The sequence below is a fragment of the Lithobates pipiens genome, unplaced genomic scaffold (genome assembly GCF_037356315.1).
Source record: "Lithobates pipiens isolate NorthernLeopardFrog02 unplaced genomic scaffold, aLitPip1_a1.2 Scaffold_8, whole genome shotgun sequence".
NCBI lineage: Eukaryota > Metazoa > Chordata > Amphibia > Anura > Ranidae > Lithobates > Lithobates pipiens.
In genome coordinates this window covers 573827834-573972012 of record NW_027507903.1, presented here as the reverse complement: position 1 = coordinate 573972012, position 144179 = coordinate 573827834, and the positions used below count along the sequence as shown (strand labels likewise).

Here is a 144179-nt window from a genome sequence, read left to right as displayed (position 1 = left end):
TTACCACGTCACCAGCCACATCACCTGCCACAAGTTGTGGATTGTCCACTTGCCACACCACTTTCCACGTCACCTGCCACAAGATGTGGATTGTCCACTTGCCACGTCACCAGCCACATCACCTGCCACAAGTTGTGGATTGTCCACTTGCCACGTCCCTTGCCACGTCCCCTGCCACGTCACCTGCCACAAGTGGATTGTCCACTTGCCACATCACTTGCCACATCACCTGCCACAAGTTGTGGATTGTCCACTTGCCACGTCACCTGACACAAGTTGTGGATTGTCCACTCGCCACGTCACTTGCCACATCCCCTGCCACAAGTGGATTGTCCACTTGCCACGTCACTTGCCACGTCCCCTGCCACAAGTGGATTGTCCACTTGCCACGTCACTTGCCACGTCACCTGCCACAAGTTATGGATTGTCCACTTGCCACGTCACATGCCAGTCACCTGCCACAAGTTGTTGATTTTCCACTTGCCACGTCACCTGCCAAGTCACTTGCCGCGTCACCTGCCAGGTCACTTGCCAGGTCACCTGCCACAAGTTGTCTATTGTCCACTTGCCACGTCACATGCCAGTCACCTGCCACAAGTTGTTGATTTTCCACTTGCCACGTCACCTGCCAAGTCACTTGCCGCGTCACCTGCCAGGTCACTTGCCACGTCACCTGCCACAAGTTGTCTATTGTCCACTTTCCACGTCACTTGCCACTTCACCTGCCACGTCACTTGCCACAAGTTGTGGATTGTCCACTTGCCACATCACTTGCCACCTGCCATGTCACTTGCCACAAGTTGTGGATTGTCCACTTGCCACGTCACTTGCCACAAGTTGTGGATTGTCCACTTGCAATTGCAATTGTTTAAAATATTTTTCTAATGGTTTTTCATCATTTGCAATCATTTTTGAGATTTTTAATGTAAAAAAAAAGGTCACCTTTAAAAACGCATATAAACGCAAACGCGGCTAAACGCGGTAGCGGCGTTTTGCCGCGTTTTACCGCGTTTTGCCGCGTTTTGCGTCTGAAACGCAGAAATTTTTGTTTCTGAACGCATTTTTTTGCTTCTGGAAAAACGAGATTAAACGCAACTGCATATAAACGGAAAAAAACGAGACTGTGTGCATGGACACATAGGATAACATTGAATGAGTTCAGGTGCAGTTGAAAAAACTGTCCAACTGCATCTGAACGCGCGTTTAACTGCGTCTCGTGTGCATGAGGCCTTAGACTTGTGTTGATGGTGACTGTGGTGTGAATGTGATGTGTGCAGCCGCGGCCTCGTTTGTTTTTAATATTGTTTTAACAACGTTGTCATACTTTTAATAAGTCTGTGTTCTTTACACATATGTAAACCCCCTTTCCCCGGTGTCTCATTAATTAAAGTAGTTGGTAATTTTTGTAATTAATAAAATTATTTTTTTGCATTTACTATAGTGTTCTTTGGTGACCTTCTTTGGAGATCTTTAGTTTCCTGTTTTTTCTTTATGCCCATAGAGTCACCTGAACTACATCCTACTTTATGGTGTGGTGTATGATGGAAGTACTTGCACTACTCTTAAATTTAAATATTTATTAATTAATTGTCAGGTTGATCCAGGCAATCCTTGTTATTTTGTCGTTTGACAATACAAGTCTGTTTGACTCATGGAACGTATGTTCTCTTGAGTTCAAGCCATCCGGTAAGCCTTCATTTTTCATCGGTGGCGCTTTGCCGGACTATTAATATCAGTTTAAGTTCACTATTTGAATATCAGCATGACATTTTGAAGTTCCTCAACGGTTCTCACAACTCCTTTTTGTGTTGACACACAGTAGACTTTATTATTATTTTTTGCATGGATTTCTTAAATATATTTATAAGTCCTGTTTTGCACTTGTACATTTATGGATTTTTTTTTTGATACATATTCACATGTCCTGTTTTGCATTCACACATGACATTATTGTCACATTTATACTGGATATCACTTTTTAGGGATCTACATCCCATTATTCCTTTATGCAGTCTGGTTGTTATTGTTATAATTTTGATTTAGACATTCATCGCTACACTATATATATTTCTTTCCTCTTAATGTTATTTAATATTAAAATCTATGGTAGTGGCATAAAGAGGGTGATAGTAAATTACCACTTTCCAATAGCTTACTCTGCCTCGTTTCCATTATTTTATTTAGCCCATTTAATAACTGCTGCTAGTAAAATCACAGACATGTAGCATGCATTATTTTCAGTTAGGCTAGGGTCACATCTATGCATGTGCAGTTGAATGCATTTTTGCAGCACGTTTTCTGGCACATTTTGCATTTTTTAATTAACATTTCTAATGCGTTTTGCGTTTTAGGGAAATGTTGATGTTGCTAGGGGGAATTGTCTGTTAGAATTTAGGAAAATGCACCTAAAACGCACGTTCAATTCCATTAACCATCTCGCCTCCGAAAGGTTTTCCCCATTCATGACCAGGCCGTTGTTTGCTTTTTATCACTGGTAATTGCACAGTCATGAAGCACTGTACCCAAATAAAATTGATATAATTTTTTCTTTTTTTTTTAAGAATAATATGGCGATTAGGAATTTACAAAATGTGGTTTGATTTCACTAAAACACAATCAAGCATAAAAAATATATATAATTTTCTAATTTAGGTAAACCAAGGAGACATTCTGATATGATCACATTCAGAGGTAATTTATTGATGTTGTTCATTGACTGGAATTGTTCTTGAAGTTGCATGCTAAAGATGAAATTAGATTTCACATAAACAAAAAGTAACAAGTGCTTCCCTTTCCTAGAAATCCAATAGGCGTCATTGTGGGAACTGGGGCATTGTCAGGACATGTTACTTCCGCATGATGAGCCCTGACCAGAGTGGAAAGGAAAGGGGGTGGAAGGATCCTGCAAGATGGAGGTAAATGACTGGCTTACATTACCGCTAATCTCTTAAATGCTGCACTTACCATATGTCAAGCGTCGGGGCTGAAAAAGAAAACAACTAAATAAAATCTCTTCTTCCTAAAGTAAATCCTAAATGATTGGCATTTAGTTTGTTAAAGCATTGCGTATCATAAACAATTGCTATGCTTTTGTGTGTTGTTGTTTTTTTTTTTTTTTTTATTAAAATGTTTGTTTTAAGTTTTTTTAACCTTTTTTTGCATTTCGGTGCTTCTGTACCTACTTTGCATACTATTTCTCGGGGCAGGTTTTCTGATGACAACATGGACCATGTCTGCATAATGTGTGTTATAAAGAATCACTTTTTGCCTCTATCAGAAGCCTGTATGACAGGGTAATAATACAGGAACACAATTGGGAGACAGGGACAAAGCATTGTCACCCTAAAACAGTTAGTGCCTGAACAAGGACCTCCCCCTCTATTTTTAGTTATTCCATGATAGTCACTAATACCGTATTGATTACATGTAACTGATATGACATCAGTTGAACTCTGGCCACTCTTCCCACCTCAGCATTGCAGCTGGCAGAGGATACAATTCCTGTGTTGCATGGAACTGGTATCTGAGAAATTGTAGGCAGCAGGGTTGCTGTGCAGAGTGAAATTCTGCTTCTTTTGGAGAAGCTGTCAGGATGTTCTGCAAGACCAAGGCTCTGCTGACATTCGAGAAGCTGTGGTGGTGTTATGCTGGACCAAGGCTCTACTAGTGTTGAACAAGCTGTGGGGGTGTTATGCTGGACCAAGGCCCTGCTGGTGTTGAACAAGCTGCCTGGGGTGTTGTGCTGGACTAAGGCTCTGCTGGTGTTGAAGAAGCTGTGGAGGTGTTATGCTGGACCAAGGCCCTGCTGGTGTTGGAGAAGCTATGGGGTTGTTATGCTGGACCAAGGCTCTGCTGGTGTTGGAGAAGCTGTGGGTGTGTTGTGCTGGACAGAGGCTCTGCTCGTGTTGGAAAAGCTATGGGATAAGAAGAAACGGGGTTCTAGATCAAGGCCCTGCTGGTGTTAGAGAAGCTGTGGGTGTGTTGTGCTGGACCAAGGCCTTGCTGGTGTTGAAGAAGCTGTGGGGGTGTTGTTCTGGACCGAGGCTCTGCTGGTGTTGAAGAAGCTGTGGGGGTGTTGTGCTGGACAGAGGCTCTGCTGGTCTGTGAGAATCTTTGGAGTAGGGATGAGCTTCGAGTTCGAGTCGAACTCATGTTCTACTCGAACATTGCCTGTTCGCCTGTTCAGCGAACAGTGAACAATTTGGGCTGTTCGCAGCAAATTCGAAAAGCCGGAACACCCTATACAAGTCTATGGGAGAAATCTAAAGTGCTCATTTTAAAGGGTAATATGCAGGTTACTGTCCTAAAAAGTGTTTGGGGACCCGGGTCCTGCCCCAGGGGACATGGATCAATGCAAAAAAAAGTTTTAAAAACGGCCGTTTTTTCAGGAGCAGTGATTTTAATAATGATTAAAGTGAAACAATAAAAGTGTAATATTCCTTTAAATTTCGTAGCTGGGGGGTATCTATAGTATGCCTGTGAAGGGGCGCATGTTTCTGGTGCTTAGAACTGTCGCTGCACAAAGTGTCATTTGTGCAGGAAAAAAAGTCTTTTAAAATCACTTGCGGCTAAATTGTCGGGTCTCCGTAATACAGAGAACACTCAATGAGTGTTCTCTGTATTAGCCGACAATTCATTCATTCATTGATTAAAAAAAAAAAAAAAAAAAAAAAAAAAAGCGTGGGGGTTCCCCTAAATTCAATCAAAAGGCCCTTCAGGTCTGACATGGATATTAAGGGGAACCCCGTGTCAAATTAAAAAAAAAAATTGACGTGGGGGTCCCCCCAAATATCCATACCAGACCCTTCAGGTCTGATATGGATATTAAGGGGAACCCCGCATCAAATTAAAAAAAAAAATTGACGTGGGGGTCCCCCTAAATATCCATACCAGACCCTTTATCCGAGCACGCAACCTGGCAGGCCGCAGGAAAAGAGGGGGGGACGAGAGAGCGGCCCCCCCTCCCTCCTGAACCGTACCAGGCCACATACCCTCAACATTGGGAGGATGCTTTGGGGGTCTGTGACCCCTCAAAGCACCTTGTCCCCATGTTGATAAGGACAAGGGCCTCATCCTCACAACCCTGGCCGTTGGTTGTGAGGGTCTGCGGGCGGGGGGCTTATCAGAATCTGGAAGCCCCCTTTAACAAGGGGACCCCCAGATCCCGGCCCCCCCCCTGTTTGAAATGGTAAGGGGGTACAAAAGTACCCCTACCATTTCACAAAGAAAGTGTCAAAATGGTTAAATAAGACAAACACACTTTTGAAAAATTCCTTTATTAAAAATAAAAAAAATAAAAAAAAAATTCCAGCGGTGCTAATCCACTCTTGCTATCCAGCGACGGGTCTCCGGGGTCCAGCGATGGATGATCATATCCAGCGACGGGGGATCTCTCAGTCCAGCGCTGTCCATACATCCTTCTTCTGTCTCCACTGCGGAGACACTGCAGAGAGCCGAGCGCTGACATTTCTTATATTGGGAGGGCGGGGCCACCCGTCACCTGACCCCGCCCCTCTGACGCAGGAGAGGGAAGCCAGGGGTTCCCCAGTGACGTGTGGGTGACCCCGCCCCCTCTGATGTAACAGAAACCTGCGTTACATCAGAGGGGGCGGGGTCACCCACACGTCACTGGGGAACCCCTGGCTTCCCTCTCCTGCGTCAGAGGGGCGGGGTCAGGTGACGGGTGGCCCCGCCCTCCCAATATAAGAAATGTCAGCGCTCGGCTCTCTGCAGTGTCTCCACAGTGGAGACAGAAGAAGGAGGTATGGACAGCGCTGGACTGAGAGATCCCCCGTCGCTGGATATGATCATCCATCGCTGGACCCCGGAGACCCGTCGCTGGATAGCAAGAGTGGATTAGCACCGCTGGAATTTTTTTTTTATTTTTAATAAAGGAATTTTTCAAAAGTGTGTTTGTCTTATTTAACCATTTTGACACTTTCTTTGTGAAATGGTAGGGGTACTTTTGTACCCCCTTACCATTTCAAACAGGGGGGGGCCGGGATCTGGGGGTCCCCTTGTTAAAGGGGGCTTCCAGATTCTGATAAGCCCCCCGCCCGCAGACCCTCACAACCAACGGCCAGGGTTGTGAGGATGAGGCCCTTGTCCTTATCAACATGGGGACAAGGTGCTTTGAGGGGTCACAGACCCCCAAAGCATCCTCCCAATGTTGAGGGTATGTGGCCTGGTATGGTTCAGGAGGGAGGGGGGGCCGCTCTCTCGTCCCCCCCTCTTTTCCTGCGGCCTGCCAGGTTGCGTGCTCGGATAAAGGGTCTGGTATGGATATTTAGGGGGACCCCCACGTCAATTTTTTTTTTTAATTTGATGCGGGGTTCCCCTTAATATCCATATCAGACCTGAAGGGTCTGGTATGGATATTTGGGGGGACCCCCACGTCAATTTTTTTTTTTAATTTGACACGGGGTTCCCCTTAATATCCATGTCAGACCTGAAGGGCCTTTTGATTGAATTTAGGGGAACCCCCACGCTTTTTTTTTTTTTTTTAATCAATGAATGAATGAATTGTCGGCTAATACAGAGAACACTCATTGAGTGTTCTCTGTATTACGGAGACCCGACAATTTAGCCGCAAGTGATTTTAAAAGACTTTTTTTCCTGCACAAATGACACTTTGTGCAGCGACAGTTCTAAGCACCAGAAACATGCGCCCCTTCACAGGCAGACTATAGATACCCCCCAGCTACGAAATTTAAAGGAATATTACACTTTTATTGTTTCACTTTAATCATTATTAAAATCACTGCTCCTGAAAAAACGGCCGTTTTTAAAACTTTTTTTTGCATTGATCCATGTCTCCTGGGGCAGGACCCAGGTCCCCAAACACTTTTTAGGACAGTAACTTTCATATTACCCTTTAAAATGAGCACTTTAGATTGTGAACGTTCGAGTCCCATAGACTTTAATAGGGTTCTAAAGTTCACACGAAGTTTAGGTCTGTTCGCAGGTTCTGGTGCGAACCGAACAGGGGGGTGTTCGGCTCATCCCTACTTTGGAGGTGTTATGTTGAACCAAGGCCCTGCTGGTGTTGCAGAAGCTGTGGGGTTGTTATGCTGGACCAAGGCCCTGCTGGTGTTGGAGAAGCTGTGGGGTTGTTATGCTGGACCAAGGCCCTGCTGGTGTTGGAGAAGCTGTGGGTGTGTTGTGCTGGACACAGGCCTTGCTGGCATGTGAAAAGCTATGGGGGTGTTGTGCTGGACTAAGGCTCTGCTGGTGTTCAAGAAGCTGTGGGGGTGTTATGCTGGACTAAGCTCTGTTGGTGTTGAAGAAGCTGTGGGGGTGTTATGCTGAACTAAGGCCCTGCTGGTGTTGGTGAAGCTGTGGGGTAATTGTGCTGGACCAAGGCTCTACTGGTTTTGGAGAAGCTGTGGGTGCGTTGTGCTGGACCAAGGCTATGATGGCGTGTGAGAATCTTTGGAGGTGTTATGCTGGACCAAGGCCCTGCTGGTGTTGGAGAAGCTGTGGGGGTGTTGTGCTGGACCAAGGCTCTGCTGCAGCACTGCCACTCATCCCAATCTCCCCACCAAGGAGTAAGGGAAGGAATATAAATAGAGAATACATGGAAGGGAGAGGAAAAGGGGGAGGAGCAAAGAAAAGGGGAGAGAAAAAATAAGAGTCAGTGTCCAGCAGTGCCGTCTATCAGTGCCACCCATAAGTACCCATCAGTGCAGCCTTTCAGCACTCATCAGTGTCGCCTATCAGTGCTCGTCAGTGCCCACCAGTGGCACCTATGAGTGCCCATCAGTGCCGCCTATCAATGCCCATCAGTGCTGCATATTAGTGTCACCCACCAGTGCCGCCTATCAGTGCCCATCGTCAGTGCCCATCAGTGCCATCTCACTTGCGCCACCTCATTGGCGCCGCCTTATTAATGCCCATCAGTGAAGGAGGAAACTTACTTATTTACAACATTTTATAACAGAAACAAAGAAAAACGCATTTTTTTTTCAAAATTTTTGGTGTTTTTTTATTCATTTAGCAAAAAAGAAAAAACACAGAGGTGATGAAATACCACCAAAAGAAAGTTCTATTTGTGGGAACAAAATGATAAAAATTTAGTTTGGGTACAGTTTAGCATGACCGCGCAATTGTCATTTAAAAAGTGACAGCACTGAAAGTTGAAAATTGGCTTGGGCAGGAAGGGGGTTTAAGTGCCTGGTATTGAAGTGGTTAACTAATGCTTTGATGTATTTATAAGGAAGGGAGGAAATAGAGCCATAGGATGTGTACTATTTAGGAGATAAATGATCACACCCATGTAAAATTTAGGTAAGTGAGCTGAACGCTCTGATTAGAAATCTGCCTTTAAATAAATGAAAAAGCACTATAGTCACAACTAAGCTGAAGACAGAGCAGCTTGAGGGTTAAACTCATATTGCGCTATTCTCAAGGCCAGAAAGCGGAAAGAACAAAGGCCAGCAAAATGTTATCAGTTTCTCTTTTTTTTTTTTTTTTTTAGTATCTGTTAAATATTAATCTCCAGTGTGATATACATTTAAGTCAGTAAGTTCCGGAACCAACGGACATGCCAATGCAATGCTTGTGTACTTTGCTTACTATCTATAGAAATGGCTCGAGTCCCTTTGAAATTAAAAGCTGAACCTTCAATTTCGAAAAAAAAATCTACTTTTACTTTTTGCTATAATAAATATCCCCAAAAAATATATAAAAAACAAATTTCATCCTCAGTTTAGGCCGATATGTATTCTTCTACATATTTTTGGTAATAAAAAAATAACAAGAAGTGCATATTGATTGTTTTGCGCAAAAGTTGCAGCATCTACAAAATAGGAGATAGATTTATGGCATTTTTATGATTATTATTATTTTTTTATTAGTAATGGTGGCGATCTGCGATTTTTTTATCAGGACTGCAACATTGCGGCGGACAGATCAGACAATTTTCACACTATTTTGGGACCATTTTGGGACCATTGACATTTATACAGCGATTAGAACTAAAAATAGCCACTGATTACTGTATACTGTAAATGTCACTGGCAGGGAAGAGGTTAAACACTAGGGGGTGATAAAGAGGTTAAGTGTGTTTCCCTCAGTGTGTTCTAACTGTAGGGGGGAAGGGCTACCAGTGATCACTGCTCCCGATAACAGGAAAACAGTAGATCCCTGTCATGTCAATAGGCAGAACAGGGAAATGCCTTGTTTCCCAGTTCTGCCTCTCCTCGCTGCCATTTCGGGCCCCCGGCGGACATCGAGTCTGCAGGACCCGCGAGCACGTTCCTGTGGAGCGTGGCAAGGGCGCACGTGCTATCCTGCTTTTGCGGACTGACGTACAGGTATATCAGTTTGCCATTCTGCTGACGTATATCGGCATGAGCCGGTCGGCAAGTTGTTAACCACTTGCCGCCCGCCAATTGTCAAATGACGGCGGCAAAGTGGTTTCAAAATCCTGACTGGACGTCATAGACCGTCCTCAGGATTTTGAGCCGCTGTGTGCCCCCAGGGGCGCACATCATGGCGATCGTTGTTGCGGGGTGACTCTTTACCATGTGATCAGCCGTGTCCAATCATGGATGATCACAGTGTAAATAGGAAGAGCCGGTGATCGGCTTTTACTCACTCGCGTCTGTCAGATGCGAGTAGAGAAGAGCCGATCGGCTGCTCCTCTCATGGGGGGGTCTGTGCTGATCGATTATCAGCACAGCCCCCCCCGCCCCCGAGGATGCCCACACTGGACCACCAGGGACGCCACCAGACCACCAGCGATGCCCAGCACCAGGTATGCCACCCTAGACCACCAGGGATGCCAGTCAGTGCCACAATGGATGCCAATCAGTGCACACAATGGGCATCACTGCATTATTTTTTGGCACTGATTAGCATCCATCGACACAAAACCATACAATACAATGTCGCCTATCAGTGCCCATCTATGCCAACTATCAGTGCCCATCCATGTCAGCTATCAGTGCCCATCGATGCCCATCTGTGCCACCTATCCATGCCCATCTGTGCCGCCTATCCATGCCCATTTATGCCGCCTATCCATGCCAATCCGTGCCACCTATCAGTGTCCATCAGTGCCGCCTATCAGTGCCACATATCAGTGCCCATCAATGCCACCTCATCAGTGCCACTTCATTGGTGCCAGCTCATCAGTGCCCATCAGTGAAGGAGAAAACGTACTTATTTATAACGTTTTGAAACTGAAACAAAAAAAAACATTTTTTTTCCAAATTTTTGGTCTTTTTTTATTTATTTAGCAAAAAATAAAAACTGTAGAGGTGATCAAATACCACCAAAAGAAAGCTCTATTTGTGGGAATAAAATGATAAAAATGTCATTTGGGTACAGTGTAGCATGACCGTGCAATTGTCATTCAAAGTGCAACAGCGCTGAAAGCTCAAAATTAGTCTGGGCAGGAAGGTGTTTAAGTGCCTGGTATTGAAGTGGTTAAAGTCACAGCGACTTTGAAAAGGTTCCTGCACTACTTTAATGCGACTTTCTTGTGACTTGGGTGCCAGAGAGTGTAAAGTTGCATCAAAGTCGCACTAGAAACCGCACTAGTAGGAATGGAGCCTTAAGCCTCGTACACACGTAGCCGTCTGTCCGACGTACTTAGTCTGGCGGACGTCCGCCAAACTGCCCGTCGGAATTTTCGAACGGGCTACTTGCCCACACACAGCACTTTTTCAGCGGACTAATACAGCGTACTAAGACCGCCGTACTAAGTCCGCCGTACTTTTGAAATGAACGGACTCGCCCACACACGCGGAGGAAAGTCTGCTCATTTCGAGCGTCTCCAGGTAGGCGGGGCCCGCGAAGGAGACGTCGCTGGCCCCGCCGCCTGGTATGGATTTAAAGGGGAACCCCCAACGCCGAAAAAAATAGGCGTGGGGGTCCCCCCCAAGTCCACAACAGACCCTTGTCCGAGCACGCTACCCGGCCGGCCAGGAAAGGGGGGCGAGCGAGCGCCCCCCCCCTCCTTAGCCGTACCAGGCCGCGTGCCCTCAACATGGGGGGTGCCTTGGGGAAGGGGGGGCTGCGCGGCCCCCCCACCCCAAAGCACCTTGTCCCCATGTTGATGAGGACAAGGGCCTCTTCCCGACAACCCTGGCCGTTGGTTGTCGGGGTCTGCGGGCGTGGGGCTTACTGGAATCCGGGAGCCCCCTTTAATAAGGGGGCCCCCGGATACCCGCCCCCCACCCTATGTGAATGAGTATGGGGTACAATGTACCCCTACCCATTCACCTGTAAAATAAAAGTACAAAAAAAAACACAACACACGAGATAAAATACTTTATTGCACAGCTCCGGGGGTCTTCCGTCTTCGGGGGTCTTCTCGCCAGACTCCTCCGCTATCTTCTTGTAGCTCTTTTGCTAGCGGAGGAGTCCGGCTTTCTTCCTCGCCGCCGGCCTCTTCTCCCGACTTCGGGGGTCTTGTCCCCCTCTTCGGTTCTTCTGCCGGGCCACCGCGCCTTCTTATAGCTCTTTTACAGGCGGTGGCCCGGTCTTCTGTCGCCGCTGACGCCTTCCGTTCTTCTTCTTCTCCTTCTTCTCCTGGAGATGTTGACTCGACGCTCTCTCCGGCCACAATGCCAGGGACGCGCTGCGCGGCCACTTATATAGGGACAAGGGGCGGTGTCACATGGCTTTATGTCACATGGGTTGGTCACATGGGTTGATGTCACATGGGGACTGTGACATCGTAAGGGGCGGGGTCACCATGTGACACCAACCCATGTGACATAAAGCCATGTGACACCGCCCCTTGTCCCTATATAAGTGGCCGCGCAGCGCGTCCCTGGCATTGTGGCCGGAGAGAGCGTTGAGTCAACATCTCCAGGAGAAGAAGGAGAAGAAGAAGAAGAAAAAGAACGGAAGGCGGCAGCGGCGACAGAAGACCGGGCCACCGCCTGTAAAAGAGCTATAAGAAGGCGCGGTGGCCCGGCAGAAGAACCGAAGAGGGGGAAAAGAACCCCGAAGTCAGGAGAAGAGGCCGGCGGCGAGGAAGAAAGCCGGACTCCTCCGCTAGCAAAAGAGCTACAAGAAGATAGCGGAGGAGTCCGGCGAGAAGACCCCCGAAGACGGAAGACCCCCGGAGCAGTGCAATAAAGTATTTTATCTCGTGTGTTGTGTTTTTTTTTTTGTACTTTTATTTTACAGGTGAATGGGTAGGGGTACATTGTACCCCATACTCATTCACATAGGGTGGGGGGCCGGTATCCGGGGGCCCCCTTATTAAAGGGGGCTCCCGGATTCCGATAAGCCCCCCGCCCGCAGACCCCGACAACCAACGGCCAGGGTTGTCGGGAAGAGGCCCTTGTCCTCATCAACATGGGGACAAGGTGCTTTGGGGCGCGGCCCCCCCTTCCCCAAGGCACCCCCCATGTTGAGGGCACGTGGCCTGGTACGGCTAAGGAGGGGGGGCACTCGCTCGACCCCCTTTCCTGGCCGGCCGGGTAGCGTGCTCGGACAAGGGTCTGTTGTGGACTTGGGGGGGACCCCCACGCCGATTTTTTTTCGGCGTTGGGGTTCCCCTTTAAGTCCATACCAGGCGGCGGGGCCAGTGACGTCTCCTTCGCGAGCCCCGCCTACCTGGAGACCCGCTCGAAATGAGCGGACTTTTCTCCGGGCGGGAAAAGTCCGCTCATTTCAAAAGTACGGCTGACTGGCTTACACACGGCCGGATTGTCCGCCAAAATGCGAGTACGGCGGGCAGATTGTTGTGCAAACCGAAATTCTAAGTTCGCCGTACTGTCGGGTCAAAAAAGTATGCCGGAGGCTACACACGGGGGGATTGTTTGGCGGAATTGAGTTTGCCGGACTTTTCCACCGGATTGTTTGATCGTGTGTACGCGGCATTACTGTCAAAATGATGTGGACACCCCTCAAATTGACTGAGTTCAAGTGTTTCCAGTGAAGAATAATGTTAATGCTAAGTATTCCTGCCCCTCCTTTTTCTCCTCAGACACACAGGGCTACTCGCTCTGCATCCTCCCCTGTATCCCTATTGGTCAGAGGAGGATAGTCAATGACAGGAACAATTACAGGAGCAAATCAGAAGGACTTTACCAAGCAGCTGCTAAAATGGCCTCATAGCTTTCTGTGGGCAAAGAAATACAAGGGCCATCCTGCTCCAGGAAGAAGGAAACAAAAGACTCATCTTGCTGATCTGAGGGGATTCACAAGGCAGAGGAAGAGATCAGACCTAAGTGAGAGATACCTGCCTCCTAGGTGAGTTCACCGCACGATTTAGGCCTCCGCCGTCAATCAGGACATCAAGCCTGAGAGGGGGGGGGGGGGTCCCAGGTGCATGTACAGGCGCAGCAGCACCGACGGTGAAGCATTCCAGTGTGAGGTGATCAGTCAGACCGTTCATTTTGCCCTTGACCACGGAATTGGTTGAGGAGGCAATTAGTTTGCCCATTTGCAAGAAACCAGGACACTGCACCACAGAAGAAGTTAAATGGACACTGTATACAGACATCATCACTGTTAGTCATCTTGCTTACACTTGTAGTGCCACAGGGCTACAGGATAAGGCCATTCACTCACAGAGACACTGTATACAGACACCATTGTCCTTTCACCTTGCTGAGGAAGATCCTGGATTCTTTACTTGATAATCCGGGCCAGTTGTGTTGTTTGGCCCTGATATTCGGGAGTTTAAGTGTACCAAAGAAAGTGGCTAGCTGAAGACACAAAGTGTTATCTTTTCTTCAAAAGGACTGAAGCTACTAGTTCCATACGGATCTGCACACACATATTCAGTTCTCTGTATATGCAGCGTGTGTGTGGGACAGTTTATCTAGGAAGTTAAGTCATTACCAGGGGCGGAATGACCATTTGGCCACTCTGGCACTGCCCGAGGGCCTCGGGCCAATTGGCGGGCCCCATCAGAGTTGCCAGCCTCAGTAAAACCAGGGACAGTATGTAAAAATCTGTGTTTTTTTTTTTACATCTGTCTCTGAAATGTCCTTTACCGACATCCTTTTGGTCTAAAAATCCAGAGATTATAGCTGCCCCACCTCTCCAGTACCTTCTCAGCCAATAGAAACATGTCTGTGTATACTGTGTGATTGCATACTATGTGATTGTATACTATGTGGCCCCATAATCTCTGATTGCCCGGGGGCCCCATGAGTTGTCAGTCCGCCCCTGGCCATTACATGTTGATTTGAATAAAGTGTTTGAAGTTGGGCCTGTGGTGTCAGGGGACAGAAGAGAGAGGCCTGACATAGAGGGTCATTCCTCTGCTCTCCTCATGCCTGGACTCATAGTGCCGACCTGAGTAAAGGTAACCAATCTGGTACAGATTACCATATTGTGATTTATTGTTATTGAAGTGTTTGCCTCTGCTCTTGAGGTTTTCTCAGGTTTGGAATCCCCTAAAAGCAGGCTGAATATGGTATTGAGCTATATTGCTTTTAATCTCAGTTATTGCTCTCCAATTGCATTACTTAAATATATATACTGTTACTGTTTGTTACACTTTTCCACAACAATATTGCAGTAAACACAATTTTTGTGTTTTTTCATAATGTGGTTGTGTCATTGCAGTTACACTATTGGCAAACATACTTAAGCGGCTCCTCTGGGTGGTAGCGCTACACACATATGCGCAATGGCATTTCCGAGTAGGGGGTGCATGCAGTGCCCCCATCTCCGATGTGACTCAGTAAAGCACAAGTCGGTCAACAGGTCCCTGCTAATGATCTATGGCGGGACTTGCTGATCGGCTTAGTGAATCACAGTAAAGAGCCCTGTGTTTACTAACAACACAGGGCTCTGCACACAGAGCAGCGATGCCGCTGTTTTTTCCTCCCTGCAAATCGTTGTTTAGTAAAAGCAGCACATATTTCACAGATTGCACATAGTTAGGCACACGTTTAAAGCGGAGGTCCGCCAAAATTTTTTTTTTTAAAGTCAGCAGCTACAAATACTGCTGCAGCTGCTGACTTTTAAAAGATGGACACTTACCTGCCCAGGGCACCCACGATGTCGGCACCCGAAGCCGATCTGTCGCTCAGCTCTCAGGTGCTGCCCCTGCCATCTTCGGTAAGGGGATCAGGAACTGAAGCCTCACGGCTTCATGGTCCCTGCTGTCTCTGTTTTTTCCAACAGACAGCGGGGGCCTATGCCCGAAAGTGGGTGCAAATACCTGTATTATACAGGTCTCTGACCCCCCCCCCTCCCCCCGAAAAGTGCCAAAGGTGACATCAGTGGAGGGGAGGCTCCCAAAAAGCGAAGGTTCCATTTTTGTGTGAACCTCCACTTTAGCCCCTTGATTGGCCCTAGAAGTTAACCCGTTCCCAGCCAGTGTCATTAGTACAGTGACAGTGCATAGTATTAACAATGATCACTGTATTATTGTCACTGATGATGTCAGTGTCAGTTAGTCAATTCCCACCCAGTGTCGGATTGGCCACCACACTATCACAGTCCCCTTATAAGTCACTGATCGCTGCCATTACTAGTATAAAAAATAATAATAAAAAAAAATTCCAGTTTATATACCATAGTTTGTTTATATTACAACTTCCAGCCCTTGTACACACGGTCGGACATTCCGACGGAAAATGTCCGATCGGACCATGTTCTCGGATAATCCGACCGTGTGTGGGCCTCATCTGACTTTTTCCGTTAGAATGTCCGACCAACAAAGTTTGAGAGCTGGATGTAAAAATTTTCCGACAACATGATCCGATCGGACTTTGTCTGATCGTTTGTAGAGAATTATGATCGGACAAAGTGCCACGCATGCTCAGATCAAATTCCTAGACCAAAGCTATTCGCTACTAGCCTGAACGTAGTCCCGTCGTAACCAAATTACGTAATCACAAAAGCCGTCTGTCCTGAGGTGTTTGTACCAGGCCAGACGGCTGATAGCAATAAATTGGCAAGCCAAAAATCCCCCGGTATTCGGACAATGGGTTAACGCAATCAACTCTACAGTATGGTGCGAGAGAGCAATGTTTATAAAACTAAACAACTTAAGAAAATTTGGGATATTATGGAACCCCTGGCTGATCAGCATGGGTTACCCCCCTGAGTGAGTCTACCGAGAGGGCGGACTAGCACCCGCTTGGTGGGCGGGAGGCGAGGGGTTTCTTTCCCCCTCCCCCCAGGTGGACTTTCTTACGGGGAGTCCGCGGGGGGGGGGGGGGTGGGGGGCCTCTTTGCCCGTTTCTCGTCCTTACTTTTCTCCCCCTCCATATTGAGTGGTGCCCATTGCTATCCAGCTATGATCGGCGTGACCGGCGCCAGCGGTGTGTGCTCGAAGTGGGGAGGGGGGGGCGGGTAGGAGGGATGGGAGGGGAGGGGGGGTGGAAAAGGCGCATGGCGTGCTTGCGGCAACGTGTGTGTTGGGCGCAGCTTCACCATTGTATTACCTTGTATGAAATGAAGCTCTTTTTGTATTGCGTATAACATTGTTATTTTATATTTGAAAAAGCTTTAATAAAAAAGTATTAAGTTAAAAATTACGTAATCACGTTACGAACGATCGTATTTTCCGACAACTTTGTCCGACCGTGTGTATGCAACACCAGTTTCGGACAAAATCTGTCGGACAAAATCCAACTGATTTTGTTGTCTGAATATCTGACCGTGTAAACAAGGGCTTAGACAAACTAATCAATATACACTTATTGGGATTTTTTTTACCAAAGACATGTAGCAGAATACATTTGGCCTAAATTTGTGCAGACGCTTTATTTTTATATTTTTTTATTGGATATGTTTTATAGCAGAAAGTAGAAAATATTTTTTTGCTACATTTTCGATGATTTTTCGTTAATGTCCACAAATGATCAGCCTTTACTAAATAAAATGTAAAAAAAAAAAAAAAAATATATATATATATATATATATATATATATATATATATATATATATATATTGTAAGGGATCTTCCCGGGGTAGGGTGTGTTTGGACACAGTTCACAGCAGACTTGGAATTTGATAAAGCAGATCTTGGCGTTTATTCGTGGTACAAACAGTCCAGCAAACAAAATATACAGCAACACCGTGCTTTCTAAGTACAACAAAAATAAAAGTCCTAGCCCGGCTGGGCGCTTACTAACAGGTTCTGCTCACCTATCTGACACTTACAAACACAGCGTCTTTCGCCTGGACATCGCAGGGTGAGTTTTAGCTCCAGCAGTGGCTGTGCTTGCAGCTTCCTTCAACACACAGATTGTTCATTCCCTGGCTGAGAAGCAATCACCTGCAGACCCTACAGAGCCTTTAGCTTCTCAGGCTAATTAGGATCCAAGCTCACCTGATCCCAAACCCAGAACTGGATCGGGGGATGTGGAATGACAGGTCCCTCTACCAAACCTACCTGCCATTCCATATAAACCCAGGCCCGGCAAAATTAAATAACAACTCAGCAGCATATCGCTGCTGAGAAACTGATCCATCCTGGATTTACCATCTCACACTGTGTAGCAACCTAGGTGAGATGTACACCCCCTCGATCACTTCTCCAGTGACATGTCTACATATCCCCCCCCTCTTTTTCAGACCGGAGGGCTGAGCCTTTTGTCCCCACAGACAACTTACCCTTGACAATGCGTCAGCATTTGCCTGTAATTTCCCTGGCCTGTGTTCCACAGTGAAATTAAAGTTTTGTAGGGAGAGAAACCATCTAGTCACTCTTGCATTTCTCTCCTTGTTTAACTTCATCCATGTTAGGGGGGCATGGTCTGTCACCAACTTGAATTTCCTGCCTAGCAAGTAATACTTTAAAGATTCTAGGGCCCACTTCACTGCCAAACATTCTCGCTCCACAATGGCATAATTTTTCTCGGCCGGGGTTAGTTTTCTACTCAAGTACGTCACCGGATGCTCCTCACCATTCACTACTTGTGAGAGTACTGCACCTAAGCCTGTGCTAGAGGCATCTGTCTGGACCAGAAATTCTCGCCTGAAATCGGGGGTGACTAACACAGGTGGTTGGCACAAGGCAGACTTAAGGCTTTGGAAAGCCTCCTCGGCCTCTGGGGTCCACGTGACCATTGCTGTCTTTCCGCCCTTTGTCAAGTCAGTTAGCGGAGCAGCAACTGAGGCAAAGTTCGGCACAAATCTACGGTAATAACCCGTAATACCCAGGAAAGCTCTAACCTGTTTCCTTGTCAGGGGTCTAGGCCAATTCTGTATTGCCTCAATTTTATTTAGCTGTGGCCTAACCAATCCTCTTCCAACAATGTAGCCCAGATATTTGGCCTCTTCTAGGGCTAGAGCACACTTCTCGGCATTTATGGTCAACCCTGCATCACTTATGGCATCCAACACGGCCTGTACCTTACAGAGGTGACTTTCCCAATCAGGGCTAAAAATGACCACATCATCGAGGTAGGCGGCTGAGTAATCACGATGTGGTCGCAGAATCAAGTCCATCAACCTCTGGAAAGTTGCAGGCGCTCCATGTAACCCGAACGGCATCACTACATACTGGAATAGCCCATCAGGGGTGGAGAAAGCAGTTTTCTCTTTAGCCTCGTCAGAAAGTGGAATCTGCCAATAGCCCTTTGTGAGATCGAGGGTGGTTATGTACCTGGCGTTACCCAACTTCTCAATCAACTCATCTACCCTGGGCATAGGATACGCATCGAACTTGGAGATCTCATTCAACTTTCTGAAATCGTTACAGAACCTCCAAGTTCCATTGGGCTTTGGGATTAGCACAATTGGGCTGGACCATTCACTCTGTGACACCTCAATTACCCCCAGAGCAAGCATACGTTTTACCTCGGCAGATACGGCTTCCCTACGTGCCTCGGGTATCCTATAGGGCTTAAGGTTTACTCTGCTTCTAGGCTCAGTTTCAATGTGATGATGGATGAGGTGTGTACGCCCTGGGAGGTCAGAGAACTTGTTTTTGTTTTTCTGTAAAAATTCCTGAGCCTCCTGTTTCTGTGACACTGATAGAGTATCACCTACCTTGACTGGAGGGATTGGTTGTGACAAATTATTAACAGTATTTGTCGCCCCCAAGGATTCCCTGTCTTTCCAGGGCTTGATCAAGTTTATGTGATAAACTTGGAAAGGCTTCCTTCTACCTGGTTGGTGCACCTTGTAGTTCACCTCACTGATCTTTTCAACAATTTCATAAGGACCTTGCCACTTCGCCAAGAATTTACTCTCAACAGTGGGGACTAGTATAAGGACCCTATCGCCTGGGTTGAATGTCCTGATTCTTGCGGACCGGTTGTAAATTCTACTTTGGGCCTCTTGAGCTCTCTGGAGGTGTTCCCTTACCAGGGGCATTACAGTGGCTATACGGTCCTGCATTTGTGCTACATGCTCAATAACACTCTTGTATGGGGTGGACTCATTCTCCCATGTCTCTTTTGCAATGTCTAGTAGACCCCTAGGGTGATGACCATAGACCAACTCGAATGGTGAGAACCCTGTGGACGCTTGGGGCACCTCCCTAATAGCAAACATGAGGTAGGGTAATAAATTATCCCAGTCACGACCATCTTTTGCCACCACTTTCTTCAACATATGTTTCAAAGTTTTATTAAATCTCTCCACCAATCCGTCCGTCTGGGGGTGGTACACAGAGGTACGGATGTGTGAGATTTTAAATAGTCTGCATAATTCCTTCATTACTTTCGACATAAATGGCGTACCTTGGTCAGTTAGGATTTCTTTGGGGATCCCAGTCCTAGAGAACATATAAAACAACTCACGTGCAATTGTTTTAGATGCAGTGTTTCTTAAGGGTACAGCCTCAGGATAGCGGGTCGCATAATCCAGGACTACCAAAATATACTGGTGTCCTCTAGCTGACTTTACAATGGGACCCACTAAATCCATGGCAATACGCTCAAAAGGCACCTCTATAATAGGGAGCGAAACCAAAGGACTGCGAAAATGTGACACTGGGGCACTAACCTGACATGTGGGGCACGACTCACAGTATTTTTTTAATGTCATCATATATGGCCGGCCAAAAAAACCTCTGGAGAACCCTCTCTCGCGTTTTGTCAGTCCCCAAGTGTCCCCCAAGAACATGGTTATGTGCCATGTCAAGCACCTGACGCCGGTACGGCTTAGGTACCAGAAGCTGTTCCACAATCTCATCTTTAACCTTATTGACTCTATAGAAAAGATCATTAGTCAACGAAAAATGTGGAAATCTTTTTTCAGCATCTGGTTCCTGAGGTACCCCGTTCATAACAGCAACCTGCTCTCTCGCATTTTTGAGAGTGGGGTCCTGTAATTGTGCAGTCCCAAAATTATCGCTAGACACCTCTAAGTCTAGTATATTTTGCTCAGTGGGAGGAGCCTCCTCCTCCCCAGCCAGGACCTGCAAAGGAAAACAATCATTTTCATCCTGCACATTTTTATCATTCACAGTGGACAAGGCAACCCCCTTAGAGGTATCCTCACTCCTTTTGGGGATTTTTCTTTTTTCCCAAAGAGCCCAGAATAATGGAAAATCGCGCCCCAATATTACATTATGCATGAGGTTTTTAACCACACCCACTTCATATTGTACGGTGCCTTGTTCAGTCCCGACTTTAGCCAGCACTATAGGGTACACTTTTGTATCACCATGTATGCACACAACACTCATATGCTTTTTAGACTCTAAGTCCCCAGTCACCAGGCTAGCATGCACCAAGGTTACAAGGCTTCCTGAGTCCATTAACGCTTTAACAGGAAAGTCATTGATTGTGATGTTGCAGATTTGCGGTTCAGTCTCTAGTCCAGGAACTGCAGCACAAGATGGTTCCGCAAATAGCGACTGACGCCTGCTAGCGTCACATTCCATGGGTTCAGAGGTAAGAGGGCAATGGGCCGACACGTGTCCCGCCTCATGGCATCTCCAACACTGGATAGGGCCTGGTCTCTTTGGCAAGGAGTCCTTTTCAGAGCCCCTTAGCCACCCGGGACCATCACCAGTCTTTTGTCCCTGAGACACCACTTGAGCCCTTTTCCCCCCATCAGCACCCCTCCACACTCCCCCAATAGATGGAAGTCTCTTACCAGCTGACGGCACAGATCTGGCGCTCCGGGGAGGTGAAGATGCTGCAGGAACATCACGGAGGTAGTCCTCAGTCGCCTGGAACCTCTCCACAAGGTTGACAAGTTCGTTTGCATTCTTAGGATCACCTTGTCCCACCCAGCGTTGCAAGTCAGTAGGAAGGGCTCGGAGGTAGCGATCCATCACGACCTTCTCTAGGATTTGTGCAGGAGTAGAAGTGTCTGGCTCCAACCACTTTCTTGCCAAATGGATTAGGTCATACATCTGGGACCTCGCTGATTTGTCCAGACTGTAGCTCCAGTTGCGTACCCTCCGGGCACGGACTGCAGTAGTAACTCCTAGTCGGGCAAGCATCTCCTCTTTTAGCCGAGTATAGTCCTTAACCTCTTGCTCACTGAGGTCATAGTAGGCCTTTTGAGGTTCACCTGTTAAATAGGGCGCAATTACCTCTGCCCACTCAGCGGCTGGTAACTTCTCTCGCTCAGCCACGCGCTCAAATACTGTTAGATAGGCCTCAACATCGTCCTCAGCAGTCATCTTTTGCAGCGCTTTCTGCACAGTCCTTCTCCCAGAAAAAATCTCTGGAGCGGCTCCCTCCATTGAGGGTGGATTAGCAACCACAGGCGCCTCTCGATTTACTATCAGGTGCTCGATAAGTTGTTGTTGGCTTTGGCGCAAAGCTTGCAACTCTTCCTTATGCATCCGCTGTTGTGCAGCCATCATCTGCTGTTGTGCAGCCATGGACTGTTCATGTCGTCTATTGGCCTCTGTCTGCGCCTGCTGTTGTGCAGCCATCATCTGCTGTTGTTCAGCCATGGACTGTTCATGTCGTCTATTGGCCTCTGTCTGAGCCTGCTGTTGTTGCAAACTCACTTGCATAAACTGCTTCAGCATCTCCTCCATGTTGCTGGACTGTTTTTGGAGTGTAGTTGCAGCTTTCACCCAGGACATCAGCAGCTGTAGCCAAGTCTGTCTACACCGTTGCCCCTAGCAACCGCGTTGCCCGCATTCTCCACCAATTGTAAGGGATCTTCCCGGGGTAGGGTGTGTTTGGACACAGTTCACAGCAGACTTGGAATTTGATAAAGCAGATCTTGGCGTTTATTCGTGGTACAAACAGTCCAGCAAACAAAATATACAGCAACACCGTGCTTTCTAAGTACAACAAAAATAAAAGTCCTAGCCCGGCTGGGCGCTTACTAACAGGTTCTGCTCACCTATCTGACACTTACAAACACAGCGTCTTTCGCCTGGACATCGCAGGGTGAGTTTTAGCTCCAGCAGTGGCTGTGCTTGCAGCTTCCTTCAACACACAGATTGTTCATTCCCTGGCTGAGAAGCAATCACCTGCAGACCCTACAGAGCCTTTAGCTTCTCAGGCTAATTAGGATCCAAGCTCACCTGATCCCAAACCCAGAACTGGATCGGGGGATGTGGAATGACAGGTCCCTCTACCAAACCTACCTGCCATTCCATATAAACCCAGGCCCGGCAAAATTAAATAACAACTCAGCAGCATATCGCTGCTGAGAAACTGATCCATCCTGGATTTACCATCTCACACTGTGTAGCAACCTAGGTGAGATGTACACCCCCTCGATCACTTCTCCAGTGACATGTCTACAATATATATATATATATATATATATATATATATATATATATATATATAATATATATATATAATGCTATGCCTAGGCAAGGATGTTGTCATGATACTTCCAGCAAAATCTTAAGAAATTATGAGAATCCCAAATCTTCCAAGAAAACACTTCTGGGGCTTTTTTCAGGAATTTTGGGATACTCAGTATTCCCCAAGATCTCCCCAGAAGGATAAGAACATCACATACTACAGTAGAGAAGCCAAGGGGTACTAATTATTTTTCTCTGCATTTTTTTATACCTTTCATGCAGTGATTTCTATAGGGGAGAGGGCCCTTATTCATTAGGCACTCCTATCTTGTAAGTGACGTATCATTTTAGAATAGACGGACCATTTAGCAAACAAAAGAAAAACAGAAAGTAAATAAAATCTTTGGAATGCTCATCTGTTTACTGTGTTCCAGTTTACTTTCAAATTATCGTCTACTATTTGATATAAAAAGTCCCAAAACTTTCCAAAACAGTCACCCTTTGCCAATGCCAATAATGTGTAATGGCAGGTGTTTTCTATTACACCCACTAATCTCAATACATATGTTTTCTATTTTATTGCGTTATTTTGTTCTGGTAAACGCACATTTTAAATTTACTGTAATTTCTTGTACAGTTTGAACCTATCAAAATAATTATAAACAGCCTGTTTGTGAGTCATTGGGAACACTTACTTAAACTTAAATCACAGTTTATAGAAAAGATTGTACAGTTACCAGTGGATTTACAAACATCTACCACGCAGCACAGCCAGGCAGGTTATGCGCATACACTCTATTACCAAAAGTATTGGGACATCTGCCTTTACACGTACATGAACTTTAATGGCATCTCAGTCTCAGTCCGTAGGGTTCAATATTGAGTTGGCCCACCTATTACCCATAACCGCTTCAAGTCATCTGGGAAGGCTGTCCACAAGGTTTAGGAGTGTGTTTACGGGAATGTTTGACCATTCTTCCAGAAGCGCATTTGTGAGGTCAGGCAATGATGGGGACGAGAAGTCCTGGCTCACAGTCTCTGCTCTAATTAATCCCAAAGGTGTTCTATCAAATTGAGGTCAGGATCTGGGCAGGCCAGTCAAGTTTCTCCACCCCAAACTTGCGCATCCATATCGTTATGGACCTTGCTTTGTGCACTGGTCCAATTATTTTTGGTGGAGGGGGGATTATGGTGTGGGATTGTTTTTCAAGGGTTGGGCTTGACCCCTTAGTTCCAGTGAAAAGAACCCTTAAGGCATCAGCATACCAAGACATTTTGAACATTTTTTGGGGATGTCCCCTTCTTGGTCAAACATGACTGCGCAAGAGTGCACAAAGCAAGGTCCATAAAGACATGGGTGATTGAGTTTGGGGTGGAGTGCCTGACCTCAGAAATGCACTTCTGGAAGAATAGTCAAACATTCCCATAGACAACTTCCCAAACCTTGTGGACAGCCTTCCCAGAAGAATTGAAGCTGTTATAGCTGCAAAGGGTGGGCCAACTCAATATTGAACCCTACGGACTAAGACTGTAAAGCCATTAAAGTTAATGTGCGTGTAAAGGCAGGCATCCCAATACTTTTGGTAATATACTGGTTCAGCCTCCAGTGTCAGTTCTCCACCTGCACCAAATGCTCATTTTGGGCTATGAGCTCAGTGACGGGAACGTTCTCACTCATTCTATTAGCACTTTGCGAGAGACAGCTACTTTTGTCTACCCACAATCATTCTTTTACAGAAGGGAGGAGGGGACTTGGTGATAAATGTATGTTCTGAAACAAAGAGTGGAGCATAAATTGTCCATGCAATTGCCTCAATCAAAGTCCAGACTGTTTTACAAGTCCATCTTAATCATTTTAGACATCTTCCATGTTTTTTATTGCCAATCGAACCTAAGTGCTCGCCTTCTTTTGTGGACCTCAAAATTAATCAAGGTTAATAACGCATGTGTGTTATTTATCCAACGTGATATTCGGCACTTATCCCTCTTTCTTCTCCTCCACCACTCTCATAAGATGTAGTTATGTGTAAGAGAAATTAGGGAAATATAGTGCTCTCTGTACATGTTTGAGAATATTTATATGATCTAGTGGTAAGCACTATTGGCATAGCAGCAAATTGTTTGTTATTTCATTTTATTTTTTTATTACAATTTATCATTTACACCACTCTGACTGTTTACACATATATAAATGTATGGTTAGAAAGCATTTGAAGTTCAGGGACCCTGCCCTAAACATTAGTATACCTATTCTAAATTTAGTGCTGCTAGGCTGTAGTCAGCTTGAGTATGAATTGATAGTTCTGCTTTCCTCAGGTCTTCCCTAAGCTCATTGACATTATTAGCTTCTGCTTGCTGTTGGGGATTGTCCCTAGCAATAGTGTAAGTGGATCCAGTAGCTGGAATTATGAATACTTATGTTTCCCAGCAGGGCCGGGACAAGGGGTGGGCAGGAAGGACAGCTGCCCCTGGTGCAATGGTTTATTGCAGGGGTAGGGGGCACCCTGACCCTAACCCTAAAGGAAAGGGGGTTGCAATTTGGTATCTTTGCCCTGGGCACTGGATGACCTTCTCCCAGCACTGTCTCCCAGGTCAACCAATAGACGGTTTATTGCTAGTGGTGCATGTTTAAAGGCAACCCAAGCTGGCCAGGGGCACCTCTCTTCCTCTCTAAATACAGAACTTGGGCAGGGTACGCACACACCTGAATTGGGAAGCCATTCCACCATCTTAGCTGTCTTACACACCATATTCTTGAAGATCGTGTGCACTAAATGATTACCACACTGTTCTTTTTTAAGATACTTTACATGAACCATGATGATCCAGTACAACACAGCACATTATCCGGGCCTTTTATTTATTCTCTAATACTTTACCGAAACTTTACAAGAACTTGGGAGGGGGGTTCCACACAGTCTTTCCATATACCCAATTTCTCAAGTAGCATTTCTCAATTTACGTCCCTTCTAATAGGAGTGCCCAGTGGTTTACCCCAGGGCTTGTTCCTGGATTCCCTACATTATGACTGGAGCCTCTCTGGTGCCTCTCTGGGGCTCTGTCCGGAAGAGAGTTTTTTTTATAGGACCAGTAAACTCAAGGAGTGAGGAATTAGAGTAACAGAAAAATGACGGTCAGACTGGCACTCTGTACTATTTGGGCTGTAGAGCAACATAAATGCAACATACATACTCCTTGAATGAGCCACTATAGCTTCTTGCTATGTCCACAACTGCTACCCAACTCTTCCAGGCGGGGGCGCACTGACCATTGGGCCACTCGGGCACTGCCCGAGGGCCCCATGTCACTAGGGGGCCCCATCAGGGTTGCCAGCCTCAGTAAAACCAGGGACAGTATGTAAAATTTTTTTTTTTTTTACATCTGTCTCTGAAATGTCACTTACCGACACCCTTTTGGTCTAAAAATCCAGAGATTATAGCTGCTCCACCTCTCCAGTACCTTCTCAGCCAATAGAAACATGTCTGTGTATACTGTGTGATTGTATACTGTGTGTGTGTTTGTGTCTACTGTGTGGCCCCATAATCTCTGATTGCCTGGGGGTCCCATAATCTCCTATTGCCCGGGGGCCCCATGAGTTGTCAGTCCGCCCCTGCTTCCAGACACTCTTTAGCAGATCAAATTTACCACCTCCGTTGTTCCGATCAAGGTAATCACATTCCTGCACTTCCTTCCCTGGATATATCCTCCAGCAGGTCAGCAAGAAGCTTCAGGTCCCAGGCTAGGGTCTCTATAGCACAGTACACCTGTGCTGGGCAGCAGGGTAAAGGAACAAGAACCAGATCAGTACATACCTCCCCTTCCAGGCAAAGCCCCGGAGAGACTCCATGTTCACTCCTTTATATACTGTAAACGATGACAGCTTGGGGAGCTGTCATTTGGCTAGTGCTACGGTTGGGATCAATTGCAGTCAGGTTGTCTGTTTTTTTTCCCGGATCCATGATTGACAATGGATTTACAAGGAGGAACATTTTTCGGGGATTTTTATTTTTTAAATAAAGTACTTGTCAAAAGTTTGGGTACCTTTTTTGCTAGATGATGTCTTTTTTTTTTTTTTCGTGAATGAGTAGGGGTACTATGTATCCCTTACTCATTCATTTGGGGAGGCGGTATATGGGGCCCCCATATTATTAAAAGTGGCTTCCAGGTTCCAATAAGCTTTAGACCCCTACAACCACAAGGGCAAAGGTTGTGAGGATAAGGTGCTTTTTTTATGCAACATGGGGCAAGGTGCTTTGCCAGGGGGCACACCCCCATGTTGAAGGTATGTGGCCTTGTATGGTTTAATGGGGAGTGAAAACTCATAACCCCCTTTTCTGGCCAGCCAGGCTGCATGTTTGGATAAAGAGTTTGGTATAGATTTATAACGGGACCTCAAGCTTTTTTTTTTTTTTTTACATGACATGACTCAAAGGGTCTGATATGTTTTTTGTTTTTTTTGGGGGGGGTTCTACGCAATTTTTAAAAACATTTTCCTGCAGGATGTATTACAGCAAAAATGGCATTTATGAACAAATACAGCAAATAAAACTTCTTTAAAAAAAATAAAATAAACATCACACAGATCCGTCCAAAGTTCCCATACAATACGTAATAGACCCTTAGGGGTCTGCTATGTATTTTAGGGGACCTTTGTGGTCTGTGTACCATTTGTTCTTTTAAAACTTTTTTTCAGCAATTTGAAACTTCCCACCCTTGCTTATTAGCCCAAAAATAGGCACTTTTAACCACTTCAGCCCCAGAAGATTTTACCCCTTCCTGACCAGAGCACTTTTTGCGATACGGCACTGCGCCTTTTTAGCTGACAATTGCGTGGCCGTGCGATGTTGTACCCAAACAAAATTGACATCCCTTTTTTCCCCACAAATAGAGCTTTCTTTTCATGGTATTTGATCACCTCTGCATTTTTTATTTTTTGTGCTATAAACAAAAAAATACGGACAATTTTGAAAAAAAAGCAATATTTTTTACTTTTTGCTATAATAAATATCCCTCCAAAAAATCTAAAACTAATTTCTTTCTCAGTTTGGGCCGATATGTATTCTTCTATAGATTTTTGGTAAAAATAAAAAATAAAATTGCAATAAGCGTATATTGATTGGCTTGCGCAAAAGTTATAGCGTCTACAATATAGGGGATACATTTAAGGCATTTTTATTATTCTTTTTTTAATGTATTTATTAGTAATGGCAGTGATCTGCGATTTTTATCGTGACTATGACATTATGGCGGACACATCGGACACTTTTGACACTATTTTGGGACCATTGTCATTTATACAGCAATCAGTGCTATAAAAATGCACTGATTAGTGTGTAAATGACACTGGCAGGGAAGGGGTTACACACTAGGTGGCGATCAAGGGGTTAAGTGTGTCCCGGGGAGGCGTTCTTACTGTGGGGGAGATGGGCTTCCACTGACAGGACAGCGATCACTGCTCCCGATGACAGGGAGCAGTAGATCTCTGTAATGTCACTAGGTAGAATGGGGGAAATGCCTTGTTTACATAGACATCTCCCTGTTCTACCTCTCCACAACGCAATTGTGGGCAGCCGGCAAACATCGAGTTCCCGGGACCAGCAGCTAATTTAAAGGGCCGTAAAGGTATGCCCAATTGCCTGCCTGTGCCATTATGCCGACGTACATCTGTGCGCGGCGGTCAGCAAGCGCTAATTTGATCAATTCGGCACCCATTTATTTTAGTGGGGTTCGAGTTCGACATCTGAACCTCTTTGAAGTTCACCAAACTCAGGGCAGTTCGGCTCATCACTACTCAGAAAATATTAAAGAGGAAGTAAACCCTGATGAGTTTACTTCCTCTTTCATTCCCTGCAAAGGTAAAGCATAATGGACTACTATGCATCGCATAGTAGTCCATTATGTGTCACTTACCTGACACAGGAGCCAGCGATGTCATCGCTGTCCCATGTAGTCCGGCGCATCCATCTTCTCGGTGGGTCTCGCTACTCCGCCGCTGTCATTCGGCGAAGCCGCAATTACGTCACTCCCGCGCATGCGCACGGGAGCCGCCACGCGTGGCATATCGCCGTTAACGGGTTTCGCGCTCAGTGCGCCTGCACACAGCTGTCTACGACGCATGCGCCGTAGACAGCAGGGCCTGTCTTTCGGATAATATCTCCTAAACCATGTAGGTTTAGGAGATATTTCTTGGACCTACAGGAAAGCCTTAATCTAGGCTTACCTGTAGGTCAAAGTGTGTTGTAAGGGTTTACAACCACTTTAAAGCCAGTAGGTCAGCATAGCAGCCAAGCACCTACAGTTATCAGAAGCAGGTCAGCGATGGCAGCCTCTGTTAACAGGTGCTTAAAGTGCATAACACCTTTAATGGATTCCAATTTTGCTAACCATTACCAAACCACTTGAGAATAAGATAAGCCAGGAAAAGCCAATACGTAAATAATGACCTCATGTAATTACTTTTCTCCTCCAGGAATGTAGCTGGACGCTGACCGAGGGAGGTCAACAGTCCATCATATGACTGTCCAGTGTACCCCGAGGCTGCCTGAGATGTCAGCGACACTTCCTGTGCTGAGGATTCGCAGGCGCTCTGGCAGGCTAGCAGCAAAGACATCCGCCTGAACTGAAATCAACTTCAGTGTTTATATCATCATCATCCTTCGTTTATAAACTGACAACGTGTCTTTTCGCACTGTCTATAGACCAATAAATTGGATTAAAATTATTAATACAAAACACAAACGCCGAAACAAAAGATACCGAGTGAGCTTTCCCCCGGTGTCTTTTGTTTGCAGTTTATATGGATTTTTCCAACTTGTACAAACAGCAGTTAAAGTAGATCTAAACCCAATCACTCATGTAGGCTTTAACTTCTTCATTTGCTTTTTAAAGCCGAGTTCCACCCAGTTCTGTGTTTATTAAAAGTCAGCAGCTAAAAAAAGTGTAGTTTAATAAACCCACACTCACGTGTCCCATGGTCTACCTATGCGGCCACACTGAAGCCTCGCTCCTCTCCGTGGTGCCGGCATTGCAAGTGTGGGCACCCGGCTGTGACAGCTTGCGGCGAGTCACGCCAAATTGCTCTTGCTTACATCATTCATATCTAGCACCCCCTCCCCCTTAAAATGTAAAAACACCCCAATGTGCCCCCTGCATACCTCTGCTTCCTTCAATATCTCTTTGTCACTACTGTGTACATTATACAGCACCACACCTCTGGACCCCTTTACATTACACAGCACCTTGCACCTAAGGACCTCTTTACATTACACAGACCTTGTACCTCTGGACCCCCTTACATTACAGTGCACCCTGCACCTCTGGATCCCTTTATAGTACACTGCACCCCGCACCTCTGGACCCCTTTACATTACACAGCACCCTGCACCTCTGGACCCCTTTACATTACACAGTACCCTGCACCTCTGAACCCCTTTACATTACACAGCACCCTACACCTCTGGACCCCTTTACTTTACACTGCACCCTGCACTTCTGGACCCCTTCACATTACACAGCACCCTGCACCTCTGGACCACTTTACATTACACTGCACTCTGCACCTCTCTACCCCTTTACATTACACAGCATCCTGCACCTCTGGACCCCTTTACATTACACTGCACCCTGCACCTCTGGACCCCTTTACATTACACTTCACCCTGCACCTCTGGACCCCTTTACATTACAGTGCACACTGCACCTCTGTACCCCTTTACATTACACAGCACACTGCACCTCATGACTCCTTTACATTACACTGCACCCTGCACCTCTGAACCCCTTTACATTACACAGCACCCTACAACCTCTGGACCCATTTATATTACACAGCACCCGGCACCTCTGGATATTGTATATCCCTGTATGCTGCGGTCATTCAGGTGCTTATCTAATAGTTTCTTGAAACTATAAATGCCCCCCGCTGAGATCACCACCTGTGGAAGTGAATTCCACATCCATGCCGCTCTTACAGTAAAGAACCCTCTACGTAGTTTAAGGTTAAACCTTTTTTCTTCTAATTTCAATGAGTGGCCATGAATCTCATTAAACTCCCTTTTGCGAAAAAGTTTTATCCCTATTGTGGGGTCAACAGTATGGTATTTGTATATTAAAATCATATCCCCTCTCAAGCGTCTCTTCTCCAGAGAGAATAAGTTCAGTGCTCGCAATCTTTTCTCATAACTAATGTCCTCCAGACCCTTTATCAGCTTTGTTGCCCTTCTTTGTACTCGCTCCATTTCCAGTACATCCTCCCTGAGGACTAGTGCCCAGTACTGGACCAGGTGCGGCCAGACCAGAGTCTTGTAGAGCGGGAGAATTATCGTTTTAACTCTGGAGTTGATCCCCTTTTTAATGCATGCCAGTATTCTGTTTGCTTTGTTAGCAGCAGCTTGGCATTGCATGCCATTGCTGAGCCTATCATCTCCTAGGGCCCCCCCAGGTCCTTTTCCATCCTAGATTCCCCCAGAGGTTCTCCCTCCAGTGTATAGATTGCATTCCTATTTTGCCACCCAAATGCATTATTTTACATTTTTCTACATTGAATCTGATTTTCCATGTAGTTGGCCATCCCATTAATTTGTTCAAATCTTTTTGCAAGGTTTCCACATCCTGCGGAGAAGTTATTGCCCTTGCTTAGTTTAGTATCGTTCACAAATACAGAGATTGGCCGCCGGTAGTCCGCCGGATAGTTTGATCGTGTGTACGCAGCATTACCCTCAACTCCCCTGTAACACTAATGCCGCATACACACGATCAAACTATCCGGTGGACAATCCGCCCGTGTGTGGGCTCCCGCTGACTTTTTTTCCCCAAAAGTCCGGCGGACTTAGAAAGTATTTTTGACTCAGAAATTGTCCGCCGGACTCCACCAGACTTTTGAAATGACTGGACTTTCCAGCACACGGAGGAAATTCCGTTCATTTTGAACGCGGCTCCAGGTAGCCAGGACTAGCGAAGGAAGTCAATGTCGCAGCCAACATCTTAAGGAAGAAGAAGAAGAACAAGAAGAAGAGAAGGCGGCGGCGGCTGTGGCGATAGAAGACCGGGCCACGATTGTAAAAGAGCTGTAAGAAGGCGTAGAGGCCCGGCAAAATGAACCGAAGAGGGGGATAAGACCCCCAAAGTCAGAAGAAGTCCCCCGGGCGGCGACGAAGAAGAAAGCCAGGCTCCTCCGCTAGTAAAAGAGCTAGCAGAAGATAGCGGAGGAGTCCAGCGAGTAGACCCCCCAAGACAGAAGAAGACCCCCAGGGCTGTGCAATAAATTATTTTAAACCCTTGTGTTTTGTGTTTTATTTACTTTTTTTTCACAGGTGAATGGGTAGGGGTACATTGAACCCCATACTCACATAGGGTGGGGGGCCGGTATCAGAGGGCCCCTTATTAAAGGGGGCTCCCGGATTCCAATAAGCCCCCCGCCCGCAGACCCCAACAACCAACGCCCAGGGTTGTCGGGAAGAGGCCCTTGTCCTCATCAACTTGGGGACAAGGTGCTTTGGGGTGGGGGGGCCATGCGGCCCCCCTTCCCCAAAGCACACCCCCATGTTGAGGGCACGCGGCCTGGTACGGCTCAGAAGGGGGGGCGCTCACTCGTCCCCAACCCCTTTCCTGACCGGCAGGGTAGCGTGCTCGGATAAGGGTCTAATATGGACCTAGGGGGGACCCCACGGCGTTTTTTCGGCGTAGGGCTTCCCCTTTAAGTCCATACCATGTGACGGGACCAGCGACGTGTCAATACTAACACTAGCCCTCAACCTTCCTGTAACACTAACCCTCAACCTCCCTGTAACACTAACACTAACCCTCAACCTCCCTGTAACACTAACACTAACCCTCAACCTCCCTGTAACACTAACCCTCAGCTTCCCTGTAACACTAACACTAGCCCTAAAAAATCAGACGAACCTAGAAATAGAACTTTTCAAATCTTTCCGACAGACTCAATTCCTATCGTGGAAAACCGTTCGTCTGTATGCTGGTCAGACGGACCAAATACGACACAAGGAAAGCTATTGGCTACTGGCTACTGAACGTCCTTTTTTAGTCCCGTCTTACATCATCACGTTCAAAACTAACAGACTTTCAAATGGACTTAGTCCGTTTGTGTGTGGCCAAGTCCGTTCGTTCGGAAAGTCAGTCGGAACTCTGGCAAAAGTCAGTCGGGAAGACCGTCGGACCTAGTCTGCCGGAAATTCCGGTCATGTGTACGCGGCATAAGATTAATCCTCAATCGCCCTAAAACCCAAAGCTCCCAGGAGCCCTAAACACTAACACTCAAGCTCCCTGTAACACAAATCCTCAAACTCTCTGGAACCCTAACACTAACCCTCAATCTCCCTGTAACACTAACCCTCAGCCTCCCTGTAACACTAACACTAGCCCTCAACCTCCCTGTAACATTAACACTAACCCTCAATCTCCCTGTAACACTAACCCTCAGCCTCCCTGTAACACTAACACTAGCCCTCAACCTCCCTGTAACACTAACCCTCAACCTCCCTGTAACACTAACCCTCAACCTCCCTGTAACACTAACACTAACCCTCAACCTCCCTGTAACACTAACACTAGCCCTCAACCTCCCTGTAACACTAACCCTCAACCTCCCTGTAACACTAACCCTCAACCTCCCTGTAACACTAACCCTCAATCTCCCTGTAACACTAACACTAACCCTCAACCTCCCTGTAACACTAACCCTCAACCTCCCTGTAACACTAACCCTCAACTTCCCTGTAACACTAACACTAACCCTCAACCTCCCTGTAACACTAACCCTCAACTTCCCTGTAACACTAACACTAACCCTCAACCTCCCTGTAACACTAACCCTCAACCTCCCTGTAACACTAACACTAACCCTCAACCTCCCTGTAACACTAACCCTCAACTTCCCTGTAACACTAACCCTCAACCTCCCTGTAACACTAACCCTCAATCTCCCTGTAACACTAACACTAACCCTCAACCTCCCTGTAACACTAACCCTCAACCTCCCTGTAACACTAACCCTCAACTTCCCTGTAACACTAACCCTCAACCTCCCTGTAACACTAACCCTCAACTTCCCTGTAACACTAACACTAACCCTCAACCTCCCTGTAACACTAACACTAACCCTCAACCTCCCTGTAACACTAACCCTCAACTTCCCTGTAACACTAACCCTCAACCTCCCTGTAACATTAACACTAACCCTCAATCTCCCTGTAACACTAACCCTCAGCCTCCCTGTAACACTAACACTAGCCCTCAACCTCCCTGTAACACTAACCCTCAACCTCCCTGTAACACTAACCCTCAACCTCCCTGTAACACTAACACTAACCCTCAACCTCCCTGTAACACTAACACTAGCCCTCAACCTCCCTGTAACACTAACCCTCAACCTCCCTGTAACACTAACCCTCAACCTCCCTGTAACACTAACCCTCAATCTCCCTGTAACACTAACACTAACCCTCAACCTCCCTGTAACACTAACCCTCAACCTCCCTGTAACACTAACCCTCAACTTCCCTGTAACACTAACACTAACCCTCAACCTCCCTGTAACACTAACCCTCAACTTCCCTGTAACACTAACACTAACCCTCAACCTCCCTGTAACACTAACCCTCAACCTCCCTGTAACACTAACACTAACCCTCAACCTCCCTGTAACACTAACCCTCAACTTCCCTGTAACACTAACCCTCAACCTCCCTGTAACACTAACCCTCAATCTCCCTGTAACACTAACACTAACCCTCAACCTCCCTGTAACACTAACCCTCAACCTCCCTGTAACACTAACCCTCAACTTCCCTGTAACACTAACCCTCAACCTCCCTGTAACACTAACCCTCAACTTCCCTGTAACACTAACACTAACCCTCAACCTCCCTGTAACACTAACACTAACCCTCAACCTCCCTATAACACTAACCCTCAACTTCCCTGTAACACTAACCCTCAACCTCCCTGTAACACTAACCCTCAATCTCCCTGTAACACTAGCCCTCAACCTCCCTGTAACACTAGCCCTCAACCTCCCTGTAACACTAGCCCTCAACCTCCCTGTAACACTAGCCCTCAACCTCCCTGTAACACTAGCCCTCAACCTCCCTGTAACACTAACCCTCAACCTTCCTGTAACACTAAACCTCAACTTCCCTGTAACACTAACACTAACCCTCAACCTCCCTGTAACAATAACCCTCAACTTCCCTGTAACACTAACACTAACCCTCAACTTCCCTGTAACACTAACACTAACCCTCAACCTCCCTGTAACACTAACACTAGCCCTCAACCTCCCTGTAACACTAACCCTCAACCTCCCTGTAACACTAACACTAACCCTCAACCTCCCTGTAACACTAACCCTCAACCTCCCTGTAACACTAACCCTCAATCTCCCTGTAACACTAACCCTCAACTTCCCTGTAACACTAACCCTCAGCCTCCCTGGAACCCTAACACTAGCCCTCAACCTCCCTGTAACACTAACCCTCAACCTCCCTGTAACACTAACCCTCAACCTCCCTGTAACACTAATACTAGCCCTCAACATTCCTGTAACACTAACCCTAAACCTCCCTGTAACACTAACACTAACCCTCAACCTCCCTGTAACACTAACCCTCAACTTCCCTGTAACACTAACACTAACCCTCAACCTCCCTGTAACACGAACCCTCAACCTCCCTGTAACACTAACCCTCAACTTCCCTGTAACACTAACACTAGCCCTCAACATTCCTGTAACAATAACCCTCAACCTCCCTGTAACACTAACACTAACCCTCAACCTCCCTGTAACACTAACCCTCAACTTCCCTGTAACACTAACACTAACCCTCAACCTCCCTGTAACACTAACCCTCAACTTCCCTGTAACACTAACCCTCAAGATCCCTGTAACACTGACCCTCAAACTCTCTCTCTCTGCAACCCTAACTCTAACCCTCAACCTCCCTGTAACACTAACCCTCAAACGCTCTGTAACCCTAACACTAACCCTCAACTTCCCTGTAACACTAAGGCCGCGTACACACGCGGGGACTGTTCGCCCAACTTTGTCCGCTGAACAGTGTTTCGGCGGACAGTCCGCTCGTGTGTGGGCTTTCAGCGGACAGTTTCAGCGAACAGTCTGCTGAACAAGGTTTTTCGGAAATTCCGAAAAACTGTCCGCTGAAACTTTGTTTCAGCGAACAGTCCCCTCGTGTGTAGGCTTGTTCGTCAAACTAAGTTCCGCGCATGCTCAGAAAGGATTTACACGCCGAAAGTTATAATGCAGTGTATAGGACGTCGCATTTTTCGTCCCGTCGTACGTGCCGTTCACGTCATCGCGCACGGTTTCAGCAAACTGTTCGTTCGTCGTGTGTGGCCATGTCCGTCCATGCTAATTTTGAGCGGACTGTTTGCTGAAACTGTTTGACGGACAAAGTTGGGCGAACAGTCCCCGCGTGTGTACGCGGCCTAACACTAACCCTCAACCTCCCCGTAACATTAACGCTCAAACTCTCTGCAACCCTAACACTAACCCTCAACCTCTCTGTAACACTAACCCTCAAAAGCTCTGTAACCCTAACACTAACCCTCAACCTCCCTGTAACATTAACACTAACCCTCAACCTCCCCGTAACATTAACCCTCAAACTCTCTGCAACCCTAACACTAACCCTCAACCTCCCTGTAACACTAACTCTCAAACGCTCTGTAACCCTAACACTAACCCTCAACCTCCATGTAACACTAACCCTCAACTTCCCTATAATGCCCCGTACACACGAGAGGACTTATGTCCGACAGACTTCCAAAGGAGTTCCGCCGGAGTTCCGACGGAGTTCTGACAGACTTTTCGGCCGAACGGACTTGGCCACACACGATCACACTAAACTCCGACGGATTCGAACGTGATGACGTACGACTGGACTCGAATAAGGAAGTTCATAGCCAGTAGCCAATAGCTGCCCTAGCGTCGGTTTTAGTCCGTCGGAGTAGCATACACACGAGCGGAGTTTTCGAAGGGGACCGGGTCCGGCGGAGTTCCGTCGGGAAAATTTGAAGCATGCTTCATTTCTAAAGTCCGTCAGACTTTGGCGAATCAAAAGTCCGTTGCAGCCCACACACTATCGGATAGTCTGACGGACTCGGTCCTTCGGACTTTGGATGTTGAAAAGTCCGCTCGTGTGTACGGGGCATAACACTAACCCTCAAACTCTCTGTAACCCTAACACTAACCCTCAACCTCCCTGTAACACTAACCCTCAACCTCCCTGTAACACTAACCCTCAACCTCCCTGTAACACTAACCCTCAATCTCCCTGTAACACTAACACTAGCCCTCAACATTCCAGTAACACTAACCCTAAACCTCCCTGTAACACTAACACTAACCCTCAACCTCCCTGTAACACTAACCCTCAACTTCCCTGTAACACTAACACTAACCCTCAACCTCCCTGTAACACTAACCCTCAACTTCCATGTAACACTAACCCTCAACTTCCCTGTAACACTAACACTAACCCTCAACCTCCCTGTAACACTAACCCTCAACTTCCCTGTAACACTAACCCTCAACTTCCCTGTAACACGAACCCTCAATATCCCTGTAACACTGACCCTCAACTTCCCTGTAACACTAACACTAGCCCTCAACATTCCTGTAACACTAACCCTCAACCTCCCTGTAACACTAACACTAACCCTCAACATCCCTGTAACACTAACCCTCAACTTCCCTGTAACACTAACACTAACCCTCAACTTCCCTGTAACACTAACCCTCAACATCCCTGTAACACTGACCCTCAACTTCCCTGTAACACTAACCCTCAACATGCCTGTAACACTGACCCTCAAACTCTCTCTCTGCAACCCTAACTCTAACCCTCAACCTCCCTGTAACACTAACCCTCAAACGCTCTGTAACCCTAACACTAACCCTCAACTTCCCTGTAACACTAACACTAACCCTCAACCTCCCCGTAACATTAACCCTCAAACTCTCTGCAACCCTAACACTAACCCTCAACCTCTCTGTAACACTAACCCTCAAAAGCTCTGTAACCCTAACACTAACCCTCAACCTCCCTGTAACACTAACACTAACCCTCAACCTCCCTGTAACACTAACCCTCAACCTCCCTGTAACACTAACTCTCAAACGCTCTGTAACCCTAACACTAACCCTCAACCTCCATGTAACACTAACCCTCAACTTCCCTATAACACTAACCCTCAACCTCCCTGTAACACTAACCCTCAATCTCCCTGTAACACTAACCCTCAATCTCCCTGTAACACTAACCCTCAATCTCCCTGTAACACTAACCCTCAACCTCCCTGAAACCCTAACACTAGCCCTCAACCTCCCTGTAACACTAACCCTCAACCTCCCTGTAACACTAACCCTCAACCTCCCTGAAACCCTAACACTAGCCCTCAACCTCCCTGTAACACTAACCCTCAACCTCCCTGTAACACTAACCCTCAATCTCCCTGTAACACTAACCCTCAACCTCCCTGTAACACTAACCCTCAGCCTCCCTGGAACCCTAACACTAGCCCTCAACCTCCCTGTAACACTAACACTAACCCTCAACCTCCCTGTAACACTAACCCTCAACCTCCCTGTAACACTAACCCTCAACTTCCCTGTAACACTAAGGCCGCGTACACACGCGCGGACTGTTGGCCCAACTTTGTCCGTCCAACAGTTTGAGCGAACAGTCCGCTCAAACTTAGCATGGACGGACATGGCCACACACGACGAACGAACAGTTTGCTGAAACCGTGCGCGATGACGTGAACGGCACGTACGACGGGACGCAAAATACGACGTCCTATACACTGCATTATAACTTTCGGCTTGAAAATCCTTTCTGAGCATGCGCGGAACTTAGTTTGACGAACAAGCCTACACACGGGCGGACTGTTCGTTGAAACAAGGTTTCAGCGGACAGTTTTTCTGAATTTCCGTAAAACCTTGTCCGTCCAACTGTCCGCTGAAACTGTCCGCTGAAAGCCCACACACGAGCGGACTGTCCGCCCAAACACTGTTCAGCGGACAAGGTTGGGCCAACAGTCCGCGCGTGTGTACGCGGCCTTACACTAACCCTCAACCTCCCTGTAACACTAACCCTCAACCTCCCTGTAACACTAACTCTCAACCTCCCTGTAACACTAACACTAACCCTCAACCTCCCTGTAACACTAACACTAACCCTCAACCTCCCTGTAACACTAACCCTCAACTTCCCTGTAACACTAACCCTCAACTTCCCTGTAACACTAACCCTCAAACTCTCTCTCTGCAACCGTAACACTAACCCTCAACCTCCCTGTAACACTAACCCTCAAACGCTCTGTAACCCTAACACTAACCCTCAACCTCCCTGTAACACTAACCCTCAACTTCCCTGTAACACTAACACTAACCCTCAACCTCCCCGTAACATTAACCATCAAACTCTCTGCAACCCTAACACTAACCCTCAACCTCCCTGTAACACTAACCCTCAACCTCCCTGTAACACTAACTCTCAAATGCTCTGTAACCATAACACTAACCCTCAACCTCCCTGTAACACTAACTCTCAACTTCCCTATAACACTAACCCTCAAACTCTCTGTAACCCTAACACTAACCCTCAACATCCCTGTAACACTAACCCTCAAACTCTCTGTAACCCTAACACTAACCCTCAATCTCTCTGTAACCTTCGCACTAACCCTCAACCTCCCTGTAACACTAACTCTCAACTTCCCTATAACACTAACCCTCAAACTCTCTGTAACCCTAACACTAACCCTCAACATCCCTGTAACACTAACCCTCAAACTCTCTATAACCCTAACACTAACCCTCAACCTCCCTGTAACACTAACTCTCAACCTCCCTGTAACACTAACACTGGCCCTCAACCTCCCTGTAACACTAACCCTCAACCTCCCTGTAACACTAAAACTAACCCTCAACCTCCATGTAACACTAACCCTCAACTTCCCTGTAACACTAACACTAACCCTCAACCTCCCTGTAACACTAACCCTCAACTTCCCTGTAACACTAACCCTCAACTTCCCTGTAACACTAACCCTCAACATGCCTGTAACACTAACCCTCAAACTCTCTCTCTGCAACCCTAACACTAACCCTCAACCTCCCTGTAACACTAACCCTCAAACGCTCTGTAACTCTAACACTAACCCTCAACCTCCCTGTAACACTAACCCTCAACTTCCCTGTAACACTAACACTAACCCTCAACCTCCCCGTAACATTAACCCTCAAACTCTCTGCAACCCTAACACTAACCCTCAACCTCCCCGTAACATTAACCCTCAAACTCTCTGCAACCCTAACACTAACCCTCAACCTCCCTGTAACACTAACCCTCAACCTCCCTGTAACACTAACCCTCAACTTCCCTGTAACACTAACACTAACCCTCAACCTCCCTGTAACATTAACCATCAAACTCTCTGCAACCCTAACACTAACCCTCAACCTCCCTGTAACACTAACCCTCAACCTCCCTGTAACACTAACCCTCAACTTCCCTGTAACACTAACACTAACCCTCAACCTCCCTGTAACATTAACCATCAAACTCTCTGCAACCCTAACACTAACCCTCAACCTCCCTGTAACACTAACACTAACCCTCAACCTCCCTGTAACACTAACTCTCAAACGCTCTGTAACCCTAACACTAACCCTCAACCTCCATGTAACACTAACCCTCAACTTCCCTGTAACACTAACACTAACCCTCAACCTCCCTGTAACACTAACCCTCAACTTCCCTGTAACACTAACCCTCAACTTCCCTGTAACACTAACCCTCAACATGCCTGTAACACTAACCCTCAAACTCTCTCTCTGCAACCCTAACACTAACCCTCAACCTCCCTGTAACACTAACCCTCAAACGCTCTGTAACTCTAACACTAACCCTCAACCTCCCTGTAACACTAACCCTCAACTTCCCTGTAACACTAACACTAACCCTCAACCTCCCCGTAACATTAACCCTCAAACTCTCTGCAACCCTAACACTAACCCTCAACCTCCCCGTAACATTAACCCTCAAACTCTCTGCAACCCTAACACTAACCCTCAACCTCCCTGTAACACTAACCCTCAACCTCCCTGTAACACTAACCCTCAACTTCCCTGTAACACTAACACTAACCCTCAACCTCCCTGTAACATTAACCATCAAACTCTCTGCAACCCTAACACTAACCCTCAACCTCCCTGTAACACTAACACTAACCCTCAACCTCCCTGTAACACTAACTCTCAAACGCTCTGTAACCCTAACACTAACCCTCAACCTCCCTGTAACACTAACCCTCAACTTCCCTATAACACTAACCCTCAAACTCTCTGTAACCCTAACACTAACCCTCAACCTCCCTGTAACACTAACCCTCAAACTCTCTGTAACCCTAACACTAACCCTCAACCTCCCTGTAACACTAACCCTCAAACTCTCTGTAACCCTAACACTAACCCTCAATCTCTCTGTAACCTTCGCACTAACCCTCAACCTCCCTGTAACACTAACCCTCAATCTCTCTGTAACCCTAACACTAACCCTCAATCTCTCTGTAACCTTCGCACTAACCCTCAACCTCCCTGTAACACTAACCCTCAATCTCTCTGTAACCTTAACACTAACCCTCAACTTCTCTGATTAGCTAACACTAACTCGCCGTTCCTGAAACTCAACAATAACCCTCGCCTCCCAGGAACCCTCAATGTCTACACTCATCATTCTATTGTATCTATGGAAGCAGCCATGGTTGTCACAGGGGCTTTAAACATATCTCTGCCTTTGATTATCTTCATTACATGGTGGATTGATCGGAATAGTAGCTAACATAATAAAGATAGGGATTTTTGTGCTTTCTTTTCAGCTTTTCTGGCATGGTCAACCAAGATCCTCTGGGCAGACTTTCTACCCTTCCTACCAGCGCTAAAGTCCCAGCACCTGAATCCACAGAGTCCGTCTCGATGAACTACATTAAGGTAAAACCTGCTTGGGAGTTTTGGCAGTCCAGCTGTATGGGTTGACATTCTAGTTCCACTACATCTGTAACTAATATTTGCCTTTTAGGTAAAATAAAGTTCTCTGCCTGTACTGGCACCAAAGCTCTCAGTGTTTACTATTAAAATGTAGCGGATAATTCTGGGACTTGTAGTTCCCCTCCAACTGGGTCTTGTAGATGGACAGCCTTTGGCACCCTAAGTACCATCCCCCTGCTGTGCTGACCTCAGAACTTGTCTAGCTGGTCCAACCATGACTTCGAATTTACTGTTTTACATCCTGCAAAATAAACGTACACAGATGGTCCTTTCAATGTGAACTCCGAGATAAAAAATATAGGAGCTAAAAACATTCTTCATGTGTCTTCTTACTTAAATCTCGGTGTGTTTTGTGTATTTCTTCCAGATCTGTGCAGTAATCCAATGTGACACTTTCCCTCTGTGTAGGAGCTTCCTGTAAAAAAGACCAGTCACTGCTGCTCTCTCCCCTTGTGCAAGGTGACTGGTCTTGTCTCCGCCCCTTCCTATAGTTTTCTACTGGCAGCTTGTAGTGGGTGGGGGATGTTGAGTCACTCCCACATTTCTGCACAATGCACACGCAATGTACAAAGCAGTGATGATGTCACTGCTACCTTTACAAGGTAATATCTGGGTTTGCAAATGAATTTGGTGCAAACAATGTAGAGTGTGGCTATTGAGGAATATATTTAAATAATTTTTTTTGTGTACGTTTGAGTTCAGCTTTAAAAATGTATTTTCCATAGGCAACAGAAATAAAATAGTACCATAGCTGTGCAAGGAGAAGGTGCTTGTTTGTATTAAATCCTATGTAATATTAGGTGAAGAACACTCCTTGTAGCAGCATCTGGCATCTCAGGAATCCAGTTATTTTCTTAGCACAGTTTCAGATTTTTGAAGATCTGTCACCGGTGTCCTGAAGATTTACTCAAAGATGTTTTCAAAATAGATAAAAAATATCATTTAGTGGAGGGGGGGGGGGAGTATGGTGTGGGGTTGTTTTTCAGGGGTAGGGCTCGGCCCCTTAGTTCCAGTGAAGGGACAATTTCATGCTCCCAACTTTGTGGGAACAGTTTGGGGATGGCCCCTTCCTGTTCCAACATGACTGCTCATCAGTGCACAAAGCAAGGTCCATAAAGACACGGATGAGCGCGTTTTGGGTGGAGGAACTTGACTGGCCTGCACAGAGTCCTGACCTCAACCCGATAGAACACTTTGAGATGAATTAGAGCGGAGATTGCGAGCCAGGCCTTCTCGTTCAACATCAGTGCCTGACCTCACAAATGCACTTCTGGAAGAATGGTCAAACTTTCCCACAGACACACTCATAAACCTTGTCGACAGCCTTCTCAGAAGAGTTGAAGCTGTTATAGCTACTTAGGGTGGGCCAACTCAATATTGAACCCTATGGACTAAAACTGGGATGCCATTAAAGTGGTTGTAAAGGCAGAAGTTTTTTTTTCATGCATTCCATGCATTAAGATAAAAAGCCTTCTGTGTGCAGCAGACCCCCTGATACCTCCCTGAGCCCCATCTCGATCCAGCGATGTTGCACGAAAGACTTGGCAGGATGAGACCCTCCCTCCTGATTTGCTGAGGAAGCAGCAGGGAGCCATTGGCTCCTGCTGCTGTCAATCAAAATAAGTGAGCCAATAAAGAGAAAAAGGGGATGGGGCCGGGCTGCGGCTCCATGTCTGAATGGACACAGGGAGCAGTGGCTCAGCTCAGGTGCCCCCTTAGCAAGCTGCTTGCCATGGGGCACTCAGCAGGAGGGAGGGACCAGGAGTGGCGAAGAGGGACCCGGGAAGAGGAGGATCTGGGCTGCTTAGTGCACAACCACTACACAGAGGAGGTAACTATAACGTGTTTGTTATTTTAAAAAAAGATTAAAAAACTAGACTTTAGAATCACTTTAAAGTTCATGTGCGTGTAAAGGCAGGCGTCCCAATGTATTTGATAATATAGAGTTTCAGGAATATGAAATGTTGGGTTGACATTAGACATGTGCGGTTTGTTTCGTACGAATCAAAAATTCGTACATTTGGAAGCATCCGAAATATACATTTCTATGTTTTCGAATTCTATACGAAATACGAAATTTTGTTGACGAATTTCGGATCCAAATTCCGTTACAATGGAAACGTGATTGGTGTTTTGTTAACCAATCAGAGGTTTTCTTCTGCTGCTGAGTGAAGGTTGGCAAAATGACTTTTTTTAATATGGGAGTGGGAGACTGGTACTGGTAGCCGATGGGAGATTCAGAATCGGACAAAATAAGAATGTTCATTATTATTGTTTTATTATTGTCATAATAATTACGATTATTCATTATGATGAAGTTAAAAACCCAGGAAGTCAGCACAGCACAAGGATGGTGGGAGCCCCTCGTAATGAGCACAGCACAGGGATAGTGGGAGCCCCTCGTAATGAGCACAGCACAGGGATAGTGGGAGCCCCCCATAATGAGCACATCACAGGGAAGGTGGGAGCCCCTCATAATGAGCACAGTAGGGGTACAAACCCAGGAAGTCATCACAGCACAGGGATGGTGGGAGCCCCTCATAATGAGCACAGCACAGGGAAGGTGGGAGCCCCTCATAATGAGAACAGCAGGGGTACAGCCCCAGGAAGTCATCACAGCACAGGGATGGTGGGAGCCCCTCATAATGAGCACAGCACAGGGATGGTGGGAGCCCCTCATAATGAGCACAGAACAGGGATGGTGGGAGCCCCTCATAATGAGCACAGCACAGGCAAGGTGGGAGCCCCTCATAATGAGCACAGAACAGGGATGGTGGGAGCCCCTCATAATGAGCACAGCACAGGGAAGGTGGGAGCCCCTCATAATGAGCACAGCACAGGGATGGTGGGAGCCCCTCATAATGAGCACAGAACAGGGATGGTGGGAGCCCCTCATAATGAGCACAGCACAGGGAAGGTGGGAGCCCCTCATAATGAGCACAGCAGGGGTACAGCCCCTGAAGGAAATCAGCACAGCACAGGGATGGTGGAGCCCCTCATAATGAGCACAGCACAAGGATGGTGGGAGCCCCTCATAATGAGCACAGCACAGGGATGGTGGGAGCCACTCATAATTAGCACAGCATAGGGATGGTGGGAGCCACTCATAATGAGCACAGCACAGGGATGGTGGGAGCCCCTCATAATGAGCTCAGCACGGGGATGGTGGGAGCCCCTCATAATGAGCACAGCTCAGGGATGGTGGGAGCCCCTCATAATGAGCTCAGCACGGGGATGGTGGGAGCCCCTCATAATGAGCACAGCACCGGGATGGTGGGAGCCCCTCATAATAAGCACAGCACAGGGATGGTGGGAGCCCCTCATAATAAGCACAGCACAGGGATGGTCGGAGCCCCTCATAATAAGCACAGCACAGGAATGGTGGGAGCCACTCATAATGAGCATAATGAGTTGACCACTGAAATATTGAGAAAGGTATTTTTTGTTCTTCAAATTCATCATAACGAACGTTCGTAATTGAAAAGTTAAGGAACTTCATATTTCGTACGAATCCAAATTTAATTTCGGACATGAATTCCGAAATAAGAATTAACGGCTAATTTGAAACGTAACAAAACAGATTTATTGACGGCGCACATGTCTAGATGACATATTCTTGAACAATGGTTGGGAGTATTTCTGCACCTTGTATTGATTGTTTATTACCTTTTTATATGCGTGTTCCTGCAAAAAAAAAAAAAAGCAAACAAACAAACAAACAAAAAAAGTTTGCAGTTTATTGTAATCAAAGTTATTTTCTTGCATTGGCGTTATTAGAGAAAATGGTGCAGTTTTGTGTTACCATGGGATATTTTAGCGCAGTTTGCTTGTACATTTTCTTTTTTTTTTTAGAGGATAAACATTTCTTTTCTAAGTGTTTTACTGTTGCAGATTTGCATAGACCAGGTGCTTTGCTGTCACGCGATATGATGTCTGCAGAAGTCGGGGGGGTCCCCACATGCTGGGACTTGTAGTTCCCCTTCGGTTGACAAGCCACAGACCGCCGCCTGCTCTGGGAGAATGGCTTTCAGCACAATTTTTCTGTTCAGACCTTGTCCTGCCCCTATGCCTCCTAACCCTGTCCCTGTCACCTTGTGGTTGGGTTCAGCCTTTGCCTGATTCAAGATCTAAACACTCTGCAAGTTTTTGTTCCCTTAAAGCAAAACCTCGTGAAAACCACAGAAGCGCAGATCCCAGCAAAGAACAAGGAGGTCCAGGACCATCCCCCCATCATAGCAGCTGCCTTGAAATTGTAGTTTCCATAATTAGTTAGATAGCAAAGAATAGTGACTGTGTGCCTACAAAGTGGGGGAGGCAGAGACTGAAAGGAGGAGGGGACAGACAGGGAGAGACTCACAAGGGGGAGTGAGTAGTGAATTCTCTTCTGTCCTCTTGTCTAAGTCAAAGCTGTTGACCAAAAAAGACACTTTGCCTTATTCTACTGCTTCTTGCATTTTTTTTTTCTTTCTACGTTTTTTTTCCCACTCCTTATTTTAATAAGCGCAGCCTCTCAACCCCCTCCTTCCCTTCTTCTCTCCCAAAAGAGTCCCAGAGCCAAAGAGGAAAACATCTGGATTTTGTTTTTCAAGAAAGAGAGGGGGAAGGAGTGAGAGAGAGAGAGAAGGAGAGAGCAGGAATAATGGGTGTAGTGAGCACACCCCAAAAACCCCCTACTTTGGCAGTGGTGGAGTGGGAGAGGAAAGTTTGATGGTTCTAAGATGCTGGCTTGGAAAAGATCAGGGGACAGAATACAGAAGAAGAGGACCTGCCTAGATACAGTGCAGGCTACAGGTCTCTTCTCCAACTGGATCATGTGCTCGGTGTAAAGAAAACGAAATTTGCAGGTTTATCTGCTGTGGAATTTACAAGCGTGGACTTTCCTCGTGTGCTGTGGATATCACGTTGTCCTCTCAAGCTGAACAAAGTCTGAAGAACATTTAACAAGGTAAAGAGACTGTAGTACTCAGATGTTTATTATTATTATTATTATTATACAGGATTTATATAGTGCCAACAGTTTGCTCATGACTTCCGTGTGTGTCCGATATGTCCTACCAGTGGTTCCGATAGGAAGTCCACCATAGAAGACCGGTGGTTCCAAATCTACTTTTAGCTGTCTCTAGATTTGCAACACCGGAAGCCATAAAGTTTGGGATCCAGGAACGATGTCAAAACTGACCACGGCAATGACAAATACAGAACAACAGGCGCGGAGGCGTCCCCCAATCCTTGAAGTTGTGTGTTCTCTTCCTAAATCTTGCCGATTTTGCGATTTTGATCGGTGTTAGTTGCACATGGATAGTGAAATTTGTGTTTATTTTACCTCACTGAAAATATGTTGGAAAATCTTTTTTAATATATCGCCTTTGCTGATCGTAGTACATATTAGGATGGCACAGGTTGTGCCCAAGACAATCATGGCCTTGACTTTTATCAAGCTCCGTATGGCCACCTAAACAATTGGGTCTCCAACTAGCCTGTAGGTCCTTCTAGTAGTTGAATGGGGTACTTCTACTTAAAGAAGCTAAAAAACGATAATAGGTAGATGACTTCTGTGTATGTCCCTTATGTCCTACCGGTGGTTCCAAATTCACTTTTAGGTGTCTCTAGATAAAGACTGGAGACCATAAAGTTTGGGATCCAAGAACAATGCCAAAACTGGCCAGAGCAATGACAAATATAGGCTGACCATGAATGTGCATCTAGATGCCTAACCGAGAGCAACAGGCGCAGAGGCGTCCCCCAATCCTTGAAGTTGTGTGTTCTCTGCCCAAATCTTACCGATTTTGCGATTTTGATCGGTGTTAGTTGCAAATGGATAGTGAAATTTGTGTTTCTTTTACCTCACCGAAAATATGTTGGAAAATCTTTTTTAATATATTGCCTTTGCTGATCGTACTACATATTAGTATGGCACAGGTTGTGCCCAAGACAATCACGGCCTTGACTTTTATCAAGCTCTGTATGGCCACCCAAACAATTGGGTCTCCAACTAGCCTGTAGGTCCTTCTAGTAGTTGAATGGGGTACTTCTACTTAAAGAAGCTAAAAAACGATAGCAGGTAGATGACTTCTGTGTATGTCCCTTATGTCCTACCGGTGGTTCCAAATTCACTTTTAGGTGTCTCTAGATATAGACTGGAGATCATAAAGTTTGGGATCCAAGAACAATGCCAAAACTGGCCAGGGCAATGACAAATATAAGCTGACCATGAATGTGCAGATACCTGACCGAGAGCAACAGGCGCAGAGGCGTCCTCCAATCCTTGAAGGTATTGTTCTCTGCCCTATTCTGTTGACCGGTTGCACATGGACAGTGAAATCTTTGTGTCTTTTACTTCACTGAAAATGTGTTGGAAAACCTTTTTTTTTTAATATATCACCTTTAATGATAGTAGCACATCTCTACAAAACCCAGATGGCACAGTATGTGCCCAAGACAATCACGTCTTTGACTTTTATCAGGCTCTGTATGGCCACCCCAACACTTGGGTTTCCAAGTAGCCTGCAGGTTCTTTCTAGTAGCTGAATTGGGGGAACTTCTACTAAAAGAAGCTAAAAGAAACCATAGCAGGTAGATTGTATTATTATAAAACAGATATCACATACAGTATTCACATTTCGCAGTAATAAAACTAGAAACTTTCATAGTATTAATTCAGGAAGGTTAATTGGCAAACATGCCCTGACTTGAGGTGGTATCATAGAATTTGCAATGCAAAGCAACAAATATCTCAATAAGGCTTGTCCATAAACCACAAAATCAAAACATTACCATCTGCTAGTTATAATGTGGGAGTGTATGTGTCCACAGAGGATTTAGCCTAATGATCATTTTACTAATGTAAACCTTAAAGACAATAGAAAGAAAATTGTTTGTATCATAACTGCAGCACCACGGCGTTTATAGATAGAACTTCCAATTGCTTTGAGTGTCTTAGGTTACTTCTCTAAAGAAAGAGCTGCCTGCGTGTTGTCACACCTCTGTTTCTAAGTTGGCTGCAGAACTGCTGATCCTAGCATGGCTGTCAGTGCTTGCTGGACTGGTACAGCCACATGCCCCCGGGGGGTTGTTATAGTAGTAAACAGTATATAGTGTTAGGTAGTGTGCACCTGAGGTCCTAGCAGGGACAATACATTTTTGTGTCGTTGCATTCATGTATTGACTAACCACACCATAACAACCATGCAAGTTACAAACTGACCTGATCACGACACTGATCTCCTGGTCTCTACAGAAGAGACCTAGATGAAAGGCAATGTATAGGCCAACTCTGCCTGAGCACTTAGCCCTTGTACACACGGTCGGACATTCCGACGGAAAATGTCCGTTCGGACCGCGTTGTCGGATAATTCGACTGTGTGGGCTCCATCGGACTGTTTCCATCTGAATATCCGACGGACAAAGTTTTAGAGCTGGTCTATAAAACTTTCCGACAACATGATCCGATCGGACTTTGTCCGATCATGTGTAAAGAATTCCAATCGGACAAAGTGCCACACATGCTCAGATCAAATTCCTAGACCAAAGCTATTGGCTACTAGCCGGAATGTAGTCCCGTCGTAACGAAATAACGTCATCACGTTACGTAGGACCAGATTTTACGACAACTTTGTCCGACTGTGTGTATGCAACACTGCTTTCGGACAAAATCCGTCGGACAAAATCCGACCGATTTTGTTATCGGAATGTCCAACCGTGTGTACAAGGGCTTAGACCCCATACACACTATTAGATTTTCTGCAGATTTTTGTCTTCAGATTTACCAAAACCATGTAATACAAGGGCCAGCCTGATTGCATACAAATTGAAAATCTTATGCCCTGTACACACGGTTGGAATTTCCGACGGAAAAGATCCGATCGGATTATATTATCATGTGTGGGCTCTATCGGACATTTCCGTCGGAAATTCCGTCGGAAAAAAATTTGAGAGCAGGATCTAAAATTTTCCAACAAAAAAATCCGATCGAACTTTTTCCAATCGTTTGTAGAGAATTCAGACGGACAAAGTGCCACGCATGCTCAGATCAAATTACGAGACCAAAGCTATTGGCTACTAGCCTCTACGTAGTCCCATCGTATGCAACAAACGTCACCAGGTTTCGAACGATCGGATTTTCCGACAACTTTGTCCGACCGTGTGTATGCAACACCAGTTTCGGACAAAATCTTGTGGTTGGAATGTCCGACCGTGTGTACAAGGCATAAAGGTTTGATCTCATATTATATGGTTTTGGTAAAGGGGGAGATTTACTAAAACTAGACCACTAAGAGCCCTCATAATCTTGTGTAGCTGTGCATGGTAGCCAATCAGCTTCTAACTTCAGCTTGTTCAGTTAAACTTTGACAATAGAACCTGGAAGCTGATTGGTTTCTATTCAGAGCTGCACCAGATTTTGCATGATCCCGTTTTTAGTAAATTTCCCCATTACAGTCACCATAAACTGATATTATTTTTCGTTCGGCCCGCAGGCTGAAAAACTAGCAGATTCATTCTCCTATGCTAACAGCGCTTGAACAAATCCTCCCTGCTGGGCTATTGTATCGTGACTGCTGGCGGCAGCAGCAGCTGTCAGAATACCCAGGCAGCGGCTGCATATGATTGGATGCAGCCTCTTTTTAGGCAGACAACTTTCCACCCGGCTCCATTGATTTTTCAATCATACGATGTTGGGAGGGAGGGGGCCGACAGAGCTGCGCACTAACCAAATTTCCTCCGGTTCATCAAGAATGGTAAGCTTTAGGCTAGATTCAAACTTATCCGTTGGGGTGCATTCTGTTAATAGTTTTTTTTTTCACAATGAATTGCTGGCAATACACGTCAAAGTCCCAGAATACAGACGTGCACATTTTCTGGCAACATACTGCAATGCTCATTAGTGCGCTGGAATGCATTGTGCAGCACGTCCTTCAGGAAGGTGCATTGGGTCACCATTCAAAATGAATGGCACCAACGCAAGAGACGTGCTTTGCTCTAAGCTCCAGTAACACGTGTGTTAATATGTACGTTCTCCCACCTCAACAGTGTAAGCCAAGTTGAAAGATCGTAATTCAGCAAGGACCAGCCGAATTTCAATCCACCTATGACCATTCGCATTTGAGAGGAGTCGATCTCAAATGGGACTCTTGTTATATTTTCCGATCAATGTATTCTGACAGTGAAGGAATCCCCGCTGTCAGAATACAATAGCGTTGAAGGGAGGATTCCTCCATCTCACTTGTGTGGATTTCAGTTTTATTACCGGTAACCGAAAAAAACTGAGCCATCTATGGCCCCTCCTGTAGAACAACTGCAAGGATTACAGGGAAAAGGTAGATATTTTTGAACTCATCACCACCACTTCAGGATGTATATACACTATATTGCTCCCGACTTTGTGGGAACAGTTTGGGGATGACCCCTTTTTGTTCCAACATGACCAGAGCACAAAGCAAGGTCCATAAAGACATGGATGAGCGAGTTTGGGGTAGAGGACCTTGACTGGCCTGCACACAGTCCTAACCTCAACCCAATAGAAAACTTTTGGGATGAATGAATGATGAACAGAGACTGCGAGCCAGGCCTTCTTGTCCAGCATCAGTGCCGGACCTCACAAATGTGCTTCTGGAAGAATGCTCAAACATTCCCATAGACACACTCCTAAACCTTGTGGACAGCCTTCCCAGAAGAGTTGAAGCCGTTATAGCTGCAAAGTGTGGGCCAGCTCAATATTGAACCATATGGACTAAGACTGGGATGCCATTAAAATTCATGTGCGTGTAAAGGTAGGTGTCCCAATACTTTTGGCAATAAAGTGTATATAAAAGATGGATAGGTTGAGGCTAAAGTTCTGCATTTGTAACTATCATGAATTTTTATTGAAATTAAAATACTTATGGTTTAATTTGATTGATATGTCATGACAATAAATTTAAATCCATGTATGATCCAATATAACATTTTGTGTTTAGGAACAACGAAAAAAAGTGTCTCATTGCTACTTATTCAGTACTTATCACTGGGAATATCCCAACTTACATGGCTATTCCCAGTGGTCAAGCTGTGGTTATAAGCCCTTGTACACATTCCGACGGAGAATGTCCAATCGGACCGTGTTGTTGGATAATCCGACCGTGTGTGGGCTTCATCTGACTTTTTCAGTTGGAATGTCCGACCAACAAAGTTTGAGAGCTGGATATAAAAATTTTCCGACAACATGATCTGATCGGACTTTGTCCGATCGCTTGTAGAGAATTACGATCGGACAAAGTGCCACGCATGCTCAGATCAAATTCCTAGACCAAAGCTATTGGCTACTAGCCTGAATGTAGTCCCGTCGTAACTAAATAACGTCATCACGTTCCGAACGATCGGATTTTCCGACAACTTTGTCCGACCGTGTGTATGCAACACCAGTTTCGGACAAAATCTGTCAGACAAAATCCGACGGATTTTGTTGTCGGATTGTCCGACCGTGTGTACAAGGGCTTAGAGTGATCAGCACTGATAGAAAAGTTCACAGATACATGTAGTGTAGATTTGACGTTACACAGAATGCCGCCATAAGGAAGATGTGCGGAGCTAAAAAAAAGTGGATAGGATGCATGGAGGGAGGTATGTGATATGACAGTAAGCTGAAGAACATCCTGAGGATCTGTAAGTTATGGGCTAATGAAGCAGTACTAGGTGCTGAGATCTGTCCACAAATACGGCAACTTAATTTAGCAAATAATCTTTTGATCCCATTTCACAAAACAATCAAAGGAAAAAATGTTGATTTCCATTAACCACAAAGAGAAGGAAATTAAATCATTTTTAACAAACGTGGCAGAAAAAACAATCGCTTTCAATGAGATTGCAGTAGGTCATGGTTCGCATGCATTTCAATTAGCTTCTTTTTTTTTTTTTAGCACCGCAGTGCAGTTTGAGCCCTGGGAACTAACACCAGGCACAATTGAAAAGTTAAAGTGAATTCACAAAAAAAAGTAAAGCACACAAAAAAGTGCACAGGTTGTACAGGTAGTCCTCCTTCAAAGAGAAAGGACCCTGGCCCTGATCCACCCAGGGTGCAACACTCCTGATGGGGACTGGAGTAGTCATGGTCCACCTGGTCGAATCCCATTCCTCAGGGGACCTGCCAAGGCAATGACCACCGAAGAACTAGGTGGGGCCTTCGCCAAAGGGAGATCCCATAGGAGAGGAAGAACCCGATAATAAGGTCACCTGTCCTTACCCCAAGACTTTCATGGAGGTCCAAGGACCTACACCCTACTAATTGGAGGGGAGCTAAACCTCATAGTGCTGTGCATATAGTACAAAAAAAGGGATAATTGTAGGGGTAAGTGCTTTAGATTTCAATTGTTTTCCATTTCACTTAGTTAAATGTTATAATTTAACCCATTGAAAGGTGCATTTGATGGCTACAAGCCCAGTTTCGACTTCACAATTGACAGAGTTCTGGTGTTTGGTCAAACCTGTGGGTGGTGGATCGAATACAAAATAATACTTTGCGATACGAAAGAATACTTTATTTCATATTTGCAATTACTGGTGGATTAAATGTGAATGAAATTGACTGAAAATTGCCATGTAAATGGCCATCATACAACCCCATTTACTTGCTATAGTACTAGTGCGTTTTGCTGAGCTGCCTAGATCAGTTGGGGGGGCTTTTCAGAAGAAATGGCGTCCTACTGTGTAACGCAACAGTGTGAATGGTTTCTAAGACTTTCTCTCTTATACCCTGGGATATATTAAAGCAAGAAGAAGATCACACGTAGGATCAAAGCAAGATGAGATAAAAAATGAAAAGTAAGGAAAGACCATAATGAGGTTTAATTATGTGAAAGCGGAAATTTGTTTCCTTGTTTTATGGTTACACAAACTAGAAAGAATATACGGTGCTGCTAATCACCCTTTTTAATGTATCAAAATTGTATACTTGTGTAGCTACATGCAGCAAAGTGGGTTATTGAATGGAATGGTGTTTCCTCCAGGTGCTCCAGTTCCCTCCCATAGTTCAAAAGCATACTAGTAGGTTAATTGGCTTCCCTCTAATTTGGCCGTAGTGTCTGTGAACTCTGGAAGGTACATAGGTGTGTTCTCTACTAGTTGATGTTTAATATGTTGGTGCTCTATACATTTGGAAAGTTAAAAAGAAAACCATCTACCGGGGTCATGTAGGACATACTAAATCATAATGATATGTGCAATCTAGAAAAAGCTGTTAGAGGAAGCAATATGATGCTGAGACGATATTGGAAAGGATGGTGCAATAGCAGGACAGCTTTATGATGTAACAGGAGACGTTAGAACATAGTCAGTACTAAGACATTCAATAGAGTAAAATGTACTAAACAAGTAACCAGTTACCTCAGTCCAGAGATGTAGCTTGAAGCTTGTGGGCCCCGATGCAAAAGTTGACCTGGGGGCCCCCCCACTACCACCCAACACTTCCACCATGTGTGCAGATACACCCACCGCATTCCCAGAGTTCTTCCTTACATTAGAGGACAGGGATCACCCCGGAGAATCAGAGGACAGGGACCCCTGGCAGGTCATTTGGGAGAGTTCCTTTCCCATTCCAGCACAGTAACAGCTCCTTCCCTCCCACAAGACACATGGCTGAAATCACAGTCTGCCAACCTTCACAGGGTGTATCTGGCCTTTATGTTGCCCTTCTGACCTGTGACATCCCCTGGTCGGAACGGCGGGTGAAGTTGCTGTAGGCAACTACACCCAATGCAGCTCATGGCTGATTGGCTCTGTTGAAAAGGAATGTGAAGCCCAGTACTGGAGCGTGACTGTGGGGCCCTAGGACAGATCGAAACTGGACTTTGTGGAGGACATGATAATATGAGAGGGAGGCTGCAGGGGCCCCCTGGAGCTAGGGGCAGGGTTGCGATTGTGAGCCCTGCAAACCCTTATGCTATGCCCATGCCTCAGGCCATGGCTAGTTGGAGCTTACAATCTCTACTGTCCGATGCATACATTTCATGGGCAATATATGGGATGAAACCAAAGGAAAACCACAGAGGCATAACAAGAACCAACAAACTCCAGCACTCTGAACATTTAAACCTAGCCTTTCTCAACCTTTTCAACACAGAGGAACCCTTAAAAATAGTGTTCCAGTCTCCGGGAACCCCTGCTAAAAATTACTATAGCTACAACTTAAGATACATTAGCGTGATGGTCAGTGGGGAGATTGCTGCTTACACTTCTGGTCACTGGGAAGGGGTACCCCTTTACAGATAGCTAAAAAGATCAATGAAGTCGGTGGGAACTTATCTGAGAGGGGCAGAAACTGCTCATTGCTCAAGGAACCCTTGGCAACCTGTGGAGGAACCCTAGGGTACCACAGAACCCTGGCTGAGAAACCCTGCTTTAAACCTATTGGATATTGCCATGTAAGTTAGAAACATAGAAACACAGAAGATCGATGGCAGAAAAAGTCCAAGTGGTCCATCGAATTTGCCATAGATCTAGTCCCTGTGTTAAAGCAGAACTTAAATGTATCTGAGCACCACAAACTAAAAATGCTATTTAAATCATAAAAAAAAAAAAAATAATAATAATAATAATATTTAAAGCAAATTCGCCCATCCATCCATGTCTCCATGCTTTATTCTTTTGAGAAATCACTTTGATAAACACCCCCTAGCATTTCTATCTGTGGGCATCTGTAAGGGCAGATGATTCATGTAGGATTTACTTTCTGGAATCCATCTGCCCTTAGCTCAGGCATTCAGGCAGGAGGGTGTGCTTAGCTGAGAAAGTTCTGAAGACTCCTGGGGTGTATGACATAACTTGCCTAGGCCAGAAACAAGGAAGCAACTGAAAAAAAGTAAGAAAAAAGTTTAAAACTAGTAAAAAGGATATACAGTAACTTCCTATCTATTTACTAATGCTAGCAGCATAAGGATTAAAAATAGTTAATCCTGATTGAAACAGTATAGTTCTGCTTTAAATTCATACATGCCCATTCAGGGCACAGTAAGTATTTTCAAAAAGGGGGCCAACTGACCAGCCTATTTTCACCTCGTCATTGATCCCCTATTACTCCACCCTCCGTCATAGACAGGGACAATACCTGGTGCTTCTGGGTATGGGGAACATAAGACCTTCTCCCTGGAGACGGTGCTCAGAACTAGTATCTAATCCCTAGGCATGAGCACTTTCACATGACGGAGGGATCGATGCCACCGTTCCCCCTAGCATCTGATACTGGCTGACATTGGGGTCTTTAGTGTCAGCTATGATGGAAGAAGAGGCAGAGTAGTGCTAATCAGGTGGGATAGCGAACACACCAAAAAGGTACGTAATTTCTTCTACTGGAGTGCACCACAGCACATAGTAGTGTCTTACTGTGTGTTGTAGTGTGCTCCAACACCGGTTCATTTATAAGGTGTGTTGGGGTGCCATTAGAATACACACCAATGTGCATAACTCAGGTTTTGCATGTTGTGGTAATGCACCCATTACTGTAGGGCAACAGCATGAGCCTGGCCAAAAACATTTAATCATGTCCCCCTTTCCCCTGTTTCCCCAAGGATGTTTATGATCTGTAAAAAAGCAGCAGGCACAGGCCCACCGTCATATCTGTCAGTGTTATCCTAATATATATGGGCACATTTATGCTTAATAAAGTTTTAAACATGTAGCGTATATATGTTTAACTAGGATCTGCTTTCAGCTGTTAAGGTTCCAAATCAACAGGTAGAAAATCATTTATGTTGGGATGAGTCTTCAAAACTCAGAACAAACATGCAGCAAGTGAAGACAGAGCAATAGCAGAACTCCTGATTGACAAAAACTTTTGTGGGTATCATGCCGCGTACAAACGACCGGACTTTTCAACGGACTTGGTCCAGCGAACTGGAATCCGTCGCACAGTTCGATCGTGTGTGGGCTCCAGCAGACTTTTTTTCCCCAAAAGTCCGGCGGACCTAGAAATAAAACTTGCTTCAAAACTTTCCGACGGACTCGAGTCCGGTCGAAAAATCCGGTCGTCTGTATGCTAGTCCGACGGACTAAAACCAATACTAGGGCAGCTATTGGCTACTGGCTATGAACTTCCTTATTCTACTTCATCACATTTGAATCCTTTGGACTTTTGGAGTGATCGTGTGTGGCCAAGTCCGTTCGTTTGAATGTCCAGCGGACCTCAGCTGCAAAGTCCGTCGGATTGTCCGCTGGACCAAGTCCGTCGAAAGGTCCGGTCGTGTGTACTCGGCATCACAGTTATTGGATCACCATGGCAGATAGCCAACTGGCATATTAAGAAGGAGAGGTCCTCAATGACAGCCCACGTGTCTCTCCTTTAAGAAGTCATCATGGTCAGTTCAGCATTGTGAGATGTGTGTGGTAGACCTTGTTTGGGTGCACAGACCTTTTGAAATATGTAGCACATTAATCTGGGAATTCTGTGGAAAGAAAGAAGGCCATATATGGACAATTGCAGTATTTTCATGCAATACAATCATTTTGTGTAATAGTTCTTGTGGATTGCGGTAAAATAGAGGGACAATCTCTTGTCTACAAGAGAATGTCAATTCTGCCAGCCAGCTGTTGTCTGAAGGAACATTTCACCAAGCAAGCTACTGAACTTGTACCGACCCTGTTATTTCTCCCTGAAATACGATGTTCTTCCAATATCGGCCTACAACATCCTCCTCCTTTCTCCATTGGCATAAACATAAATGGCCAGCAGAGCTAATTGTCTGTGTCTATGGGTTCACCAGCTTATGGGGTACACGAGGGAGTATGGGTTCAGCATACTCATCTGACTGCCTTCAGAGGTCTTTACGTTTTTTTTCCCCAGAATACAATAACTTTTTACAGACAAAAAAAAAAATGCATTTTCAAACTCTATGCCATGGATAGGAAGAAGAACGCTATCCATCACGTACCTGAGCCACCATAGCTAGTTGCAGCATAGCTGTGATGGACTGATATAGTCATTGCTATTTAACAATGTCTGCACGCACCAGACATTATTCTCTACAGATAAATCTGGTAGTTCCTTTCATACCCAGTCACTATCCCTTTTTGTTTGTTGTATATCTTATTCTGCCACGGCAGAGTCCCTTGTTATTTCTAAGGGCACTGTTTATCCTTTTCGGGAATCCCCATCCTACCTACTGTTCATCTGATTCAATGCATTGCACTGTATATTGTATACAGCACATTCCACACTTCATTTTATACAACATAGTCCACTCTACATCTCTATATAGCACAGTCCACCCTACCTCTTTATATAGCACAGTCCACTTTACATCTTTATATAGCACAGACCACCCTATATCTTATACAACACAGACCACTCTACAAATTATATAGCACAGACCATTCTATAGCCCATAAAGTACAGACCACTCTTCATCTTATAAAACATAGGCCACATCTATATATAGTGCAGTCCACTTCACATTTCATACATCGCAGTCCACTCTACGTCGTATCCAACACAGTCCACTCTACATCTAATATACTGTAGCATAATCATCTCTCCACATTAGCACAGTTTACATTCCATCCCATTCTGCACAATCTTATTTAGGTCGATTTCCTATTTCCGCTTTTCACCCAAATCCACTCTATTCAGCACAATCCACTGGCCATGTTATTCAACATTGTTCATTCTGCATCTTATACAGCTCAGTACAGTATTCAGTCTATTTAGCACAGTCCAGTGCCCAGTCTACTTAGCACAGCCTGGTGTCCAGTCTACTTGGCACAGTCCAGTGCACAGTCTACTTGGCACAGTCCAGTGCACAGTCTACTTGGCACAGTCCAGTGCACAGTCTACTTAGCACAGCCCGGTATCCAGTCTAGATGGCACAGTCCAGCGTTCAGTCTACTTAGCACAGCCCGGTCCAGTCTACTTGGCACAGTCCAGTGTTCAGTCTACTTAGCACAGCCCGGTATCCAGTCTACTTGGCACAGTCCAGTGTTCAGTCTACTTAGCACAGTTCGGTGTCCAGTCTACTTGACACCGTCCAGTGCCCAGTCTACTTAGCACAGCCCGGTATCCAGTCTACTTGGCACAGTCCAGTGTTCAGGCTACTTAGCACAGTCCAGTGTTCAGGCTACTTAGCACAGTCCAGTGTTCAGGCTACTTAGCACAGTCCAGTGTTCAGGCTACTTAGCACAGTCCAGTGTTCAGTCTACTTAGCACAGTCCAGTGTTCAGATTATTTTCCATAGTCCGGTGTTCAGTCTACTCAGCACAGTCCAGTGTTCAGGCTACTTAGCACAGTCCAGTGTTCAGGCTACTTAGCACAGTCCAGTGTTCAGGCTACTTAGCACAGTCCAGTGTTCAGGCTACTTAGCACAGTCCAGTGTTCAGTCTACTTAGCACAGTCCAGTGTTCAGGCTACTTAGCACAGTCCAGTGTTCAGGCTACTTAGCACAGTCCAGTGTTCAGTCTACTTAGCACAGTCCAGTGTTCAGTTTATTTTCCACAGTCCAGTGTTCAGTTTATTTTCCACAGTCCAGTGTTAAGTTTATTTTCCACAGTCCAGTGTTCAGTCTACTTAGCACAGTCCAGTGTTCAGTCTACTTAGCACAGTCCAGTGTTCAGTTTATTTTCCACAGTCCAGTGTTCAGTTTATTTTCCACAGTCCAGTGTTCAGTCTACTTAGCACAGTCCATCCTATTCACTCCAGTGTCAATGCTACATATGTACATTTTCTAATTGTTCCTTAAAGGATAGTAATTTATCAATTTCAGTAACCTATCCATGCTAACTAGTTCAGAGTCCAATCCACTATCCATCTTATGTGCTACAGTCTTATGTCCATCCTATCCACTCCAATGTCCATGATACTTTCCATGAACATTTTCCCAACATTCCTTTTGAAATACTGCCACATTTCAGTCAACTGTCCATTCTTTGCTGCCCTAAATCTGATTTCTGCCTATGGATTCTGTGTCTTTCCAGCAAAGAAAAGAAGGCCTTCCAACCCTCCCAAACTGCTTAAACTTAAACCCCTTGATGTTAATAATTTAGCCTTCAAACCCACAAAAGTCAGTCATTTCACCCTTTTACCTACCCCCCAGACTGCTCGACTGGCCCCAGTACAGCTGTATATTAGCATCAGGGTTAAAGAAAGATGTGACATTGCAGCCCACATGTTTCATCTCCTGCGCCTGCATAACTTTTCAGACCAGATGTTCTCTATCAGAGGAGGCACAAAGGTTCTGAGTCCTTTCTCACACATTACTAGCTGCAGGCTTAACTCTTTCTGCTTAAATTCTGTATATACCCTATACCACTACTGCAGACCTCTTGGACCTTGGTAATCACTGCATATAAATGATCCAGAGAAAATTGCGTGTTCCAGCTAATTTCAAAAGTCTTACATCAGTTTTATGTGAGGCTTTGCTTCAGTTGTAGGTACTTTTTTTTATCCTATGCCCATATATCAGATAAATGCTGTGGTCTCGGGTCACAGCGTTACCAGAGGAGACATACAGTAATCCAAATCTCATGTTGCCGATTGTCATTAAAGTGGAACCAAGCTATGATATACTTAGGTACACCCCACTGCAATATTTGTGAGCGCCCTCTTCCTCTGGCCTTTTGCTAGGTTCAACATCTTCAGCCAACATGATTGATTGGCTCACGATGATATAATTCCTGCCCAGAGTATACTCTAAAGAAGATAGCGAACAGGAAGGCAAGAAGTCTTTATTTCATTTATGTTTCTTCTGCAATAGAAAAAAAAATCTTGCTTGTAATTTTTTTTTACAAAGTTCCACCTTAACACATTCCCACATCATAAAAAATGTCCAGGCTGGTGCACTACCTGCCGGTGTAATCTGGTTGTACCTCACGTTGCTGTCCCCGTTCTGTTTGTACATTTCTGTTGCTGTTCTATGGATTGTATACTCTGTATTTATAGACTACCTACTCTAGGTCCATCACCTAGGAGGTCTAGCGGAATAGCATGGCATTTACCTTTTCTATTCTTCATTGGTCTGATGTGTATTGACGTAGAGTGGTAAAACTAGTTAGCCAACTGTTTTGATTGGGGGGGGGGGGGATTTCGGAAAACAAAACAGTTGGCCGACGGATCAAGGAATTTAAATCTAGCCCTGTGTACATCTTAAAGGAGCACCCTACCTATCTGTAAACATTTAGTGTTGGGTGGGATTTGGAGTGTTAAAGCACTTATGCTGCGTACACATGATCAAACTATCCAGTGGACATCCGGCGGCCCATGTGTGGGCTCCAGCTGACTTTTTTTCCCCAAAAGTCCGGCGGACTTAGAAAGTAGTTTTGACTCAAAAATTGTCCGCTGGACTGCGAATCCGGCCGCGTGTGTGCTAGTCCGACGGACTTTTGAAATGAAGCACTTTCCCGCACATGGAGAAAAGTCCGTTCATTTTGAACGTGGCTCCAGGTAGACGGGACTAGCGTAGGAGGTCAATGTCGCTGCCTTCGGGGCCAGCGGAGGCCCGGCAAGAAGAACCGAAGAGGGGGACAAGACCCCTGAAGTCGGAAGAAGAGGCGGCGGCGTCAGAAGACCGGGCCCCCCGCTAGTAAAAGAGCTAAAGAAAGAAAGCGGAGGCCCGGCAAGAAGAACCAAAGAGGGGGACAAGACCCCCGAAGAGGGGGACAAGACCCCCGAAGTCAGAAGAAGACCCCGGGTGGCAACGAAGAAGAAAGCCGGGCTCCTCCGCTAGTAAAAGAGCTAGCAAAAGAGCAGAAGATAGTGGAGGAATCCGGCGAGAAGACCCCCATAGACAGAAGAAGACCCCTGGAGCTGTGCAATAAATTATTTTTAAACCTTGTGTTGTGTTTTATTTACATTTTTTTTCCCAGGTGAATGGGTAGTTGTACCCCATACTCATTCACATAGGGTGGGGGGCCGGTATCTGGGGGCCCCCTTATTAAAGGGGGCTCCCGGATTCCGATAAGCACCTCGCCCGCAGACTCCGACAACCAACGGCCAGGGTTGTCGGGAAGAGGCCCTTGTCCTCATCAACATGAGGACAAAGCACCCCCTCATATTGAGGGCACGTGGCCTGGTACGGCTCAGGAGGGGGGGGCGCTCGCTCGTCCCCACCCCTTTCCTGACCAGCCGGGCTGCATGCTCGGATAAGGGTCTTATATGGACCTTTGGGGGGGACCCCCACGCCGTTTTTCTTTGACTTCCTTCGTTAGTCCCGGCTACCTGGAGCCGCATTCAAAATGAACTGACTTTTCTCAGTTTGTGGATAAGTCCGTTCATTTTCAAAAGTACGGCGGACTCCCGCCATAGTCCGCCGGAAAAGTCCGGTTGTGTGTGGGCAGGTCCGCTCGTTCGGAAAGTCCGGCGGACCTCCGCTTCAAAGTCCGGCGGTTTGTCCGCCGGGCTAAGTCTGCCAGACAGTCTGATCGTGTTTATGCGGCATTAGTGTACTTTTACGGACAAGAGTTGGTCATCTAGTGATCTCCGCAGTTGCTGGGCTCTCAATCTCTACTCTGTCTGTGTAATCATTATCACAGGACATGGAAGCCCTCTCCTTTTCCCTCAAATGTTTCAGTTAACTGCAGTGGAAAAATTGGAACCAAAGTATTAACTATTATGGGGAAAGTTGTCAAACCTGTCACACAGCAAGGCAATGCTAAAGAGAGAATGCTAAAGAGAAGCAGAGAGACAGACTAAAGCTGTCCATAAATTGTACGACTTTCATCTGGTTCCTGGGGATCCGGCCAAAATTCACCCAGTTTGTGGCCCCGTTGGCTACCTCTCCCTGGTATCCCTCATCTGTCATACCTGACATCCCTCAAGTGAAAAATTGAAGGAACTAAGCGTAAAATTGTCAGCTGAAAAGTGCCTGCACCAGTCAGGTTCAAACACTGTACCTTACTCATGTTAATGTCATCTCTAACAGTCTGTCCCCACTTTGTCCCTCCACTTTCACTTTGACAGCCTTCAGAGTAGTGACGGCTGGTGCTCCATTTTTTTTTTTGGGGGGGGGCAGCAAACAAACCACCCGTCAACCCGTTTGGTTAGTCCTTCGGTCAAACTGGCCCTCCGCCGCTCGTCTGTCCGTCCGCCCACCAGCCCCGCACTTATCCCATCTAGGTCACCGGCAGCTTCGGTGGCTTCCCCTGCATCTCCTCCTCCTCAGTGGCTTCCCCCTGTGTCTCCTCCTCCTTGGCAGCTTCCTTCTTGGTGGCCAATGGGTTCGCTTCTCCTCTCAGCCAATCGGGTCTTCAGACCCACTTCCTGATTGGCCAGGAGGAAAAGCAGGAAGTCAACTGTGGATATTAAATCGCTATTGTCACACAACTGGGTGGGCTGAGGCGTGGTGCTCTGCGCCCCGAGCCCACCCTTTTTTGAAGCCAATTAGAGCCTCAGGCTCTAATCACGTGCCTCAATAAAAAAAATAAAAAATCCCATTGAAATTCATGCATCCCATGCCCTGTATGTAGATTAGGGGCTGGGCTGCGCGCCTCTAATGGAGCGGCCGCCACTGCTTCAGAGTAGCTTGCCCGAAAGCCGCTCAAAAAAAAAACAACAAAAACAACAAAAACAAGAAAACAACACAACTTCTTTTTGTCTAAATATTTTTAGGTATGCTTTGCGAGTGAGAAAACAACAAATATATAGTAGGTTTTCTCAAACTTGGCTGCAAAAGTAGAACTACACTTTTAAAAAATAAGCCTGCGGACCTAACCACTAATAGTGTGTGGTTTTTAGTGCAAATCTGTCTCATCTGTCCTTTACAGTTTCAGTCCGCTGCCCGGGACTGCAGGGGCCACAAATACACAAAATGAAACTGTAACTTAGCTTTCTTGAGGTCTGCAGTGAAGCCTGTAAATTAGATTGGAGGATAAAGGAAAGTAATTAGGGTCACTATATTTATATTATATTATACTTACTTACATTTAAGAATCATTAAGTTTTCTGCTTTTCTGCTGTGTGACATGGCTACGTTGATCATGGCTACATTGTGACATGGCTACATTGATCATGGCTACATTGATCATGGCTACATTGTGACATGGCTACATTGATCATGGCTACATTGATCATGGCTACATTGTGACATGGCTACATTGATCATGGCTACATTGTGACATGGCTACATTGATCATGGCTACATTGTGACATGGCTACATTGATCATGGCTACATTGTGACATGGCTACATTGATCATGGCTACATTGATCATGGCTACATTGTGACATGGCTACATTGATCATGGCTACATTGTGACATGGCTACATTGATCATGGCTACATTGATCATGGCTACATTGTGACATGGCTACATTGATCATGGCTACATTGTGACATGGCTACATTGATCATGGCTACATTGTGACATGGCTACATTGATCATGGCTACATTGTGACATGGCTACATTGATCATGGCTACATTGATCATGGCTACATTGTGACATGGCTACATTGATCATGGCTACATTGTGACATGGCTACATTGATCATGGCTACATTGATCATGGCTACATTGTGACATGGCTACATTGATCATGGCTACATTGTGACATGGCTACATTGATCATGGCTACATTGATCATGGCTACATTGTGACATGGCTACATTGATCATGACTACATTGATCATGGCTACATTGATCATGGCTACATTGATCATGGCTACATTGTGACATGGCTACATTGATCATGGCTACATTGTGACATGGCTACATTGATCATGGCTACATTGATCATGGCTACATTGTGACATGGCTACATTGATCATGGCTACATTGATCATGGCTACATTGTGACATGGCTACATTGATCTTGGCTACATTGTGACATGGCTACATTGATCATGGCTACATTGAGCCATGTAGCACCCATGAACAAAGCCATGTAATCACCATGTCTTCGCTGGCCTGGTGATCACATGGTTTGTTGCTAAACAAAGCCATGTGATCACACACACAATAGTCCGTTGCAGTACTAGATGGCTTGCCAGTTGAGTGGAGGTAAGAGGGCATTAACTGTAACTTACCAGTCCTGAGGTTTGTAGTGAGGCCTGTAAATTAGATTGGAGAGTAAAGTAAAGTGATTAGGTTAAATATACACTATATTACCAAAGTATTGGTACACCTGCCTTAACGGGTCTTAGTCCGTAGGGTTCAATATTGAGTTAGCCCCCCCTTTGCAGCTATAACAGCTTCAACTCTTCTGAGAACGCTGTCCACAAGGTTTAGGAGTGTGTCTATGGGAATGTTTGACCATTCTTCCAGAAGTGCGTTTTGTGAGGTCAGGCACTGATGTGGACAAGAAGGCCTGGCTCTCCACTCCACTCAAATTCATCCCAAAAGTGTTATATCAGGTTGAGGTAAGGACTATGTGCAGGCCAGTCAAGTTCCTCCACTCCAAACTCGCTCATTCATGTCTTTATAGACCTTGCTTTGACCAAATCATTTGGTGAAGGGGGGAATATAGTGTGGGGTTGTTTTTCCCTTTTTTAGGGGTTGGGCTCGGCCCCTCAGTTCCAGTGAAGGGAATTCTTAAGACATCAGCATATCAAGACATTTTGGACAATTTCATTTTGGACAGTTTGGGGATGGCCCCTTCCTGTTCCAACATGACTGTACACCAGTGCACAAAGCAAGGTCCATAAAGTGAGGCCCGGATCAAATAAAAAAGCATAGGGCTAGCATAACAGTGTGAAGAGGGGAAACAAGTAAAGAAGGGGTTAACTGGTAGCTTTGTGTTAGTAAAGAAAGGGCTTACTTGGGGTGGGGGGGGGGGGTAAATCCGTGGCAGGGTGGGGTTAAGGCAGCTCAGGGAGGGTTGGCTCAGCCCTGGCATCCAGTGGAGCTGGACAGACACAGGAGACAACTTCCCACCCGCCCACCCTGTTCTGGTCAGTTTCCGCATCGGGAGAAGCAGGATTGAGCCTGTCGTGGCAGCTGGGCGCTTGTTGGTCTTTGCTGGCAGAAGAAAAGCTAGGATAAGGAAGGGTTCGGGACCCATCGGTGGTATGTGTCCCTCTGGTGTATTCCAGTTAACGTTGGTTTAGCTCATGGGTCTTCAAACTATGGCCCTCCAGTTCAGGAACTACAATTCCCATCATGCCTAGTCATGTCTGTGAATTTCAGAGTTTTACAATGCCTCATGGGATGTCTAGTTTTGCAACAGCTGGAGGGCCGTAGTTTGAGGATCCCTAGTTTAGCTGGAATATGGTACTATGCGGTATATGCGGTCAGTGTGTTGTCTCCGAGGCCTATTATGGTAAAAGGTCCAGCAGTGCATAATTGGAACATACTGGAGTTTGGGGTGCCTCCAAAGACCAACAAGCTCAGTGATTGATGTGTTTCTGTTATAAGGAATGTTTCTTCCTTTGTTTATGTAAATTTAAGTTTATTTGTTAATAAAGAGGCTGCTACGGCCATTTTTTACTCCGCTCTCTGTGTGGTCTCCATTAATTTTAGCTATCGGAATGGGATGGGGTAGAATGGGTGTTTGGCTGGGTAGCCACTGGTTAAGGTTGGGGACATCTGTTCTACACTGGCCAAGATGGCAGGATTGTACGTCTTGCCGGTTTTGTGGAGGGAAGAAGTGCTGCCTGGCTAGGTATTATCTGTAACTTAGCTGATCTGAGGTCTGTAGTGAGGTCTGTATATTGATTGGGAATGTAAAAGAAAGTTATTATATTCATTATATAATGATCCTTTGACTCTCCAGCATCTGCCAAAAACTGAACCCGAGTGGACTGACTTTCTAACCAGAATGTTACAAAAGAAAGACGATATGGCTAACGTAAGACACAAACAAGGCCGCTATTCTCAGCTGACCCCCGTATTTATCATTTAGCTCGATGAATAACAGATTACTGGCGGATCGCAGGATGGAAGTGAAGCAGGTTTGGCACAAATATGAATACACTACATCATCACCGGCCACTAATTTCCTCCTGTTCCCCCATACTGGCAGCACTTGATTCACTTAAGAACGCCTTATTTATACTTTGATCAGTACCATTTAAGAGGGATGTGACTAAGGGAGGAAAACAAATGCGTTCTATGGCTGGAAGAGATTTAGACACAGCTGTCATGGAGTCTGTCGCACACCCTGCTAATATTTCATGTCTAGAGCACAATGTGTATTCTGGCTAGGAAAAATCAAAATTAGCTATGCTTGAAATCACTTCCAGGCCTTAAAGGGGAACTCTACTTTAAAAATAAAAGTCCTTCCAAGTAGTCATAAATGTATCCCTTGCAAGGGGGGGGGGGGGGGGGTCTGGGCCTACATAGTAAGGGTTAATTGAATGCTTGTTTTGTCCAGGGGAGAAGAGAATTAGTTTTATTTAGCTCATCCTCTGCTCCCCCAGCAGATGGAGCTCCCCACTGGACTGGCGATGGACTGTCCATCAACGTCATCACGTCCAATGTAGGGCTACGCACCCAGCTTTGGTCGTAATGACATCAAGACCCTAGACTGCTGGATTGTGGGGGAGAAGAAGTTGCGGGTCTAGCTCCGGGTAAGAGAAGAGGATTGGGTAAGTACAGTGGAACCTTGGATTACGAGCACAATCCGTTCTCCAGGAGAAAACGAGCTTCCCCATAGAAGTCAATATAAACTAAGATAATTCATTCCGCATTGACTTCTATTACATGCAATACCACATGTGACCAGAGGTGGGAGGGGGACGCTGGAGAGCCTCGGAAATACTTGGAGACAGCTCGGCTGAACTCGGAAAGGCTCGGAAACACTCAGGAACCGACTATTTCCGAACGGCTCCAAGTGTCCACGGCGCCCCTGCACCTCTAGCCAAATTTGGTACTGCAACACCCATTAGATTTTATTTTGCAAGACAACACTCGCAAACCGAGTCAGAATAAAAAAAAGGAAAGTTGCTCGTCTTTCAAAAAGCTTGTTAACCGCGTTACTCATAAAGCAAGGTTCCACTGTAAACCTTTTTTTGTTCCACAGCCCCCCTGCAAGGGGTCATTTTTTTAATTGCCCGCAGTTGGGCTTTAAAACTGAACTCTGGTAACAAAAACTCATTTGAATATAATCCTTAAAGTGGTTGTAAACATTTGATAAAAAAAATAACAAACATCGCCTATACTTACCTTCTCTGTGTAATCGTTTTGCACAGAGCAGCCCTGATCCTGTTCTGGGGTCCCTCGCCAGCGTACCAGGCCTTTCCTCTTCATCGGGTGCCCCCATGGAACGTCTTTCCATGGGGTCTCCCGTGTAGCCTTGCTTCTGAGTCCCACTGCTGTGTTGACACAGACAGCACAGCAGGACTTCCCCCCCCCCCGTTCCTGTGCCACAGCTTTTGTTTGCCATTGGCTCCCGCTGCTATCAATCTGTCCATTGAGGAGAGAGACAATGGCGGGAGCCGCTGTGCTTGTGCACATTGCTGGATTGGATTGGGCTCAGGTAAGAAAAAGGGGGGAACTGCAGCACAGTAGGTTTTTCATCTTAATGCATTAAGGTGAAAAACTTTTAAGGCCTTAAAATCACTTTATTAGCCACAAAGGATAGGGTGTTATTCTGTGTTCACCAAATGCATTTGCAAACCCAGATATTACCCTATACAAGTAACAATGACTTCATCACTGTGCTGTACATAGTCTGTGCAGAGAGCGGAGCTGTGGGAGGGGCCTGGCAGGCTCCACCTACTACAGGCTGCCTGCACAAAATCCAGGAGGGGGTGGAGACAAGACCAGTCACCCTGAAGAATGAGAGAGAGCAGCAGTGACCGTTCTTTTACAGGAAGCTCCTATACAGAGAAAAAGTTTCACACTGGAATACTGCACAGATATGGAGGAAATATACAAAGAGCATAACAATTCAAGTGAGAAGACACAAGGTGAAGGTATTTAGATATTAAATATAATTTGTGTGTCCTGGAGTTCAGTTTTAAGAGTTTCCCATAAGCTTTACATGTTAAAGTGTTACTAAACCCAGGACTCTGCATTTACTATATCTGGTCCCCCACAGTACACAGAACATGGAAATCCTATTATTTTTGTAAATCTAAACTACTAAATACCTTTTCTCATCAGCAGTATATAGCAGTCTTGTGACTTGTATCAGTGTCTGGTTAAATCTTGTAGGAAGTGTTTTCATTCTGCTCTGATTGTCCTACTAAGCTGCAGGACCCCTGACCCTCTGTTTGGACAGTGCTGATTGGCCCTGTACTGATCACATGCACCCTTCCAAGAAAAAAAACTCTCTAGCAATGCACACCAAACTGAGCACATGCAGCTTGTCCCCTAGCCTCTGTTCTATCAGCAGATGGATTGGGGGAAAGTAAAAGAAGGGGACAATCAGAGAAGACAGGATCAAACAGCCTTTTTACACAATGCAGAGGATTAAACTCTTAGGTTCCACAGTGAGTATAACAAGCATCCATTACTGCATATATAGACTGATTTACTGTTGTGGGTTTAATATAGTTTAAAACATTAATCTGCAGCTCTAAAAAGAAATACCTGGCGGTCCTTATTCAGGTATTTCCTGGTATAAGGTGACAATGCTCAGTCCCTGTCTCTCAATTGTGCACCTGCATTGTCACTCTGTCACATGACTTCCAATGGAGACTACAAGTAGACATTTCAACACACATTATATAAGCATGGTCCACTCCTATCACTATCAGAAAATCAGGGAACCTGCCACTGCGAGAGTGGTTATGGACAGGAAGTGGCTGAAAAGAGGTTGCGGGGGATCAGCAGCACTGAGATGCAAATGAAGGCTGAAATGTCATTCAGTTTGGGTTTACAACTACTTTAATGGCCTTGCATCTCCTCTTTATATGTGCTTGAACTCTGCATGCTGCCTTGACACCCATCCCACACTCCCTGCCATAAGAACGCTCATCCATGACCTTTAGCTAAAGAGGACCTGTCACTTACACGGCTGCATGAATAAATTGCTGATGTGTCATTTTTCAGAATAAACTGTCCTAGTAACATTAAAACAAACTCCTTCAGATGCTTAAAAAAAATAAAATAAAAAATCACGCACCAAAAGCGCCATCAGATTAGCTCAATCAGCAGTGCAGAGTATGCACTTTGAGCTCAATGATGTTTTCTCAATTGCTCTGAAAAAGGGGAATTAGGCATTTCCTTTTTTCAATGGTTTACATTGACATGCAAGCCTAAAATAAACTTGTGTTGTGGTTAGAATGCTGACAGTGGGTATCTTTGTCTGACTTAAAGCGGGATTCCACCCTAAAGTGGAACCTCCGCTGATCGGATCCCTCCCCCCCTCCGGTGTCACAATTGACACCTTTCAGGGGGGAGGGGGGGTGGAGATACCTGTCAAAGACAGGTATTTACACCCACTTCCGGGCATAGACTCCCGTGGGAGTCTACGCCATTTCCTGCCCTGCCGCGCTGTCTGCTGGGACACACACGGGTCCCAGTGACAGCGCGGAGATTTCCTAATGCGCGGCGCAACTCGCGCATGCGCAGTAGGGAACCGGGAAGTGAAGCCGATTCGCTTCACTTCCTGATTCCCTCACCTAGAATGGTGACTACAGCAGCCGAGAGCCGAGCGATCGATCGGCCTCGGCTGCCGGCATCGCTGGAACCCGGGACAGGTGAGTGTCCATTTATTAAAAGTCATCAGCTGTAGTATTTATAGCTGCTGGCTTTTAATATTTTTTTTTTTTGGTGGAATCCTTCTTTAATGCCTATATGGTGTGTTTATGTTTCATTCTGCACTATGTGCATAGGTGAGGCCTTCACAATAGATCATTGGGACGCACCATGTCTCAGGAAACTGTCATAGTGAAGGAAACACACAAATACATTATCTAAATACAGAGCTGATCCGAAAAGGGTCACTAAGATCTTAGTCTGCAGTGCTGGAGGAAGGGTGTGACATCATTCTCCAGTGCGACTGATAGAAGAGACAGAATGCTGGGTCTCTGGTTCAATACTGAGTCTTAGGAGAGTACGGGGATTTTTATCAACAGCAACGCAATTCCGGCACCTCCACCACTGAATGCATGTAATGGCAAGGGGTGCTGAGGTATGTTCCAGGGTCTATTAATGCTGGCTGTTGGAGGATCTATTGTTGCTGTGGTGGGTACCAATTGTTGCTGGGAGGGATCTAGTGTTGAAGGAGGGGTCTATTCTTGTTGGCTGCTGGAGGGTCTGTTGTGGCTTTGGGGGGAGGGGTACATTGTTGCTAGGCGTGTTCCACTGTTGGGGGAGGAGTCTGTTGTTGGTTGCTGGAGGGTCTATTGGTGATGGGAGGTTCCCCCTGCTGGAAAGAATCTACTTTTGAGGTAGTGGTCTATTCTTGTTGGCTGCTCAAGGGTCTATTGTTGCTGGGGTAGGTGGGTTAAATTGCTGCTGGGAGTAATCTACTGTTGAGGGAGTGGCCTATTGTTGTTGGCTGCTGGGGGGTCTGTTGATACTGGCTGCTTGGGTATCTATTGTTGCCAGCGGGGGGTCTACTAATGCTGGGGTGGATCTATTGTTGCTTAGGGTGTATTTTGTTGTGGGGGGGTCTATTGTTGCTGGGGGGGACTATTGTTAAAAGGGGTGTGTATTTTTGCTGGCTGCAGGGGATATATTTTACAGCTCATCGTTAACAAATTCCATACAATTTACTTAGCATTGATGATAAAGTAGAACCTTGAATTACGAGCATAATCCGTTCCAGGAGAATGTTTGTAATTCAAAGCACTCGCATATCAAAGCGAGTTTCCCCATAGAAGTCAATGGAAACAAAGATAATTTGTTCCGCATTGACTTTTATTACATGCAATACCGCTTGTGGCCAGAGGTGGGGGGGGTCCCAGAGAGCCTCGGAAACACTCAGGTACAGCTCGGCTGAACTCGGAAAGGCTCGGGAACACTCTGGAACTGAGTATTTCTGAGTGTCTTTGAGTATTTCCAAGTGATTCTGCGTATTTCCGATTGGCTCCGAACCGTTTTGAGTGTCACTGGCGCCCCCGCACCTCTGGCCAAATGAGGTACTGCATACCTCGTTAGCTTGAATTCTGCTCGTTTTGCAAGACAACACTTGTAAACCGAGTCAGAATAAAAAAAAAAAGAGTTGCTTGTCTTTCAAAACACTCGTTAACTGTGTTATTCGTTAACCATTGTATTCTCTAAAAGGGATGGTACTGGGAGGTGGATAGGAGGAGGAATCAAGGGACCTGTGCTCGGAGGTGGATAGGAGGAAGAAACAAGGGACGGTGCTCGGAGGTGGATAGGAGGAAGAAACAAGGGACGGTGCTCGGAGGTGGATAGGAGGAAGAAAAAAGGGACGGTGCTCGGAGGTAGATAGGAGGAAGAAACAAGGGACGGTGCTCGGAGGTGGATAGGTGGAAGAAACAAGGGACGGTGCTCGGAGGTGGATAGGTGGAAGAAACAAGGGACGGTGCTCGGAGGTGGATAGGTGGAAGAAACAAGGGATGGTGCTCGGAGGTGGATAGGAGGAAGAAAAAAGGGACGGTGCTCGGAGGTAGATAGGAGGAAGAAACAAGGGACGGTGCTCGGAGGTAGATAGGAGGAAGAAACAAGGGACGGTGCTCGGAGGTGGATAGGAGGAAGAAAAAAGGGACGGTGCTCGGAGGTGGATAGGAGGAAGAAAAAAGGGACGGTGCTCGGAGGTGGATAGGAGGAAGAAAAAAGGGACGGTTCCCGGAGGTAGATAGGAGGAAGAAACAAGGGACGGTGCTCGGAGGTGGATAGGAGGAAGAAACAAGGGACGGTGCTCGGAGGTGGATAGGGGGTGGAATCAAGGGATGGTGCTCGGAGGTGGGTAGGGGGTGGAATCAAGGTAAGGTGCCCGGATGTGGATGGGGCGGAATCAAGGAATGGTGCTCTGAGGTGAATCAGGGGCAGAATCAAGGGACAGTGCTCGGAGGTGGGTAGGGGGCGGAATCAAGGGACAGTGCTCGGAGGTGGGTAGAGGGCAGAATCAAGGGACAGTGCTTGGAGATGAGTAGGGGGTGGAATCAACGGATGGTGCTTGGAGGTGGATTGGAGGCGGAATCAAGGGACAGTGCTCGGAGGTAGGTAGGGGGCGGAATCAAGGGACAGTTCTCGGAGTTGGATAGGGGGCGGAATCAAGGCACAGTGCTTGGAGGAGAGTAGGGGGCAGAATCAACGGACGGTGCTCGGATGTGGATAGAGGGCAGAATCAAGGGACGGTGCTCAGAGGTGGATAGGGGCGGAATCAAGGGACGGTGCTCGGAGATGGATAGGGCCAGAATAAAGGGACGGTAAATAAGGGGCTGTATGCTGTAGCAGTCTGAACCGAGCCTCAGTCTTTAGCTACATTCAACCTATGAGGATGATCAACTGCTTCGGAAACCTAAAACTTTTTAAATGGTTAAAATCACAGTAAGTTTTTAGTCTCGTGCTCATGCAAGAAATATCAGAAATTGGTGTAATGATTTAAATCAGTTGGATTGTGAGAAGTTGTCGAAAATATGATTTTAGCAACAGTAACAAATATGTGATTTTGAGTACAGAAAAAGATCCAGTGAATACTTTCCCATTTTAAAAAATTAAGTAGATTACCCAAAAAAAGAAAATCACTAAAAATCAGAGCTGATCCAACGCAGTCACATGACATTATTGATCGCTCCATCAGCTGATTTTCTGATTCTTGCATCACATGAGCAACAATCAACTGTGTAGATGTCGCCTTAGCCCTGTTGATGCCACAGAACACGTCTGCAGAGTTTCGTTATGTGACATTTTGTACCGCGCTTTTCTGTGTGATGCAATCTATGAGAAGCTGGTTTTCTGGCAGTGAAGAGGTTAATAGAGGAAGACAACTGTGTAAAGATAAGACAGCTGCGTGACAGGAAGTAATAGAGAAAAAGAACACGCTGATAGGGGTAGAGGGGAAGACACATGCAGGATATGTGTCTGTACAGACTGGCCTGCTAACGCTCACGTACCATGCAGCTAAACAGCACAGTTTAACTCTTTATATTGTACAATGTGTCCGTGCTTTTGAGAAGATGGAGAACATTCTGTTCCATGTGGTGCTACCAAGCATTTCTTATACTCTATATACCCTAAGCATTTGTTATATTCCTTCCCGTGAGCCTTTCTCAAAGGTTTCAACACAGTGGAACCCTTGAAATAACTTTCCGTTCTCAAGGAACCCCTGCTAATAGTTACTATATGATCTACAACTCATAACTATATTACCAAAAGTATTGGGATGCCTGTCTTTACACGCACATGAACTTTAATGGCATCCCAGTCTTAGTCCGTAGGGTTCAATATTGAGTTGGTCCACCCTTTGCAGCTATAACCGCTTCAACTCTTCTGGGAAGGCTGTCCACAAGGTTCAGGAGTGTGTCTATGGGAATGTTTCACCATTCTTCCAGAAGCTCATTTGTGAAGTCAGGCACTGATGTAGACGAGAAGGCCTGGCTCACAGTCTCCATTCTAATTCATCCCAAAGGTGTTCTATCGTGTTGAGGTCAGGACTGCAAACCCGTCATATTCCTCCACCCTAAACACAATCATCCATTTCCATCCTGCTTTGTGCACTGGTCCAACTCATTTGGTGGAGGGGGGATTATGGTGCGGGTTTTTTCCAGGGCTTGTGCTTGGCCCCTTAGTTCCAGTGAAGGGACCAATTAAAGGGGTTATAAACTCTCGTGTTTTTTTCAACTTAATGCATCCTATGTATTAAGGTGAAAAAATGTCTGTCACTCACCAGCCCCCCCCTTCCCGTTTCACTCACCTGAGCCCGTTCGTACCTCTCGACTCGTGATTGGATAGATTGATAGCAGAGCAGCCATTGGCTCCTGTTGCTATCAATCAAATCCAATGACGCAGGGCCGAGTCCAGCATTCTGTGTCTATGGACACAAATGCTGGACTCGGGAGTGCGCCCGAGTCCAGCGCTTCTCCTAGGGGGTGTTTCAAATGCCAGGATTAGTCGCGAGCGCCTCTAGGGGACCCCAGAAGACAAGGTTCGGGGCCACTCTGTGCAAAACGAACTGCACATTGGTGGTAAGTATGATATGTTTCTTATTTTATTTATTTTTTTAAAACAAGGGTTTAGTAATACTTTAAGGTATCAGCATACCAAGACATTTTGGACAATTTCATGCTCCCAACTTTGTGGGAACAGTTTTGGGATGGCCCCTTCAGGTTCCAGCCTGACTGCGCACCAGTGCAAAAACCAGGGTCCATAAACACATAGATGAGCGAGTTTGAGGTGGAGGAACTGTACCGGCCTGCACAGAGTCTTGATCTCAGCCCAATAGAACATGTTGATTGAGTCCTGACCTCAACCAGATAGAACATCTCTGGAATGAATTAGAGCGGAGACTGTGAGCCAGGCCTTCTTGTCCACATAAGTAAGAAACAGAGATATTGGCACTGCTAATAATGGGTACAATATATCCCTCAAACAAGGTGAGGTTATAAGGCAAGCAAATGAAAACATCCTAAACCACTATACAACTCTGATGAGTAAAAGATGTACAACAAATAAAAAGTGCAATGTTGAATTAGATAATGCAAACATGATAGTGAGTGGGAAAAAACACACTCTATTACCACATTAACATATAATGTATAATAACAACTGATAATATAAAGTGAGTCCTAAATTTCAAAAATCTGGTGACAGTTAAGAGTAAATAATGAGAAAAATGTGATACAATAAGCAACTGTATGGTAATCCAAACTAAGGATATATTATATATGTGTGTCAATGACAAAAAACATATACTACTAGCATAAAAATGATAAAAAAATATATATATATAATCAGTGTCCCAAATTCATCATTTCATAAAAAATATATATGTTCAGTGTCCCATATTCATAATTTCATGAAAGTGACTGGTGCAGATTTCCAGATACTGTGACTTAATGTCCTCTTCTGTGCATCAAAAAAGTGACTTCCTGTGCTACAAAGTGACCAAGTGCATCAAAAATAAGGTGATTTCTTGTGCTTCCCCTCCAGTGTATGCACTCACCAGAAGCCCCCACCCCTACAGGGATAAAGAGCATGTAGAAAATGATATCTCCAAACAGGGTATTCACAGGGAACGGTAGATACTCCAGAATGGGATATATATGAAAGCGGCATCCACATGCAATCAAAAATGGGGCATCCATAGCCAAGGATGAAGTCCTGGGGAAAAAAGTGTGGGAACTTCCACCCAAGATCCACTCCCCCACCAAAAAAAATAAAAAATGATACGCTCATATGCACGAACGCTTCAAAAGTGGTATTTTTCATCCAATTTTCGTATTGTGTGTATGAAGCTTAACTATTAGTACATAAAAAATAATAATCCTCAATAAACATAAATACGGTAATTTTTGAATAATCAGCATTCATTCAATTGTGCTTCCATGCAAATGTGAACATCGTGTTCTGATCTTTATTGGGGAATTTTATTTTGTATATAGAGTGTTTATGTGGTGAGTTTACACTTTTAATTGAACAGAGTTTGGATAACAAACGGTTAAACGGAAAGGTCATAAATACACTGCACATTATCTGGACAGAATGCTTGGGGAGATAGTGATGTGTTCCTGCTTAGGAGATGTATGTTAGCTTGGGGGCTGCAAACTCTGTAGGGCTCCAACACACACTCGCTGCTATTCCAACCCTTCACATATTTCCACATAAACTTCCCTCCTGGCATTAAACGTTGCCAGGTATTTTGCTCAGCTTACCACCCCAAACTGATGTTCCTCCCTCAGCTCACCTCTCTCCCTGCATGTCCTGTGAGCAGAATAGCTGATCCACCCGTCAGCTAGACCTAGACCTAGACCTGATCCACCCATCAGCTAGTTGTGATTGACAGGTAGATCGAAGCGGAAGCTGTCATGGGGCCCCCTACTGGCAATGCCTGAATGGTCAGGTGTGCGGCGCTTACTATTGTGAGCTGTGTCGGCGGCTGCTGGTGTAGCACCTGCCATACAGCTTGCATACTTCAAAGTCTTGCATGACACGGCTGCCAACGGGAACTGAGTTCCTGTTGTGGAAAAAGTACAGGAACTCCATTCCCTTGCGTTCCCGCAGGACTTAAGCCCTGTCCATAGCATAAATCCAGTAAAAAGAACATTTATTTCTTCATCAAAAAAGCTAAAAACAGGGCTAAAACAATCTGCCCCACACGAAATATGGCTGCAGTCGGCCAGTTCCCCTACTTACTATACACTGAAAATATGAATTATTCTCTATACCAGTATTTCTCAACCTTTTTTAAGTTAAGGAACCAAGACTAATGCCCCGTACACACGAGCAGAATTTCCGTCGGAAAAATCTTGGATGGTTTTTCCAACGGAATTCCGCTCAAGCTTGGTTTGCATACACACGGTCACACAAACGTTCTCTGTACTTTTGACCGTCAAGAACGCGGTGATGTACAACACTCCGACGAGCCAAGAAAATGAAGTTCAATACTTCAGAGTATGCATCAAATTTTTTCCGAGCATGCATAGGAATTTTGCGCGTCGGAATTGGTACAGACGATAGGAACTTCCGATCTGAGCTTTTTTCCAACCGAAAAATTGAGAACCTGCTCTCAATCTTTTGCTGGCGGGAATTCCGCCAGCAAAAGTCCGATGGAGCATACACACGGTCGGAATTTCCGACCAAAACTCACATCGGACTTTTGCTGGTGGAATTTCCAATCGTGTTTTTTTTGGAAAATAGCCGCGCTTGTGGGAAAGGACACGATAGATAGGAAGATAGTTATGAGGAAGGTGAATAAGTACTATCGCACAACCAAAAAATTACCAAGAGGTTGCTGCCTCCCTAAATACACAGGCTTTAATCAAAAGACAGTGCTTTGAGATTTTATATGTGACTAATATGGGCTATTGGGGATGGATGTATATCAGTGAAGGCATCAATCTATACAGATAGACAGTAGGGAAAGTGATATATCACTAATACAGATCTAGGTCAGGCCTGTTAAATGGTGAGGTTCACTAACGGTATTTTTAATAGCTCGAACATGTGTATTGGAGGTAGCGCCAATAGCCCATATTAGTCACATATAGAATTTCCAATCGTGTGTACGGGGCATAATAGTTTTACATATTGAAGTAACATTCACACACATAGGAGTCGGACACCCATCCATCACTCAGCTAATGTGACCCCAGTGCTGATAGAAAGGAGCAGCGGAGGGGAAAACAAGAATGCTGTGCGGGCACCCAACGTCCTCCTTATCAACCGATGATGCCATTGGTTGTTAGGATGCCAGTGGCTGGAAGGTCAAAATGGTGTACAATGAAAAGGATTTCAGTTGCAATGTCTTTCCTGTGAAAGAGATACAGGGGTTGGTTGGATTTGGTGGTCTTTTTTTCAGCTTTCCTGACTTTATGGGATGCCGGTCTCATTTTCTTGGTCTTTTGCATCAAAGCTTCTAATATAGGAATGATCTCATAGGTTTCAAACCAGCTCTAAAAAACAGCAACTGTAGAATGAGAGAATATACATTGAATGGGCGATGAAAGAGGTCCTGGTTGGTCTGGGTAGTATGGATGGTTCTTAATTTAGACACTTGGTCAACAGAAGCCTTCCTGTTTTGCTATAAAATAGCTGATTTCCGCAAGCTGCTATAGAACTATCTCCTAGTATGTCTTTAAGAACTAATAGGGCGTATTTCCTAGGATTCTTTCCTTCTGCACTCTCTCTTTTTGGATTACATTGAGGAAATTGTTACAGTACAGGTCCCAGGAGAGAATTGAGAGATCTTAACATTTGAAAAAAGAGCTGAGATGAGCTCCTCGTTTATCCAGCCTTGAGTGCGTCCTGCCAGAATGCGAGATCAGGATCCCTTAGTAAAGAGAATTCTTTATAAAATGTATAACATTCAAATTGAAGTTAGAAATGGTAGTCTCTTTTCCCTTAAAAGCCAACTCCAGGAATTACATTAACCACTTCAGCTCCAGAAGATTTACCCCCCTTCATGACCAGGACATTTTTTGTGATACGGCAACGCTTTACTTTAACTGACAATTGTGCTGTATCCAAATACAAATCTTTTTTCCCACAAATGGAGCTTTCTTTTGGTGGTATTTGATCACCTCTGTTTTTTTTTGTGCTATAAACAAAAAAAAGACTGTCAATTTTGAAAAAAAATATATGTAAATTTTTTTAATTTCTGCTATAAAACATATCCAATAAAAGAAAAATCAAAAATCGAATTTCTATAAATCTATATATATATTGGTTTGCACAAAAGTTATAGCGTCAACAAACTATGGGATATTAAGAAAAAGTGTGTAGCGCCAAAAGTAATTGAACAGCGATGAGATGAGAATACTGTATTATAAATGGGCAGCACATTGAAGTCCAATCTTGTGGATGGAAATCAAAAAAAAAAAAACAAACGTAGTGAAAAATATAGATTAAAATGCACAGTCCCATGATAGGATCAGCAATATAAACTTATTGGTGAAAACACAATAGTTCAGTGCAAAGATGTGCACAAAACTGTGGTGGTGACTTGAAAAGTGAAGAGGTGATCCAGTACAGTGCTCCAAAATCATCCACCGCACCCCTGTGAAATGGACACTCACCGGAAAATCTGGCTGCCGCTAGTTTTATTTTAAACTATGGGATATATCTATAGATTTATTTATTTATTTATTTTTACTAGTAATGGCAGGGATCAGTGACTTATAGTGGGACTGCGATATTGCGGCGGACAAATCGGACACTAAATTACACTTTTGACACTTTGTTTTGGAAACCAGTGACTAATAAAGTGATCAGTGCTAAAAGTATGCACGGTCACTGTACTAATTACTCGGGCTGGGAAGGGTTTAACATCAGGGGTGATCAAAGGGTTAAATGTGTGCCTAGTCAGTGTTTGCGTACAGTGGGGGAGGTGCTTTTACTAAGGCCCCATTCACACCTGAGCATAGCGTTTTCAGGCAGAAAATCGCACGATGTTACCGCTTTTTTGCAGCGATTTTACTGCGATTTTGCAATGCTTTTTTACTGCGTTTTGCCGCAAATTTGTGCAGGGCAAAAGGTCCCCAATGTAAAAAGAATAAAAACGCCCAAATCTGCTCGATTCGAGCGACAAAAAAGGGTCCAGAACTTGTTTGAGCTTCGGGCATTGGCTTCAGGCGACTTGGAGTGGAGATGTGAACCATCTCCACTGAGAATAATAGATTTTTTTCCCCTACATATGGATCCTTGTCCCTGCTTTGCAGTAACACAGGATCCATGCCTTTCTTCCTGACAGAATGGCAATCTGCCTTGTTTACGTAGGTAGACTGTACTGCCTCTGTAACGAACGATAAGCGGGTGCCGATTGAGATCAAGTCCACGGTACCTGCTGATTGGCTCTCGTTGTGCAAAATCCACAGCGGGAGTGAGCTGCTGGTAAAACTGCTATAGGGTGGTCATGAAGTGGTTAAAAAAAAATACTCTTGCAATGGTCCACCCACACTGAAAAAGGTTAAATACTCTTTAAAATGATTCTACGGTCACAGCACACACTTTCATTTTTATAACCTTAAAGAGGAGCTGCACCTAAAAAAAAAAATATTAAAAGCCAGCAGCTACTAATATTGCAGCTGCTGACTTTTAATAAAATCACACTTACCTGTCCCAGGTTCCAGCGATGTCGGCGGCAGATGACGAGCGATCGCTCGTCTCGCTGCTGCCACCGCCGCCATCCTCTGTCAGGGAATCGGGAAGTGAAGCATGACGGCTTCACTGCCCGGTTCCCTACTGCGCATGCGCGAGTCGCGCTGCGCGTCTCTTATGGTCCCCCGCTGTGTCTCTGGGAACTGTGTGTTTCCCAGAACACAATGGGGGGGGGGGGCGGGGCGTCTGCTGGGGTTCTGCGGCGGTCTGGCCGGAAGTGTGTGCAGTTACCTGGATTATCCAGGTAACTGCACCCCCCTCCCCCCTGAAAGGTGCCGATTGTGGCACCGGAGGGGGGGGAGGGATCAGAATAGCGGAACTTCCCCTTTAGGGTGAAGAACCGCTTTAACATTGTAATAACAATATAAACAATAGTTATTATTGATTATCCAATATAAACGTACCTGAAATTGTTCATGTTGTGAGTTCTGTTTGTCTGCTGGCCTTCTCTTTCCACATCTTCCTGGATTTCCTGCATGCTTTGTAGCTACTTCAAGTTCTAAAGACTACATATCCCATGGTACCCTGCCTGCAAGTAGTGATTTCTGTACTGACTCCGCCTCCTGAAACTCCTCCTCTCAGCACCTCTGTAGTTCAGAAGGCAGGCTCTATGAAATGTGTGACACATCAGTAGTTACTCACAAGACATAGTGACCGCGTGTCACAGAATTCAAGGAAGGAAATATGTGGGGTATCTTCACAAGGTTTACAAACTTTACGATTGTTCAGATTCATAGGAGTATACTTTAAATAATTGAAATAAAATGGGGAAATGAATATAGGATTTTTGATTATAGATATGCATTTAGGTTTAGGGAAGCATCAAATAAAGTTAAATACTTACCTTGCTCCTTGCTCCAGCAGGCTCCCTTCATCTATGCAACTGGTCCCCCAAAGCCTCTTCTATAAGGTGCTCCATGCCGTGGTCTCACAATGACACCATCAAGTACAACCAAGGGACAATAGCCATGCATTGCACATGAAGACAGTAAAGGACTGTCCAAAAGCTGGAACAGAGAAGAGTCTGGAGCAGTTCCCAAGCTGAGGCCTGTTGGATTGGGAAATAAGGTATGTATTACCTTTTTCCTCATCCCCTAAAGTTAATGAGCATTTTATCTTTTCGGTGTGTGCGGCGGTGGTGGCGGCCTGGGAAGGGGGTCATCACTGCAGGGCCGTTTTTTTTTGTAATTCCTGGAGTTGGGCTTCAAAGTCTACCTAGAGGAGGCAAAGTAGTAGGTTCACATTTCCTCTCCCCTATCACTCAATGCAATTTTCAAGAAGTCAGAACTTTCAGAGGACCATGGGCACTATAAACCAACATCAATGATTGGCCACTGGCAATTTAACCATACTAATATAATAAAATAATTCTTTGCGTGTTTAGTAAATGTCATATTCTCTACCTTATGAATATGCCCCTAAGTGAATGTTATGAAAATACTTTTTTGGATATTTGCACCCAAATATGATTGTCAATGAAGCAAACAGCAGTGAAATTCATTTCTTCTGACTTGTAGGAAGGGTATACTCGCCCTCTGGCCTTTAAAAAAAATAAACCAGAAAAGCCTAAATCAGTGCTATTTAAAGAGGAGAAATGACGTATGTTATCAGTTGGAAGTGTCACATGGTAAACATGTCACTGTCAAGCATTTTTCTATGACAAGTCTTTTCCTCAAGAAATAATAGTTAAACATTGTGAGGCGTTCACTGCTTTTAAACTGAATCTGAAAAATACGAAGCAAGATCATAGTGAGTCGGTCCATACGAGAGTTATACTATAGTTATAGGTGGAGCCTGGGTGGGGGGCATCCTGTCTTTATTTCCAATTCCATCCTTTCCTATTGTTCCTGCTCTATACAAATGTACTGTTTTCTTGGGGACATACTCCCTTTTTTTCAAATTTCAGTGCCTGGAACAATTATACTGGTCAGGGGAATTCAAATTATAGAAACACTGGGCTCCATTCACAAAAGCATCTCGCATGTGATATGTAGGTGTTCAGACACATTTTCCCTAAATAATGCATGCAATCCTAAAACTTTCGGTTCACTATACCGTTCTGTGGTATTTACCCCAAAACATAAATAAAAATAATTAAATGCATGCGGTAATTAAGTAGTGATCAAAGGCATGCGGTATTTATGGAATGTGTACTGGATGAGTCAACATCTGTCAGTGGGGCACCCCACTGACAGGTGAATGTAAAAAAAAAAAATTATTGCCGGAAATTAAGAAAAGAAAACGGCATGGGGTTTCCCCCAATTCATACCAGGCCCTTCGGGTCTGGTAGGGATTTTGAGAGGGAACCTCCACGCCAATTTTTTCTTTAAAAAAAGATGTGGGGTCCCTCCAAAATCCATACCAGTCCCTTATCTGAGCATGCAGCCTGGCAGGTCAGGAAAGGGGGACGAGCCAGCGAACCCCTCCTGAACCATACCAGGCTACATGCCCTGAACATGGGCTCTGCCCCCCCAAAGTACAGCGTCCCCATATTGATGGGGACAAGGGCCTCTTCCCCACAACCCTGACGAGTGGTTGTGGGGGTACTGTTAAGTATGTGAAAACTCTTGAACAGGCGTTAAACTCAATTTACAGAAGGAAATTAATGAATAAATTCATGCAGTAATTAAGTAGTGATCAAAGGCATTCAATATTTATGGAATGTGCACTTGGCTGAGTCATCATCTGTTAGCGGGGCTCCCCACTGACAGGTTAATGTAAAAAAAATTATTGTCAGCTATAAACAAGTAAGAAAAAAACAGTATGGGGTCCCTGGGTCTGGTATGTTTTTTTAGGTGAATCCCCATGCCAATTATTTTTTTTTACATTTTTTTTTAAATTTTGGGTCCTCCCAAAATCCATAGCAGACCCTTATCTGGGCATGCAGCCCAGCAAGTCAGGAAACCATACCAGGCCACATGCCCTCAACATGGGAGGGTGCTTTGGGGCAGGGGGGCTCAAAGCACCATGTCCCCATGTTGATGGGGACAAGGGCCTCTTCCCCACAACCCTGGCCAGTGGGTGGGGGCTTATTGGAATCTGGAAGCCCCCTTTAACAAGAGGGCTCCAGATCCTGCCCCCCATGTTAATGAGTGTAGGGTAAATAGTACCCCTATTTATTTACCAAAAAAAGTGTAGTGTAAAAGAAAGACAGGAGGCAGTTTTTGACAAGTCCATTACTGAAAAAACAAAAATATAAAAAAAAGTCCCCGGTGTAGATCCATCATCAATTATAACGCCCTCCAACCCGAACAAAAAAAAAAACCTCTGCTCCCGAAGCTGGCTTCCGCTGTCTGACAGCTCTGCCGCCTCTCGCCACTATATAAACGAAAGGGCGAAGCAACCCAGTGGACCCGCCCTCTTGTGACATCACCGACCAAGCATTCCCCAGTCAGTGACATCACGCATGTGCTGGGATTACAGAGGGATAAGCCCCCCGCCCGCAGACCCCCGCAACCACTGGCCAGGGTTGTGGGAAAGAGGCCCTTGTCCCCATCAACATGGGGACAAGTTGTTGAGGGCATGTGGTCTGGTATGGTTCAGGAGGTGGGGGGAGGCACTCGTTTGTCGACCTCTTTCCTGACCTGCCAGGCTGCATGCTCAGATAAGGATCTGTATGGGTTTTGGGGGACCCGGCGCCATTTTTAAAAAACTTTTTTGGCATAGGGGTTCCCCTCAAAACCATACCAGATCCAAAGGGCCTGGTATTGATGGGGGGACTCAATGTCTTTTTTTTCCTTTAATTTTTCATTGCTGGAAATTCTTTTTTTACGCTAAGCTGACAGCTGATGACTCATCGGTTGTAAAGGACGCAGCAGCCGTCCACTCCTTAATAACCATGACAGTTACTGGTTGTTAAGGACAGGACACCAGTGATTTCCACTCCTTAACACAGTATTTCCTACTGTAAATAAATACGCTGGCTACCTCTAGCCATTATATTACCACATGTTTTCACTTCTAAAATACCGAATGACTTTATAAAACAACTCATGCCGTATTTTAGTAGCATTTTTTGTGAATGCTAAAATAATTTACCGTATTTTTTAAGGTGCTCCATACCGTCTCATGAATGGAACCCACATTCTTTTGCAAATTCAAGACAAAATGAAAGTGTCTCCTGATTGTATGCCTATGAAGGTTCTCATTTATCCAGGTCATGGTATATCTAGTAGTAGTTTGTCATTATTCAACCGGATGCTGAAGACATTTCAACTTATACAAGCTTGCTCTTCTGTTCTAATGAGTGTCAGGTATAAATACCTCATCATTTATATCCACACAGGTAGTACCGACACCTTAATCCAATCAACAATTCGTACCTTCAGCTATGTGAATCGAAGATAACACCTATGAAGCCAAATGGAATTATCAAACTAGAGGTGGTTCTGCAACTTTCACACTTCCCATCCTGTTCTTGGACATCTGCCTTCCCATGGTGATTGGATTAAGACTGTGGTGCTAACTTTGTGGATATTGTTGCTGGGGTGTTTTCCAGACACTTATTAGGACTGAAGAAGTAGCTTGGATAAGCTACGAAATGTCTTCATCATTACAGAAAAATTCCAGTTAAGTGTGGCGACTACTTTCTAGATCCAAAATCCCCCAGTAAGCTAAACTCACCCATCCATGTTCTCTTGTTGCCCCTCCACTCTGTGGAGACCTTGATATAATGGAGTAGGTTTCTGGGCATGGAAAAATGGGGAACCTCTCCCATGTTACAGTGTTCAGAATCTCAACCTCCCAGCAAACTCACCCGTCCGACTCCCGACTCCATTGGAGCCCTTGCTGTAATCAAGCAGAGCTTCCATTTATGTAGGAGATGTTTTCCCACACGTGACAGTGATTAGAACTGTGTGGTCATTCTCCAGCCCCAAACACCACCATGTGGGTGAAGATTATGACTGCATTTGACATTGGATAAACATAGTAGAAAATTTACGAGTGGTATCGCAACAAGAATGAGTGAGTGTGCTTTGCTTGTGGGTGGGAAATTTGGAGATTTACAGGTATATACAAGTTAGCTATTGTAGTGCAACTAATGATAAAAGTCCATTATACACAGTCCATAAGCTGTGATATACCGGTAATCACATCACCTCTGTAACACACATGAAAATATATCCAACTCTCCAGAAGTGTCATGTGTGCTTCCATCAAACAAGTAAATTGAATGCTCACCTCAGTGATTGACCTCATGAAAAAAGGTCAAATAATGCCGCGTACACACGAGCGGATTGTATGGCGTACTTAGTCCGTCATACAATCCGAGGGACAGTCCATCATACTTTCCACTGAACGGACTTGACCACACACGGATACACAAACAGTCCGTCGAAAGCTTGCACGATGACGTGTACAGCACGTACGACGGGACTAGAAATAGGAAGTCCAAGACACAGCAAAGCACCCTTCTGCCGTGTAAATCCTTTCTGGGCATGCGCCATTCTTAGTCCCTCGAACTAGCATACTGACGACCGTATTGTCCGCTGAAACCAAAGTACGACGGACAGAATTTCGAAAAAACCGAAATACTTAGTACTCCGGACTGCACGCTGAAAAAGTCCGCTGAAGCCCACACGCGAGCGGATTGTCCGCTGAAATGTGTTTCGACGGACTAAGTACACCATACAATCCACCCGTGTGTACGCGGCATTACACGTAAAATCATTCCCAGGGCAATAGTGGCAATCAAAAAGCCAAAGCCGCTGGCTTATGTCACCCCGTCAATGTCCTCCTCCCTGGCTCCAGGAACTGCTTGCTCTCATACACTCAACGATACCACTCTTCAAAAAACATGGATATGCATATGAAAAATTATTTATTCTAGCTTTATGGATTGAAAACACTTAGAGTTAAAATGCAGCAAAGCTAATTCTATTTTGTGTTCCCCAGTTCACCACACATTACACAAAGATGGCTGCAGGATGACGTCACTGCGCCCCCCCCCCCCCCCCATACACATTACTTCCTGTGATTGGACTTCATCAGTAGGAGGCAGGGCTTTTTTTCTCAAACAATGGGTGCTGGAACTCAACCACGGCCCCTGCAAAAACCCCTCCCCCCCAACACACACACCCTAAATCACATCAAATAGTGGGTGTGGTCATATTTCACAAACAGTAAAAGGGTCTTAAAGGGACATTAAACATCAGGATTGCATTACATACAGAGTGCATGGGGGTTACACACAGAGTGCAGAGCAGTCACTTGTAAATACAGAAACCAGACTTCTGTGTTTACAAGTGATTGTGGTGAGCGGGCACCAAAGGGTCTGAGCCAGTGGTGGTGGAACTGAGTTCCACCAAGTTCCCCCTGAAAAAAAAAAAAGCCCTGGTAGGGGGTATCGGGAGACACTATCACTTTGCTCTAAATGGGCATGTCTCTTTAAAGATTCATTATCAGGATATTTATTTCAGACCAGTCGTTCAAAGTATTAAAGTAAGTGGATCAGCATAAGGCTACATATACTGTACATGCTGTGCAGCCATGTAAATGTAGCCTAAAGGACACTCAACTCAAATTTGCACAATGAGAATTCAGCAATGGTGGCTCTCATATTTCTTACAGGAAAGGTTTCCTTTAAAAAGACAGCTGAGAAAGTGTGTTATCTTGCCTATTTTATACCTCCTCCACTTCACTGACAGTAAGACACTTGTATAACAGGAACAACTACCCTCTGTCCTTACATTTAAACAATAACAATGTTATAATAAGAGATGTCCATCATCCGCTGAATTCCCCTAATGACATAGGGGGCCAATGTGTGAAAAGTGTGTTATAAAACAAATTGTGGTGGCTCATAGCGACCAATCAGCTTCTAGCTGTCATTTCTGCACTCCAGGTCTGAAAGTGAATCAGGGACTCTGACTCAATGTTTCCTGCTCATTTCACACTTTTTGTACATTAGCCTTACTCTATTCTTTTATACATTAGCCCAGCCTTTCTCAACCTTTCCAACACAGAGGAACCCTTGAAATAGTTCTCCGGTCTCGGGGAACCCCTGCTAAAAATGAGATATCTACAACTCATGATACATTAGTGTGATGGTCAGTAGGAAGAATGGTCCTTACACTTGTGGTCATTGGGAAGAATTACCTCCTTACAGATAGCTAAAAAGATCAATAGTGTGAGTGGGAACCTATCTGAGAGGCAGAAATTGCCCAATGCTGAAGGACCCCCTAGCAACCTTTGGGAGGAACCCTGGTTGAGCATCACTGCATTACCCTTTATACTTATTCTAAAATGGGAAGCTGTCCTCTATTATATAATGATTCCAGCTTTTAGGTACTGAGGTGAATTTATCAAAACTGGAGCATCCAGACTCTGGAGCTTCTGTTCATAGCAACCAATCAGCTTCTACCAATCATTTTCAAAGCTTAACTGAAGACACTGAAGATAGAAGCTGATTGGTTGCCATGCACATGATGCACCCTAGGCCCTTGTACACACGATTGGAGATTCCGACGGAATGTGTCCGATCGGAGAGTTTTGTCAGATATTCCGACTGTGTGTGGTATGCATCGGACTGTTTCCGTCGGAATATCCGTCGGACCAAATTTTCCAACTTGCCAGAAATATTTTCTGACAAAATGCTCCGATCGGACATACTCCGATCATGTGTAGAGAATTCCGATCGGACAAAGTGCCACGCATGCTCAGATCAAATTCCTACATCAAAGCTATTGGCTACTAGCCTGAACGTAGTCCCGTCGTAACGAAATTACGTCATCACGTTCTGAAAGATCGGATTTTCCGACAACTTTGTCTGACCGTGTGTATGCAACAGTTTCGGACAAAGTCCGTCAGACATAATCTGACGGACAAAATCCAGCACAGTTTACAATGCAGTGGTCAGGAGTATATAAAACACAGTACAGATTACAGAGTGCAGTGATCAGAAGTACATAAAGTACAGCACTGATTACAACGTGCAATGGATAGGAGTATATAAAGTACAGCACAGTTTACAGAGTGCAGTGGACAGGAGTATATAAAGTGCAACAGAGATTACATGGTCAGGGATATACACTTTGCAGGATGGTCATTGTTATGTACCCATACATTGGTGATCAGTGGAAAAATGACCTATTACATTGATGGTTAGTTTAGTGGCCCCTTACAATGGTAATCAGTGAAAAAAAGTCCCCTTTCCAATGTTGGTAGCCAATTAAATGTGGAGCCATTTTCTCCATCTGTTTATCCATCAATTTCTACTACTAGGGATTAATTGCTAAAGGTTTTAGTAGCACAATTGAGCTACTACATTTTTTTTTTTTGCTTAGACCTAGTGTAACGAGGTGACTGCACATGGTTACATCTCTCAGTAGCTAGAGATAAAAATCCCCCTCTCTGTCCCCAGCCTTCTGTATATCTTCAGAAAGATGAGGCTGGGCCTAGGAGTAAAGTATTCTGTACCTTTTGGAGTGGGTCATGGCTATAAAAAGCACCCCCATCCCTCCCATATGCATACCTCCCAACTTTTTGAGATGGGAATGAGGGACACCTATCAGCAAAAGCATACAGGCATAGGACACACCCCTTGCCACGCCCCCTTAAAGGAGAATTGTACAAAAAAACAACAAGATTGGTTAAACCCACAAGTGCTTTTTTACCAATACTATTCCTTTGGCTTTTGGAATTTACAAATGCAGCAGTTTAGAAATCAGGTGAAAGGTTTAGTGCTGGAAAACACCTTTTGATAGATAAAAAGTGTATTTTTATATAGATCAGACCAAAGTGAGGGACAAATGAGGAGGAATGAGGGACAGAGGCATATTGCTCCAAATCAGGGACAGTCCCTCGAAATCAGGGACAGTTGGGAGCTATGCATATGGAAATGCCCAGGCCAGGTGTGGCCTCTTAGGTTCCTAGGGCAGAATTTGGGGGCTGTTTTCCAAATGCTCAGGCAGCAGAAACATGAATTTGTCCAGCACTTAGTGACCATACCTGCCATACTCCCATAAACATGCTAAGTTCATGGATGTAGAGACCACCCTGGGCGCTCTGTCAGCACTGCTAAGCACATTCCTTTTCTCTGCCATTGACATGCTGTCAAAGTTGGACATTCTGCCAAGGGTGTGACATATTTAAGTGCTCTGTATTATGTAATTAGTACTGTCTTCTGCAGTATGATATACAGGTGTACTGACAGTGACATACTGACATGGTATGACCTTGCCATACAGGTATGTAGAAAGAATAAGGCCCAGTTGTTTCTTTACATCATTTCTATATCCATCCCTTTCAATGAATGGGCACACTTTTGCTAGTAAATTTTATTTATAGTGCTGCTGATTTTGCAACACCTTATTTGTCAGAAAGAAGGTATTACCCTTTAAGTGTGTCTGCTATTGTACTTAGGTGACACAATGACAGCATTTTATCATACTGCCTGCCAGAAAGCAGTAGACGAATTATAAGCTGTGTCTGACGCAGGTCGGCCAGACAACAATGGTGATCAGGGTCAGCTCTCTCTGGGAGACCAAACCCTTCTCATCCAAAGCCTTGTTTGTTATTGCAGAGCAGAACAATGGGCAGCAGCGCTGGGCAGGGGAACCACGCTCTCTCACTGGCGCCTCGGTCACACTCCTGCAGTGACAGGGTACTGTGATGAGGCACATGCCACTGCTGATGTTATCTGTGATAAGGAAGACATCATTGCATTCTGCCATGAGATACAATACACGTGTCCTGCACTATGAGCTGAATAACTGTTAGAGCTCCGCACGTTACTGGCACCGGCAAAGTGTTTGCCAACTCATCCTGAACTGTTTGTAATAACTGTCACTAGGTCAGTTGGCGCAAACTTCCCATTGCTTCATCGTCTCTTCCTCCCTCACTCTCACTGGCCCAGGTGTAGAGATTACAGCAATTTTATTCAAGCAAGGCATAGAAAACGAAAGGGGGAGGGTTAGATGGTATATATATATAGGTATTAGGGCTCATTCATGCTACAATGCAGACTTCTTACAATGCATGTTTTCTTGTGCGTTGAGGTGCAACAGGCTGTCGGTGTACTAGAACACATACAAAACAGGTCCTGCTCTATTTTCTTTAGAATACAGTGCACGGCGATGCACACAGCATTTGCACCTGTTGTGTTATAACGCACCATATGTGCATTTGGGGGCAATTAAAGTGAATCTTAAGGTAGAACTAAAGGCAAATCTTTTTGTTTTCCTTTTGAAAAGAGTAAGGGAGAGTTAAAAGCCCTGTAAGGTTTATTTTTGCCATCTTTGTCCCATTAGGAAGATTCCCCTTCACTTCCTGTCCCATAGCCAAACAGGAAGTGAATGCAAATCCCTGCAAATTAAGGGAATCACTTGGGGCCCCCAGGTCATCTGAACTAGTGTTCCCATTGGAAGGTTCCCACTCTATTACTTTTCTGGGGACATCCTAAAATTTGGGGTTTTCTGTTACTTTAATTTTCAATGATAAAAGGTAAACAGGACAAATAAAGAGGGTGAATCTCCCCAACGGGAGCATAGACAGCAATAAAAACTGACAGGTGTTATAATCCATCTCCACTCTATCCAAAACTAAAAATAAAGTTTTGCCTTTAGTTATACTTTAAAGTGGTTGCAAAGTCAGAAGGTTTTTTATCCTAATGTATTAAGATAAAAAACCTTCTGTGTGCAGCAGCCCCCCTCAGTCCCCCTAATACTTACCTGAGCCCGACCTTGATCCAGCGATGTGCATGAGAGCAGCGTCTCTCCCAAGTCTCTCCCACCTCATTGGCTGAGACACAATGGCTCCCGTTGCTGTCAATCACAGCCAATGAGGGGGACACCGAGCTGCGCACTGTGTGTCTTATATAAACACACGTGTACCCCCAGAACAAGCAGCTTGCTCTGGGGGCACTCAGCAGGGGGCAGGAGCCAGAAGCTCCCGCAAGATACCCGAGAAGAGGAGGATCAGGGCTGCTCTGTGCAAAACCATCACACAATGCCGGTAAATATGACGTTTGTTATTTTTATAACAAAAAATCAGAAACTTTAGTACCACTTTAATACTTACCTTCACCCACAATCCTGTAGCAGCCAGAACTCCTCTCCAGCATGTGAGCAGGTCCCCAATGTCATCACGTACAATGCAGGACCAGCAATGGCCACTTCTTCTGGATTGCAGATGATGCCTTTCTCGAGAGGGGTGGTGACATGATCAGAGAAAAAGAGTGGCTTCTAGGGATCATTTGTCACTACAAGAATTAGTTGAGAGAAAGGCTACAGGAACACGGACTAAGATAAGTCCCCCCCCCCCCCCTATTGATTAACTGGAAAAACAAGCAATAGTTTCATCATATATTGGGGAGCACATTTCATTTTTGTGGCCAACCTGAAGTTTGACATTAGTTTGCATTAGTAGAATTTAATTTAGAAGATTTTTGTATTCAGAACATTCACACAATTTTCTAATCATTTGTGGTGTCAAATCAACGTTTGTTTTTGACTGCAGTGACAAGAAAATTTGAAGGAGCAGGATGGAAACTTTTTCTTGACCAAATAAATTTCTAACAGTGAATGTGGTTTATGTTTGGTAAAGTCCATTCATTCCAAAATTACATGTTAAAAGCAACCAAAATTGTGAAGTACGTTCAAAACCATAAGATAGAATGAGTTCGGAGAGGAGCAACAAAAATGGCGAAAGGCCTGTGAGATAAAACATATCAGGGGAGACTTCAGAAACATAATATGTACAGTCTATAGCAGTGGTCTCCAAACTGTGGCCCGGTGCTTGCGTTTATCTGGCCCTTGGGGAACTATTCCACCAACTGACAGCAATGATGGAGCACCATTCCCCCTACTGGCACCACCAATATTCCTCCTATTAATGGGATGCTAATACCCCGGGATTTTATACTTCCACTGGCCAAAGTCTGGCCTCCCTAAGGCCTGAAGAACAGTAAGCTGACCCTCTGCTTAGAAAGTTTGGAGACCCCTGACCTAGATGAAAGAAGGGAAAGAGGAGACATGTCTGAAACCTGTATCTACATACATTAGTGTGAATAAGGTTCAGGGGGGCAGTATCTTCAATAAGAAGCCAAGATCAAGACAATGGAGACATGACCTCAAACTAGCAGGAAGAAGGATCAAAATCAATCTTAAAAAGTATTATTTTACAGAGGGGAGTTAATGCTTGGAATAAACTTATGCAACGTACACACGACCGGACTTTTTGACAGCAAAGGTCCGACGGAACGAGTCCATCAGACAATTCAATCTTGGTGGGCTCCATCGGACCTTTGCTTGCCAAAAATCTGGCGGACTTTAGAAATAGAACATGTTTTAAATTTTTCCACCGGAACTCCGTTCGCGTGTGTATGCTAGTCCGACGGACAAAAACCGACGCTAGGGCAGCTATTGGCTACTGGCTATGAACTTCCTTATTCTAGTCCAGTCGTACGTCATCACGTTCAAATCCGTCGGACTTTGGTGTGATTGTGTGTGGCCAAGTCCGTTCATTCGGAAAGTCCGTCGGAACTCCGCCGAAAGTCTGTCGGAAAGACCGTCGGACCTAGTCCCTCGAAAAGTCCGGTCGTGTGTACGCGGCGTTAGAGTAGAGGTAGTGAGTCAGTCAACAGTAGGTGGATTCAAACATGCTTAGGCAAACATAGACCTATACTCAGACAAAAAAAAATTACAAACAATAGTATTATTGTTATATTAAAAAAAAAAACTGGGGCAGGCTCAATGTCTTTTTTTTCTATCATGACTTTTTGTCTTTATTTCAGCTGTCACTCTTCTGTGTTTCTTTCAAACGATATTCACCAAGGCGTGCATGTTTTGTGCAAACGTTTGTTCTGAAATCTACTAGCGTATAGCCAGCTTTAATTGAAAGTTCTGTCCGGTTATTTCTAGGTGACAGACTGGCTTTAAAGTCTCCACTTAAAAGAAAACCCAGACAGCTCAATGTGTTAAGACAACACCACTATCTAGAATTGATTTCAAAACGTTGTCCTTTAACAGGGAACTAGCAATTAAAGTGAACAATTATTCCAAAGGCAGACAGGATAAGGATTAGTGCTGAGAGATTTAGCGGCCTTTGCCTTGAAGTGTTCCTGTGAATCGCCTCCTCACATTTCTCCTCCACTGGTTGAGCACACCCTCTCCAGTTCTCTTCTACTCCATTGAAGTTCCCAATATATAACAAGGAAATGGGTCCCCTCTGTTTTCCCACAGAGGGGACAGAGGCTGACCGAGCAGAAACTCCATTGTTTTAGCAGCAAGGGATATAGGACAATCTCTGCCTTTGTTTTGTTTTTAATGATGTCCATTAAGGCCCTATTCACCTCGTCCTCCCCCTTCTGCTCTTCTCTTTTTCCAGCCAAGCTGATCTTTTTCACATTTCCTAAAGCCTGTCAACCTCATGCAAATGGAATTGCTGTCAAGTGGTACACCTTTAACCTCTTTTGGAGACAAATGGAAGGCTTGTTTGGGACCACACATGGTGCTGTAATACCACCAGGCTCAGTTTTCCCCTTTGTAGGTCACTGGCCATTTTGCAGTATAAGCAGTTATGATTGTGATTGCTAGGTGATTCTGTAAATAGCCCATGCCTCCCAACCGTCAGCAATGGCAAAGAGGGACATGTTATATGTATGTAGGCACAGGATGTGTCCTGCTTTGCCCCCTGATGAAGAATTAATACACAAAAAATGATTGGTTAAACCCACAAGTGTTTATTTTACACCACCAAGTTTTTCTTTATGCTAGCTTTTCAAATAATAATAATTCAGGGGATGGATGAAATGTTTAGTGTAGTATAACACTTTTAGTAGGAATTCCAACCTTACAATTAACAATATGTTTTTTAAATCCTAAAAATTGGATATCTACTAATCCATGGAGTTCAACGTTGTCTTGCTTGTAGGTAAAGTTCTCCCTACACTACTCCTCTCTTGCAATACCACCTTGAATTCATATACAGTGCATGTGCAGATACGTCACAAAGATATTTGCCAGGTCTATGAGCATACCCGCGCATGCGCCCAACCCTTTGCGCGTGCATAGGCTTGCCATGCATCTGACAGTAAACTGGCAGAGACTCCTGTGCCATTTCTGCACATGTGCGAGATCCAACAAGTTGCATCCTGAGATCCAAGGAGGCAGTTTGCAGGACCACATATATGCGCATAAATGTCACAGCAGATCCTGAAGTGACCCATGCCATTCCTGTGCATGCGCCGGTCCAGGTAGGTCATTCTTGCCTAGACGAGAATAATGGAAATGAACTTAAGAAGAGAAAACATTTTTTACGTTACATTTTTGGGGTCCAACAATGCCTCCTTCATTGGGGCTTGAAACTGAAAACAATGTGAATAGATTAGAAGTGAATTGGACAAGCACAGGTCTTGTCAGCAGCTGGTTGGCAGCCTATATACCCTACAATACCAACTAAGAGTCTTCCAGATGACATACATCAGAAATTGGATTGAAGGAGACTGCCTTTACGATGAAGTTGCTGGCAGTGAGGTGGTGGGAGGTGGTCTGTAGTAATCTATTCAATTGCCTTCAGGTTGACCATTAATGTAGCTTTTTTGCAATTACTTTCATCCAGATTCTGATTACTAATACGATCAAAAATGAGTAAAAAAGTAACTGATTAACAAATAAGATCAAACAGAAAACGTTGCTAAAGTTTATCCGTTCACTGCCGATTTAATTCACCTTAAACTTCTCATGTGAGACATATGAATTTTGGCAGAAATAATTAAATAAATTGCATAACACTCTTGCACTTCCATTTATCCCCCCCCCCTCCTTGTTTGCGACCACCTCCCTTTTTTTCCCTCTACCTCTCTCGCCCCCACTTCTTCTCACTTTCTTTCAACTTATCTTCCTTTGCTTTTTGATGCCTTCTTCTTCTATTTTTCTCCGTATCTTTACGGCTCCACTCTATAAAAACAAGAAAAATGGTCTGAGCGGGATCCATGGAATCGTGTTTATTTTGTCCTTTCTGGTACAATGTTTTTATTGATATATAAAAAGGGGGAAACCAGATAACAAATTCCCACGCAGGGGATATGGGCATGAAGCATATGATAAAAGTTCACACTAAAATACATAATAAAACATATTATAAGGGTATAAGTTATAAACTGACACCGACCTTCAAGCCGAGGCCGGGGGTCAGTGCGTTATGCACGCAGTTAGGCACCTCCAAGAGAACTCATAGGGGTATGTCAGATGTCACATGGAGCATGGAGAGTTGGGAAATTTGGGCTGCTTGATAATATTTTGCAATGTCTGGAATGCCCAGCCCGTCCCCTTAACCTATTAGTGGCACAGTGGTGTAGTGGGTAGCACTCTCACCTAGCAGTAAAATGTCAATCATGACATTACCTGCCTGGAATTTGCATGTTCTCCCTGTGTCTGCATGAGTTTCCTCCGGGTACTCCGGTTTCCTCCCACAATCCAAAGACGTGCAGGTAGGTTAATTGGCTTCTGTCCAAAATCGACCTTAGTATATGAATGGGGACATTGGATCATGGGCTCCTTGAGGGTAGGGACATGTGATGTGAGTGTGTGAGGGATAGGGGCAATAGTAGACACTCACTCAGGTTGAACTGGATGGACTGGTGTCTTTATTCAACCTTACTAACTGGGTGAGAAGTCTGTTCTGGAGTAGCTGCAGATAGAAAGCAGGGACCTGGACAGGAAGAGTCCAAAAATAGTAAAGAATCTTTGGGAGGCTGATCATCTTAAATGTGTGAATTTGGCCGATCCAGGATAAGGTGGGGAATCGCCAGTACGCCATGACAGCTGTGATAGTGTGCAAAAGCGGGTAGAAATTGGCAGAGAAAAGATAAGCATAAGAGAGGGTCAACTTGCAGTAGGGGGAGGAAGATTGGAGATGTGAGGCTAGGGAACCCGGGAGAGTAATTTTCAGGGCAGTTGTTTTGTGTGGGTTAATTTGGAGACCTGAAATGGCAGCAAAGCGGGTTACAAGGGCCTGGAGGGTTGGTGAGGGTCAGGAGGGCATTGCCCGCGAACACGTTCAGTTTATAGCAATCTCCCGCATAGGGCAATGCCATTAATGTTAGGGTCTGCCTTAAGGGCAATGGCCAGCGGTTCGAGGACAAGAATAAAAATAACCCGGGGACAGGGGGCATCCTTGCCTCGTTCTCCTTGGGATGGGAATTCATTTCGCCCTTTCAATATTGGCCTCTTCTCATCTTTGAGTAGATATGCTGTTATGTTTTGAAGGTACACAGGCCGGGAAACGCATAACGCAGTCTGGATTCTAGTAATACACGTTGCTTTTCCTCTTGTTTCTTTATACGATGTTGTATGATGATGTATATTCTTTCATCTCCACTGCTTTCATGCTATGGATCTTGTCTTTTGATTAAATAAAAGATAAAAAAAAAAAAAATAAGTTTATTGGTTCAGTTTGGTTCTTTTAAAGAATAACTGCCTTTGAAACAAAATTAATTGAAAACAAAAGACCCATCAATAATCTGATAGACAGCGAAAGTCTTTACTGCTACATTCGATTAGGAAGTCTTCAATTCAATTTCCCAGTGGTCAGTAAGAAATAGAGAGCTATTAGTTTGGATATTTTTTTTAATTTGATCAGAAAATTGGATCGAAAACGAGATAGAAAAATTGTATTTTCATCTGTTGTGTCAGCTTAACATTGTTACCAGAACATTAATTGCTTGGTGGAACTGTAATGACTCATTATTGAATTTGGATGCACCTCTCTCTATAAGCCAGCCTTGTTTATCTGCCGGCTTATTATTGCTCTGAGTTAATCGATGTCAGTGCAAACTGCTGTGTCACTGCTTTGTTTTATATGTACTGTATGTTTAATATACTGCATAGCCATTACGTAACCTGAACGTAACAAGAGAAGAGATGGCCCAAAATATTAATTTCAAAGAAGAAATGTGTTTTAAAGTGTCACTAACTTTACGAGTCTGCTTGAATAAATTCCTGGCATGCCACATTATACGACAATGTTATTTGTTTTTCGGTCAAGCTGTACTTTTTATCATTAAAATCTGCACTTGAACTTGAAGCCAGTGATTGTGCCAACGTTGAGATGATGTTATCAGTCTGCTGCAGACAGGAGAAAGTAGTCTCCTGTCATTCGGTGGTCAGACTGTACAGTGGAACTTTGTACTTAGCCACAAGAAAATGGCGCTCCCTCACAGTCCCCTACGGTCCAGCAGTGGACTGTTCCTGGTCTATGGAGCCTTCTCTGGGCTTGATGATGTCAGGAACCGTCCACAATTCAAGACCGCTGGAGCTTTTGGATGCCTAGCCTTAGCATCTCAGTTTAGGAAGTAGATGATGATCCTGGGTGATGTTTGAATAAAGATGGCACCAATCCACTAGAGCAGGCATCTCCAAACTTTCTAAACAAAGGGCCAGTATAATGTCCTTCAGACTTTAAGGGGGACTGATTGGTCAGTGGTAGTAGAAAATGGCCCAGCATCAGTGAGAGTACAGAACGCCTCAGGCTTGATGGTCAGTGGGAGTAGGAATAGTGCCCCATCAATGCTGTCAGTGGGAGGAGTAGTGCCCCATGGTCTGTGTCAGTGGGAGGAATAATGCCCCATGGTCGATGTTGGTGGCCAGAATAATGCCCCCATCATTGATGTCAGTGCGAGGATCAGCACCCCGTTGATGGTGTTAGTGGGACGAATGGTGCCTTGTATCAGTGGGAGTAGAAGTGCTCCAAGGCAAGTATAGTGCCACAGTTTGGAAACTTCTGCACTAGAGAGATAGATAATTATTAGGAGGAGCACTTGGATCTCTGTGAGAAGCAATAAAAAACTGGAATTGTTACATTTAGCATGCATACACCAAATATTACTAAAAATGATCTTCAAGCACAGAGTCCCTCATTTGCATCTGAAAACGTTGGGAAGTATGCATTATTCTCTGAAATACTTTCATACCTAGCAATGCAGAGCTTTCTGAATGTACATTGGCCTCGTAAATACTGGCCCAGCTACAGGCCTACATCCTGGATAGGCTCCCATTTCCAGACGCCAAGCAGCATGTGCTTGTCGATGATTAAACTGGCTCAGTGGGTAGGATGCCTTCTTAGCACTGCACAGGCTAGGATCGTGCACAAGGGTTAATCTTGTCTTCTTCCTCTTGTAAAACACTTGAAACCTCAACTCTGCCAAATATAAAAATGAAATAGCAGGACATGCACTGACAGCTACTGACAAGCCACATCACAGGGAGCAGCAGATGTGAAGAACTTCTGAAATTGAGTGAGTCAGGTCTGCCTGGGTATATAAATACTATGACGACAGGGAAATATCACCCACCACCTTATAAAAGTCAGGCAATGATGCATGCCTACGTATGCCGCGTCTTTCCTGCCACGGGTAACCACAGACAGGAGCATCATGGTGCATTTGTTTACAACATTTTATGAAGTGCTGTATTGAACAGAATATATGATCAGCAATCGCTATCACAGTCATTTTGTCTTTATTGGTTAAATCAGTGTAAGGAAAATTTCCAGACGATGGTTTACCAAAGCTTTCATTCCCACCTAGGGGGGGAAAAACAATCATGGGCAGCGGAATAAATCCTGCATGTGAATGGGCGTTCAAAGAAAAAAACTGGTTCACTAATAGTGAAACGACTCCTGTGGAAATTTTGTCAGACATGTAATAAAAACAGGAAGATGGAGGATGAGCAGGCCTTCAAACTGCGTAGGTTGGAAATAAAAAATAAATAACCTAGATCCCTCTGTTGTGTTCTCCCCTGAACTTGAATCAATCTTAGGGTCAAGGGGAAGTGGCAGTCATGTTGCAACAGGAAGGGGCCATCCCCAAACTGTTCCCACAAAGTTGAGAGCATGAAATTGTCCAAAATGTCTTGGTATGCTGATGCCTTAAGAGTTCCCTTCACTGGAACTAAGGGGTCAAGCCCAAGCCCTGGAAAACAATTCCACACCATAATCCCCCCTCCTCCCCACCAAATGATTTGGACCAGTGCACAAAGCAAGGTCCATAAAGACACGGATGAGCGAGTTTGGGGTGGAGGAACTTGACTGACCTCAACCCAATAGAACACCTTTGGAATGAATTAGAACAGAGACTGCAACATTAGCGCCTGACCTCACAAATGCGCTTCTGGAAGAATGGTCAAACATTCCCATAGACACACTCCTAAACCTTGTGGACAGCCTTCCCAGAAGAGTTGAAGCTGTTATAGCTGCAAAGGGTGGGACAACGCAATATTGAACCCTACAGACTAAGACTGGGATGCCATTAAATTTCATGTTTGTGTAAAGGCAGGCTTCCCAATACTTTTGACAATACAGTGTGTGAATGACCAGTGTGCGTGCAAGGAGGGAAACAAAGGGAACTACACCAGCAAGGTGCTGAGGTAAAGAAACCCCTTCTCTGGTTGAAAATCTCTTAAAGAAAATTTCTCTCGTCTTTACTAAAGCTTAAAGAAATGACGAAGAGCCTCACAGTGTGTTATATGGTCATTGTTATTGCTCATTGTTTGGTTTGGCTTGGCTGACATTTTGGTAACAATTCTCATTTTAGGTCCCAGTACAGTAGTAGTTTTCTTAAGCTGGTCATACACACAAAACTTTTGTAACAGGAACGTTTGTTCGATTTTAGAGTCATTAAAGCAAACAAAGTTTTGAACAACTTTTGAACGACATTTGTGGAGTCATCAACTTGATGATAATCTTCGTTTGAATGTTCATATAAACAGTTGTTCAAAAATGTACTAGTGTATGGCTAGTTTAACTTGGATCCTCAGATTAAAACGTTAAGGGCCGGTTCACACAGCGAGGCGCGGCGAGGCGTCTCCGACTTACCTCGCCGCGACCTGCGGGGAGCTCAGCGGCGACTTGCAGAGGACTTCTGTATAGAAGTCAATGCAAGTCGCCCCCGAAGTTGCCCCGAAGTAGTACAGGAACCTTTTTTCTGAGTCGGAGCGACTCGAGTCGCTCCTCTCATAACGGTTCCATTGTACAGAACGGGGGCGACTTGCGGGAGCGAGGTGAGGCGAGCCGTGTCGCCTCGCCTCGCCTCGCTGTGTGAACCGGCCCTTAGGAACCCGTCTACTAACTAGACAGATCTACTAAGTATTGTTCACTGTCTCTGGGAAAAAAAAAAGAGATAATAAATCACTGTCACCCCATTGTAGATCTCTGAGATATTATCTATGTCCATTTCAAGGTAGAGTTACAATGTAACTAAAGAAGACATCAGAGCTTCTTGATGGGTCTGATTATATCATAGCAACTGTGCAACCAATGCAAACACCCCCTCCATGGAAAAGATGGGAAAATTCAATTTTAATTAATGATACATTTATTTTCCGTAATACGTTTAGTGATAAATTATCATAAATGGATCTTCATTCTTCAACCGCATCCAGATTATCTGCCTTATTAAACAGTATCAAAGGAGCACTCAGAAATATTGCATCCTGATAACTCTGTGTGGTTTATACATATAACAATAGTATTTTTATATTTATATATTTATTCGTTTCACATGCTCTGATAATTCCTATTTTTATTAATACAATATATATTATATATATATATACAGTATATATTTTTCTAATTTTATTTCACCTACTTAGACTATTGTGTTCTGATCCACCACATATAATTCAGATTAAAAAAAACATTGAACTAAAAAGGCTGTAATGTAACAAAATAGGTCAAAAGCCAAGGGGGGGTGAATACTTTTGTAAGGCACTGTATGTCTGCGACCAGGTATATAAAATGTTAATGCGCCACCCTCTACCTTCTATTGCTTGAGCTCGTGTTGCAAGTAAATCTCTCCTACATCTTGAATCGTGTTTGCACTTCCACTTAATTTTAAACATTTCTGGGCAACCTAATACATTTTATATAATTTTTTATTATTTTAATATAAATTATATTATATTTTATATTAAATCTACCTGAGTACATTCTTACCATACTAGGAAAAGTGGCATCCAATGGGTAATGTCTTATTTCTGGATCTGTGTAATACAGTAGCACTGGCCATCTCCGAGGCCCGAGAGGTTGTACAGTAAAAACAGGAAGGAGCGTTGAGTGTACAGGACATTCAGGTCAATGCAAGGGCTGGCTTTTGAACTGTAGAGGACATAGTGTCTGTTTGAAGCATGTCACTGATGTCACTGGTCCCGGCTCCCTATAGCCAGTTAGGACGCCATGCCTGTCAGTTACTTCTTCAGTATAGGCCCTTATGAGCTGAAAATAGAACTACACCAGAGGGCTCGGGTACAATGGAAAATACAAGTTTTGACTTGCTCTCCAACCAACGTATGGAATTTGCTGGCATTTCTATTAGGATCAGTTTATGGTTGTTGGGTTGAAACAGTGTAAATTAAGCTTGACCTTTGATCTTCTCCATTGGTGATGGACGGTGTCCCCTTTCAGCAGAAGCAATTGGTCAATTTCCTGTAGAGCGTAAGACCTAGCTGACCTTGGTGTATACTGAGCCAACACAGGAATCATAGGTGTGCGCAGCCTATTGCATTAGGATGTGCACCCCAAAGCTCAAACATACATGCGTGTGTATTAGATATGGCAGTGGACAAGCCAGTAGGGCAGAGATTGGTGTCAGCAGTTTATCTTTATTTGTATTATTTTCTTTTTTTTATTTATTTTTACAACTTTTTTTTTATATATTTTTTTTTTTACAATTTTTTTATATATTTTTTACAACGTTCTTTTTTCATCTTTTTTTTTTTAATATATATATATATATATATATATATATATATATATATTTTTTTTTTTAGGAGCCCTAAAGGGGCTTTGGTGAAATATCAGTGGTATAAACAGATCCCCTGATATCTCACTTTTGAGACAGAGAAAAGGACTTAGGACAGAGATTCCCCAATTCCTTTCTCTGCAGCCAGGCAAGCAGGGGGAATCTGCACAGTACAGGCTGATTAGGGTGTACCCAGGCACACCTCGCACCCCATGTGTGCACGCCTAGGACAGGCATAAGTTCACTTTAAGAACACTTTATTATGCGTTTAAAGGATAACTACGCTGAAAAACAACATCGTAAAATATTTTAGCTTACCCGTTCTTAGATATGGAAGACACTTTCGTTTTCATTTTTCAGGCTTAAAACAACTTTAGTAGGTACAAAAAATACCTGACGATCCTGCCAGAAATGTGGTGTCCTCACATCCTGTGAGTTGAACTGAAAGCAAAAACATTCCTAAGTCAGATAACATGCGGGGAGCTTGAGCGATCCAGCATAAAATTCTGTATATGTAGTTAAAGGGGTTGTAAAGGTAATTTTTTTATTTTCTACATAGGTTCCTTTAACCACTTGCTTACTGGGCACTTAAACCCCCCTCAGTCCCAGACCAATTTTCAGCTTTCAGCGCTGATGCACTTTGAGTGACAATTGCGCGGGCATACAACACTGTACCCAAATGAAATTTTTATCATTTTTTTCCCACAAATAGAGCTTTCTTTTGGTGGTATTTAGTTACAGCTCGGAGTTTTATTTTTTGCTAAACAAACAAAAAAAGATGCAAAAAAAAAAAAAAAAAAAAATCATGTTTTAATAGTTTGTTATAAAATTTTGCAAACGGGTCATTTTTCTCCTTCATTGAAGTGCGCTGATTAGGCGGCACTGATAGGCTGCATTGGTGGGCACTGATGGGCTGCATTGGTGGGCACTGATGGGCTGCATTGGTGGGCACTGATGGGCTGCACTGGTGGGCACTGATAGGCATAGTTAAGGCGGCACTAATAGGCACAGATAAGGCGGCACCGATGGGCACAGATAAGGCGGCACTGATGGGCAAAGATGGGCACAGATAAGATGGCACGGATGGGTGGCACGGATAAGTGGCACGGATGGGTGGCACGGATGGGCACTGATAGGTACCACAGATAGATGGGACTGATGGGCACTGATAGGTGGCACTGATAGGTGGCTCTGATAGGTGGCACTGCTGGGCACTGATGGGCGGCACTGCTGGGCACTGATGGGCGGCACTGCTGGGCACTGATGGGCGGCACTGGGGTGCAGCACCTTTGAGGCAGATTGGGTGGCACTGTGGGTGGCACTGTGGGGTGGCACTGTGGGTGGCACTGTGGGTGGCACTGTGGGTGGCACTGTGGGTGGCACTGTGGGCACTATGGGCACTGACAGGGGGCACTGACGGGGGGCACTTACTTTTTCTTTTATTTTACTTCAGGATGGCACTGCGGGAGGCAGGTGGGCACAGGCAGGTGGCAGGTGGGCACATGTATTGATGGCCGTGATCGGGACTGATGTCCCGATCACAGCCGCCGGTGATCGGCTTTTTTTTTCTCTCCTCGCGCTGTCAGCGCGAGGAGGAATAATAGCCGATTACCGGCTCCGTTCTATCACATGATCAGCTGTCATTGGCTGACAGCTGATCACGTGATAAGGGGTCGGGATCGACCCCTTACACGGATCGGTGATCAGGCGAGTCTCACGGACTCGCCGATCACAGAGCGCGCCGCGCGCGCCCCTCAGGGGGCGCGCAGGCCGCTCGTAACCAGGACGACGTCAATAGACGTAGTCCTGAAAATGTAGGTCCGCGCTAATGCCGTCATTTGGCAATAGCGCGGATCTGAAGTGGTTAAGCTAGTGCATTGTTGGTTCACTTATCTTTTCCTTCGATTTCCCTTCTAAATGTTTTTTTTCTTTGTTTTCTTTGTCTGAATTTCTCACTTCCTGTTCCTCCCCAGTAAGCTGTTCAGTAAGCTGTTCTGGCTGACTAACCACCAGCTCGGATGATGGTGAGAAGTTTACTGAGGAGAAACAGGAAGTGAGATATTCAGACAAAGCAAAAAAACATTTAGAAGGGAAATCAAAGGAAAAGGTAAGTGAACCAACAATGCACTAGCTTAAAGGAACCTATGTAGCAAATAAAAAATGTACCTTTACAACCCCTTTAAGTCTTCGAGGAGCTGACCACAGATCTTCACAAAGTAATATACAGTATACTAGAGATCAAAATAAAGGCAGAGTGTCAGCAGATGGACAAGTAAATTGCAATCAATATATATATATATATATATATATATATATATATATATATATATATATATATATATATATATATATATATATATATATGCAGTTCACCTTGGAAAGTGGCCAAGAAAACACCAGGACTATGATGTTAAGGTAACATATTCTGAGTCGGTTTATATATGCGATTAGGATGCATTTTGAACCACATCCAATTTGCATGACGTGAAATAACCTTGGTTTCTATTGTGCCTGTTCACATATGTCCGGAGCAGCCGCAGTGCGGATTCAGTGCGAATTGAAAAAGAGTTCTGCCAGTTTTCTGAGCAGTGTGGTCTGGCTCAGGTTCCAATTCAGGCCCATTGACTTCTATGGGAATGCTTCTGAATCGCACATGTCATCAGTTGTGGACAGGGTAAAACCCTGACCTGATCCTTATCTACACCTGTCCTGGTCCTTATCTAAACCCGACCTGATCCTTATCTATACCTGATCTGATCCTTATCTATACCTGTCCTGATCCTTATCTATACCTGACTTGACCCTTATCTATACCTGTCCTGATCCTTATCTAAACCGGACCTGATCCTTTTCTATAGCTGACCTGATCCTTATCTATACCCGACCCGATCCTTATCTATAGCTGACTTGGTCCTTATCTAAACCTGACCTGATCCTTATCTATACCCGACCCGATCTTCATCTAAACCTGACCTGATCCTTATCTATACCTGTCCTGATCCTTATCTAAACCTGACCTGATCCTTATCTATAGCTGACTTGGTCCTTATCTAAACCTGACCTGATCCTTATCTAAACCTGACCTGATCCTTATCTAAACCTGACCTGATCCTTATCTATAGCTGACCTGATCCTCATCTATAGCTGACCTGATCCTTATTTATAGCTGACCTGGTCCTTATCTAAACCTGACCTGATCCTTATCTATAGCTGACCTGGTCCTTATCTAAACCTGACCTGATCCTTATCTAAACCTGACCTGATCCTCATCTAAACCTGGCCCGACCCTTATCTAAATCTAACCTGATCCTTATCTATACCTGCCCTGATCCTTATTTAATCCTGACCTGATCCTTATCTAATCCTGACCTGATCCTTATCTAAGCCTTACCTGATTCTTATCTAAGCCTGACCTGATCTTTATCTAAACCTGACCTGATCTTTATCTAAACTTGGCGTGATCCTTATCTATACCTGTCCTGATCCTTATCTAAACCTGACCTGATCTTTATCTAAACTTGGCGTGATCCTTATCTATACCTGTCCTGATCCTTATCTAAACCTGACCTGCTCCTTATCTAAGCCTGACCTGATCTTTATCTAAACCTGACCTGTTACTTATCTAAACTTGACCTGAACTGCTGAACAACTACTTTTTCAAATAGCTGTGAAAACAGAGTTGCAATTCCGCACATGTGTGAATCCATTAAAGAGGAAGCAAACTTCATCTGTAAACTTTTTACCTATAGATAAGCCTATAATAAGTGTTTTTTCAAACGCAATTTTTAGGAAAAAATGCACTTCAATTAATTTTTTTTAAAAACACAATATATACCCTAATGTTTTTTAAAACATCACTTCCGCCCACAGCTCTTAAAGGGACATTTTTTTTTCAAATGACATAAAACATTTTTTGATTGCATTTTAGTGTAAATATGAGATCTGAGCTCTTTTTGATCCCAGATCTCATATTTAAGAGGTCCTGTCATTACAAGGGATGTTTACATTCCTTGTAGTAGGAAAAAGAAGTGACACAATAAAAAAAAAAAAAAAAAAAAATGTGTAAAAATAAAAGGTAAAATAAATAAGAAAAATAAAAATTGTAAGGGCGCCCCATCCCGCCGAGCTCGCGCGCAGAAGCGAAAATATACGTGAGTAGCGCCCGCATATGAAAACGGTGTTCAAACCACACATGTGAGGTATCATCACAATTGTTAGAGTGAGAGCAGTAATTCTAGCCCTAGCCCTCCTCTGTAACTCAAAACATGCAACCCGTAGAATTTTTTAAACATCGCCTATGGAGATTTTTAAGGGTAAATATTTGTCGTCATTCCACGAGCGGACGCAACTTTGAACATGTGACATGTTGGGTATCAATTTACTCGGCATAAGATTATCTTTCACAATATAAAAAAAATTGGGCTAACTTTACTGTTTTCTTATTTTTTCATTTAAAATAATTTTTTCCAAAAAAAAAGTACACTTGTAAGACCTCTGCGCAAGGAGAGAGAGTCTTTATTACAGGAAGATCCTGCACAGAGATAACCAATGGCGGCCTGTGCATTAAGGGTGCATGGGCGCCACCCCTTTTCTCCTGCCACCCAATAGATAGATTCATGCATTGCATGAATCTATCTATGGCCGCCGCTGCCACCCCCTATTCAGGCCTCTTTTCGGGCACAGGGCGCCTGAATTACAGCAACGGGGAGTGTTTTTGAAGCACCTGATTAGAGCCATAGGCTCTAATATGCATCAAAAGGTGACCTGCAAGCGCCATGCTGAGCACTCTCAGGTCACTCACCTGTGTTAGAAAAGCGAATGACTATTCGCTTTCCTAACGCTAAACCGCCCCTCCACCAATCAGGTGCTCATTTCTGTTACCTGTCACCTAATTGGCTGAAAGGACAGGTACCGCTATTGGACACTTATCAGGAGAGGACGGGAGATGAGGATGGCAGGAGATGCATGGAGGACCCCGCTCATCGCCGTCACCCGTTGCCCCACCAAGACAGAGTAAGTGTCGGGCAGATGGTGAGTAGGCGAGGGGGTAACACTGGGGGCATTAAAGGGTATACTGCCAGCATTTAATGAGTACACTGGGAGTGTTTGATGGCACAGTGGCAGCATTTGATGGCACAGTGTCTGCAATTGATGGCACAGTGGCAGCATTTGAGGGCACAGTGGCAGCATTTGAGGGCACAGTGGCAGCGTTTGATGGCACTGTGCCTGCAATTGATGACTTTTTTTCCCAAAAAATTTGCGCCCCCCCCCCCCATAATTTTGAGCACCAGCCACCACTGGAGATAACGTTTTACCTTGGATTACTGACAGATCTGGAAGAAATACACAAAGCACACCAAGATTCAAGGAAGAATATACATGATGAATGTATTTAGATAATGAGGAGTTCATCTTTAACCGCTTCCCAACCGCCTTACGCAGATATATGTTGGCAGAAGGGCACGTACAGGCAGATTAACGTACCTGTACGTTGCCCTTTAAGAAGTGGCTTGCGGGAGCGCGCCCACCGGGAGCTCCGTGAGTGTGATCGCAGGTCCTGCTGACTCGATGTCCATGGGGATACCCGCGATCGTCTCACGGAGAGGAAGAATGGGGAAATGTTAATGTAAACAAACATTCCCCATTCTCTCTAGTGACACTGATCACAGCTCCCTGTAATCGGGAGCGGTGATCAGTGACGTGTCACACACAGCCCCCCCCCCCCCCCACAGTTAGAATCACTCCCTAGGACACACTTAACCCCTACAGCGCCACCTAGTGGTTAACCCCTTCACTGCCCGTCACATTTACACAGTAATGAATGCATTTTTAATTGCACTGATCGCTGTATAAATGTAAATGGTCCCAAAATCACGCCAAAAGTGTCCGATCTGTCCGCCATAATGTCGCAGTCCCAATTAAAATCTCAGATCGCCACCATTACTAGTAAAAAGAATATAATAAAAATGTCATAAAATGATCCCCTATTTTGTAGACACTATAAATTTTGCGCAAACCAATCAATAATCGCTTATTGCGTTTTTGTTTTTTTTACCAAAAATATGTAGAAGAATACTTATCGGCCTAGACTGAGGAAAAAAATTTTTTTGATATATTTTTGGGGGATATTTATTATAGCAAAAAGTAAAAAATAATCTTTTTTTTTCAAAATTGTCGCAGTTTTTTGTTTATAGCGCAAAAAATAAAATCCACAGGGGTGATCAAATACCACCAAAAGAAAGCTCTATATGTGGGGAAAAAAGGACGTCAATTTTGTTTGGGAGCCACATCGCACGGCCGCGCAATTGTCAGTTAACGGGACGCAGTGCCGAATCACAAAAAACGCTCTGGTCTTTGGCCAGCCAAATGGTCCGGGGCTTAAGTGATTAAATATGGGTGTAACATGGAACATGGTCAGAACAGAAAGATGGACTTCTCCTTTAACCCGTCCCCTGTTAGAGGTCCCTCAGCCTTACGGCCCCCTATGCAGCAGCACAGTCCGCCCCGGCTGCACGCCCGCCCCCCTCCCCTGTATTCCCTGTAAAACATTTCCTATACAGTAACTTAGTAAATAAGCCCATCAAACAGGAAAACAGTAAAAAGAGAAGATAACAGAAGAGCAAGCGAACGCAGCCGGTAGTAGTTAGCTACTGAGTGACTTTTCTCTGGGAGGCAAACAGCTTGGAAAGCCGCAAGGAAGCGGAGGATATGGGAGAGGGACAGAAATAGCTCCTTCTCCCCGAAGCGGAAGATGGGAACAGTAAGCAGATGTGACCTCACGCCTCTCTCTCCCTAGCAGGGTCCCTTCCCACTGGGGACACGTCTGCTCTTTTACCCCCCTTCCTCCATCCGGACAATTCACAGACACAAGCTGGGGATCCGGCTGGTGTGCTCCGCTGCCGGATATGTCCCTTTGTGCCCTTTATATCCGCACCAAATTGTTTTATTGTATTGCAGCCACTCACAGTGACAGGCCGGAGAGTGGGAAGAGCGCTGTAATGTCACATAACATTGTATATGATAATGTCACCGCGAGGGTCAGAACCGGGGTGGAGAGGGGCTGCATGGATAATCCCTAACTCAATGACATTTAGTTTGCTCGAGTACTCTACATCATAAACCATTGTCATTTTTGTAAATAAATGACTTCTTTTAGCCTCCATTGCATCTCAGTGCTGCTGATCTCATGCTGCCTCTTTGCAGTCACTTCCTGCATTTGCTGTATGGCATTTCTCAGTGTGGGTTTCCCAATGGGGACAACAGCTGCCCATGCTTGCAGAATGCTTTTTGAAATGGCTACTTGTCCATAAAGAGGAAGTAAACTCTCAAATATTATTAATTTTTTCCCTTCCCTGCAAAGTAAAGGCATAATGTGCTAGTATGCATCGCATACTAGCACATTATGTGACACTTACCTGCAAACAAAGCCAACATCGTCCCCGCTGGAGGCCGCATCCATCTTCCTTCTGGGGTGCACGGACTCCAGCTCTGTGACTGGCCGAAGTAGCGTGACGTCACTCCCGGTCACGGCACGCGCTTCTGAAGAAACGACACGGGCGGCCGTTTTTTCCGAGCGTATGCGCCGATTACATCATTGGTGCAGTATACAGTAAATATCTCCTAAATGGCGCACGTTTATTAGATATTTATTAGATATTTACAGTACCTAATTATAGGCTTATCTATAAGTCCAAATTTACAGGAAGGTTTATAACCTCTTTAACCACTTGACCTCCATAAGCATTACCCCCCCCCCCCCCTTCCTGACCAGGCCATTTTTTGCGATACGGCACTGCGTTAATTTAACTGACAATTGCAGGGACAAGCAATGTTGTACCCCAATAAAATTGATGTTCTTTTTTTCCCCATAAATAGAGCATTCTTTTGGTGGTGTTTTATCACCTCTGCACTTTTTATTTTTTGCGCTATAAACACAAAAAGAGCGACAATTTTACTTTCTGCTATAAAACATAGCCAATAAACAAATATGTAAAAAAAATCGAATTTCTTCATCAATTTTGGCCAGTTTGTAATCTGCTACATATTTTTGGTAAAAAAATCCCAATAAATGTATTTTGATTGGTTTGTGCAAAAGTTATGGGATATATTTATGGGATATGTTTATAGAATATTTATTTATTTCTAGTAATGGCGGCGATCAGCGACTTATGTCACCTAACTGACACTTTTTTGGGGACCAGTGACACCAATACAGTGATCAGTGCTAAAATGATGCACTGTCACTGTACTAATGACACTGGCTGGGAAGGGGTTAACATCAGGGGTGATCAAGGGGCTACCTATGTGCCTGACTAGTGCTTTACTACTGTGGGGGAGGTGCTTGTACTAGTGGAAGGCAAAGATCTGTGTTCCTGCTTTGCAGGAACACAGGATCAATGCCTTCCATACTGACAGAACAGCAATCTGCCTTGTTTACATAGGCAGACTGCTGTTCTGCCTGTGTAACGAACCATTGCAGGGTGCCAGCCAACATCGGGCCCGCCAGGCCCACTGAGCGGCTCCCGCTGTACTTTTGCATGTGCGCCCGATACCTGGAAATGCAGGATCATGTATATACAGTACGTGATCCTGCGCAACGCGGCCGCCCTGCTATGAATGAATGAATGAAATACTTGTATAGCGCACAATGCAAACTGAATCGCCTCTAGGGATCGGTCAGCAAGTGGATAATGACAGGATAGGGTACAGTTGGGTGACAGACAGACCCTAGAACCCTCTAACAGGAAGTGACTAAAAAATGACCTTTATCGCTGGATCACCAGGTATCATTGTAATGAAAGCAGCAGATTTAAAGGCTTGTGTATGAATGATTAGTGTTGTGAACCCAGATTAGCACATACCTGCTGCAGGTACAGCCAGATGTTTTTATATAACTGCTGCAGACAGGAAGTCTGTAGAAATCAATGACAGACTGACACTGTCAATGGCTGTCTGTAGCTATTGGCATGTAATCGCACATGGAGTTACCTGCAGTTAGGGATGGCTGAGCACCCCGGATTAAGTTTGTGTCCGAGGGTGTACACCTGTCAGTAACCGCAGGTAATCGTTCAATATGCAAACCACTCCAACAGTAGAAATGCGCTGACCTGGGTGATGTATAGCTTAAGGCTATGTTTGCAGTATTGCGTCCCCAAAGTCACGCCATTTTTTGTTGCGACTTGAAGCAATGCCTGTGTATTCTTGAGGTCTTTGGACCTCAAGTCGTATCAAAGTGGGACCAAAGTAGAGCAGGCAGGGACTACTTTGAAGTCGCTGCGTCTTGAAGTCGCACAAATATGAACAGTACTCATTGGAAATCATGGGGTACGACTTGTCATGCGACTTTTCAGTCCCAACTCGCATGAAAATTTGTACTAGTGGAAACCTAGCCTTAGGCCCCATTTACACCTGTCAATTTGGAATCGTGGGTGGAATCACTGCGATTCTGCCCAAGTTTGCTAATCACATGCCGACTGACCTGTTCATTCTGTTTGGGCAGAATCGCAGTGACTTTCCTGTGATCCCAAAATGCCAAGGTGTGAATGAGGCCTTACATAGGATGTGTTTTTCCTGGTCAGATCACCAAAAACAGAGGGGAAAAAAAGAAAGCGAATGCCCATTTCACACTGGCAGAGTCTGCCAGGGTATCCCTTCGCTCAGCAGAGGATCTTTGCACTGAGAAGGAGGCTGACTGGTCCGTGTCCGTTCCGCTGATGCAGAGCTGACACGGACACAGCCTGCTGTTCTATATGGGCTGTCGGATGAAATTGGACCACCTGTATTTGTTAAGTTCATAAACAGACAAATTTGAAAAGAAATTCCAATACCTGTAATTTAATAGTTGGTTATTATTAGTAAGTTAGTTATTTTTTTGGATTTTTGAAATCTTGGATTCATGATTGTTCAAATTTACGAATTTACTAATTATTGAATTTACGAATTTACTAATTATCTAATTTACGAATTTACTAATTTACAAATACAGCATCTAAACGAATGGAACATAACGAATTCGGATTTTTCCGAAGTTACAAATTTATTCGAAATAACGCAATATGATTTCAATCATAATGAATGACCCAAAAAAAAGAAAACGAAAGCAAAAACTAAACAAATTTTTCGGCAGTGCACATGTCTACTTTCTATATTATAAAGCACACCACGCTCTTCACCTTGGATCCCACTGTTTATTCATGCCAAATAATAACTTGTTTCCACAGCCAGTTTGATACTATAGTGTCATAGAGACACCACAATAACAAACTTATGTTGTATTGAAAGTATCTTTGCTGTAACAATTAGGAGAAAAAGAAAGTAGTCTGCAACAATGTAGATTATACTTACAAACTGCTGTCACCACAGGATCCTCTTATGCAGGTAAAAGATGTGTAAGCCTGAGGAACACTGAGCTTTTAAGAAGAACCACAAGTGAAAATAAAATAAAATTGTAACATATAAATAACAAAAATATACAATAAAATTGTTACATATAAATAAAAAATATATACAGTAAAGCCCCATACACACTATCCTGCTGAAATTTTTTAGTTTTTTTTTTTGACCTGCACCGCATACTAGCTCATTATGAAATACTTACCTTAGAACGAGGCTCCGACATCGGGCCCGATCCACGCCGAGGGAGCTGACATGTTCCCTCGGCATGTCTTCCGGGTATTGCTCCGGCGCTGTGATTGGCCGGAGCCGCGATATCGTCACTCCCTCGCATGCGCGCGGGAGATTTCTTTCCGGCAGGGTCCGGCGTCTGCCGGACTTTCAGCCGAGAATCCCCTTGTGCGCATGTGCCGCTGCAGTCAGTGGCGCATTGTGAGGGGAATATCTCCTAAACCGTACAGGTTTAGGAGATATTTTTTTTACCTACAGGTAAGCCTTATTATAGGCTTACCTGTAGGTAAAAGTTAAAAAAATGACTATACAATTGCTTTAAAGTGGTGGGCCAGCAAAAAAAAAAAAAAAAATATTTAAAAGTCAGCAGCTACAAACATTGTAGCTGCTGACTTTTAATAAGCGCTTACCTTTCCAGGGTGTCCGCGATGTCGGCCGCCCGAGGCTGACCCATCCCTCTGCTCTCGTGTCCCGGTGCCTCCATTCAAAGTAAGGGAAACAGGCAGTGGAGCCTTACAGCTTCAGTGCCCATTTCCTACTGCACATGCCCGAGTCGCGCAGCGTTTTGTGAATGGGGCGCGCTGTGTTTTGGAACACACACACAGTTCCCACAACACACAGCGCCCTATTCCCCAGAAGACAACGCGAGAAGGAGAAGACCCAAGATCACCCCCGAATAGGAAGCGGCAGATTAGGACGATCTGCCTAGCAACAGCCATTTCTGATAAGTGAAACTTTTTTTTTTTGGAGACTTTTTATGCATTTTTTTTTTTTAGGGTGGACCTCCCCTTTAATTGAACAAGCTGGGGTTAGAAGCTGATTGGTTTCTATGCAGAAGTGAGACTGATTTTGCACTCTGCAGCTTTAGTAAATAGAAACCTATATGTGATATATAAGGAATTTATACACAACAATCTCACCTTTTCCAGTGACTATATAACAACAATTGTGAAAATGTATTATATACATGGTTGATTCTTATATCTTGATTCTCTACCATCCATGCTCAAAGATAACTTGTGTACTCCAACTATGGAAGGCAGCTCACCATTTTGGTCTGACCTCTATTTTTTAGGAAAGTCACAAAGCTCTTATGATAACCAATGTTATGGCTCAGCGTCATAGAAATTCACATATAGGTTTGCTTCCTCTTCTGATACAATATGGTCAAAAATAAAAATGCAAGCTTCTCCTTGGGGTTCATTTATAAAAAAACAAAAACAAAAAACTGCTGTGCATTCAAACAGCCGTCACAAATAATCTCTGTATTCGGTGACTATGCTTATTTCCTATGATCATTAGCTCCATCTAATGGCCATAATGTAAATTTCTGATTTGAGGTATATAGATGGAGCTGATGATCATAGGATATAAAATAGGAAATGTAAACCTATTAGACACAATACAGGGATTACTGGTGAAGGTTCAGACATTTGCACAGAATTTTTTTTAAACATAAATAGACATCATCATGAAAAACTAAAAAAATATATTTTATTGAAGAATAAAAAACATACACTCACATTTGAGAAGTGCCAACCAGTAGTGCATAGAAACAATGCTTAGTACACAGCAGGAGACACAGCTAAAAGATGGTAGAAGTGGCCAGAAATGCCAAGATCGTGAGCAAAAAATTATGACGCCACCACAAGAACCCGACCTAGGTATGTTTCATCTGATGTCTTCGGGGGCTTATGGGTTACTGACATCATTACATTTTAACAGAATCATATTTACATACAAAGAAGTTTTAAACAAGTAAATATAATATACCATCCTATCTATTTATTAATTCTAGCAGCATAAGGGTGAAAAATCCTTGATGTTGATTGACAGAGCTTAGTTGAGCTTTAATGCAGCCACAATCCCAACATCACATCCGTTCTCAGGCTCCCTATTCTAATGAATGGACTTATAAAGCACTGCGTAAACTGTTGACATTCCCATATAATAATGTGTAATAATAATCCTCCATCTGCAGGTGGAATTAAAAGGCATAGAAGGTATAGAAACGTAACCACTTCAGCCCCAGAAGAATTTACCCCCTTCCTGACCAGAGCACTTTTTGCGATTCGGCACTGCGTCACTTTAACTGACAATTGCGCAGCCGTGCTATGGGGCTCCCAAACAAAATTGACGTCCTTTTTTTCCCACAAATAGAGCTTTCTTTTGGTGGTATTTGATCACCTCTGCGGTTTTTATTTTTTGCGCTATAAACAAAAAAATAGCGACAATTTTGAAAAAAAACGCATTATTTTTTGCTTTAATAAATATCCCCAAAAAATATATAAAAAATTAGCTTTTATTGATTGGTTTGCGCAAAAGTTATAGCGTCTACAAAATAGGGGATAGTTTTATGGCATTTTTATTGCTAATTTATTTTTTTTACTAGTAATGGCGGCGATCTGTGATTTTCATAGTGACTGCAACATGGTGGACACATCGGGCAATTTTGACACATTTTTGGGACCATTAGCATTAATACAGCGATCAATGCTAAAAAATTGCATTGATTATTGTAAAAATGTCAAGGTCAGTGAAGGGGTTAACAACTAGGTGGCTTGTAGGTGTTAAGTGTGTCCTAGGGAGTGATTCTAACTGTGGGGGGAAGGGCTGTGTGTGACATGTCATTGATCCCGATTAAAGGGAGCTGTGATCAGTGACAGTGTCATTAGGCAGGATGGGGAGATGCTTGTTTACATTAGCATCTCACTGTTCTTCCTCACCATGAGACAATCACGGGTATGCCCGCGGACATCGAGTCTGCGGGACCCACGATCACGGTAGCCACGCAAGCCGCCTCTTAAAGGGCAACGTACAGGTACATTAATCTGCGTACGTGCCCCCTTCTGCCGCAGCATATCTGCGCGAGGTAGTCGGGAAGCTGTCAAAGTGGAAGTGTCGCCCTCCCACCCTTTCTGAAGTCCCCCCTAGTTTATGCAGACAGGGAATACTGTCTGCATAAACTAGGGAATAATGATGCACCACCAAGGACAGTGTGTAAGCGACAAGTTGGGTTTAAAGGAGATGGGCAGCATGACCGTTGTCCTCTGCTGAGTCGGATCTGAAATGTCATATATGTGACATTTGTGTGTGTCCCAATTTTTCCTCTTTTGATCCCTACAGGTGGAACTGGATGCAAACTGATTTCATTTGGGCTGATGAACCTCAACAAACCCAGATGTGGGCAGATTTAGGCAGACGCATGTCCACTTACATCCAACCACCCATAATGATACATTGCAGTCCATTTTTGATCCGTGTAATCATGGAATGCCCATGTGAATGGGGCTTTACAGTTGGCGCAAAAGAATATTAGTCACATGGAGAGAGCACGAGTGCCAGCTCATAGATTGGCATTGTGAGAATGAGCAGTAAAGCACCCATTTGTGGGGGATTTCCTAAAACTGGGGCACTCAGAATCTGGTACAGCTGTATATGGTAGCCAATCAGCTTCTAACCTCAGTTTGTTCAATTCAACTTTTACAATAATACCTGGAAGCTGATTGGTTTCTATGCAGAGCTTCACCAGATTTTGCACTCTCCAGTTTAGTAAATCCCCCCCCCCCCCCCCCGCTATGTGCCACTCCATAGCAAAAAGCAGAGCCATGAGTAAATATAAATGTTCTCCTGTACATATATAATCAAACGTTATACATAGAGACAAGTTATTTTTTATTTTAAACACTGATAACATTATTTGCATGAAGCTGATCTTTTATAGATCATTTCTATGGAACGTTTTCTTTACCTTCCGGACTGTGCAGAAACAATGACTACATACGACATACTACAGCGCCAGATACAATCAGTGCATAACCGGATTTTCCATCCCACACATTCTAAATGCAAAGATGGGGCTGACCAGCTGATGTAGCTGGTTTTACCGCATGTCAACACATTGTCAGATCCGGCCTAATCTACCAGATCAGTGTAAGGATGCCAAAACGTCTTTGTCACATTTAGGTGACGGCTGATGGACCACGCCACCCTCCAGCCAAGGAACAAATTATAGTAGGCCCCATATTTTTCCCGTGAAAGGTTTAATTTAAGATCAAGATTTACTTTAACGCAAATGAGGGGTCCACTTCCCTGCCAGCCCCCCACCACCCAAACAAACTGAAAATAAAACAAAATCTATACACTGTGTCCTGGCTTCTGAAAGGTGTAGTTGGAGGCAATGCTCCTCACGGCTTCCTCCATGGCTACTCAAATTCTCATGAGGATGCCCTCCTGCAATGGGCTGAGATGTAGTCTTGCAGGAATTTAAGTGCCCACTGCCCAGTTATCCCAAGAGGCAGTGTTAAAGTAGAACTAAAGGCACAATGGAACATTGTATGAAATACTCACCATCATTTTATTTTCCTGGTGCTAATCCATTGTAGCATACGTGTGGTAGTATGCTTCCATATGGGCTACAGGAAAATGGAAAATTTTATCAAATACTTACCGTCATTTTCCTTTCTTGGCACCACTACTACATGTATGATGCCATGTTGGAACCAGGAGAACTTTTTTCCATATTGGGGTGAGAGAGGGGGGGGGGGGGGTTATAACCCCTGTCAGTATTTTTGTACCATTTGTGTCCTATTGGCAAGATTTCCCTTCACTGTGTCCCACAGCCAAAACATGTAGTGAGAGGAAAGCCCTTACCTGAAATAGTGTTTCCATTGGATGATTTCCCCTCTATTTCTGTGTCAGCCAAAAATTATTTTCACTTTTGGTGATAACTGTAGACAGGACAAATGGAGAGGGTGATGTGCCTTAAAGGGGGCACAGACAGACATGAAAACCTGACATGTGTTCTAACTCCTCTATACTCTATCCAAAACTTTAAAAAAAAGTTTCTTCTTTAGATATGCTTTTAGGCAGTGGTCTCCAAACTGTGACCTCTTACTTTGTTGGCCCTTGGAGTACAATTCCTCACTGATGGAGCATAATTTCTTCCACAAATGCCAACGATGGGGCACATTCTACCCACTAATACTAGTGATGGGGCTTTGTTTAGCACCACTGATGCTGGAGGATTTTGTACTCCCACTGACCACAATCCAGCCTCCCTAAAGTCTAAAGGACAGTAAATTGGCCCTTTATTTATAAAAATTGGAGACCCTTACTTTAATCCCATTAAAGAAGAAGAGAATGTGTGCTGCATTTCGAGGTTTCATAATTTGCCAAGTCACAATTATTAATTCTCCATTACTAACGCTAGTTTACAAGACCGACTGCTTCCAGCTTGTCCTTGCTTCCGAGCATGCGTGTTTGTACTTTGGACTGTTGTCCGACAGACTTGTGTACACACACTCGGCTTAAAGCAGAGATCCACCCAAAAACGGAATGGAACTTTCACTTTAAGGGAGGTGACCCCCTGCCACGTTTGGCATGTAATTTTTTTTTGGGGGGGGGGAGCCACAGCCGGGCGCCCACACTTAGGCCACTTTCACACAGGACGGATCAGTAATGATCCGCCCCGTGATGATCCGCTCGCTCAGCGGGGATTGCTCCGTTGTCCCCGCTGAGCCGGCGGCGGACAGGGCGGTCTCCGAACACTGTGCAGGGACTGTCAGATCTCCGCTCTCCTCTATAGGGATCGGATGAGCACGGACCGTCTGTCCGTCTTCATCCGATCCGCTCTGCAGACGGATAGAAAAATAGGATTTTCCTCTGTCTGCAGAATCGGACAGTGGGAGGCCGACGAAATCGGATGTCTGCGGATGTTCATCCGCAGACACCCGCTATCCCATAGGGATGAATGTATGCCCGTATTTCATCCGCAAACGGATGGATGAAATACGGACATATCGTCCGCATGTGTGAAAGGGGCCTTACAGTGCTGCAGAGCGGAGGGGAAGAGGAGCGGGGGCTTTTCTCCCCCATATTGATGGACCCTGGGACAGGTAAGTGTCCGTTTATTAAAAGTCAGCAACTGCAGTATTTGTAGCTGCTGACCTTTTTTTTTTAACAGAACTCGGCTTTACGAATCTCCCTGGTGGGAACACGGCAAGAAAAACCTGACCTTTATAAATAATAAAAAACTTCCCTATACAAAATACTTTAAGGGGTTAAAGCGGGGCATGGATTGGTTGCTGTGAACGTCAGTTATTTCTCCGCTTCGGTTGTTATAAATTGGCTGCAATGTTTTCCTGTGCGGGTTCCAGCATAGCTATAGATTTCAGCTATATGATACATCTCTGTGATGGATGATTGTGAAGACATTTTTTAAATAAATTACTAACAAAGTCTCTGTGACACTGAGCAGCAGTCACCACTGCAGTAAATTCCCCTTCCTGTCACTTAGCCAAGGGAGACTTAAGGCTCATACACACTATAACAGGGATATGCAATTAGCGGACCTCTAGCTATTGCAAAACTACAAGTCCCATCATGCCTCTGGGTGTCATGCTTGTGGTTGAGAGTCTTGCTATGCCTCATGGGACTTGTAGTTCTGCAACATCTGGAGGTCCGCTAATTGCATATCCCTGCACTATAAGAAAATCGGGCGAGGATTTTTGTCCAAAGAACTTTCGTACAACTTTCGACAGCTAATTCCAAATTTTCAGATGAAAATTCCCGACGGGATAAACTCCAGACTTTTTCTCGTATGGGAAAAGAACGAACGATTTTCGTTTAATGTGTACCGTTTTCGTATGATTTTCGCACAAGAAAGATCGGAAAAGAAAAACTGTGTATGATCAGAAACAATAAACAACAGACTAAAAGCCTTTGAATTTTCACTCATTGGCTCTGATTTGCTGTGCAACAAGGAGGAAAATCGGATGATCGTTTGCTCGAATTTCTTATAGTGTGTATCCTACATAACTGCTCAGAGTAGATGGGATTCATTTGTCATGTAGGCAGAGCACCTGGGTGAGATCTCGGGTAATCTCTGTCTCTGTGTATTGTCGATTTATATCACAAACTCCTTTATCTTTTCATCATCCTGTAAATGTTGGGGTTAGTTTGCATGCTAACTCAGGCTCTGGTATAGTCTTATCTAGCGCATTTAACTTTTTTTTTAATAAAGCTGAACTCCAGACAAACAGCTAAATACACATGAAAATTCTGAAATGCATATATATATATATATATATATATATATATGCCTATGTATCAGAGCTGTTTTACCTGTCTGGCAATTTGCTGTGCAGAACACATGTGATGCCGGTGCAATGCGAATTTAGCCATACAGATTGTATGGCTGAATTTGCATCATATTCAGACCAAAATGGTTCAAGATCCTTTTTTGGTCTGCACTGGAATCGAATTGCATGGGTGTTCACACCCAAGTAATCCGATTCCTATGCCATTTCACAATTCACACTGTGATCCGATCTGGGGGTGTTAGTAACTTTACATTGACACCCGTAGCGGTTCGCAGATGTCAGTGTGAATTGTCTGCGAATCAGGTGGGAACCCGCACAGGATTTGCAGGGTTTCCCACATCGCACCATTGTGAACCCTTCCTAACACTTAGGGGGTCTTGTCCCACCCCCAGCCTGTGACTGGACAGTGAAGGAGAAGCCGCAGACTGTCACTCTGCTCTCTCCTCCTTTCAGCGTATGCCTTGTTAGCACATGAGCACTGCAGCACATTTAATTTTTGACTCCTTTTGCCACTTCTTGCTCTCCCAGTGTTAGATCTGCAGTGTGAGGATTGCAAGATGCTAATTACAAGTCCATACCCCCCAACTTATTGAGATGGGAACGAGGGACACCTATTAGCAAAACTATGTAGACATAGGACACACTCCCTTAAAGGAGGATTACAAACAAAAAAAATGATTAGTTAAACCTACAAGTGCTTTTTTTACCACTAGTATTCCTTTATACTGGCTTTGTACACCCCGTACAGCCAATTTTACCTACAGGTAAGCCTATATTAAGGTTTACCTGTAGGTGCTTGAAATATCTCCTAAACCTCCACAGTTTAGGAGATATTTACTAAAATACGAGTGCTATGACTACGGCGCATGTGCCAATGTCATTTCTAATAGGGGCCATGCCGTGAGTGGCGACTCCCACACACATGCGTGGGAATGACGTCACGCGACTCCGAACAGTCACAGAGCTGGAGTTCGTGGCCCCAGAAGGAAGAGGGGCAAAGATGGACGCTCCCTGCTAGTGGGGACAATGGGGACATCGAGGGCTTCAGTGTCAGGTAAGTGACACATAATGGGCTACTATGCTTTACCTTTTCAGGGAAATAAAGAGGAAGTAAAACCCATCATTACTAATTGGATGAAAGGTTTACCATCGTGAAACACGTTTTGAAAGACAAAAAAAAGTGTATTTTGTATACAACTGAATAGATCAGACCAGAATGAGGAACAAATGAGGAGAAAAGTGGGACTTTGTTCCAAATCAGGGACAGTCCCTCAAAATCAGGGACAGTTGGGAGCTATGCAAGTCTACTTCAGGTATTTTCACTGCCTACATTTAAAAGAGAAGTGTGGCTAACAATTTTGGTTGGCCAAACTTCTCTTTTGGGTCACAGAAGTACAATTACTAATGTATTGCTTTGCCCCAAAGTCAGTTGATATGGGGTCAGTTTTTTTCTACCTAATGTGGGTCTTTAAAGCCCCACTCTGGGGGAGCCTTCCCCCTACCTATTCCCCTCTTCCACTGCTTCTATCTGAACGCTGGGTTTAAAAAAGAAATTAAATTCTCTTAATCTGCGGTCACGTGATGCTTCAGGCTAGAGTCTCCTCCTTTTGTGCTTACTTCATGCTCGGGGTTCTTCTTCAGGTGTCCACTCAGCTTGAAGGAGGACAGATTAATTTGGCCCCAAAACAGCTGGGGACTATGGATAGTACCAGTTGCATTCTGTTCATCCATCTTCATTTTGAAGGGACTGTCTCAATTCTTAGGCCGCGTACACACGCGGGGACTGTTCGCTCAACTTTGTCCGCTGAACAGTGTTTCGGCGGACAGTCCGCTCGTGTGTGGGCTTCAGCGGACAGTTTCAGCGGACAGTCTGACGAACAACGTTTTTCGGAAATTCCGTAAAACTGTCCGCTGAAACTTGGTTTGAGCGGACAGTCCGCCCGTGTGTAGGCTTGTTCGTCAAACTAAGTTCCGCGCATGCTCAGAAAGGATTTACACGGCGAAGGTTGCATTGCAGTGTATAGGACGTGGTATTTCTAGTCCCGTCGTACGTGCCGTTCACGTCATCACGCAAGTTTCAGCGGACTGTTCGTTTGTCGTGTGCGGCCAAGTCCGTCCATGTTAATTTTGAGCGGACTGTCCGCTCAAACTGTTTGACGAACAAAGTTGGGCGAACAGTCCCCGCGTGTGTACGCGGCCTTACACTCTACGCACCTATTTACACTGAGCTTGAGCTTTTCTCAGACAATTTTTGAAGTGTTTTTGCTTTCAAATTTTTATCTTTTCAAGTTTTTGTAATTTTTTTTGCTGACCAATGGAAACGAATATCTGTGATACCATATGTCATTGTCCCTGGTTGTTCTATGTAGTATTTTGGTGTCTTGTGTTATCAGAGGTCTGAGCCATGTCCGCTTTACAAGGTTTCTTGGCAACAACTGCTGCATTGTTGTTAGAGGACGAAGAGAAGAAGAAGAGGTGAAGATACTGGATCCATCCACTGGAAAAAAGAGAGGCCAGTTTTGGAACATGTACCGGTCTGGGAAAACTTCACGCCCAATTTCTTCACAGTCCCTCTGCCGCTTGCCACAGTTTTGGTAACGGGAATCACTGGGGTCATATAGGTTCTTGTTGGCCTACACAAGGTAGAAGAAAGTCTTTGCATCCAACATGAACATTCCTGACAGGACACTCAGGTGTGAATGGGCACCATTGCATATAATGGGATCCTTCATGATGGGCAAGGTCACATTTTGGGAAACCCATGATAGATCTATCAGGTGGGAGCTGAAGGGGGCAGATCTAAGAATAAGCATGTTGCATCAAACCTTCAGACTGGGTTCACACTGGAGAACGCAGCAGCTCACAGCAGGAGTCCTGTGCGTCTCCATTCCCTGATTCAGGTCTGATTTCAGCCTGAATTTGGACCTGAAACAGACCAAAAGACACACAGGGCTCCTGTGAAATTCACACCAGAGAAGCTGTGGGGATGTGTGAGCCGACTCCATAGAGAGCTGGTCACAGTCTCCTGCTATGCAAATTTTTTTATGCAGGGAAACCCGCATCCAATTTGCAATAGTGTGAGCCCAGCCTAAAGGGTGTTATATTATTGGGGTGAAATTTAAACAGGTTGGTTACATTTTTGGAACCAAGTGGTGAGAGGTGTGCCTACTGCCATAAGAGTCACAGAGTGTAGTGCTGGAACTACCTAGGTCGCAAAGGTTACACTTGCAATCAGGACCTGGCGTTCCGCCACCATGACAGCAAGAGGAACATGTAAAGGGGTCAAACTGTGGAACTCGGTTCACACTGCTGCGACGCCAAAGTTGTGCAACTTGCTTGCAATTTCCTTGCGACCTGCTTGCAACTTTTGTGATTTAAAGTATTACTAAACCCAGGACTCTGCATTCACTATATGTGGTCTCCCACAGTGCACAGAACATGGAAATTCCATTATTTTATTAAATATAAACTGCTAAATGCCTTTTCTCACCATCAGTATATAGCAGTTTTGTGACTTCTATCAGTGTGCAGCCGAGCACTGGTTAAAGCTTGTAGGAGGCGTTTTCATTCTCCTCTGATTGTGCTATGAGGCGTCATGGCCCCTAACCCTCTGTCTGGATAGTGCTGATTGGCCCTGTGCTGATCACATGCACAGTCCCAAGAAAAAAAAACTCTCTTGCAATACACATCAAACTGAGCATGTGCAGAGTGCCTCCGAGGCTCTATTCTAGCAGCAGATAAATTGGGGACAGTGGAAAAGGGGGAGGATCAGAGAAGACAAGATCAAACAGCCTTTTTACACAATGCGAAGGACTAACCCTTTAGGTTCCACAGTGATTATAACAATCATGCGTTACTGCTTATACAGACTCATTTTACTGTTGTGGGTTTAGTAGTGCTGCGACTCGCATCGGGTCCCACAATGGAAGTAAAGGGCCCCCGGATCAGTTGGAAGGACCCTGGGCCTAAGGGGAAGGAAAGGGAACCTGGGACCATTGGAAAGGGTCCCAACGGTCAAGGGGGCCCTTCTTGGTTTCTTGCATTGGGGTCCTGAATGTTCTAGTTATGCCTTTGTAACAGTGGATCTCAAGTACTGTATAGCAAGATAAGTATGCTACTGCCTAAAATGAACAGCTAAAAAGCGCTAACTATGACAAGAGGCAGTATATACACATTTATTCTTGCTCTGTTTCAAGGCTGATCTCACTGGGAACACTGAAAAAATCTAGAGGCATTTACAAAATTATACATGTGACAACCTGAGAAATAAAAGGTCATCTGCAGTCCAAGTTCAGCAAGTTCAAGTCTATAGCAACTTTTGGGTACCATGATGAAATGACACCATTTCTCTCACTTCCTGACTTGTCACCAAGAGAAAGAATAGAGTAGAGAAGGGCTACAATCCTATCACTGCCAATGCCCCATTGGGCGACTGCCCCTCATTTCCTGTTCTGGTGACACCTTACCCAAACCCTAATGTACACAGTGTCTCCATGACATGTAGAATCCAAGCATAATAATCCCACCACACACGTGAAAGTAGCTGTAAGCGGGTGCTGCATTAACCAATAGCTGGAAACTGGTCATATGCCTCATGGAGGGGTCCTTTGAGGCTCAAAAATTTCATTTTTGCAACTATGATGTGATTGCCAAATAAATCTTTGGGCTTGCTCTAGAAAGCCCTGATGAGCTGGTGACATACATCTCACCCTGACATGAATGAAGGGTAGCAAATCTCCCCAACAGGGACACGACAACAAAAGCCTAGCAAGTTCCAACCGCACTTCATCCAAAACATGTCTTTGCTTAATTCTAAAGGCTAGGGTACAAGATAGACCGACTCCCTTACCACCAACATCCCCCTACCTACATGAGCTTATCTCAAAGTATGTCAAATATTCATCCATACAATGAAGCCTTAGATATGGAAGCAGCCTGTGCATGAAAACAGTATTTTTTTACAGGAAACTTTAAAGAGGACACATGCTTACGGCAACATAGCAAACAGTTCATGAGTAAAGTATATACAACAAGACGTTATCAGAAGAGCTATTTCCCGCACAACTCCTAAAATGTGGTACATTGTCCATTATCTAGCAAATTCCTTTCCTGAATAACCGTCATCTTATGTGGAGGCTGTTCTGCTGGATGTAGAAATGTGCATAAACCAAGATCACTTACAATGTAAGCTAAACATTCCGTACTGACGAATGTTACTTATGATAAAAGATCCCTGATATCGCTTACTTAGAAATAATGTAAAGGAAGATTTGTAGGTTGGCCATGAAAGCTCAAGACTACAGCAACAAGACTTCACATCCTTCTACACCTTTCTCCTTGTGTCTTTCTGTTGCTTATTGGGTTGGTCTATAGAAGAGAAATTATTTTGTGATTCTAGATAATTCCAGGTGAACCATTTAGGACACAAATGAAAGACATACAGGGAGCTGTACTATCTTCTAAGGCAGGGGTCTCCAAGCTTTCCAAACAAAGGGCCATTTTACTGTCCCTCAGATCCTAGGAGGGCCGTACTCAGGATCAGAAAATCGTACGAAAAATACCCCTTTCCTACGATAATCTGATCATTCGAAATTATCCGAAAGGAAACACGCAAAAACAATTCTCGTATGGTACCAGATCGTACAATTTTCGTTTAATCATAAAATACAATACATACAATACAATTTTCCTCTGAAAATACAATACATCTCTTCCAAATGTTTATTCTGTTTTACGAGAACTTTTGGAACTTTAGTAACCTCTTCATTTTCGATATGGAGACAAAAATAAAAAGCACAATAGAGCCCCCATCATTGGTATTAGTGGGAGGAATAGTGCCCCATTGTTGGGTGTCAGTCAGGGGCCTAGTGCCCCATCGTTGGGTGTCAGTGGGAGGAATAATGCCTCATCATTGGGTGTCAGTGGAAGGAATAATGTCCCATCGTTGGGTGTCAGTGGGAGGCATAGCGCCCCATAGTTGGTGTCTGTGGAAAGAATAGTGCCTCATCATTGGGTGTCAGTGGGAGGAATAGTACCCCATCATTGGGTGTTAGTGCATAGGAATAGTGCCCCATCCTTGGTGTCCGTGGGAGGTATAGTGTTCTAACCTTTCTTTCACTGGAAGAAAGTATGCCCCATAGTTAATGTCAGTGGGGACTCCATGAGTCGGAGTCGGATAGCGGGTCCCGCGGACTCGATTGGCGCGGGGATACCCGCGATAGTCTCACGGGGAGGAATCCCCATGAAACAAGCATCTCCCCGTTCTGCCAGCAGCAGTGACACTGATCTCAGCTCCCTGTGATTGGAGCAGAGATCAATGATGTGTAAAACACAGCCATGCCCCCCACAATTAGCAACACGCCCCTACACTGCCATTTCCTGGTTAGCCCCTTCACTGCCAGTGTCATTTACACAGGAATCAGTGCATTTGTATAGCACTGATTGCTGTATAAATGACAATGGTCCCAAAAATGTGTCAAAAATGTCCGATGTGTCTGCCATAATGTCACAGTCACAATAAAAATCGCTGATCGCCGCCATTACTAGTAAAAAAAAAAATATATTAATAAAAATGCCATAAAACTATCCCCTATTTTGTAAACGCTATAACTTTTGCGCAAACCAATCAATAATCGCTTATTGCAATTTTTTTACTAAAAATATGTAGAAGAATACGTATCGGCCTAAACTGAGGAAAATAATGTTTTTTTATACATTTTTTGGGGGATTTTTTTTGTTTATAGCGCAAAGAAAAAAAACTGCAGGGGTGATCAAATACCACCAAAAGAAAGCTCTATTTGTGGGAAAAAATGGATGTCAATTTTGTTTGGGAGCCATGTCGCACGACCGTGCAATTGTCAGCTAAATTGACGCAGTGCCAAATCGCAAAAAGTGCTCTGGTCTTAAGCCAGCAAAATGGTCCGGTCTGAAAGTGGTTAAGCTTTGACAAAACGGAACCTAGAAGCTGATTGGTTTCTATGCAGAGCTGCACCAGATTTTGCACACTCAAGTTTTGGTAAATCAACCCCTATTATGTTGCTCTTTCCACATTGTCCAATCAGAGAATATATAAGATATATATATATATATATATATACATATATACTGTTATTATATATATATATATATATATATATATATATATATATATATATATATATATATATATATATATATATATATATACACACATATACATATACACATATATATATATATATATATATATATATATATATATATATATATATATATATATATATATATATATATATATATATATATATATATATATATAAATGTATTTTTTATTTAATTTTTTTTCCCCTTGCATACGTTGTAAGCACTTGTAATTGTAACCTATTGCACTGAAAAAAATCACTGAGTCACTGTTGTCCTCTTTTAGTTAAAAGGCATTCTTCAGCATTAAGGATCAATGCTGTTGAAGCTGGTAGCCTGGTACCTGTGAGTCATTCCCAAACAGGGCACCGAGTCCTGTCATTATGGTTGGGTTGGCAATGAATGTGTGAGATGCTTGCCAGCTGTCTGAGAATCAGAGATCATCACAACACTTATTCTTCATGTGTATTAGGAAGAGATTTCTCTTCTGCTGAAAGCCTTATCCCACAGAGATGTATGATCAGAGCTTATCATAAAAACGAGAGAAAAGAAAAAAAAAACCACATGTCCTACACAAACTGTTAAAAAGTTCTAATCTACTGTACATGTGTGGTGACAGCTGTTTATGATAATGACGGAGTGTGGGGTTTTACCAGAAAGTGCAATGAAGCGTACCATGTATCCAAAGAATAGGAAGTCCCCGTAGATGTTGTCTGATTAAATGTCTATTTCCACTTTGCAGGTTGCGTGGGCTGATATTTCGCTCACCCACGTACAGTAGAAAGGAGGCTGCCTACTCAAGACCTCATCACATCGCACCTTGGAGGCAGACCGATGACAGGTAAGTCACTGCAAGCCAATGTACTGTCATAGCTGATAATAAGAGTATTTGTGAGTGTGAGTTCTTTATATGGGTCATATAGGTACAGCTACTCACTACATCGAACTCAATTGAGCATACACTCTCCATTTAAGCATTTTTATTAGCAAATTAACTGAATGCCATTTGAAAGGACTGCTGAAAGGGTTAAATTTTTAGGAAATAGTTTAGAATTTTATGCAACCTCCCTTAAATATATTTATACCTCATATACAATATACAGTATTTATTCTATTCCATTACACATATATACACATACAGTATGTATAAACAGTATAATTACATGTTACAATTACATTACATGCGGTCCCCTAGTCACAAACATCTGACTTACAAACGACTCCTACTTACAAACGGAGGGAGACAATAGGAAGTGAGAGGAAATCTCCCCCTAGGAAGGGAAATTCACTCCTGTAATGCCGCGTACACACAAGCGGACTTTCCGACAACAAAAACGCGGGATTTTGTCCGAAGGATGTTGACTCCAACTTGTCTTGCATACACACGGTCACACAAATGTTGGCTAACAATTACGGACGTAGTAACGTACTACACGCACGTGATATCGCCATTACGAACGCTAGTTTTGCAAGACTGAATGATTCCGAGCATGTGTGTTTGTACTTTGGCCTTTTGTCCGATGGACTTGTGAACACACGATCGGAAAGTCCGATAACAAACGTTTATTGGCAGAAAATTTGAGAACATGCTAGCCAACATTTCTTGGCGGAAAGTCCGACAATAAATGTTTCGATGGAACATACACACGGTCGGATTTACCGCCAACAAGCTCACATCCAACATTTCCAGTCGGAAAATCCGATCGTGTGTACGGGGCATTACAGTTATTATGGGGAAAAAGGTGTCTCCACTGATGCTTTATCACCAATCCTTGTTTCCACAACAGCCCAAAATGTTCTAAATCCAATCATCTTTAGGACAGAAAGTGAGGTGAAATCTTCTGAACAGGGGCACAGACAGCAAAACAAATGTTACAGGGATGTTAACCCTTCCCTATGCTATCCAAAAAGCTTAAAAATAGTTTTTTTGGCTGGAGCTACACTTAAACAATGTACCTGTTCCGAACAGATTCAACATAAGAACAAACCTACAGTCCCTATTTTAACACTTCACATTTTCGCGATGAATACAAGGCATTGTCTGATTGGACGAGGTGGAGATTGTTATGTCACTGCCCCAACTCTCCACTTTGTCCAATCAGAGAACACCTTATACTTGTTGAGAAAAATGCAAGGTGTTCTGTGAATGGTGCCCATTCTGAATAGGCAACCTTTAGTGGTACCAATGCAGCAGGACAGCAGCGATCACTGTAGTAGTGGCACCTACAGTGGTGTGAAAAAGTGTTTGCCCCCTTCCTCATTTCCTGTTCCTTTGCATGTTTGTCACACTTAAGTGTTTCGGAACATCAAACCAATTTAAACAATAGTCAAGGACAACACAAGTAAACACAAAATGCAATTTGTAAATGAAGGTGTTTATTATTAAAGGTGAAAAAAAATCCAAACCATCATGGCCCTGTGTGAAAAAGTGATTGCCCCCTAAACCTAATAACTGGTTGGGCCACCCTTAGCAGCAACAACTGCAACCAAGCGTTTGCGATAACATGCAATGAGGCTTTTACAGCGTCCTGGAGGAATTTTGGCCCACTCATCTTTGCAGAATTGTCCTAATTCAGTTACATTAGAGGGTTTTCGAGCATGAACGGCCTTTTTAAGGTCATACCACAACATCTCAATAGGATTCAGGTCAGGACTTTGGCTAGGCCACTCCAAAGTCTTCATTTTGTTTTTCTTCAGCCATTCGGTGGTGGACTTGCTGGTGTGTTTAGGATCATTGTCCTGCTGCAGAACCCAAGTTCGTTTCAGCTTGAGTACACGAACAGATGGTCGGACATTCTCCTTCAGGATCTCTTGGTAGACAGCAGAATTCATAGTTCCTTTTATCACGGCAAGTCTTCCAGGTCCTGAAGCAGCAAAACAGCCCCAGACCATCACACTACCACCACCATATTTTACTGTTGGTATAATGTTCTTTTTATGAAATGCAGTTTTCTTTCTACGCCAGATATACTTGGACACACACCTTCCAAAGAGTTCCACTTTTGTCTCATCGGTCCACAGAATGTTGTCCCAAAAGTCTTGGGGATCATCAAGATGTGTTGTGGAGAAATTGAGACGAGCTTTGATGTTCTTTTTGCTCAGCAGTGGTTTTCTCCTTGGAACTCTGCCATGCAGGCCATTTTTGCCCAGTCTTTTCCTGATGGTGGAGGCATGAACGCTGACCTTAACTGAGGCAAGTGAGGCCTGCAGTTCCTTGGACGTTGTTGTGGGGTCTTTTGTGACCTCTTGGATGAGTCGTCGCTGCGCTCTTGGGGTAATTTTGGGTGGCCGGCCACTCCTGGGAAGGTTCACCACTGTTCCATGTCTTCGCCATTTGTGGATAATGGCTCTCACTGTGGTTCGCTGGATTCCCAAAGCTTTGGAAATGGCTTTATAACCCTTTCCAGACTGATAGATCTCAATTACTTTCTTTCTCAATTGTTCCTGAATTTCTTTGTGTCTCGGCATGATGTGTAGCTTTTAAGGATCTTCTGGTGGACCTTACTGTGTCAAGCAGCTCCTATTTAAGTGATGCCTTGATTGTGAACAGGTGTGGCAATAATCAGGCCTGGGTGTGGCTAGAGAAATTGAACTCAGGTGTGGACAACCACAGTTATAGTATGTTTTAACAAGGGGGGCAATCACTTTTTCACACAGGGCCATGATGGTTTGGATTTTTTTTCACCTTTAATAATAAACACCTTCATTTACAAATTGCATTTTGTGTTTACTTGTGTTGTCCTTGACTATTGTTTAAATTGGTTTGATGTTCCGAAACACTTAAGTGTGACAAACATGCAAAGGAACAGGAAATGAGGAAGGGGCAAACACTTTTTCACACCACTGTACAACAGTGATCTTCATCTTCAACAGGGATCCCACAGATAAGGCACATGCATAATTTCATTAGTCAAATCTAGACCAATGTAAGTTTTCTATAAAATCCTCACCTAAACTTCAACTTTAAATGCTCATTTAGTCTGGAGCAGCCATTCTCATCCAGGGTTCTAAAAAAACCTTGAGTGCCTCCAGAGGTTGTTATGGGTTCCTTAAAGCGGGGTTCCACCGCCGTTTGTTTTTTTTTTCTTCTGGTTAATTGCAATAATAATGTTTTCTAATTATGTTACTTACTTTTTAATGTTCGCTAAGTGTCTTCCTGACGTTTTTCGGTATTAGAAAGGCTTTATAAAAAATTCTCCTGACGTTTTCCATTTTGCCTGTGGGCATGTGAAGCCCACAGGCATTGTCTTCCGGGACACTGTGCTGCTAATGTCCCAACATGCACCGCCCGTATAATCTCCTATATGGGATATGGGCGCCACACAGACTCCTGGGAAATTGAAAAAACAATCCCAGGAGCCCGTGCGGCCGACAGGAAGAGCTGACCTGCAGCTGAAGCCCCGCCCATATCCACAGCAGCACCGCCCCTTTCCGGAATCTCCAGGAGCAGGAGATTTAAAAAAAGAAAAAAAGAGAAGATGACAGCAGCAAGGTAAGGGGGATATCCAGCGATTAGAGAACAAGATAATCCCATAGGCATAGGAGTAGGAATTCGGGTTTAAGCTGTGGCTGATTGACCTCCTATTTGATGGAGCCTGCAAAGTTTCGGGACCAAGCCCACTTAGCAAAGCCAGCAGAAAGACAACAATGATCTTTTTAGTTGTCTTTAGGGTGGTAGTCTGACCACCACTGTAAGTGTTGCATTCTTCCTACTTACCACTCATGCAATGGGTATTTTTCTCATTGACCCCCAATTAATTGGTTTTGGTAAGGGTTCCCTAAGACCTGAAAATTATTTGAGGGGTTCCTCCATGCTAAAAAGATTGGTTAAGTTGAGAGTTGAGAAAGGTTGGTCTAGGGGGATTTTTAAAACACTTTTACTTAACCGATCCTCCACTCCCCTTTGCTCTGGCAGTAGACTGTCCCTCACTGTCCTCACATCCAGACTTTCTGAGTCTGGAGTCTAGAACAAGTGTGCAAGATAAGGAGTTCTGACTTCATTTTGATTCTCGGATGCCACGTACACACGATCGGAATACTCGTCGGAAAAAGCTCTGATGGTTTTCCCGACAGAATTCCGCTCAAGCTGTCTTGCATACACACGGTCACACCAAATTTCGACCGCCAAGAACGCGGTGACGTACGACGGGTCTAGAAAAAGGAAGTTCAATACCCAATAGCCAATAGCTTCCATCTCATAGTTGAATTTGAGCATGCGTGCATTTTGGCGTGTCGGAATTGCATACACAGGATCGGTATTTCCGTTGGGAGAATTGAGAACATGCTATAAATTTTTTGCTGGAGGAAATTCGGACAGCTAAATTCCGATGGAGCATACACACGGTCGCATTTTCCGATGAAAAACTCTTATCAGTCTTTTGCTGTCTGAAATTCCGATCGTGTGTATGCGGCATAATTTGCATGTGTGTTCCTGGTAAGTGACTTGGAATGTATTAAAACCAGAGACAGCAAGGCAAGTAGCATTTTATATGGACATTTGTAATGCCTGCCTCCACATTGCTCCACATTTTCAGTGCAGATTTCTTTTGACTATGTATAATTTTTGCAATGTATCTATTACTTTATAAAGCACCTTTTGCCTGTTTTGTACATGTAAATAATTACCAAGGTTATTTCTAGTTCAATGTAAAACTTTAGGCCCCTTTCACATGGGCGCCTCCATTGGAAGGACTCCGCTTGCTCAGTAGAGGATTGATCCGCTGATCCCTGCTGAGCAGGCGGATGACAAATCTGCCTCTGCTCACTGTGCAGAGGGGAGAGGGACACAGTCCCGCTCTCCTCTATGGGCAGATCGGGTGAAAACAGACTGCCTGTCCGTTTTCATCTGATGATATTAGGACCACCATCTGCCTGGATAAGCAGACAGGATCGGATCAGATAGTGGTGGATGTCAGCGGACATGTCACCTCCAACATCCGCTGCTCCATAGGGGTGAAGTCACCATACACGTATTACCTTATTTGGTTGCAACTTGCCTCACCCTTATCCATGGGGTGAAGGGAGGGTCGGATCAGGTCCGTCAGAAAAACTGACAGGCGGACCTAATCGGACAGCCCATGTGAAAGGCCCTTATACTATTTTAGATGCATTTCTTTTCCTATATTATTTATATGTAAATACACAAACCATCTATTTACTTATAAAATAATCAGCTAGGTAAGTGATGCTTCTATCTTCAAGCATCACTCAAGATCACCGGACCATTTTTTACTCTCTTAGGGGGGAGATGATAAACATAGTAGTCAGAAATGCTTGATAGAGCACAAACATTTTCCAACCTGTCTGAAAAATCTGTATAGGTATGTAGCAGAGTGAAGGAGCAAAAGGTACAGTATGGACCGCTATTACTTTGAGTTGAGAACCACTGTGAGGTAGGGACCTTAAAGTGATACTAAACACACACTGTTTAATTTATATTGTCTCTTCGATTGTCTATTATGTATATTCTGTATACAGATGATGGCACTGTATTTATTTTTATAAAAAAAAAACTCCAGCCTATGACTTAGAATAAGAGGGAGGTGAAGCCTCCATCAATCTACATGTAATAGCTACATGGGCATGGAGGAGGAGGGGGAGAGTGGGATGTCATTTAGCACTGTGTATACACCCACATGTATGACTCTATTGTCACATGGGCTGCTCAGATGTAATAGGGAGGAAATGTTTAGCATAGTATCTCACTGAAAACTGAGCATGTGCGGAGCTGCCAACACTGCTCTGCAAAATCTCTAGCTGAATTGGGGATTTGCACAGAAGGTGGAGATAGAGAGCAGCAGGATCAACCAGGTTTTTGCAGAATACAGAAAACCAATCCCATAGTGACTCAGTATGAACAGAATGTAATACACCATTTATTGATAGTTTTTTAAGATGTGGATTTAGTGACACTTTAAGGACAGCCAAATATTTCCCCAGTTTCAGATATATACCTACCTGTCTATTGCTCCCTTTAATCATAAAAAGTTGTGGCGCTTGTAATCACCAGTAATTAGAAGCATTCTATTCCTCTGTGTTAACCACTTCCCCATTAAAAGCCTCATGTAGAGAGAACATTAATCTATATTCCCCCTTTACAGTTACCACATGCTCTTTACTACTAGTTGTGAGACGTGGCTGTCACTGACAATGAGCAGTGTTCCTGGTAATGTAATCACTATGTGAGACATGGCCTTGTTTATAATAAAATGGTAGGTCAGTCACAGCTATAATGGCATTTTTCTACGACCTAAAATTTTATTAAAAGGAACACAGTTAAAAAAAATCAATTTAAAAAAAATAAAATGAATAAAAATCTTTTTTCACTTTTTTTGTCTATTTGTTAACCTATAAAACAAAGATATCTTCAGGAAGTTTATTAAAAAGGTTATTTCAAAATTACCTAATGAATACTGGAATTGTTGAAATTGGAGTGGGCATCTGGGGGACAATGACCTCTGGGTTAAAGCTTAGCCAAAACTTTATGTTAATTTAGAATACAAAAGTGGTAGATTGCTGTGTCGCCATTTGAGAGACGTTACCTTATTTCTTGTCTAGTAAGGGAAAATGTCCCCACTTCCTGTCTGTTGGACTGGTGTCAGACAAAACATGAAATAGGGGAAATTCCCCCAATGTGAATACAGGGAGCAATAAAGAAAGTTTGTCTAGTAGAGTACGGAAGGTTTAGTATGTTTATCCGGATTTTATTGCAGGCTCTGTCCCCATGTAAGTGGCTACATCACTGAGAGTAACCACTATTACATAGTAAGGTCCTGGTAGATGAATGAGGGTGCGGCTCAGTCCCCAAAAATGAGATCTCTTAACCAAAGAAATTTCCCATGGGACTTTTGAAAAGCTGCACCAAACATCAACAAATCAACAATTATATATAAAAATGTTGATTTGTATTCACATACAAAAGTTAAAACCGTGACGTAGATTTCATGAAGCATAACACAGGACACAGTAAACAATTACATACTGCCATGTATACATATCAAAGTTGATATCCTGTCACTCAACACATTTCGTGAAACAAAGTTCACTTCTTCAGGAGAAAATTTAATTTTATAGGGTATTTGTGAGAGGCCATATCAGCAATTTTATATATTTATCTATAGATTATATATATATATATATATATATATATATATATATATATATATATATATATATATATATATACAGTATAACAGAAAAAAGAACAGAAATTTTTACAATGAACTATTCAAAAAGGTTCCTTCAACAGCAATAGCCAAACCAGCCAAGGCATAACTCACCCAACAAAATAACAGCTTTAAAAAACTTCAAAATCTCAAGTTCTTTCCTGGTAAGGAACAATGAAGTGTACTGGACAGCATGGGACTCATTCTGTCCGAGAGCTGTAGAGTGGGCAGGAAGCCACAACACAGAGGCCACACATGGTGGCGAAAGCCAAAGTATCAATCATAAGAGGGAAGACTGAAAGTAAAATATAAGATAAAGCTAATAAAAGGTCTAAAAAGGTGAACTAATATATGGGGCAAATAAGTAAAAGATATATGTGAGCTCCTCAAAGAGAGGGGTCAAAAGGCAATGCACTAAAAATAACTTCCAGAAAGTGAAGAGGAGGCCTAATCAAAGCACACCAGTAGGATCCCCCAAGAAAAAGAAAAGGAGTATAAATATAAAAAAGAAAAAAGAAGTAAAGGACCACAAAATGCCAATAAGGCAAATAAACTGTATACAACAACGTATCGTACCTAAATGTGACCATTATTTCCCCTAATGGAATCACATCCATCCAGGGTGTTCACAGCTGTGAGCATGGCCAAAAAGAAAACAGGGGAAAAAAGAAGGACCCCCCATATATATGTGCACCTGCCAGTGGACAAGGCGCCCAATCTAAACGTCATGTAGGGGAAGAGAAAGACACCCCCCAAGCCCTACCAAGCACACCACAAGTCGAAAGAACACCAGGGTGATGGTGGTCAAACAATCGAGCACACATGCGTTAGGCAAGGCAACGCGATGACACAATAGCAAACGCTTAACTAATACATTACAAATTGGCATTTTGTAGATGACTACCAGAAACAGTCAAATCTGTTGTTCGTCTCATTAATTTACAGTCCTGTATAACCAGTTTGCAATTGTTTCTCTGTCACCCTGCTAACTCTTTTACTTTATATTTTTTATTCCAGACCCTCCAAGAATTTTTCAGCGTAGAATGGACTAAATGTTCCTTTTATGGCTCAACGCTGATCCATGCAGGGTGTAATTCCATACACCAGCCATAACACAACTGCCAAGATGAGCATATATCAGCAATACTTGAATGTATCCAAGATTTTGGAACATTATAACTACACCAAGGGGCTACATAAAGACAACCCTTCAGCAATTTCCATCATATTTATCATCATTTGCTGCATCATTATTCTGGAGAATATTCTTGTCCTCATTGCCGTATTGCGCAACAAGAAGTTCCACTCTGCCATGTTCTTCTTTATTGGAAATCTGGCATTTTCAGACCTCCTTACGGGATGCGCCTACATTGCCAATATCTTGCTTTCTGGCAGAAGGACCCTCACCTTGACTCCTGTATCATGGTTCATCCGCGAGGGCACAGCTTTCACAACCTTGGCTGCATCAGTCTTTAGTCTGTTGGCCATTGCTATTGAGAGACATGTAGCCATCACAAAGGTCAAGGTCTACAGCAGTGACAGGAACTGTAGGATGATCCTCTTGATTGGAGCTTGCTGGGTTATCTCAATGGTAATTGGGGGCTTACCTATTATTGGCTGGAACTGTATTGGAAACTTGGAAGAGTGCTCCTTTGTTTTTCCTTTATATGCCAAAAAGTACATTCTGTTTGTAGTAACTATCTTCACCGCCATACTTTTATCCATTGTTATATTTTATGTCCGTATATATTGCGTGGTTAAATCCAGCCATGCTGAGATTGCAGCACCACAGACTCTTGCCCTCCTAAAAACAGTTACAATAGTTCTTGGAGTCTTTATTATCTGTTGGCTACCGGCCTTCACTATTCTCCTCATGGATGTGTCATGCAAAGTGAAATCCTGCAACATTCTTTACAAAGCTGACTACTTTTTTGGGTTGGCCACCTTGAATTCGGCACTGAACCCTATGATTTACACTTTGAGGAGCAAAGATATGAGAAGAGAGTTTCTGAGGGTTCTTTGTTGCTGGAGCTGTTTGCGCAGAAAAAAGACTCCAGACAGGTGTATGCTACATATACGTAGTTCTAGCTCCCTGGAACGCTGCACACAAAAACACTATTTTCCCACTTCACCTATTACAAAGGACTGCAATACATTTGTGTGAGAAAGTTGCCGTTCAGGGGTTTCTGAATATAAACACCTCAACATTCTGATGGTGGGTTGGTTGAAATGAGGTGACAACCACAAATGTGGTGTCTGGACTAAGGTACCCATCAGAAAATAGTTGGCCAGGAAGGTATTTCTATGTTGTCTAATTACATTTCCTCATATCTCTGGCTTAACCCAGTTACCTGCCAGATTTGAGGGCTATGTCCTGTAAAGGGAAAGTTCTCAAAAGTATTCAGCACTCTGGTTTACTTTTGTATACATTACAGAACAATCCAGTATGACAGAGGCTTAATGTGAAAATTATGTAAGTATTGTGAAGTCCCTATAGGCACTTTATTTAGAGGATATAAAAGTAATTATTCTGTATGTGGTAGAAAAAAAGGACTCAGCACTCCCTAAATGAATGCAGATCTAAGTTAAAAGACATTTAGCATCATAAATATATTGCAGTATAAAGTGCCACACAGGAAGGCAATCCTGTTATTATGAAGGTTGCAAAAAATTGCAGAAGCCCACAAGCTGTTAATATTAAAGTGTACTGTTTTCTCATTTGATTCCTGTATAGAAGACTACGAAACAGTATTTCTGGCACATAAATGCAATAGGTAATATGTACTGTTTTCTTCCACAAGAGAAGAGAGTAAATTGGTATCAATTGTATGCTGTTCTTGTCAAGAAGCACTTTTTGGGTATTTATAGGAACAGCGATTCTGGCTGATAACATACTGCACTTACGACAGGGCTGGACAAATGCCAAGAGCCAACATAAAAAGCCACCAAAATGATGGGCCTTTTTCCTGGCTTTGTTAGGAATCATGTACTATATGGCACATTACGTTTTGTACAGGTATGTTCTTATATGTCCATGGCTAGTGCAAGAGAAATTATGATTATGATCTTTGTGGCCAACATAGTTTGTTACGTTATAAACTTTGACAGGACAGTTGTGTCCCTGTGCCCACCAGTACTTCCAGCCACTTGTTGGCAGACATCAATGTAGCATGTGTTTGTCACATTAAACATAATCTCTTACCAAATTTTAGGTGGGAATAAATATTCAAGTTAGCCTCCTGACAGAGGAACAAAAAAAATATCTAAATCTTTTAGGGTGTGAAGCTACGTATCCCATAGTGCACAACCTGTCTCAATAGCTAACATTTGAAATACCAAACGTGCCTTTCTCAAAAATAACTATTGAGGCCTATGTTAATAGGCTTTTGCTGGCTTAAACTAGATTTGTAATCCTATACAAGCCTATGGAAAAGCAGGTCAGAGGAAGAGGAAGGTCATCAGCAGGCCAGTTGCACCTGTCAATGAACTTTTAATGATCTCAGAGGCATTTCAAACTGTGTCTATTGACACAAGTCTAAAGCATGTTGACCCAGGCTCTTGCTGTCTTACCTTACCTTATAAGACAGAATTGTATTTCTCAGTTAGCCCTTAGGCTGGGTTCACATATATGCGGCGTCGGTTTCTGTGCAGAGTCCAGTGCGGTTTCCATTCAGTGGTTCAGGTGTGATTCAGGTGCTCATTTTACACTTAAATCTCAAATGAACTGGACTGAAAAAGCGCACAGGAACCCTTCATTAATTTGCACTGCAACCGGCCGGCATATACATACAGTATGTGAACCGGCATCATTGAAAGCCGGTCCGGTTCACATTTTATGCAAAACTCATCCGAATCGCATATATATGAACCGAGCCTTACAGTTTATGATTTTGTCTCAGTATGGCATACATGTGTCAGTGCGGTTCAGAAGGTATTGCACCTACCATCCCTGCATTTTTTATTCTAATGCCCCATACACACGATCAGACTTTCTGCCAACAAAACCGTGGATTTTTGTTCGAAGGATGTTGGCTCAAACTTGTCTTGCATACACACGGTCACACAAATGTTGGCCAACAATTACGAACGTGATAACGCGGTGATGTAAAAGACATACAACGAGCCCAGAAAAAGGAAGTTCAATAGCCAGTGCGGCTCCTTCTGCTTGATTCTGAGCATGCGTGAACTTTTGTGCATCGGACTTGTGTACACACAATCGGAAATTCAAACAACAAAGTTTTGTTGGTGGAAAATTTGAGAACCTGCTAGCAAAGATTTGTTGGTGGAAAGTCCGACAACAAATGTTCGATGGAGCATGCACAGGGTCGGACTTTCAGCCAACAAGCTCACATCCAACATTTGTTGTCAGAAAATCCGATCGTGTTTATGGGGCATAAGTGATATCTAAACCTTAACAGTCAAGACAGCCTATACAAGGGAATATTAGCAGAGAAACAACCTCTTCCTGCACTGAATTTGAACATGTATGGCATCATAATTCTAATATTTTTTCTACTGAGTAGTCAAACAAACCCCCAGCTAGGGAGCTACCAATGCATGCTTACCAGGCGTAAAATATAACTGCAGTAATCAAGCAGGTTCCATCACTTAAAAATGTCATATCATGTATATCGGGGCAAACTGTTCTCACAATGTTTTTTTTCAAGAGCTCATTTCTTATGATCACTTCAGCATGTACACTGTTATCCAACCAAGGTATTAAAATTGTTTACATTGGCCAGAGAAAAACCATCAGCGTAAGGGCTCTAGAAAGCAGAGAATGTTAAAACCAGATGATTTTCACATCGTTTTGTGATGATAATTAAAAAGTAAGCCTGTTTTTTATGGAGAGACATAAAACAGACCCATGCTTGCTTGGACTTCCTGTGGGAATGTTTTTGTCTCAGCAGGAAGTGGACCTGCAAGCCTCGAAGTGTCAACAAGCCTAAAACAACAGAATTATCATGAATTATTATGAATACTGATATTGACTCTGAAGCCTTGTTTTTAAAGAAGCAAAAATAAGGAGACCTCTCAAAGCGCTTTGTCTTACTTGCGGAAATAATACGCAATCCAGGAATTTAAAGCTGAACTCCAGGCAGATAGCACATAGTTGACATACATAGAATGAAGCTATTTTGGTTTCTGAAGGGTTTTATTTTTGTCCATCTGGTCCTGAGATTCAAAAAGCTCTGCCAGATAACACAGCCATGTTGGTAAGATAGGAAAGAGCAGCAGGTTAGCCTCTGCTCTCCTTTCTTCAGCATATTTCTTGTCAAGACTTTTGCAAGCAGCACACCTGATTGATTCCTAGTGCTAGCTCACCTTCTCCCAGCCTGGGTGCTGCTGTATAGGGAAATAGGACAGGCTGATATAAAGACAGATTCAGGTGCTTATATTATTTATATTTAAAAATACATTTTATGATGCTTTAACCACTTGTGGGCTGCCCACCGTACATTTACTGCGACAGGGCAGCCACTCTGTGCCAGATCACCTATCTAGTAAGCGATCTGACACTTCTGGGCCTGGGGCACACACGACACCAGCAACCCACTCCCCCTCGATGTCCGCCTGCACCAGCCATTTAAACATTACACAGGCAGAATGATTATCTGCCATTGTAAACAAGGCAGATTACCGTTCTGTCAGAAGGGAAGGCACTAATCCTGTGTTTCTGCTAAGCAGGAATATGGATCTTTTCCTTCCCCTAGTCAAAGCACCTCCCCCACAGTGAGTAAGCACAACCTAGGCACACACAGTAAACCCTTTGATTGCCCCTGATGTTAACCCCTTCCCTGCCAGTGTCATTAGTACAGTAACAGTGCAATTTTTTTTAGCACTGATCACTGTATTTGTGTCACTGGTCCCCAAAAAAGTGTCAGTTAGGTGTCCAATTTGTCCGCCGCAACATCGCAGTCCTGCTAAAAGTCGCTGATCGCCACCATTACTAGTAAAAACTTTAAAAAAAAAATAAAGAAAAGTATCCCATAGTTTGTAAATGCTATAACATTTGCGAAAACCAATCAATGTACGCTTATTGGGATTTTTTTTACCAAAAATTTGTAGCAGATTACATATTGGCTTAAAGTGATTGTAAAGGATTGTTTTTTATTTTTTTAAATAACAAACATGTCATACTTACCTCCACTGTGCAGCTCGTTTTGCACAGAGTGCCCCCGGCGACTCTCCCCCCGGGTCCCCCTGGCGACTCTTCCCCCGGGTCCCCCCGGCGACTCTCGCGGCTCCTCCCTGCATCAGATAACCCCCTAGGAGAAACGCTGTCCCGAGGGGGTCACCTTGCAGGCACGCTCCCGAGTCCAGCATTTGCGCCCACAGACACAAATGCCAGACTCGACCCCACCCCCTGGCGCCCACGCTCCCTGGCGCCCATGTCAATGGATTTGATTGAAAACAGCGAGAGCCAATGCCTGCACTGCTATCAATCTATCCAATCAAGAGGCGAAACCCTGTGGAGAGAGGGACAGCGTGTCCCCGCCAAGGAGATGAAGGGGATCGGGTAAGTAAAACGGGGGGCTAGGGGACCGGTGACTGCCAGGTGTTTTTTCATCTTAATGCATAGGATGCAAATTTAAATTGATGAAGAAATTATATTTTTTTAAATTTTTTATAGGATATGTTTTATAGCACTAAGTAAAAGATATTGTTTTTTTTTTCAAAATTGTCGGTCTTTTTTTGTTTATAGCGCAAAAAAATAAAAACCACAGGGTAATCAAATACCACCAAAAGAAAGCTCTATTTGTGCGAAAAAGAAAAGGACAAACATTTTATTTGGGTACAGTGTCGCACAACCGTGCAATTTAAAGTCATTTAAAGTAACGCAGTGCTGCATCGCTAAATATGGCCTGGTCAGGAAGGGGGTAAAACCTTCCAGAGCTCAAGTGGTTAATGAACACATAACTGCTTCAATTTGTGATTATTATTTTTTGCCTGGAGTTCAGCTTTAAAGAAGAAACACCCCATGACATTTATGCTAAAAAATATTTTTTTTTGGTAGAAAGGTAAACAGCTTTTGTTTGGGAACTCCCCAAGTGTAGCACAAGTGTATGTACAATATAGATCACAATTATCTTCACACCCCTCCTGCTTGAAAGGTCCAGTTTAGTAATCTGCAGGAGACAAATCAGCTGCACCAACATCTCCTTGGAAGTCGGAGACTGTCCGCTGAGTTCTGATGGTCTTCTATTTACTTTTGGTCAGGAATTTTAGTCCCTCTGCATATATCTTGAAATTTTCACATGTTGCATCAAGTGAACTCTATTCCACCCAAACCCGGTTCCCAGGAAATGCTACATCCAATCTCACCAAAACTGAGACAGCTGTTGGGTAGTAATGTCAGTCATCAACTCTTTACCATAATTTATTGGGTTAGTTTTTTTCAGTGTTGACCCTATATTTACAGAGGTAGCAATTTGTTTCAAATTTGAAAAGTAAGTAAATTTTACACTGATATTTTTGAACGCTTCATTTAAGTGAAGGACAGGTCCAGACAGTACAACAATGACAATACAGACATGTGTATATATGTGCAGTGACCCAACTAGCCCACAGCAAAACGCGTTCAGATTCTTCAGTCTCACATACACCATAAGTTATTTTTTCTGCCGTTTGACAGGTAATGCAAGATAACTTTTGTTTTCAACTTACAGACCTGCTCTGGAAAGAAAAAGGTGTTGTCCTTAGCAGTCAACCATATTCCATCTGTTGTAGATTAATAGTAATGGAATCATCTGATTGGTATGGGCACTACATCTAATTTTCCTAGACTCCTCCAATTATTTGCTCTGTGAACTATTGATCACTAGCGACTGATCCGACTAACGACTGATTGGTAATTAAAAATTTGCAGTATGTGGCTTGATTCTAAAACATACTTTCTAAAAATATAAGAAAATGTTTTCCTGGCAGCAAAAATAAGATTAAATTAAATCAACCTTATGATTATTAACCTAATAGTCTTGGTAAAAGAGTATTAGAATGAAATGGCTCAGATGACTGGTGATGAGGCATCTCATTTTCATTTGTCCCCATCATCTGTTAAACTAAACCAGCTATTTTCAGCCAGAATATTTCAATAGGTTGCTGGAGGTTCTTTGAGCTGTGGTCGGTTGGCCTCCTATCTGAGGAAGTTCTGGGGCCAACGCTACTTGGGAAAAGTCAATCGCATGACAACTTTTTACCCGTCTGAAAGGGTGGCATTTTGACCACCACTATAAGGAGAGCATTTTCCCCACTGATAACCAATGTAAGGGGCGTGTTTCCCACTGATGCCTGAGACATTCATTTTAGAGGGGGTTCTCCAAGACCTAAAAATTACTTTGAGGGTTCCTCTTGGGTAAGAAGGTTGAGAAAGGCTGATCTGAACATTCCATGGTGATTGCTTGCTCCTTTCAGAAGCAGCTATTGCCTCTACTCTAGCTTGCGAAGAACAACTCCTAATACACTTGTGGGGAAAACACAACTTTAGCCAATGCAAACAAACATAAAGCTATAGAGGAGTGGTCAGCAGAAGATGCTTAGCATTGGACCTTTACATGAATGGATCATGAGAATGGAGAAAGCAGATAAACTAGAACCACACTTTTTTTTCTGACGTAATGGTTGCATCTGCCAAACCAGCGTGGTTGACCAGATGCTCCATGCTGAGAGATATAATATAAAAGTATATTGAGTTAAAATTCTATCTCAGATACATTTTTCAAAAGCAGCAATACAAACTGCTAGAATTGTATACAATATAGGCAAACACTGTAGTTTTTTTTTTAGCTTAAGATGGCAGTATAAATTGAGGCAATGCTCTGTTGCAGTTTGCGTGTACTGTGCTAATTAGCTCAATGTACGTTTTCCAAAAAAAATAAAAAATAAATCAGGGAGCATTTAGTGGGCTTCAGCTGCAGTTTAACTTAAAACAGCAGACCTGGAATATTTGCCAGGCATGTTGCTTTAATGAGCAAGCTAAAGCAGCTCACCAATCAAGTTCATCAATAACTGTTCAGTGGTTTTAGAGTTCCATATCTTCACTTTTGGCATGAGTAAAATAAAGGATATTATGACAACGAGGAGTAAGTAATACCGTTATGCCCTTTTAAAGTTTATTTATGGGTGCCCTGTTGATATCTGACATTAACTACTGGCTCCATATTCCTCTATGA

At 44.1% G+C, this 144179-nt stretch overlaps 1 protein-coding gene across 3 annotated transcripts; it reads left to right on the top strand.

Annotated features, from left to right (window-relative positions):
- The first annotated feature begins 45929 nt into the window (after positions 1–45929).
- Positions 45930–137724, top strand: S1PR2 (sphingosine-1-phosphate receptor 2). 3 transcript variants are annotated; one of them, XM_077470194.1, is made up of 4 exons: positions 45930–46647; positions 81125–81328; positions 127584–127682; positions 136024–137724. In XM_077470194.1, exon 4 carries the CDS (start codon positions 136088–136090, stop codon positions 137168–137170), a length of 1083 nt encoding a protein of 360 aa, XP_077326320.1. In that variant the 5' UTR covers positions 45930–46647; positions 81125–81328; positions 127584–127682; positions 136024–136087; the 3' UTR covers positions 137171–137724. The 3 variants fall into 3 exon arrangements, with proteins under 3 accessions (XP_077326320.1, XP_077326321.1, XP_077326322.1); XM_077470195.1 differs by having other exon boundaries at positions 81122–81328; XM_077470196.1 differs by lacking the exon at positions 81125–81328.
- The last annotated feature ends 6455 nt before the right edge of the window (positions 137725–144179 follow it).

Coding starts and splice junctions, on each gene's coding strand:
- S1PR2 (XM_077470196.1), top strand. CDS start 136,088: ATGCAGGGTGTAATTCCATACACCAGCCATAACACAACTGCCAAGATG.